Source organism: Magnolia sinica, chromosome 9, assembly GCF_029962835.1.
Source record: "Magnolia sinica isolate HGM2019 chromosome 9, MsV1, whole genome shotgun sequence".
NCBI classification, from domain to species: Eukaryota; Viridiplantae; Streptophyta; class Magnoliopsida; order Magnoliales; family Magnoliaceae; genus Magnolia; species Magnolia sinica.
In genome coordinates this window covers 78,326,050-78,439,449 of record NC_080581.1, presented here as the reverse complement: position 1 = coordinate 78,439,449, position 113,400 = coordinate 78,326,050, and the positions used below count along the sequence as shown (strand labels likewise).

At 39.1% G+C, this 113,400-nt stretch overlaps 2 protein-coding genes and 1 long non-coding RNA gene across 4 annotated transcripts; 2 read left to right on the top strand and 1 right to left on the bottom strand.

The window, feature by feature from the left end:
* The first annotated feature begins 40,665 nt into the window (after positions 1-40,665).
* On the top strand, positions 40,666-100,704 carry LOC131255772 (sister chromatid cohesion protein PDS5 homolog A-like). Its single transcript, XM_058256591.1, has 7 exons — positions 40,666-40,848; positions 98,103-98,189; positions 98,282-98,319; positions 99,180-99,245; positions 99,331-99,497; positions 100,095-100,239; positions 100,332-100,704. Exons 1-6 carry the CDS (start codon positions 40,744-40,746, stop codon positions 100,163-100,165), a joined length of 534 nt encoding a protein of 177 aa, XP_058112574.1. The 5' UTR covers positions 40,666-40,743; the 3' UTR covers positions 100,166-100,239; positions 100,332-100,704.
* Positions 65,384-67,613, bottom strand: LOC131255774 (uncharacterized). Of its 2 annotated transcripts, none has more exons than XR_009176405.1 (4): positions 67,576-67,613; positions 67,403-67,465; positions 65,807-65,955; positions 65,384-65,656 (listed from the first exon to the last, which is right to left on the bottom strand). It is a non-coding gene; the product is annotated as an uncharacterized LOC131255774 (long non-coding RNA). The 2 variants fall into 2 exon arrangements; XR_009176404.1 differs by having other exon boundaries at positions 67,403-67,488; positions 67,576-67,598.
* LOC131255773 (sister chromatid cohesion protein PDS5 homolog A-like) lies at positions 89,273-95,993 on the top strand. The gene is made up of 2 exons (XM_058256592.1): positions 89,273-89,579; positions 95,108-95,993. Exons 1-2 carry the CDS (start codon positions 89,439-89,441, stop codon positions 95,357-95,359), a joined length of 393 nt encoding a protein of 130 aa, XP_058112575.1. The 5' UTR covers positions 89,273-89,438; the 3' UTR covers positions 95,360-95,993.
* Positions 100,705-113,400: the final 12,696 nt, after the last annotated feature.

The following is a 113,400-nucleotide window of genomic DNA, read 5'->3' as shown; positions in this document are numbered from 1 at the left end:
TGTGGGGCCAATACTTTTTAATTTCCAAATGCTCTCTGAATTCCAAGCATAACAATCTCAACCTTGCACATAAAATTAAACTATTTTCAAGAAAATAGAAAGTTTGGGTATTCTACGTATTGTTGCTTTACTTGTAAGTAATATATGATATTGGCTTTCGACCGCCAAAGTTATGGACGATAAGAAGAAATAATTAAAAATGGTCCACATTCAATATTCATACATTTCAAGGTTAAAACGACAAATCTAAGTAGCTCAAGCATGCTAGGATGATCAGCGGTCAAGCACGTGGCGCCTTTTTTCCATGCAAAATGGTTCCATGCATCTTTTTTTCTCCTTAGCTATTGACTTCCCTTGTTTCTCTTTTTCTTGGCATCGAATTGTCAGTTAGGTGAGCCCGTCGTCTAGAAAAACTGGCAAAATTTTGGACTGAGATTCCGTAGTGACCCCTTTAGTACCCAAGATGGTTCTGGTCGGTGCTAGAAATGCTTTGTGGCCACCACCATAATGCATGTGCTTTATTCAGGCCGTCCATTCATTTTCCCAGCTGAATACAGGGCATGAAGTGGCATCAAGTGGCTCACTTTCCATTTATATCTTACAATTACAAACACCATCAATCCAATTTTCTTAAAGAGCAACACTTGGAGTCAAAAATGGTCCGATGCACTTTAATTTCCAAATGCTCTCTGAATTCCAAGCATAACAATCTCAACATGAATTGAGCTATTGAAATTTTCAAGAAAATCTAAAGTTTAATTATTGTTACTATACTTGTAACCAGTCTATGATATTGACTTTCGATCACCACAGTTATGGACGGTAAGTAGAAATTAAGAATGTTCCACATTCAATATTCACACGTTCCATGGTTAGAACAGGAGAAATTAAGAATGTTCCACATTCAATATTCACACGTTCCATGGTTAGAACAGGAGAAATTAAGAATGGTCCACGTTCAATATTCATACGTTCCATGGTTAGAGACACTCATCTCAGCAGGTCAAGCAGGTGATGCCCTTTTTTCAAGCAAAGGGATTCCATGCACCCTTTTTACTCCCTAGCTATTGATTTCACTTGTTTTTCTTTTTTCTTTTTCCTTTTTTCAGTAATGAATTGTCAAGGTCCATTGTCTAGAAGAATCGGCAAAAAAAAAAAAAAAAAAAAAGAACTTGGGTTCGATAGTAACCCCCTCAATACCCAAGATGGTCTTGCTCAGTACCAGAAATGCTCTATGAGTGCCAGCATGATTCATGCATTTTACCAATCCCATCCAACCATTTTTCCAGGTCATTTTAGGGCATGAAGTGGCATCAAGTGGCCCACTTCCCATTTATATCTTACAACTACAAATATAGTCAATCCAATTTTCTTAAAGAGTAACACTCGGAGTTAAACAAGCATTACGCCTTAAATGCATGACTTTCACAATGGCCACTAGATGTGGAGTGATACCTTTAATTTTCAAATGTCTCTCTGAATTCCAAGTACAACAATCTCAACATTACATGTATAATTGAGCTATTATCAAGAAAATAAAAAGTCTAGGTATTCAGGGTATTGTTGCTTTACTTATACAAGCGGTCTATGATTATTGGCTTTTCGATTGCAAAGTTATGTACAGTCAGGAGAAATTTAAAATGGTCCACATTCAATACTCATACATTCCAAGGTTAGAACCACTAATCTCAACAGCTCAAGCACGCTACGGTGATCAGTGGGTCTAACACATAATGCCTTTTTTTTTTTTTTTTTTTTCATGCAAAAGGGTCCCATGCACCTTTTATTCTCCTTATCCATTGACTTCACCTGTTTCTCTTTTTCTCAACAACGAATTGTCAGTGAGGTGGGCTCATTTGAAGAACCGGCAAAAAGACTCAGATTCAGTAGTTACCCCTTTAGTACCCAAGATCGTCTTGGTTGGTGCTGGATATATTGCTTTGTAGGCACCACCATAATGCATGTAGTTTATCCACAACATCTGTCCATTTTTCCAGCTGATTATAGGCACCACCATAATGCATGTAGTTTATCCACAACATCTGTCCATTTTTCCAGCTGATTATAGGCCATGAAGTGGCATCAAGTGACCCACTTCTCATTCATATCTTACAATTACAAATACTGTCAATCTAATTTTCTTAAATAGCAGCACTTGAAGTCAAACAGGTGTCACACCGTATATGCATGACTTTGACAGTGGCCATTAGATGTGTCCGGATATGCTTTAATTTCCAATGCTCTCTGAATTCAATATTTATATATAGCTTTCAGGATTAGAACCATTCATCTCAGCAACTCAAGCACGCAAAGGTGATAAACTGGTGATTGAATGCCCCCCATTAAATCCTTCCTAAGGTCCACTGCAATGTTATTTGCTATCCAACCTGTTGATTAAGTTAGACAGATATGTATGAAGGGAAAACATAATTGTCATCTTAATCCAAAACTTTATTGCCCCGGTAAGTTCTTAACGGCTGGTGTTCAATTACCATCTTTCCTTTGGTGTGGCCTGCCTGAGATTTGAATCTATCTTATTTTTTGACAATTAACTGGAAAAATGGATGGACGGTGTGAATAAAACACACATGGTGGTGGGCCATAGAGCACCGACTAATATCCATAATGGCAGGGTCACTACAAAATTAGTAGTTTACGGAAAGCTTTTAACGAACAGTTGCATTTGACTTCATTAAAAACCGCATCAAATATCTGGACTGACCATTAGGCTCTGTACTCTATTCCTGCCATGCCTTGAAAAAATCATTCTAGTCAGATAATCCAAACAAGCTAATCAGTGGTATGCAAAAATAGGCAGATAAGATCATTTATAGAAGATGAGTTGGTTTTAGATGTTTATGACCATTCCTATAATTTTTGTGCTGCAGTGGAAGAAAAGTAGCATGGACTTAATGGAAGGCCTAGATGGGTGATGCGAATGCTAATAAGTTCAAATGTAACCATGTGCCTCATGGGAAGGTTCCCATGCATTTAGCCAGTTAAATCTGGGTTAATTAGATCACATGTATGATTTACAAGGGCATCCTTGAGTTGAGTATAGGGTACTAGTAAAAGGGGATTGATTTTGGTACCTGCAGTAACATTTGTGTAGCACAGAAATAAAAAATCAACCGAAGCCCAAGAAGATGGAACATGCTAAGAATCGTGCTAATCCAAAACTCACATGGGCCACTCCATATGCAACCATGTGAAAGTATGTTCAAACCTTTAAAATCTAAGTGGTGCGGCCCACTTATGTTTTGATTGGCATTATTTATGGAGATTCCTTTTATCTCAGTTAGGAACATTTCACTGATGGGTTGGATGTCATTTACACACACTATAATGGGTCGCTGTTAAGTACCTAGCCAATACACCAAAAGCCTTTGGACAGATGTTATGCATAAGCTAGGCTGTTAAATCAAGGACCCTCTCTCCAACACAAAATCAGGTGGAATGTAGCTGTCAGCAAGATTTCTCCATAACAAAATCAGGTTAGAGCACACTACTTACAACTTTGTTGCTATAAAAAAACTCACATACAAACTTTGGGCCAGGCACCAAACAAAAAAGACTAGGCCCCAGCTATTAGCTATTATATAGGGCTCAAAATAAGAAATATGCACATGCTCCCAAACAACTAAATCCAACTGAACAAACTCAACCACCCTTGTACAATTTTGCTAGTTCTGAACCATAGTGGTATCCTTTTAAAAAAAGAAAAAAAAAAAAAAGAAAAAAAAAAAGAAAAGACAAAAAAAGAACCATAGTGGTATGATATATGTTAGATTGTGGGCCTCTACTAGTCTAAAAAGGATATGTAGTTTTCTTGAAGCACTATAGAGATTCCTAATAATGCTTCCTCAACTTACATATATTGCTGGTTTTATTGTGATTTGGACTATCTTTGGTATTCATGTTTAAATAGTTTTGAGAATGTCAATTCTAATGCCATGCTTTGTTGTTCTTAGTCTCACTAGTTGAAATTTGAGTAGCATACTCTTGCTTCAAATGCTTATCCTCTGCTCATATTTTGTTATCGAGACTTGAAGTTATTGAGCTTGATCAGATAATAAACCTTGTTCTTGAATTTGATGAATATGTTATGTAACGTGTGCATGATCAAAATGGAAACCATGTAATACAGAAATGCACTAAATCTTTTCTTTCTTTCTTTGTTTTCTTGTTCTTTTCTTTTCTTTTTTCCTTATTTTATTTTTTTGTTTTGTTGTAAAGGGTATGAGGTTGATATTTGAAGGGGGAAAAAAGAAAATGAAAAAGAAAGAATGGTGACCAAAAAATTGGATAATGAAATGATTAAACAAAAATTGTTACCATAGCACTAAATTTGGCTCCCACATTGAAAGCATGCATGGAATATGGTCATGGTTGAATAAATGCAGCAGGAATCATGAAAGCAACAGCTGGTTCCTACATGCATATCAACATCCAGGCAATCCAACTCCAAATACAAAAGCAACAAAATTCTTTTACTAAACAACCCTAGAAAATGAAGTTAGTTTATTCTCCATATTGGTTGAGTGAAAATGCAACTGCTCTGGTTGGTGATGTCACTCAATTAGTTAACTATGCTCCCCTTGAAAATGAAGTTCAACTATTCTCCATACTGGTTACTACCATGGCCATTAAGTTGAAATTACAACTTCTATGTGCTATTTAGATATCTTGTTTGCTGATCTTTCTTGCAATGATCTCATTTTTTATGCATGTGTTCCTTTAGCTTTTGCTTGTTTCATGATTCTATAGCTTCCAATGTGATCAATTTATGCCTTTCTGTTCCTATATTAGTCTTGAAGTGTTGCTTGTTCCAGTTCCCAGCCGACACACCCTGCCAATACCGTTTTTCAAAACCTTACTTGAGATTCACACTGTGAGCCTGAAAATTACATTCTTTTATTTTGCCCCCTAAAAAGCTTCAAGTTTACAATATCATTCAAGTTTAAATAATATAATCCATGACATAGGATTCCCTATTAAATCACCTCCATCATCACAATTTGATCGGTGCCATTTTAGACAAATGCTCCATACAACATGAGAACCACAATTCCGATGGTTCCAATAACTGTACGTGACCGGGTTGAAAGTGTCTAATCTGAGAGAGTTTCTTTCTTATATATATATATATATATGGAGGAAGAGGGGGTGTCAGTGGGCCAGGTTATGCTGGGCTAACTGTGTCCAAACATAACCTCAGCCCCGCCCAATCCTGTGATGAGCCAAAACAGTTTTAAGCTGAGCCCAGCGGAGATTTTTATGCTGGCCCTTAGTCCCGAGTGTTGCTCAGATGGATTAAGGGTTACAAAATAAAATATAAGAATTTTTACATATGGTATATATTATAAAATTGCCCTTGCAAATTTTAATGAGCTTGTCTGGACTGAGCATATGAACCGTTGTACACGGTCCAAACCTAGCATGTTTGAGAGATGGGCCTAAATATATTGTAAGTGTTATAGTTTATATCCTTGTCTGTTGTCAAATTTGTGGTGCCAAAATCACTGTTATATATAACTTGCATAAGTGAAGCTCTCTTAAGGATCAACATTCATGAACACAACAAGCAAAGCTCAAGGATCAATCTTGAATGCAAGAACTGCTCATAAGACAAGACTCAAGCTGCAAGACTTCAAGAAGAGTACAAGGCAGTTTGTAAAGAGACTCTTTCAAGATTGAGCTACACCAAGATTTCAACTACATCAAGACTTCAAGGCTCATACTTCAAGGTCACTAGTTCCTAATGTTTCAATGTCCTTACTTCTTGGTTGAGGTTTGACTAACCATAGGTTGACCTTAGAAGTAGGTCATTTTGGATACATAAATCGAATGTTTATTTTACATGAGTTTGGTCTGTTCTTCGACTAGTCCTAGGCCTTCTTCGACTAGTCCTAAAGTTGCTTCGACCAGTCTAAGAAATTCCTCAATCAGTCATGAGTTTGTTACAAATTTCAGATAAAATCTGTTAGGCTTCAACTAGTCCAGGAATCTGTTCGACCAGTCGAAGGAACAGTGTCGACTGCATCTTCGACTAGTCGAAAATCTTCGAATCGAAATCCAGCGATGTATTTTAGGATCTTCGACCAGTCGAAGGAGATCTTCGACCAGTCGTAGGTGACCTACGACCAGTCGAAGGAGACCTTCGACCAGTCGTAGAATGGTCAAAGCTTATCGCGCCTAATCTTTCAAATATCTGTTATTGCTTCGACTAGTCGAAGAGCTCTCTAGACCAGTCGAAAACGCGATCTGCTCACCTATAAATAGTGCACGAATCTCAGAAGAAATTATCGAATTAATTAATCCATTCAAGCCAATCTTCGTCGAACTTCTGAGAGATAATTCTGTGCTCCATCTAAGCTAAGTATGCTTATTTAATATTCTTTTTCCTTAGCTTTATTTAATTGATTTTGTTTCTGCTATTCCAATCTGATTTGATAAGAGGAATTGTTATTCCCTTTCTTTGGAATCAAAATCAATTAAGGCAAGCCCTATTTGGTTTAATTTAAAATCTATTAGAATTAGAACCATTGTAATTGAGTACTAGACATTGAACTTGGACATTCAATCATCTACTCTGATTTGGTTCTACCGGGCTGCTACAACGAAGGAGATAATCAGGTATTTTACATTTAATTGTAAATTCCTTTCTATTTTGGTTTCTTTCAAGATTTGCCAGAAAAATCTTGTTGTATTGGTTATCTGAGGAGAGCCAGGAAAACTCAGAAGTGGGGTTTTTTTAATTGTGAAAGCCTACAGACAAAGACACAATTGTAAAGGTTTTGGGTGAACCTGGGAAAACCTATTTTGTTAATGAACGCTAGTATCCCTTGTGTGAGGATATTAGGAGTGGAGTAGCATTCTGTGTGGCTGTTGTTTAACAGTTGGTGAACACACAGGCGAACCACTATAATCCCTTGTGTTGTGGTTGAATGATTTATACTTCTGATCTTTAATTATTCTTTTGTGGGATGTATGTATGGTGGTGAATGTTGTAATCATTTAATTCAAGCATTGTGAGAATTTTGTAATAGTTTAGAATTTATTTTCTACTATTCCTTTATCAGCTTAATATTCATTTTTCTTTAAAAGTTGTTCCAGCAAGGTTGCCCTACCATTTTTATGGTGTATGGCTGTCCCTAGAACAATACATTTGTTATTACAATTTATTTCAATTCAGTTTGTATTTATTTCTGTATTCCGCTTCGGTTTGAGATTTGATACAAAGATCTTTCTAGAAATAAGGTTGTCCTACCATAAACTCTGGTTTTTGGTGTAAGGTTGTCCTTAGAACAACATTTGTATCAACCTCTCAAGATCTGAATTTTGAGGTTATTTTACCTTCTTACATTGTGATTTAATTTGGCTATCATATTCTTTTTAATTCCGCTGTTATAAGTTTTATTTGACATTATCCTATTCACCCCCCCTCTAGGACATATAGCTAGGCCTTTTCAAGTGGTATCAGAGCCTAATAGCTCCTTTTTTATTCTTGGATTTAATTCCTGAGCTAACGATTTAAGCTATTTAAGATGTCAAATTTTGATAGCCTTTCAGTCACAAGGCCTCCACCCTTTGATGGCTCCAACTATGCCTATTGGGAAGCTAGAATGAGGATCTTCCTCAAATCAATGGATGAAAATGTGTGGCAAGCCACAGTGGCTGAATGGAAACCTCCTATCATGGAAGTTACTGGGGTTGATGGTTCAAAATCTATGAAAGTCACACCATATTACCAATGGACCACTCTTCAGAAAAGTGAGAGTAGTGCAAATGCTAACGCACTAAATGCAATTACTTGCGCACTATCACCGGATGAGTTCAAAAGAATCATTTCCTGTGATACTACAAAGCAAGCTTGGGATATATTAGAAATGACACACGAGGGTACTGCAATTGTCAAAAAATCTAAAGTCCAACTACTCACAACCAGATTTGAAGAAATTCATATGGAGGAAAATGAAATGTTTATGGACTTTTACACTAGATTGAATGATATTGTAAACTCAATGTGCGGTCTTGGCGATAAAATCCCAGAAAGTAAAGTGTGTGCAAAAATATTACGCTCACTTCCTGAACGGTTCAATTCTAAAGTAACCGCGATTCAGGAACTTCGTGAAACGGATAATATGAGGGTAGAAGAACTAGTTGGTTCTTTACAAACCTACGAGTTAAACTTTAAAGCTCCTAAAGGTAAATCTATCGCACTAAAATCTTCTAAATGTAATTCAGAAGAAAATTCTGATTCAGAAGATGATATGGCTCTTTTAGCTAAGAAATTTTACAAGATTTTCAAAAGCAAGAAAAGGGTTGATTTTCAAAAATCAAATGATAAAAAGAAGTTTAGACCCAAATCTCGAAAATCTTTGAAAGATAGTCAATGTTACAACTGTCAAGAATATGGGCACTTAGCAAATAAATGTCCTAAAAGGAACAAACCCAAGAATAAGGGTATGTTGGCTACATGGGATGAATCATCTGATTCTGAAGGTTCTTCTGAACCAGAAGATTCTGAAACTAAGTCGGGCAATGAGGTTAAAGCTCTTATGACTCTAGCCAAATTCACATTTTCAGATAATGACTCAACATGTGAAGAAAATCTGAGTAATGAATGTGAAAATGAAGATGATCTTCAACACGCTTACAATGCCCTATATAAGAAAAGTTGTAAAATTGCTGTCAAACTTAAACTTCAAAAAGAAAAGTTTTCTAAACTCAAAAAATGTTTTGAATCACTTGTCTTAGAAAAATCACAAATTTCAGATTGTTTTGAAAAATCAAAATGCAATTTGGAATTCAAAAACTCCATAATTATTGATTTAAAATCTGAAATTGAGAAACTTAAAACTGAAGTATCTTCTCTTCTGAGTCTAAAGGACACATGGAAATATGCCCAAGGTGATCCAAAGTTCCAAAGTTAGAGAAACTTTTATCCGGATCAAGAAAATGTGGCGGTCTATCCGGGTTGGGCTATAATAAAAATCTACCTCCTAAACAAAAGTATACTCCTCCTATGTTTGTTAAAGGAGAGTCCTCAAACTCAAAAGGGAAAAGTACTTATCAAGATTTTTCTAGAAATTCAAAAACTTTTCAAAAACCTAGAAGCAACCATGTCAACTTTAATCAGAAACGAAATCTACTAGCTGAAAAGATAGTTGATTTACTCAAGGAGCTCTTAAAATCTAACTCTATAGGTCATTCCTACAAATATACACAAAAGAAGAGCAACTATGTTCCTAAACCCAAAACAGTTATGAAATGGGTTCCTAAAGTTACCTGCTTGGTTGCTCACACTGCTTTCAAAGCAACAAGTCATTCAAAGTGGTACCTAGACAGTGGATGCTCCAGGCATATGACAGGTAACAAAGCTTTATTCACGGATCTGAAAGATATGACTGATGGTTCAGTCACATTTGGTGATGGTAGCAACTGCAAGATTATAGGCCAAGGTACGGTTCAACTTTTTAATCTTCCTGTGTTTAAAAATGTTTTATATGTTGAAGGCTTAAAACATAACTTGCTTAGTATATCTCAAATATGTGGTAATAACCATAATGTTCGGTTTTCTAATCAAAGCTGTGTGATACTAAATAATAAGGGTTTTGTAATATTAACTGGATGTAGAACGTCTGAAAATTGCTATATTATTAGCGAATCCAGCTCATCTAATCAAACATGTTACATGGTCCATACAGACGAGACTGATTTATGGCACAAATGTCTTGGACATGTACATTATCGAAATTTATATAGATTGAGCAAACGAGAACTTATAAGAGGTTTACCCAAACTTCAGAAATTAGATAAAATATGTGGTGAGTGCCAGATAGGCAAACAAACAAAGAACTCACACAAAAAGGTGAATTCAAATACCACATCAAGACCACTCGAACTTCTCCACATGGATCTAATAGGACCTACCAGAACAGAAAGTCGTGGTGGGAAAAAGTATATCCTGGTAATAGTTGATGACTTTACCAGATTCACTTGGGTAGTCTTCTTAAGGGATAAATCTGAAACCTTTGAAGAAGTAAGAAAAGTTTTCAAAAGAATCTTCTCAAATCAGTAAAATTCGTAGTGATCATGGATCTGAATTTGAGAATAGCAATTTTGAGAAGTTCTGTACCGACCAAGGAATATTACATGAATTCTCTGCTCCCAAAACTCCATAACAAAATGGAATTGTAGAAAGAAAGAATAGGGTGCTTCAAGAAATGGCTAATGTCATGTTGAATAGCATGAAGCTCTCTAAAAATCTTTGGGCTGAAGCAGTCAACACAGCTTGCTATATTATTAACCGAGTCTACACTAGCAAAGATAATAATAAAACGGCTTACGAATTGTGGTTCAATAAAAAGCCTATTGTTAAATACTTTCGAGTTTTTGGCAGCAAGTGCTATATTTTACGTGATCGTGAAAATTTGGGAAAATTCGATACGAAGAGTGATGAAGGTATTTTTCTAGGATATTCCTTAAACAGTTGAGCTTATAGGGTTCTGAATAAAAGGACTGGTGTGATTCAAGAATCCATTAATGTTGTCATTGATGATCACTTAAACACGTCAATTTCTAATTCAGATGATGATGAAGTACTAATCATTGATAAACCCGATACTTCATCGAATCAGACTGATTCTAAGTTGAGGACTGTTAAAGATCATCCAACCACAAATTCTTGAAAACCCTCTCACCGGTGTTTGCACCCGTAGACAACTTGAGGATATATGTAATTATGTATGTTTTACATCCCAAATAGAACCATCTAACGTAAAAGAAGCTCTTGTTGATGAGAACTGGATTGTTGCGATGCAAGAAGAACTCAACCAATTCGTAAGAAATGATGTTTGGTATCTCGTACCAAGACCTAAAGATAAACACATCATTGGAACAAAATGGATTTTCAAAAATAAGTCTGACGAGTGTGAAAATATAATTAGAAACAAAGCTAGACTAGTGGTACAAGGTTATACTCGAATTGAAGGGATTGATTTCGATGAAACTTTTGCACCAGTAGCACGTCTTGAATCTATCAGACTATTTATATCCATTGTATATTTTAGAAAGATAAAGATCTATCAGATGAATGTGAAAAGTGCTTTTCTAAATGGCGATTTACATGAAGAAGTCTATGTTGAACAGCTAATGGGTTTTGAAGATTCCAAAAATACTGATTATGTATATCAGCTTAAAAAGGCACTTTATGGATTAAAACAAGCACCTAGGGCATAGTATGAGAAACTAACGAAATTTCTTTTAAGTCATAATTTTCAAATGGGATCTTGTAACACCCTGAAATTCGGGGGTCGAGCATAACTCAGCTCCCGAGTTCCAAAACATCACTTATGCAACATATCATTTATGGATCAACTTGTACTGACTTGACTACTGAGTTTGCAGATTTGATAAAATCACAGTTCGAAATGAACATGGTTGGGGAATTGACTTATTTTCTTGGATTGCAAGTAAAGCAACAACCTGAAGGAATATTCATTTCTCAATCTAAGTATGCTTTGAATCTAATCAAGAGATTTGGATTTGAGAATGACAAGAATTTCGATACTCCTATGAGTACTACCCTGAAACTCTCAAAAGACTCTAATGGTAAAAATGTTGACTCAAAACTTTATCGGAGTATGATTGGTAGTTTGTTATATTTAACTGCTAGTAGACCTAATATTTCTCTAAGTGTTGGTATTTGCGCAAGATATCAATCTGATCCAAAAGAATCTCACTTGATTGCTGTCAAGCGAATTATTAGATATGTCGCAAGTACTGTAAATCTCGGTCTCTGGTATCCTCATGAGACTAGTGTCCAATTAGCTGGGTACTCGGATGCTGATTGGGCTGGTAATCTAGATGATAGAAAATCAACCAGTGGTGGTTGTTTTTACATTGGAAATTGTCTAGTTTCCTGGTTTAGTAAGAAACAAAATTCTATATCACTTTCAACAGCTGAAGCTGAGTATATCGCAGCTGGTAATGCATGTACACAGCTTGTTTGGATGCAACGAATGCTAAGTGATTATGGAATTAAATAGGATTCTATGTTATTACATTGTGATAATTTCAGTGCGATAAATATTTCAAAAAATCCTATTTAGCATTCTCGTACTAAGCACATTGACGTTAGATTTCATTATATAAGGGAATTAGTAGAAGAAAAAGTTATATCTCTAGAATATATTCCTACTGAAGATCAACGAGCTGACATTTTCACAAAACCTTTTGATAAAAACAGGTTCAAAAAGATGAAATTTGATCTTGGCATATGCATTTTAAAATGATTATTTATACCTACTTGTATTATAGTGTATATATTTGCTAGATTGAATTCCAATTTTTGTATAATTTGCAAGAAATATGAATTTTTGGGCATTCTTTGACCTGTCGTAAGTATACTCGACCTGTCGACCTACGACCGGTCGTAGATACCCACGACCAGTCGTAGAACTCGGGATTCAATTAAATTTGAGGATTTTTGCTTTCTTCCTCATTTTCATTTTCTTCTCCTTGGAGCCGTGCTTCGACTTGTCGAACCCATCTTTCATGTTCTTCAAGGTTAGTGTTCCAAATCCCGTTTTTCTTGCAGATTTGTGTCTAGATTGTTTTCTTTTCAAGCTTTAAGCTTTCTATTTTGAATTTCATTGAGATTTGGGGTTTGGATTTTGAAAATTCTGTTTTGAGTAAACCCACTTCTCAATCCTTTGCAATTTCTTAATTCCTTGAAATCCTTGTTGCAAATGGCTTCTAGAGGTAGAAAAACTACTTCCCGTGGTCCTTCTTCTTCCTCCAGATCGACCGTTATCTCTAAGCATCATCTTCTTGTTCCCAATGATGATCCATCATATGTTAGGGACATTAGATTACGTAATGTTATTGTTGAACATCCTATTGATGTTAATCATATTGTACCTTTTGACATCCTTCCTATACTTAAAGCTGTAGGTTGGGTTAACTTATTACATTGGGGTGGGCCTGCATACCGGTCCATTGCCCAATCCATGTTTACATGTATTAGTGCTTTTTCACAGGATAATTTAACTTTTAAAATATCTACTAGAGAAGGGCCTTTTGATGTTGATCGTCATTTAATTTCAGCCCTTATGGACATTCCTATGAATGATGAGGGTATTCATATCCATAATTTAATTGATAAACTCTCAATGTCTGAAAATTGCATGCTCACTAGAGACTTGTGCAACATGGATGTTCAATGGACTCAAAAAGGGAATGCGCTTCCCGCAAGGTATTTGTTACCCAACTACAGAATTCTCCATAAAATCTTTGTGTCCAATCTGTATCCTCGTTCGGGTAATAAATCTGACTTGACTTCGTTTATGGTTCGTGTTATCCATGCTATTTCCAATGGTACTCAAATTTGTTTACCATCCTTAATTTGTCATTTCATTCTTCAGTTTAGACTCCATCTTGGTCATAGTGACATTCCTTTTACCTATTTAATGACTGTATTGGCTACACATATGTTAGTCGATATGCCGGTTGATGAGGCACCTATCCATCATCTGATTTTCAACAATACTAATATCAATAAGATGAAGCTGGATCTACTTCCTGAACAAGGTGGTAGTGGTGGTGGTGGTCATGAAGAAGCTGGTGATGACATTAATATGGATGACATTTTTGAGGAACCGGATTCTGACTCAACAAATGATCCAGATTTTGTACCATCTGATGTTGATGCTCGTCTGAGTGCATTAGAGGAGAAAGTTGAGAATATAAATGTAAAGATGGAAAATATGTCTGTTGCTCATGATTTACAATTCAAGTACATGCGCAAATTTCTTAGGCGATTGAACAAAGGCATGCACCAACTTGATCCCTCTATTCCTACTCCGTCATCTGGTTCTGGTTCTAAGTAGTTTTTATGAGACTTCTGGTCTGTAATAACTTTATAACTTAGCACTTGGTTGACTGATTTTGAGTTGGATACTATCTATATTTTATGCTGGATATTTATTCTATGTGAAGCTATGCTGAGTATCTCTATCACTGTTTTGCTATACTCTCATAACTCCTCATGCTTACTCTCATATATCCCTTTATTTAGTTTTCCTTTATTGTTGTTTGCTTTGTCATATTGTGACAAAAAGGGGGAGAATGGTTTGTTCTTAACGATGTGATTGTGAGAGGAGTCGCATTGATTATGTTACTCAGGGGGAGTGGGGGAGTATATTTGAGCTTGTTGAATGAAACTGGTTGAATGTTGAAAGTTGAATATTGAATATTGATTTGCAGGTATTAACCAGTTGTTTTACTTTATGTTTATCTTGGTTATGTGTTTTGTCACTAATTTGACAAAGGGGGAGATTGTAAGTGCTATAGTTTATATCCCTGTCTGTTGTCAAATTTGTGGTGCCAAAATCACTGTTATATATAACTTGCATAAGTGAAGCTCTCTCAAGGATCAACATTCATGAACAAGCTAAGCTCACAACAAGCAAAGCTCAAGGATCAATCTTGAATGCAAGAAGTGCTCACAAGACAAGATTAGCTGCAAGACTTCAAGAAGAGTACAAGGAAGTTTGTAAAGAGACTCTTTCAAGATTGAGCTACACCAAGATTTCAACTACATCAAGACTTCAAGGCTCATACTTCAAGGTCACTAGTTTCTAATGTTTCAATGTCCTTACTTCTTGGTTGAGGTTTGACTGACCATAGGTTGACCTTAGAAGTAGGTCATTTTGGATACATAAATCGAATGTTTATTTTACATAAGTTTGGTCTGTTCTTCGACTAGTCATAGGCCTTCTTCGACTAGTCCTAGAGTTGCTTCGACCAGTCTAAGAAATTCCTCGATCAGTTGTGAGTTTGTTACAAATTTCGGATAAAATCTGTTAGGCTTCGACTAGTCCAGGAATCTGTTCGACCAGTCGAAGGAACAGTGTTGACTGCATCTTCGACCAGTCGAAAATCTTCGACTCGAAATCCAGCGATGTATTTCAGGATCTTCGACGAAGGAGATCTTCGACTAGTCGTAAGTGACCTACGACCAATCGAAGGAGACCTTCGACCAGTCGTAGAACGGTTAAGCTTATCGCGCCTAATCTTTCAAATATCTGTTATTGCTTCGACTAGTCGAAGAGCTCCCTAGACCAGTCGAAGACGCGATCTGCTCACCCATAAATAGTACACGAATCTCAGAAGAAATTATCGAATTAATTAATCCATTCAAGCCAATCTTCGTCGAACTTCTGAGAGATAATTCTGTGCTCCATCTAAGCTAAGTGTGCTTATTTAATATTCTCTTTCCTTAGCTTTATTTAATTGATTTTGTTTTTGCTATTCCAATTTGATTTGATAAGAGGAATTGTTATTCCCTTTATTTGGAATCAAAATCAATTAAGGCAAGCCCTATTTGGTTTAATTTAAAATCTATTAGAATTAGAACCATTGTAATTGAGTACTGGACATTGAACTTGGACATTCAATCATCTACTCTGATTTGGTTCTACCGGGCTGCTACAACGAAGGAGATAATCAGGTATTTTACATTTAATTGTAAATTCCTTTCTGTTTTGGTTTCTTTCAAGATTTGCCAGAAAAATCTTGTTGTATTGGTTATCTGAGGAGAGCCAGGAAAACTCAGAAGTGGGGTTTGTTTAATTGTGTAAGCCCACAGACAAAGACACAATTGTAAAGGTTTTGGGTGAACCTGGGAAAACCTATTTTGTTAGTGAACGCTAGTATCCCTTGTGTGAGGATATTAGGAGTGGAGTAGCATTCTGTGTGGCTGTTGTTTAACAGTTGGTGAACACACAGGCGAACCACTATAATCCCTTGTGTTGTGGTTGAATGATTTATACTTCTGATCTTTAATTATTCTTTTGTGGGATGTATGTATGGTGGTGAATGTTGTAATCATTTAATTCAAGCATTGTGAGAATTTTGTAATAGTTTAGAATTTATTTTCTACTATTCCTTTATCAGCTTGATATTCATTTTTCTTTAAAAGTTGTTCCAGCAAGGTTGCTCTACCATTTTTATGGTATATAGCTGTCCCTAGAACAATACATTTGTGATTACAATTTATTTCAATTCAGTTTGTATTTATTTCTGTATTCCTCTTCGGTTTAAGATTTGATACAAAGATCTTTCTAGAAATAAGGTTGTCCTACCATAAACTCTGGTTTTTGGTGTAAGGTTGTCCTTAGAACAACATTTGTATCAACCTCTCAAGATCTGAATTTTGAGGTTATTTTACCTTCTTACATTGTGATTTAATTTGGCTATCATATTCTTTTTAATTCCGCTGTTATAAGTTTTATTTGGCATTGTCCTATTCACCCCCCCTCTAAGACATATAGCTAGGCCTTTTCATATATGCTTAGCTCAAAGCCCAACAGCCCAGCCCAGCCCATTAATAGCGCCAGAAAAGGCTAGTAATTCAAGTGATAGTATATGTCTCCAACAACTCGAGTGATGAGGTAGAGCACATGATCTGGACCATTTGTTTGGTGGGTCGTACTATGGATTGGCAAAATCATGAATTTCTCACCCTAGTCGTCTTATCTATAGCCTTAGAATAAGGTTTGGAAAAAGGATATTGGTGGTGGTCAGATCAATAGGAACAAGTCCACCACTAGGATGGTTATGATTGTTTGATGGATGTGCTTTGGGACAGTGGACAGCAACAAATAAGAAAATTGGAAGAGATCTGATCGATGGTATGGATCATGGTCCACTTTCCCTCCTTTACATTAGGAGTGCAATGGACCCAATGATTAAAGTCCTCAAGTTTTATTTAGTGTTATTATACCGCTAATCTCGCTTTTGTGTGTATAGCTTAACCCAATACATGCCTCCAAATGTGTAGATGTGACATGTGTGGAACATATGAACCATTCATCAGTTGGGACCCGCCATGTGGATGCCTTACCACCAGAATCAAAAGGGTCTACTTATAAGTTAGGAGAGTGGATTGCATGTGCCCCAGGCACAGAGATATAGGTGTGCCCGGTGCTGCGTGGGGCCTACAGCCCATCCAAACCGTATTCATATGGTTATTACCACTCAGATAAACAGCAGGAACAAATATCATCATGATACAAAGCTTGTGTCACCCCACGCATTCGATCTTTTATGTTTCATGTGGTATGGTCCGCTTGAGTTTTGCATATGCCTGATTTTTAGAATCATATCCTACTATGCAGATGTGATACCTTTTATTTTTAGAAAAGGGTCCCATGCATTTTTTTATTTCAGCTATTGACTGCCCTCATTTCACCAGTTTCATGAATCATGGTCAACAAACCTCAAGTATTATAAGGTACATTGGCAAAGCTTCTGAATACCTTAATTCACACGGCAACGAATTTAAGACAGGTGGGTCCTGTCGTCTGGAAGAACAAGCCAAATTTGAGGCATTATTATTATCAATATCATCATCATCATCAATGGCATCTCACGGCTCCAGCCAATAAGATAATTATTTGAGCTAGTCGTGTACTTAAAAAGGATTAATTGATAGACTTGACTGACGACGACAAGTTTGCCCATTTAAATATCAGGTGGGCCAGATTCTATTAGGCAAGGCATATAACATTATCGCGATTGACTGATGAGTGGCTCTGATCAACCTAATAAAGATGAGGGCCACTTATCAGGCCACCACAACTGTTTCTATGCCTTGTTTCACAAACCAGGCCAAGAGGTGTATCGAGATGTGAATGATTTATAGAAGTGAGTTAACCACATTTCTTATACATATATATATGGGTCCGTTCTTTGAGTCAAGGCAGCTTCACCATCAGGATGATCTAGTGATGGCTCCAGTCTCACATGTGTGACTGTTTTCCATAGGTGCGTTGAGTGCCGAATGAAAGCGCAATCATTATAAAAAAGTGTGTGCATGCGTGGGGTCCTTGCTCTTGCCCCTGTGGTAGATTCACATAATAAGTTTCAACACTAGGTCAAGGGTTGGAGTACCCATGGGTGGGGAATTAAATCCCACTGCCGTGTGAGTGTGTGGGGATGTGTACATGTGTGCGTGTGTAAATAAATATGCACACATGTGTGGGGATGTGTACATGTGTGCATGTGTAAATAAATATGCACACATTTGTGGGGATGTGTGTGTGTGTAAAAATAAGTACATGCATGCATGTGTGCACACAGATCATCTTTTGCCTTTCAAATTTTTTTAATTTTTATTTTTGTTATTTATGGATTATCATGATGGACTCACATAAATAAGTTTACTGAATTTGTTTTGTTTTTTGTTTTTTGTTTTTGTTTTGGCCAAGGAATGTATGCAATGAGCCCATAGACAGTTCCTAAATTCCAAATTATGATGCACATCAGAGTGGGGGCCTACTTCCCCTCGTACCCATGATGTAATGTGGAACTTTGTGTTAGATGTTTTACATGGATGGGATGAATTAACTTGTCCTATTTCATATTGCTGATGATCAACTAATTACATTAACAAGGCTCATTGGTTGTGACTACTGAAGACAGGTGGCATCAAGTGGCCTACTTCCCATCTCTATCTTACAAATACTATTAATCTAATTTTATTTTATTTTTAAAAGCAGCCCTTTTTAGTCAAATGTGCATCACAGCACATTTCCATGATTTTGACAATGGCCATTAGATGTGGGCCCAACACCCTCTAATTTCCAATTACTCTCTAAATTCCAAGCACAGCAGTCTCAACCACTCACCAATAATTAAGCTGTTAACAATAAAATAGAAATTCTGTACTGTTGCTATACATATGAGAGACCTATGATGAGTGGGCAACAACGACCACCAGGTCAAGCAAGCAACAACCATGACCGGGTCAGGCACGTGATTCCATTTAGTCATGCAAAAGGGTCCACGAGAGCTTTCTTTATATATATATATATATATATATATATATATATATATATATATATATTATAAAATTATCCTTGGAAACCTGAATGAGCTTGTCCAGGCTGGGCTTATGAACTGTCATACACGGTCCAAACCCAGCATGTTTGAGAGATGGGCTAAATTTATGCTAGGCTTAAAAACCCCGGCCAACAGAAAAAGCCCAGCCCATTAACACGTAATAGTATATGTATCCAACAAGTGATGAGGATGGGTCATACTATAGATTGGCAAAATCATGAATTTCTCAATACTTTTCCGTAGAATAAAGGTTGAGATAAGCTTCCCAATACTTATCTCACACATCTACGAATTTAAGACAGGTGGGTCAAGTCGTCTGAAGAACCAGCCAAATTTGAGGCATTATTATTATCAATATCATCATCATCATCATCGGCATCTCACGGCTCCAGCCAATAAGATAATTATTTGAGCTAGTCATGTACTTAAAAAGGATTAATTGATAGACTTGACTGACAATCATCGCATTCTACAAACAAGTTTGCCCATTTGAATATCAGATGGGCCAAATTCTATTAGGCAAGGCATATAACATTATCATGATTGACTGATGAGTGGCTTTGATCAACCTATTAAAGATGAAGGCCACTTATCAGGCTGTCAGGACCTTTTCTATGCCTTGTTTCATAAACCAGGCTAAGAGGTGCATCAAGATATGAATGATTCATAGAAGTGAGTTAACCACATTCTGTATACCTATATATGCGGGTCAGTTCTTTGCGTCAAGGCAGCTTCACCATCAGAATGATCTAGTGATGGCTTCAATCTCACATGTGTGACTGTTTTCCACGGGTGTGTTGAGTGCCGAATGCAAGTGCAATAGTTAGAAAAAGTGCATGCATGCTTGGGGTCCTTGCTTTTGCCCCCATTGGTAGATTCACATAAGTTTCATCACTAGGTCAAGGGTTGGAGTACCCATGGGTGGGGAAATCCCACTGCCGTGTGAGTGTGTGGGGATGTGTACATGTGTGCGTGTGTAAATAAATATGCACACATGTGTGGGGATGTGTGTGTAAAAATAAGTCCATGCATGTGTGCACATAGATCATCTTTCGTCGTTCATTTTTTTTTAATTTTTATTTTGTTATTCACAGATTATCATGATGGACTCACATAAATAAGTTTAAGGAATTTGTTTTGTTTTTTGTTTTTTGTTTTTTGTTTTTATTTTGGCCAAGGAATGTATGCAATGGGCCCATCGACAGTTCCTAAATTCCACATTATGATGCACATCAGAGCGAGGCCTACTTCCCCTTGTATCCATGATGTAATGTCGAACTTCGTGTTAGATGTTTTACATGGATGGGATGAATTAACTTGCCCTATTTCCTAATGATGATGATCAACTAATTACATGAACAAGTCTCATTGGTAGTGACTATTAAAAAGAGGTTCAAGTGGCCTACTTCCCATCTCTATCTTACAAATACTATTAATCCATTTTTGTTTTTATTTTTATTTTTTCAAAGCTGCACTTCTTAGTCAAATCTGCATGACAGCACATTTCCATGATTTTGACAACGGCCATTAGATGTGGACCCAACACTCTCTAATTTCCAACTACTTTCTAAATTCCAAGCACAGTAGTCTCACCCACTCACCAATAATTAAGCTGTTTACAATAAAATAGAAATTCTGTACTGTTGCTATACATATGAGACACCCATGATGAGTGGGCAACAACCATCACGAGGTCAAGCAAGCAACAACCATCACCGGGTCAGGCAAATGATTCCATTTAGTCATACAAAAGGGTCCATGAGCTTTCTTTATATATATATATATATATATATATATATATATATATATATATATATATATATATATATATATATATATATATATATATATATATATATTATAAAATTATCCTCGGAAACCTTAATGAGCTTGTCCAGGCTGGGCTTATATATGAACTGTCATCCACAGTCCAAACCCAGCATGTTTGAGAGATGGGCTAAATTTATGCTTGGCTCAAAAGCCCAACAGAAAAGCCCAGCCCATTAACACGTAATAGCATATGTCTCCAACAAGTGAAGAGGATGGGTCATACTATGGATTGGCAAAATCATGAATTTCTCACCCTAGTCATCTTATCTATATCCTTAGAATCAAGGTTTGGAAAAGAATTTTGGCAGCAGTCAGATCAATAGGAATAGGTCCACCACTAAGATGGTTATGATTGTTTGATAGATGTGCTTTGGGACAGTGAACAGCAACAAATAAGAAACTTGGAAGAGATCTGATCAATGGTCTGGATCATGGACCACTTTCCCTCCTCACATTAGGAGTGCAACGGACCTGATGATTATAAGTACTTAGGTTTTATTTAATGTTATTATACCGCTAATCTCGCATTCGTGTGTATAGCCTAACCCAATACATGCCTCCAAATGTATAGATATGATCATGTGTGGAACATATAAGCCATTCATCTATTGGGACCGGTCATGTGGATGACTTGCCACCGGAAGAATCAAGCGGGTCTACTTATTAGTTAGGAGAGCCGATTGCTTGTGCCACTGGCACGGAGATATAGATGTGCCCGGTACTGTGTGGGGCCAACAGCCCATCCAAACCGTACTCATATGGTTATTACCACTCAGATAAACTGCAAGAACAAATATCATCATGATACAAAACTTCTGTCACCCCAGGCGTTCAATCCTTTCTTTTTCATGTAGTATGGTCCAGATGAGTTTTGGATATACCTGATTTTTAGAATCATATCTTATTGTGGTCTTTAAAAACAGAAGGATGGAGTGGATTTGTCATGGACATCTCTGTGGGCCCCACATAGCCTCAGGCACAATTATATCTCTCTGTGCCCCACGGCACATACAATTAGCTCTCAGTAGTCAGGCCACACTGTGGTAAACAAAACCACACCTTTCAAAACGAGGGCAAATCCGTCCGCACAAAATAGACTTTTCCGGGTGAGGCCCGATCCTCTGCCTCACGACGCAGTCCTATGTTATGCAATTATCCGTGGGGTCCACGGCATCGCGTGTATCCATTCCGACCCACACATCACATGAGTCTGGCAGATGCCTTAAAAATCAAGATACCACATTGCAGAAAACAATGGACATCTGTTGATGCAAAAATCTCGTCATCCCTCTTTCTGGCTGTCGAGTGTCTGCACAGGAAGAAGACAAAGGAGACCCTGGCTAGAGCAGGGGACCCTCCGATGCCAAAGTCAGGCCAGGAATCTGGGTCTTATTGTATTGAGGGAGTTCGGGAGAGAGTTTTTTGCGTACCTTTCATCCTTGGAGTCTCTCGTATTTATAAGAGAAGGAGGATCCCGCCGTATGGGGATTCTTTCCTGATATTTTAGAGATTTGATTAAGATAGTGTTTTGTTTACGGATAGTTCCCGATCCCGAGATTTTCGGGACCGGAGATCCTTCTACAAGATTCTTCGGACGGTGTTTAAGATTACACCGTCTCTCTTTTGCTTAGCTCGGCCTCAATAGATTCGTAATCTCGACTGGCTTACATAGGAGACTTTTTGCCTACTATCGCGGACGAAACTGGGTCGGTTCAGGACCGATGTTTTCCTTCTATCCGATAGTCGATATTACAACCAACCATACATGGGTTGTTTTTATAATCGGTCAGGTGGCTTTCTGATTTGGGACCTTTAATAGGTCTCTTTAGACATTGTTGCCTCATTAACAGAGTCAACTTGATGTGCCCTATACTCGCCTAAGGCTCTCAACTCTCAATTTCTGTCGGGATTCATTTCCGATAAATCCGAACAAGTCTCTCCTTTGGCTTTATCTTGCTCGACCCGAACTATTGGCTTGGATCTTTCAGTCAGTTTTAGTAGAGTTGGTCCATAAAATAACCGAGTCTCCAGATTTGTCATATTATTTTTCCCAATAGTAAGCCACCTAATCCTTGTGTTAGTTATATTGGCACTAAGGAGTACTGTATTGCAGACCGAGGTTATGATGGGGTATTTATTGCTTCTTGTATCGTTCTTGACGTGCGACAGATCGTTCCTCGAGGTCGCACGAGTGAACAGCCGTCAAGTCGTTTCGTCCGCTTATGAGCGCTAGACACGTGGCGAAGATGTTACTTGCGTTAGTCAGTGTACGCCACGCATCGGGCGGGGGAGTCGAAATAGGCGTCGATTTGACTCCTCCTTAAATGCTGCTGCCACATGGCTTGGCTATAAAAAGAGGAGCGGAATCGACTTTCGCACTTTCGTCTGCCCAATTCATTTTCCTCTCCCACTCTCCCTTCTCTCTTCTCAGCTGTGTTTGCGGTCTGCCATTCTTCTTCGTCATTGCCTTCTTTCTCCTCCTCAACTGTGTGCTTATCGTCTTTCTGGTGAGTCTTATCTTTCCCTCTTATCTTTTCGACATTCAGTGATTATACATCCTTCAAATCCTTAGGGGGAGATATCTGGTGATGAGGGCGAAACAGAGTATTTTTTGGAATGTTTCGGAATCGCCTTCCTTATTGGCGGAGATGGCGATGAGTGCCAATGAGGCTTTCCAGCTCACTGCTAAGATGTCCAGTAGGACTCCAGCGAAACGCTCTGCCCCGGAGGGCCCCTCTGTCTTGAGACATGCCCCGGGCAGGCCTACCCCCTTTTTCCCAGGGAATGACTTAGAGAAAAAGGAGGAAGAATTAGGAACCTCTGAGTCGGCTCTTCTTAGGAGACTGATGAGGGCCGAGTTTGGGGGAACCACTGAGTCGGTCCCCCTACGGAGATCGGCTCGATTTGCTGAGTCGGCAGCTGAAGAAGGAGAGGGAGCCGAGAGTGTGGAGGTCAGAGATGAACAAAAGTGGTCGATTCCCTCAGTTTTGATCGAGATAGATTTAAATAAGATCCGAATAGGGTATCATGTCCCTGACTCAGTAATTCTTCAACTTCCGCTTCCGAATGAACTGTCCGACCATCCCCCTCATGGGATGGTCGTAATTTTTCAAGTCGCCATGCAATGTGGCTTGCGTCTAGCCTTGTAATCTATTGTTCGGGATTTTCTTTCCTAGCTCAGAATTGCTCCCGGGCAAATAGTCCCGAATGGGTGGAGGAACTTGTTTGGATGTGCAGTGTTGTGGGCTGAGGCTGATAAGCCCCCACTAACTGTGGACGAGTTCCTCTAACTATACCAAGTTCGGCCGAATACTTTGCAGCCCGGCTGGTATTTTTTTGAGTGCTTGGCAGAACAGGGGTGGTTCTTTAATAATCGACCCTCCTACCTCTAACAAGTACTAGAGAGAGAGGTGGTTCTGGGCATGCGGTCGCTGGAAAACTGCCGAGCCTGGGCTGTTCGAATCCCCCATTCCCCGGGTGTTCTCTAAAGCAGGTGACTCGGCACGCCTTTTTCCTCGTCTTGTTTTGATAAACTCGTCTTGAGTTTAACTGAATGTCTTCTGCAGATATCTCCAAGAGAAGCCGAAGCTAGCAGCCAACTCTTTAGCTTGGATCAGAGACCTATGGACGTTGACCCTGGAAGACAGGTCTTGGAAGTCCCTCTTATAGCCGGAGCGTCTTCTTCTCTCGGGCCTGGACTCGTCCGTGACAGGTAACTTTAAATTACTCAGGCACATCCTTCTTAAATTTTTCTGATTCTACGTTTTATCTGACACAAAAATGGCCGAAGCTCGACTCTTCCTGAGGTCGTCGAAGTTAAAGGCTCCCCCTATGTCAGTCCTTCTGTCGGATCCTCGGCCCCCGAAGAAGGCTAAGACTGCTCCATAGGTCACGGAGCCTTCTGCCCCAGTCGCCACTACCTCGGCCGTCCCGCCCGTCGTCGATCTTTCTGACCCCGAAGAGAGGGCGGAGGATGTTCCTGTCGAGTCCCGGGCGACTCTCGAGCCAGGACCGGTTGCCGAACGAGTCTCGGGGCGAAGAGAGGAGCAGAGAGGGGAGAGTTCAAGGGAGGAGTCGGCTTCACAGAAGCAATCCTCATTCCGTCGGGCCATGGCAGATATGGTGCCTTGGGCTGTTTCTGCCGGGAGCGAAAGAGAATTCACTTCCATCTTCGAAGCTCCTGGGAGTCGAATACTCTCCCATGCTGCAAAGGTCTTGCTTCAGGTGAGATTTCAAATTTTATTCTCTAGCTTTTTGTTTCTTTTGACTTTAATCGGACTTAGTGGTGTTTTTTATTGTGCAGCTCGCTCCTTGCCTACTGAGAGCCAACGTAGACATGACTGAGGCTGAGAAGACTCAGAAAAATGTGGCGGACGTCGAAGCAGCTCAGAGACGGGCAGCAGAGGCAGAAGCTCAACTTGAGATCGCCTCGACTAGGATCAGCCGCTTGACTGGCGAGTTGAGCTTGACTCGGAAGGCGACTGAAGACGCTAGAACTGAATGTGCTCGGATGACCGAGCCACTGAAAGGGACTACTTCGCCTGGCTCGTGACGCCTCCGAGGATAAGCTAATCCGGCTGAAGGCTGATACAAAAACGGCGCTCGAGGTGGCCAAGAAAGAAGCGAGAGAGAAGGCCGTAAAAGACTTCCTTGAGTCTCTGGAATTCGAGGACGAGAGATATCGCCTATACGCGAGCGGGTACCAAGCTTGCATCCAAGTGGTGAAGCAATTTTTTTCCGACCTTGACCTCTCGAAATTTGAGGATAGGTCTCTCGAGGATCCGGCGACTAAAGCGGTTGAGCCTGACGATATTGCGGGTGGTACCGGGGTCGAGCCTGAAGCGGCTCAGGCTCCAGAGTTTATTCCGAATGACCCTTGAGAGCCCTGTAGCTCGGTTTTTGGTACCATCATCGGCTCCATTTTTGGCACTTACACCAGTTCTGCTGGGAACTCAATTTTTGGTACCATCATCGGCTCCATTTGTGGCACTAACACCGGCTCCGGGCAAGCTCGAGGAATCCATCATCCATATGACGTGAAGCAGGGTCGGGATTTGCGTCAGAATCGGCCTGAAACAAAAGCGTACTAGTTTGTGGAGGAAGTAATGCAGGCCCGACTACCGGAACGTTTCCGTCTTTCGCAAATTATGCCTTTCACGGGTAAAACCGACCCAACTAAGTACATCGAATGCTTCCGAACGTACATGGAACTACATGATGCCTCGGACGCCCTGATGTGCCGGGCCTTCTCTGTAGCCCGACTTTGGTTCAAATAGCTGAAACTAAAGTCCATCCGAACCTTCACAGAACTTATTGATGCCTTCCTTACCAATTTTATTGGTGGGAAGAAGAAGTTGAAACCTCCAGCACATCTGAACAACATAGTCCAGAAGGAGGGAGAATTGTTGAAAGATTATATCAAACGTTTAACTTCGAATCGCTCCAAGTTCGGAAACATTCGGAAGAGACAACACTCAACTCCATCATGCAAGGTGTAAGAGATAAACCGTTTTTGGCATCCTTAGACAAGAATCCACCCAAAACTTTGGCAAAGTTCATGACTTGATCAGATAAATACGCAGACGTTGAAGAAACGCGGAACTTGCGCGAGGCCATCTAGAACGCAAAAACCACGGCCAAAGGGTTAGCCAAAAATGAGGTTGACTCGGCCAGAGGAAAAAAGCGTAAGGACGACCGAGCGCGGGATGAACGCAAGTCAGGCAAACGACCCGACCGAATGTTTTCTACATACACCCCGCTTAACAAACCTTGAGAACAGGTGTTGATGGAAATCAAAAGTGAAGGATTTGTAAGTTGGCCGAATAAGCTTCGGAGTAATTCAAATCGGTGGAATAAGGACAAGTACTGTCACTATCATCACGATCACGGTCATAGTACAAGTGATTGTTATCACTTGAAAGAGGAGATCGAAAGGCTTATCCGAGAAGGCCGGCTCAAAGAACGTGTCAAGAGAATAGGAACAACGGAAGAACGACCGAGCGATAACCGATCTACGGAAGAAATCCGGACGATAGTCGAAGGACCCCTGTGCGGAGGCGACTCAAATAACGCCCGGAAAAACTACGCCAGAAGCCTCAGCTGACCTGTGTCCGACATTCTGATCATAGATCGGCCTTCAAAAGAAAAGAAGAAGGAAAAGTACTGCATCTCGTTCACTGATGAAGGTGTCTGAGGGATCCATCATCCACATGACGATGCATTGGTCGTTACTCTGACCAATGCAAATCGAAGGGTGTTCCGCATTCTCGTCGACACAGGGTCATCGGCTGACCTGTGATTCACTCAGGCATTCGACAGGATGGGTGTTGAATGATCGGCGTTACGACCGGTTCGTACCTTGTTGGTCGGATTCTCGGGGGGACAGATACTCCCGGAGGGGATCATTTCACTACCGCTCACAACCGGGAATCGTCCGCACCAAGCGACAACAATGGTTGATTTCCTGATAGTCGACCAATCGTCTGTGTACAATGCTATACTTGGTCGACCCTCTCTGAGTATCCTCCAGGCTATCGTATCTACGTACCACCTCTCCATGAAATTCCTGACTGAGTCGGGAGTAGGAGTCGTCAAAGGAGATCAGCAAGACGTGAAACGTTGCTACATGACAACTGTAAAAATACCCACCGAGAAAGCTCCAGTCGAAGTATCAATGATCGAGTCGCTAGACAACCGGGTTGAGATGCATGAACGAGGGCAACCAGTTGAAGATCTTGTCTCGGTACCCTTGGTCGAGACAAACGAGTCCAAAACAGTGCAAGTTGGCATGTCTCTGCCACAACTCTTGAGAGATAATTTGATAGCCCTGCTTCGACGATATGCTAACGTATTTGCTTGGAGCCATGAAGATATGCAAGGAATCAACCCGTTAGTAATCACTCACCGAGTCAAACACGCTCTTAGCTCAAAAGCCCAACAGCCAAGCCCAACTATTAACAGCGCTAGAAAAGGCTAGTAATTGAAGTGATAGTATATGCCTCCAACAACTCGAGTGATGAGGTAGAGCACATGATCTGGACCATTTGTTTGGTGGGTTGTACTATGGATTGACAAAATCATGAATTTCTCACCCTAGTCGTCTTATCTATAGCCTTAGAATAAAGGTTTGGAAAAGAATACTGGCGGTGGTCAGATCAATAGGAACAGGTCCACCACTAGGATGGTTATGATTGTTTGATGGATGTGCTTTGGGACAGTGGACAGCAACACATAAGAAAATTGGAAGAGATCTGATCAATGGTCTGGATCATGGACCACTTTCCCTCCTTTACATTAGGAGTGCAATGGACCTGATGATTAAAGTCCTCAGGTTTTATTTAGTGTTATTATACTGCTAATCTCACTTTCCCCGATACATGCCTCCAAATGTGTAGATGTGACATGTGTGGAACATATGAGCTAGCCATTCATCAGATGGGACCCGCCATGTGGATGCCTTACCACCATAATCAAAAGGGTCTACTTATAAGTTAGGAGAGCGGATTGCATGTGCCGCAGGCACAGAGATATAGTGTGCCTGGTGCTGGGTGGGGCCAACAGCCCATCCAAACCGTATTCATATGGTTATTAACACTCAGATAAACTGCAGGAACAAATATCATCATGATACAAAGCTTGTGTCACCCCAGGCGTTCAATCTTTTATGTTTCATGTGGTATGGTCCACATGAGTTTTGGATATGCCTGATTTTTAGAATCATATCCTACTGTGTAGATGTGATGCCTTTTATTTTTAGAAAAGGGTTCCATGCACTTTTTTATTTCAGCTATTGACTGCCCTCATTTCTCCAATTTTAACCAGTTTCGTGAATCATGGTCAAGAAACCGTAAGTATTATAAGGTACATTGGCAAAGTTTCCCCATACTTATCTCACACGGCAACGAATTTAAGACGGGTGGGTCCAGTCGGCCGGGAGAACCAGCCAAATTTGAGGCATTATTATTATCAATATCATCATCATCATCATTGGCATCTCACGGCTCCAGCCAATATGATAATTATTTGAGCCAGTCGTGTACTTAAAAAAGGATTAATTGATAGACTTGACTGACGATCGCCACATTCTACAAACAAGTTTGCCCATTTGAATATCAGATGGGCCAGATTCTATTAGGTAAGGCATATAACATTATCGTGATTGACTGATGAGTGGCTTTGATCAACCTAATAAAGATAAGGGCCACTTATCAGGCCGTCACGACTTTTTCCATGCCTTGTTTCACAAACCAGGCCAAGATGTATCAAGATGTGAATGATTCATAGAAGTGAGTTAACCACATTCCGTGTGTGTGTGTGTGTGTGTGTGTGTGTGTGTGGGTCCTTTCTTTGAGTCAAGGCAGCTTCACCATCAGGATGATCTAGTGATGGCTCCTGTCTCACATGTGTGAATGTTTTCCACAGTTGCGTTGAGTGCTGAATGAAAGTGCAATCCTTAGAAAAAGTGGATGCATGCGTGGGGTCCTTGCTCTTGCCACCAATGGTAGATTCACATAAGTTTCAACACTAGGTCATACCCATGGGTGGGGAAATCCCACTGCCGTGTGAGTGTGTGGGGATGTGTACATGTGTGCGTGTGTAAATAAATATGCACACATGTGTGGGGATGTGTGTGTAAAAATAAGTCCATGCATGTGTGCACATAGATCATCTTTCGTCGTTCATTTTTTTTTAATTTTTATTTTGTTATTCACAGATTATCATGATGGACTCACATAAATAAGTTTAAGGAATTTGTTTTGTTTTTTTGTTTTTTGTTTTTATTTTGGCCAAGGAATGTATGCAATGGGCCCATCGGCAGTTCCTAAATTCCACATTATGATGCACATCAGAGTGGGACCTACTTCCACTTGTATCCATGATGTGATGTGGAAACTTTGTGTTAGATGTTTTATATGGATGGGATGAATTAACTCGCCCTATTTCCTAATGCTGATGATCAACTAATTACATGAACAAGTCTCATTGGTAGTGACTACTTCCCATCTCTATCTTACAAATACTATTAATCCAATTATTATTATTATTATTATTTTTATTTTTAAAAGCAGCACTTCCTAGTCAAATGTGCATCACAGCACATTTCCATGACTTTGACAACGGCCATTAGATGTGGGCCCAACACCCTCTAATTTCCAACTACTCTCAGAATTCCAAGCACAACAGTCTCAACTACTCACCAATAATTAAGCTGTTTACAATAAAATAGAAATTCTATACTGTTGCTATACATATGAGACACCAATGATGAGTGGACAACAACCATCACCAGGTCAAGCAAGCAACAACCATGACCGGGTGACAAGTGACTCCATTTAGTCATGCAAAAGGGGCCACGAGCTTTCTTTATATATATATATATATATATATATATATATATATATATATATATATATATATATATTATAAAATTATTCTTGGAAACCTTAATGAGCTTGTCCAGGCTGGGCTTATGAACTGTCATACGTGGTCCAAACCCAGCATGTTTGAGAGATTGGCTAAATTTATGCGTGGCTCAAAAGCCCAACAGAAAAGCTCATACCATTAACACGTAATAGTATATGTCCCCAACAAGTGATGAGGATGGGTCATACTATGGATGGGCAAAATCATGAATTTCTCACCCTAGTCATCTTATCTATATCCTTAGAATAAAGGTTGAAAAGAATGTTGGCAGCAGATCAGATCAATAGGAACAGGTCCACCACTAAGATGGTTCTGATTGTTTGATAGATGTGCTCTGGGACAGTGAACAGCAACAAATAAGAAAATTGGAAGAAATCAGATCAATGGTCTAGATGATGGACCACTTTCCCTCCTTTACATTAGGAGTGCAACGGACCTGATGATTAAAGTACTCAGGTTTTATTTAATGTTATATACCGCTAATATGGCATTCGTATGCATAGCCTAACCCATTACATGCCTCCAAATGTGTAGATGTGATCATGTGTGGAACATATAAGCCATTCATCTGTTGGGACCCGTCATGTGGATGACTTGCCACCAGAAGAATCAAGCGGGTCTACTTATTTATTAGGAGAGCCGACTGCATGTGCCATAGGCACGGAGACATAGATGTGCCCGGTACTGTGTGGGGCCAACAGCCCATCCAAACCGTAATCATATGGTTATTACCACTCAGATAAACTGCAAGAACAAATATCATCATGATACAAAGCTTCTGTCACCCCAGGCGTTCAATCCTTTCTGTTTCATGTGGTATGGCCCACATGAGTTTTGGATATGCCTGATTTTAAGAATCATATCTTACTGTGGTCTTTAAAAACAGAAGGATGGAGTGGATTTGTCATGGACATCTCTGTGGGCCCCACATAGCCTCAGGGACACCTATATCTCTGTGCCCCAGGGCACATACAATTAGCTCTCATTGGTCAGGCCGTACTGTAACAGACAAAACCACAGCTTTCAAAACGAGGGCAAATCCGTCCGCACAAAATGGACTTTTCCGGACGAGGCCCGATCTTCTGCCTCACGTGCTGTGTTAATGTTATGCAATTCTCTCTGTGTGGGGTCTACAGCATCGCGTGTATTCATTACGACCCACACATCACGTGAGTCCGTCGGATGCCGCAAAAATCCAGATACCACACCACAGAAAACAATGGACATCTATGAAAAACTTTCAAATTCAAGATGTTATGGCTGGATCGGCATTATTTTTGGGGCTTCCTAATTTCTTGGTTGGGTTATCCTTTTGAATGGGTTGGATTCTCTATATTGTGGGTGTCCCAAGCAGAATTGTAAAATAATTTGTTTTTTAATTATTATTAAACAAATTAACGTTTTGTAGTATCAGCATGAGAAAACGGAAGCCAGTTGCCTATGCCCCTGCACACCCTTCGGAAGCTAGTGGGGCCCACCGAGATGTCGGTGAGAAATCCACTACTTTTATTGGTTTCTCCGGCTCATATTAGAGCATGATCCAAAAGCTGAGGCAGATCCAAAAGTCAAGTCGACCAGATTACAGGAAACAGTGGGGATGGAATGCCTACTGTTGAAACCTTCACCGGGCTACATAAATTTCGGATTAGATTAATATTTATGCTTTCATATGATCACAGTTAGAGTTACTTTATGATCGGTTTGGATGGTAGATGAACATCATGGTGAGCCTTAGAAACTTCTCAAATAGCTACCAAGAAGCATTAAATAAGCAAAGGTTTTGATATGGGAGAAGATTGCATCCTGTCCCTGCCTGGACTCTGGCTGGTAGGGGCTCTGTGGGCCCACTTTGATATATATGCATGCCTTCTTTGCCAGATAATTTTGCAAGCGGATTAGGACTAGCATACTGAGTAAACACTGTGGGGCCCACTGTGATTTATGTATTTTATCCACTCCAACCATCCATTTTACTAGATAATTTTAAGGCTTGAGCCTAAAAAATGGAGCATATTCAAAGCTCATGTGGACCATACTACAGAAAACAGTGTGAATTGAACATAAACCATTGAAAAATTCTCGAGGGCTACATAAGTTTTGGATCTAGCTGACATTTATGTCTTCCCTTCATTCATATCTATTTGATTTTATGAACAGGTTAGATGACAAATAAACATCGTTGTTGGCCTTACGAAGGTTTTAACTGTGGAAATCATCGTTCCCACTGTTTCCTGTGGTGTGGTTCAGTTGAGTTTTGGATATTGTTTGATTTTGAGATCAGATCAACCCCTCAAATGAGATAGACAATTGGATGAACGGCGTCGATAAACTAGATACATTCCCTGTGCGCCTAACAGAGTTTTACTGAGTACGATAAAAGCACGCAGCAATCCAATTCCAGGTATGAACCGAAAAGCAAGGCAGATCCAAGATTCAAATGGACCTGAACTGACAAGACTGTGTAGCATCCACTGTCGGTCCGCTGCAAGTAAATAAGTCGGAACTTGATTTGGGTCAGTGCGATTTTTGGCCTATTCTCCTTTCACAGGAGGGCTAGAAGTATAGATGGTTTGGATTGCTATGCAGTATGCCCCGTGTGCAGCTAATGAGCCGTTAGATGGTTAGTCGAAACAGACCAATGGTCTGGATTACAAAACCATGAGCGTCTAAACCGACCAATTTGTCTAGATTACAAAACCATGAGCCCATTTGGTAATCCATCAGTACAAAATTGCACCGTTGTCTTGAAGAAATGCTCCGGTGCTCCGACAGCACTATAAGTTAGAGTGCTACTAGTTCCATTCGGATACTTGAAAAGTGCAATGTATTGATCCAGACAGTTCATTTAAGTCTAAATCACATTTGATTGGCTACGGTACAAATGGTACACCAATCCAAAACACATTGGGGTTGGAAACAGATTGGCTATAGAAAATAAGGTCGAATTAAGAATGAATTGGATCATCCAATAAGCGTAGTTGTTGCATTGTAGCCCATGAAATGGACTATCCAAGTGAACTCAGGCAACTACCTACACTATGAGTTAAGAGGTGGCGATGATTGGCCGAGTTTGGGCTAGATCAGGATTGGGCCGGGCCGGGCCCAACATATAGACATAAGGCCTGTACCTAGCCTGAGCCCAGCATGGGTCGAAGCCTTAGCGTGAAAAAAGATAGTTAGGGGCTGTACAACCCAACGCAACGCAAACTGGCCTGTCACAAGGCTAGCTATTTAATGTTCTTACTTCTTACCAACTAAATGATGGTTTAAAAACTGAATGAAGCCCTACTCCCAGTCTGCATCCATTCACCCCCGTATAACAATCCTGAGAGAATAAACTACAGCGAGATGTTAGAGTTGGCGATTCTCAACAGCAGGGAGAAGAGAAAGCAGAAGTGTTGGAAAAGGGGAGCAGCTGGTTGTGACTGAACTCACATCAAAACAGAGGCCACAGTGTCAGACACCTGGACAGCACACTATGGTGATTGACCTACTTCTAATAACAATGTAGTTTCCTACTGATTACAGAAGCTTGTGGGTACACAGGAGACAAAAGCAAATCTGCCTGTTGTACTGCAATCTCTGGGATGCACAACGCAAACTACAATGCCTGTTTTTGAAACCGGAGAGGGCGAAATTTTGGTTATTATAACGAGAAAAATATTAGAGTGAGGCAGTGTATGCCTTTTTTCAGTCTTTATAAAATTGAGGCATCTTATGCATTCCATTTTATATTTCTCCCATTTTGATAAGATCTTCTCCTTTGGATATAATTATCTCTGTTCCAAGAAATAGAAGACAACACTTAAGCATTTTGGGAAAAACAAAATGAACTTTGTTTATTGAAAGTTAGTCAGGGTACAGCTAGTTTATTATGCTCTAGTTATTTCATGTTATGGAATATTAATACATGTAAGAACTAATTCCCTTTTTTTTATTTATTATTATTTTTTTTAATGATTTTCTGCAATCCAGTTACCATGTAAAGTTTTCTTCCACTGCTAATATCCCCAATTTGTTACCCTTCATTGTTTTTATCTTTGGTTTTGCATAGCAGATATTTGGCATAAAACCTTGGTGAAAAGCTTTTTTATCTCTTAACATGCTCATCTGCGGCCAGGGATCGAAAACCTTTAGGAAATCCTAAAACACACACTTTCTTTTGGAGATATTTCAAAGAATATAAAATCAAGGTATTGTAGGCCTACTAACATGATGAAAATTTTCATCTTTTAGCGATGGGCATCCTTGCCTTCATATGTATTAAATCTCTTGTTTTAAGTAGCTGATGGTAGCATTATACCTGAGGACTTTCTCATCTTGCAGTACTATGGACAAGGCCCGTCAAAGGTTTGCTTCAGCAAAAGCTGTCCTGTGCTGGTCAAAGTACTGGGATAAAAAAATACCAATTGACGTCTTTTATTTGACTTTAAGATATCACATTCTAGAGCTTTTCTTTCATGCAAAAGTTTGTTAGAAATGTTTGTTTACTTGGCATTGTATTCCTGTTCTTAGTATGAAGATAAAATGTGTGTATTGTTCCATTGCCTTTTGTTGTCTAAAAGCAGATAATGTTTGCTTTGTTCTATCCAGGTGATCTTTTTCATGTACACCTGATGGAGGGAATGAATTTCAAATAGACAACATTTCATATGCCTAAAGAGCCTGAGTGTTTTATGTGATGTGTAAAACAGGCGTTGTAAACCATTTTGTCCCTCATCTATGTATTTAGCTCCTCTTTTTTCTCCCTTCTACATTTCTCACCCAACACATTTCTATAATAGGATTATTCTAGAATGCGGTTTGTGGGGTCCAGTGTGGTGTAGGACCCATATCTAATCCGTCCATAAGGTGCACCCATTCAACTTCACCCCTATACCTGAAGATCATGAGTGTGGGAAGCCCAACCATTAAAACATTTTAATTAGGCAGAGCATGAGGCCCAACATATCTATTATACGCCATTCAATCCATTCAGAAGATGCATCCTAGTTGGATGATTGGGCACGACAAAAATAAGGCCATTCCAAAACAAAAGCCGTAACGTTACATTACTAGTACGATGGTTGATCATTTTTTTTTATAACTGAGCTCAATAGGATTTGATATTTCATGTTTATTAAATTTTCTTTTTTTATTTATTTATACATTACAAGTATGATGGTCGATCATGTGTGGGTGGGACTTAGTTCATTCATTGAATAGAAATAGCATTGAACGCCACCTGACAAGATTAAAAGTTTAGACTATCCTCAACTTTAACTGAAAGTTGGGTTTTTTTTTTTTTTTTTTTTTTTTTTTGTATAAATGGGGATCATGGTTCATGGATCTAAACCGTTTGTCGGTTTGGACTGACATTGGATGGACCACTCCCAAAAGACATTTAGGTTGGAACATATTATCAACAAATGCGGTACTTTTTTTAGTTGGATGTGTGTTGTTGTTGATTTTTTCTTCGTTTAACTGTTTTTTTTTTTTTTTGGCAAGACAACCCTTACTGCAATATTTTGAAGTCCTGAAATGTATCATTGAATCATTGGGCCACCTACTGCTCAAAAGCTAAGCATACATGAATGTCCTCTTTCCAATACCATATAAATTGTGGCTAGTCAAAAGAATAACATGAATGAACAAACAGTCCATGTCATACAAATTGGGAGCTGTTGTGAATGAGGTGTAGCTTGGAAATCACACAGATCATAAGATACTAACATTTTGATTTGGCATGCCAAATTCAGCTACTTCGCATTTTCTTTCTAACCGTACATTTCATGGTAACTCGAGGAAATATTTGGATTATCTGATAAGTGCAATTTTGAGGTTATACTCCTTCATAATGGTACAACATTTTAAATATTTAATGATGAGTTTCTTTTTCAAAAAAAAAAAAAAAACATTTTAAATATTAAATTTCCCTAAAAAATCTAAAATTAATTGTTTTTAAAATTGTGGAACCGTTTCTAGCTATCATTGAATGTACCATGCGCATTGCATTATGAGTGGATGAGCATGATTTTTGGGGCAGGTCACATTCGTCGTAGTTCAGAAACTCAAGAACTCGACCTGGCTCCTTGCCTAGTCGGGAAATAGTAGACCTAGTCTTTACTTGACTTGATATTCTTAGAAAGTTAAGGTCTATGTATATAGTGATTTGGGCCTTGGACCTTACTCTGCATGTGCATGATTACTGTAATTGAACTTGAGCATATTTTAAGTTTCATCTTATTCATTGCAGCATCCATTCGATCTATTTGGTTTTCTTTTAAAATGGATGATTTAATGGGAAGTGATAAATAAATAAATAAATAAAAACTCACATCTTAACATATTGTAACTTGCTGCATCTCACTGTTACCGGGTGTTTTTTTTTTTTTTTTTTTTTGCATTACCCAGATTCCTTCCATTGTCGTAAGTTATCATCTACCTCCCTGTTTTGTAGCATTGTTCCTGGATCATGATGAGCAAAAGATTAGAGTGCCGAAACGTATGCCATCTTTAGCCATTACAAAAGTGAGCCATCTTATGCACCTTATTGTATGTTTCTCCCCATTTAGATAAGATATTCTCATTTAGATATATTTATCTCTATTCCCTGAAGTAGAAGATAACTCTAAAACCTCTTGGGTAGAACAAAGTGAACTTTGTTTATTGAAGGTCAGTCAGGGTATGACTAGTTTATTATTCTCTAGTTATTTCATGTTATGAAATATTAATACATGTAACAACTAATTCTCTAAAATTGTTAAGATTTTCTGCAATCCAGTTACCATATAAAGTTTGCTTTCACTGCTAATATCCTCACTTTGTTCCTCTTCATTGTTTTTCTCTCTGATTTTGCAGTGCAGGTATTTGGCATTAAAACCTTCATGAAAAGCTTTTTTCCATTTAAAGATGCTCATCTGCACCCATGTATAGAAAACATATTGGAAATCCTAAAGACCATGCTTTCTTTTGGAGAGATCTCGAAGGATACAAAATCAAGGTATTGTAGGTCTACTATCACAAATAACAATTTCATCTCTTGGCGATTGCCATCCTTGCCTTCATTTTACATTTGTAATTTGCATATGAATTATCTCTTGTTTTAAGTAGTTGGAAGTAGAATTATACCAGGGGACTTTCTCATCTTGCAGTACTGTGGAAAAGACCCATCAAAGGCTCACATAAGTAAAAGTTGACATGTGCCTGTCAAAGTACTTGGATGAAAAAATACCAATTGATGTCTTTTATTTGACTTAAAGATCATCACAAGAGCTTTTTTTTTCTTTTTTTTTTCATGCGGAAGTTTGTTGCAAATGGTTATTTACTTAGCATTGTATTCCCATTCTTAGTACAAAAATAAAATGTGTTGATTAATTGTTCCTTTGCCTTTTGTCATCTAAAAACAGATGATGTTTGCTTATACAGAGATTTTAACATCTTTCCCACTAGTTGCAACTGACTTTATCTTGGCATGCAGGATGTCTAAACCCCAAGCTAGGAAGCTATTTTTCAGCAAAGTACACCAATATATAAAGGAAAGGCTTCTGTATGCGAAGTATGCTTGTGGCTTCTTATTCAACATAACTGGATCCCATCCACTTGAGTTTAAAGAGGTAAGTATTTGTTATAATTTATTCTATAGACCAATCACTTCGCAAAGTTTCTCGATGCTACATTTCACTAAATGCTGTGCCTTTTCTCTATTTGTTATAATGTCTTTGTATCTTTGTCATATTGATTCCGCAGGACAAACATAACCTAATGGAATTTGTTCAAATGTGTCACCGACTGAAGGCACACCAACTTTCCATGCAACGTGATGTGAACTCGTCTTCCAATTATCTGGAAAATATTCTCACATAATGTTGATGAATGCAAGGAGTTTCAAGCATTTGCTCCTTGCACTTGCACATCATCCTTCATGTCCTAATGTTGATGAATGCAAGGAGTTTCAAACATTTGAATCAATTTACCGGTATCCATACTCCTCTGTTGCATTTGTTTCTATGTACAATTTACTTGTCTTTTAATTGCTCTAAATGAGGATTCTACAAGCCTATATCCAGTTACATTTAGATCTGTGTTTATATATATATTTCCCAGTTCTGTGTATGCAACTTGGGAAAATTATGCAGGCATAGGTGCTAGGTGTTGCATATTGATAGAAGCGTCTGAGCCTAATTTTCAATGGCCATTATATATGCCAAAATACAAGGACAAAAAATGATTTCTGGATTTTAAAGAAGTTGCTTTTGAGAACAAGAAATGGATTTTAGTGTTGAGTGAGCATCTGTTTGTAAGAATGCTTTCCACATTTGCCTATGTAGTTATGCTTTTGGTATAAAAGACATTGTTTTTTTTTTTTTTTTTTTTTATATAATGTTCTAGAATTACTTAACACTAATGATTTTACAGGTAAATAGGTCATACATTATACGTGAGATGCATTGTAGCCTGTCCTCGATGTTGTTGTTTTTTTTTTTTTTTTTCTTTGGTGACTCTATTGATTGAGAACAATGCTATACACAAATTTGGGTGGGTGCCACAAAATTTTTTTTGTCCCTCATCTATCATATAACTCCACAGAAGAAGTAAAACATTATAGAGAAGACAAAATAGAAAACAATCTAAAACCACTAAAAAAAGGCAAGAACAAATCATAGTTGTCCACAACAAACCTCCCGTGCTTAACTGCACTGGAACAGCAGCATCCAAATTGCATAGAACCCAATTCAACATCCTCTGCTTTATCCAACATCCTCTGTTGTCTCTCAAAATAGACCCCACACTGCAGCTGCAAGATCAGGACAAAGCAATAGGAATTGGAGCATCCAACTTCATGGTAGCTTTAGTGTGCTATTGTCTGTTATATGATTCTGGTAGTTGTTGGCTTTTATTTTCTAGGATTTGGGAGGTTTTCTTAAAAGTTTACATGGTGTAAGATTATGTTCATTAGTGGCGTTGTCGTAGAAACATTAGCAATTAGATGCAAGCTACTTACATTTGATACTAGAAGTACTCACAAATATATGCATTTTGGGCATGCCGCCTTGTGTCCCACATGATTTGTGTAAATCAAATATAAGTAGCTTGCATATATATAAATAGGTCATAAATTATATGCAAGGATTCTGCCTCAATTATTATTATAATTATACAAAATAGCTTGTAAACAATTTTAAGGTAGATAGTCTTTGGCGTCTATTTTCTCGGATTTGGATGCGTTAAATATCTTCAAGGAATACATATTATGTATAAGTTTGGGATCACAAGCTTTAATCAGTTTTATTCATTAAAAAAATTGCAATCAGATTCAAGCTACTTGCATATGGTACTGTGAATACTTACAATTATATGCATCTTAGTCATTTGGCCTTCCGGCCCCCATGAATTTTGCTGCATTGATACATGGCACTAGAAAAAAATATATGCTCCTAAGGTCACGTTGATTTTGAAATGCAAATGCATGTCAGAGTATACTTCCCTTACTCTGCCTGAAAATGCAAGGTTAACCTGTGTCCTTGAGCCAACCTAGCCACCTCTGTTCCTTCTGGACCAGCCATCTTCTTTTTTTTTTTTTTTTCCTTTTGCCAATGTAAGCTCTGTATTTTTTTTTTAATGGCAATTGCATTTGTTTCTTTTTGTGCTGATGCACGGATGTGAAGGTGGGCAATCAGGTGTTTCCCAATAAGGGAAAAGGAAAGTCTTTCTACGATCCTATCTTTTCAAGTATAATGGGAAAGGTACTGATGGTATGTTTGGTTGGGTATGCAAATCCACATATTCTTGTCATAAGCTATTTATCTGATTCAAGGTTTTGGTTTTATGTTCTACATTATGTGCCATTTCATGTTACTATATTCTTTACTTCCTGTTTAAGTTTTCTCACTTATCAGTTGATGGTAGCATTCAAACAATATTGACTGGCCAAATAATTTCCTAGATAAACAGTAAGTGTTTTGTTTGACATTATGATTTTGTGGAACTTACAACATATAAGCATTTCCTAAAAAAAGAAAAAAAAAAAAGATATGTAGTGCGCGTTGTCTGTTACTTACAATAGTTGTCAGTATTGGAGAACCTTGGGTAACAATATTTAATCAATCACATCTTTATGTGTTGGTTGGAGATGTCTCTCTTTTCCACCTTTTATTCTTAGACCAAATTCTGTTACTAGTTAATGATTACTGCTCCTGCCAAGTCATGATTGAAATAATAGTAGGACCTTGTTTCCACTTCAATCATGTTGTGCCAGAAAAGGCTGGAAAGCAGAAGATTGCTCAGTTTGGGGCCGTCTTCCTTGTTGCCTAAACCGAGGGTGTTAAATATGCTTGAGAAGCCTTGTCAAGCACGACTTGGGGGCACACTCGAACACACCCTGAATCATTATAATCTTGAACTCCTGGTTCTTTTAATTGGGATGGCTCAATTTTATTTTTTTTTTTTATTTGTTGTTGTTGTTGTTGTTGTTGTTGTTGTGCATGTGTGTGTGTGTGTGTGTGTGTGTGTGTGTGTGTGTGTCGGGATAGCTCAACTTCATGGCTTCTTAGCATGGAAGTTAAAAATTTTGAGATAATAGGAAGCTGAGTTGTTAGGATGAACTTGTTTAATATCATATTTATAGTAAACTCTACCATTCTTACCTGCAGGTTTTATGAAGGTGTTGTGCAATCTTATAACCCAGGAAAGAAGAAACATGTGGTAAACTATGAGACTTGTGTACTTCTCTTAATTATCCCTGTCCAAACTGTCCCCTTTCTTGAAGAATTACTTGCTGAATGATATTTGCTTCAAAGATGCTATATGACGATGGAGATGTGGAAGTTCTCCAGTTAGAAAAGGAGCAGTGGAAGGTTATTAGTGAAGGGTCCGAGCCTAGCAAATTATTGATCTATCTATTATAGAGCAATCTTTTCTTCTTTGGCTAAATTGCAATTTTTTAGCGCGGAATATAATGTGTTCAACCTTTTTCCAGTGACTTAAATCATTGAATGTTTCCCCATCCAAAGGAATGTAAGTATCACTACCAAAAGCTTTTCTTTCCATGATTCAATTTTGTGTCGTTTTAGTTAATTAAAATACAGTTTGGGCAGTATATGGTCGATATGATGCATGGATTATGAGTTTTGAACCACAACATTATAGAAACTGATACGAGGGTCCTGAATGGATCTGCTGTGTGGGATGCTTTGCTGATTTTAAACTCATCCGAAAAGCTTCTACCTTTCTTCTTGTTCAAACTAGTTTGTGTGCTCTTACTTCCTAGGAATTCGTACTCGCTACATTTTGGAAATGCTGAATCACTGCTCCTGCACCCAAATACACCACTGCTTTCTCTTCCACTTATGCAACTAACTTGTGCCAAGCCCGTTGTCATTGTAGTGGGCAGAATAATGTGATTTCATACCCTGACTGACCTATGTGAATATTTTGGTTTTTGAGTAATGAGATGACTACTGGTGATGGTAGGATTATGAATCTTACTCTCGTTGCAGATGCCAATTGACTGGTGTGTGCTTGTCATGGCCCAATGACTAGGTCAGAGTGCTCATCTGGTAGGCCAACGAATTAAATTATTGACATTTGCGATCATTATCTGGCATATGTGTGGCACACCTAATGGCCAGGTGAGCCATTTTATCTGTTCACACCAGTTACAAGGTGGGGGTCCACCTGATGAATGGCCTGATGTACAGGTGGCAAATTGGCATATGTTGGGGACTAGGAATAAAAAATCCAGTCTCACAAGTAGCCATACCAGGCAGGGTACTTGGTTTCGAGAATGCAATTTCCATTATACATCTTGTACATTGTTGTTGCTACAGGTCAGCCAAGGAGGAAAAAAGTAGGACACCTGGTGCCTCAAGACGAAATAACAATCCTTATAAGAAGTATGGAATTCGTATGTTGTGGGTATTTACCTATCTTTCTTGCTTAGTGAATTCTGAAATTTTGTGACATGCTTTCACCTTCTAGATTCAGGAGGTAAACAACTATAAAGAAAAATGTAAAGAATAGCCATAGTGGAATGTCAGAAAGCAACATTGGTGCTAGTGCTAGCGATTACGCTGAAGGAAGAGCTACCCCTGAATTATCAGATTCTCACCCCGACACAAGTCCTGAAGTCAATGAAGTTAATTCTGGTAAAACTATTGCCACTTTCAAAATCAATGGTTTGTCTCTTGTTCACCTAACGAATTGCAAAATGCCCACAAGATGATTGTTTCATCCATTGGCTTACTGTTACCTGTAGTTGCTGCCAAATTTAATACATGCACTGCTGTCCTTACCCTTGCAACCTCACTCAGTGCCATCTGCTCTGTGTTGTGGCTATGATGTTTGTTACATGCTCTTCACACCCTCACAGAGAAATGAGAATAGTACTCTGCTGTAATCAGTGTAGCTGATAAATTTTCTTAAAACATTGATTTAGCTACCTCGTAAAAAATTAATGAGTGGCACTTAACACATCATTTTGTGGAAGGATTTAATTATGGTCTTAAGATACATACTAGTCAGGTCATGGGTGTACATGTACCTTGGATGAGTCAACTCGAACTTGGTGAGATCCAACCCAGTTTGACACCTCGAGTGATCCCCCCATTCATCCTTGAGTGATTCGTGACTTTGACTGAGGACTGAATGAGTTGATCTGAATCAACGAGTCTTTTAACCATGGTAGAGATCTTCTCTATTCTTTTGGTTTCTCATGTCCTGCTTTTTTCTTATTAGATGATTTTGCAAACGAGCAAGCATCTCCTTCAGCAGCCACGAAGGAGGAGGAACGAGAGGCCCCAGCAGACCTAGAAGAATCAGACAGAGAAGAGAAAGTGGATTCTTCCGACAGAGAAGCTGTAAGAGATTCGGATGATGAACCCCTTGTAATCTCTCTTTGCCTTCTCATCTTTGGACTAGATTGCTTAGCATCTTACTAGTTATTGTCCCTCATTTTGTTATGTTTCTTCCAATGCAGAGCATGTGGAAGGTACGAGGAGCAAAAGTAGCCTAGAGCTTGGAGACTGGCCTTCTCTTTGAAAACTCAAATGTTGGATTTGGCTTTGTTACCATTGTCCCAACCATGGTCTGTCGATCTGAGTTGCTGAACGAAGACGGACATTTTGCTACCTACAATAGATGCTGCTAATGAATTATAGTGACACAAATGCTGTGATAAGGGCCATGTATATGTAATTTTCACGGTTATTGTATGTAGCATGTGTTTGTGGCCATCTTATGTAGAGTAGTTTAACCACTCATCTTGTATAGGTCATAGCCAAAAAATTACACATCCAACAATCCTAACCATCTGATTTGTTCCTTCAAATGGACTGTTGAAAGGAATCATCTTGTGTGCGACTTCCGACTGTTCAATTGGTATGCTAACCCCTTGGATGTTGCTTCCCCTGGATTTTTTGACTTTGTCTGTCAATAGTAGGTCCATTGATCCAACTGTTAACATCATTTAATCAATTTGGGTTTCGGTTATGGTCCATCCAAGAAGCGGTTAATTAATTGGATGGTCTGAATCAGGTGCATTGGCTAGACTAGTAAGTATTGAATTTCCAGGTATAGTTCATTTATTATCAGTTGCATTTTTCTTATATTCGAGAGGACACCTTTATTTGAGATGTGTGACAATTGTCGCTTTCTGAAATGAACCTGGTGTGAAAGGATCGTCTCCACCTTTTGGTGTCACAGTACAACTTCGGCCTAAAATTTGTTGCGACCTGTCATTAGTACAAATGATGAATTATGTAGCATCATGGGCATCAAATAATGTGTATGATCTCCAGCCTTTGATATTAAGCTCCCTCTATAAATGTGTAGTGCACCAGAGTTCAAAGCCTACGATTGGTGGCATGATTTCTATGTTTGATGGACTAACATCTTTGAACTTGGGAGGCTTCAGGGTGATGGCCCATCCCTTATGTGTCCCACATCATCAACAGCTTGGACTATTAGAAATAGAAGGTAGCTGGTCCACAAATCACAGTCCATAAATTTTAGAAAATAAGAAGTGCATTTATTTGACAAAGGAATGGGAAGCCATATGCACTTTCCTGACTTGTAAATTAGGACATGCCATTCTCTGGGAACATTGCTACAAGAGATGAGCTGCTTGTTGGATGATTGCATCAAAGTGCTATAACTAATATGGCCTAATTTACTATACAAAAGAAGAAAAAAGAAGAAGAAAAGAACAGAGATTTTACTTGTGACAATGTGGCATACTTCATTGCTTAGAAAATATAGGTTGTCACTCATCACTGCTTTTGTAAACCAAGAGGAGATGAAAGCTTTCGTATATTTGAGACAACCCAAAGGGGTTGAATATATAGAGATTACAGCATCTATATAAGGAAAGAAATAAAATCAGAATCATCTACCTATGGAAACCAACTATATAAGGTATGCTAGCTATACAAGGCATATTCTAGTTTGTCTAACATCCCCCCTCAAACTAATGTGGGTCATCGACAAGTAATAGTTTGCCAATGAGAAATGAGTGACGTGCAGAAGTTAGGGACTTGGTGAGAATGTCTGCAATCTGATCATGGGATGCAACATGTGGAAGAGAAATGAGCCCAGACTGAAATTTCTCACGGATAAAGTGACAATCAACTTCAATATGCTTCGTCCGTTCATGAAAAACCGAGTTAGAGGCAATCTGAATGGCACTGAGATTATCAACATGGAGTGGAATAAGATTCTGCACAAGAATGCCCAAGTCGGAAAGAAGTCCATGTAACCAAACAAGCTTACTACACGCAGCAGAAATCGCCCGATACTCAGCTTCTGTGCTTGATTTGAAAACAGTAACATGCTTCTTACACTTCCAAGAGATGAGAGAAGTGCTAAGAAAAATACAGTAGCCAGTGGTAGATCTTCGTATGAGAGCGCAACCAGCCCAATCAGCATCCGAATAAGCACAAAAGTCCAGAGTTACCGTGGAGGAGAAGAACAGTGATCGATCTAGAGTCTCACGTAGGTACCGTAGGATGCGCAACACTACAGTCATATGAAGAGTCCGAGGAGCAGAAACAAACTGATTGACAACTTGGACAGTGTAGGCAATATCAGGGCGAGTCATAGTTAAGTAAACCAGACTCCCAACCAAACGGCGGTATAAGTCGGGCTGTGTAAGTAGATCACCATTGTCGCGGCCATAATGAATGTTAAATTGTAAGGGAGTCTGAACTGCTTTCTGATCTGTCAATGATGCCAAAGCGAGAAGATCCTTGGCATATTTACGCTGGCTGATCAGGATCCCACGTTTAGAACGTGAAATTTCAAGCCCAAGAAAGTATGTGAGATGGCCAAGGTCTTTCATCTTAAAGGAGGATTGCAGAACTTCCTTTAAAGCCGAGATGCCAGTAGTATCACTACCAGTTAGGAGGAGGTCATCAACATAGACCAGAACAATGATAATTCCGTAAGCAATGATGCACAAAAATAAGGATGAGTCATGACCACTTTGAGTAAAGCCAGCACCCGTAACAACATCGTGAAAGCGTTGGAACCATGCCCGAGGTGCCTGTTTGAGGCCGTACAGGGCTTTCTTTAGGCAACATACCTTATTGTCAGGGATTAAAGAGCCAAAAGGAGGTTTCAAATACACGGTTTCTTGAAAATCTCCATGAAGAAAGGCATTTTTCACATCCATCTGAGCGAGTGGACATGAGCGAACAGAAGATATAGCCAGAAGAGTACGAACAGTTTTCATCTTGGCCACGGGAGCGAAAGTCTCATCATAATCAATTCCGTATTCCTGTTTGTATCCCTGAGCGACAAGTCAACCCTTGTATCGATCCAATGATCCATTAGACTTGAGTTTGACCGAATAAATTCATTTGCTACCAATTAGTTGTTGGTCAGTAGGTCGAGTGACAATGTCCCACATATGATTATCTTCCATTGCTGTAAGTTCTTCTGCCATAGCCTTCTTCCAACAATCATGAGTGACTGCCTGAGAGTATGAAGTCGGAATAGAAACGATATCCAGAGTAGCATTCATGGCAGACATAGAGCATATCAACCGATCAGGCGCTCGATGTTCATGAGCGGAACGACGGATCGAGGTAAGTTCGGGATCGGTAATGGGTACAGTAGGTTCGGGTTGAGTAATAGGTGGTGGATCTGTACGTGGGCGACGTGAGTAAACCTGCAATGGACGAGGGAGAGTACTTGAGGCAAACGAAATTTATGGAAAGGCAGTTAGACCAGGAGAGTTTGGAGTGTACGGAGGAGGAAGAGATGAATGAAAAGCAATGTGTTCAAGAAAAATAACGTGTCGTGAAACCCGAACACGACGAGAAACCGGATCATAACATCGAAAACCCTTCTAAGTTTTTTCAAATCCCAAGTACATACATTTGACCGATTTTGGAGATAGTTTGTTACGTTCATGTGAAGCCAGGTGAACATAACAAATACAACCAAAAACACGAAATGTGGAATATGCAGGAGATAAGCCGGTGAGAACAGAGTAAGGAGATTTACTGTTCAGAACTTTGGTTGGCATTCGGTTAATCAAGTAGACGGAATGTTACATTGCTTCCGCCCAGAAAGAACGAGAAACACTCATAGCTGTCATCAGGGTGTTGGCAGTTTCAACAATATGACGATTTTTTCTTTCAGTCACCCTATTTTGTTGTGAAGTATCAGAATAGGTGGTTTGATGAATAATCTCATGCCCTTGAAGAAATGTACGAAAATCAATTGAGAGATATTCCCCCCCTGAGTCAGAGCAGAGAGTTTTAACTGAAACCCGAAATTAAGTCTCCACCATAGAGTGAAATAACTTGAATTTTTCAAAAACCTATGACTTCGATTGCAGAAAGTAAATCCAAGTGTAACGTGTGAAATCATCAATGAATATAATATAGTATCGTAACCCAGAGAGAGACATAATTGGTGAAGGACCCTAGACATCCGTATGCACAAGTTCAAACATAGAAGATGATTTTATAGTACTTAGGGAAAATGGAACACACTTACTTTTTGAAAGACAACAGGAAGAACAAGAATAATCCCAACCATTTTTATTAAGAGAAATATTCCGTAACATGTCAGACGAAATTAACTGAAGTAACCGATCGGAATGTGGATAACCCAGGTGAAAGTGCCATAGTTTCCACAATTTACTTGCTAAAGAAATATCTGATGAAGAAGGAGAAAAGAAACAACGAGCCAGAGTGACAGATGGATCAAAATCCAGCATGTACAGACGACCATGCCGCCTACCCCTCCCAAGTACCTTCCCCGTCGCCAGATCCTGCACAAAACAACAGTTGGGAAGAAATATAACTAAGCAGTTATTTGATGTGAGTTGACCAACTGAAATTAAATTGGAGCAGAGGTTAGGGACATAAAACACATCACGAAGGGTGAACTGGCGATGAGGAGAAGGAGAGAAAGTCAATGATCTAACAGACTGAATAGGTAGTCTAGTGCCATCGACAGTAGAAATAGCCTGATTGCCGGTGTAGGGATGAATGTCACGAAGATGGGATACAGCACCGGTCATATGATTAGAAGCACCCGAGTCGAAGAACCATATAGAAGATGGGGATATACCTGACATACCGGCAACAGAAAGGGCCTGAACAATTTGCTGGAGCATCGCAGAAGTCAACGGAGATGAAAGACCTTCAGCAGAAATAGTAGATGTAGAATCACTAACAGTCGGCTCAGAAGAAATAGTGGCAGCAATAGCAGAAGGAGCACGACCACGGCCATGACCACGACCACCACGTCCACGGGCAGAAGAAGATGCATATGCACGTGTATGGCAGTATTGAATACCATGACCAGTTCGTCGACAATAAACACACTATTCTTTGCATTGAGCGACAACATGACCCACCTTGTTGCAGCCGTGACAAGTTAAAGGAGAGGAGCCACGTGTTGGTGTAGTGGTGGACACAACAAGCACCATATCAGATGATCCCGAAGTCGAGGAAGGAAGTGATAGAACTTTCAGTCGTTGTTCCTCAGCCAATAGATCATTAATAATCGAATTCAATGAAGGAGTAAGGCTATGGTTCAAGAGAGCAGCCCGACAATGCTCGAATTTCGGACGCAGTTTCATAAGAAATTGGCGAACTTGCGCACTCTCACGCATAGTTTGAAAAATTCCAAAGTCATTAGGAAATATTGGATCCATCAAGGCCATCTCAGTCCAAATTGTGACAATTTTAGAATAAAATGATTGAATACTGTCGTCACCCTGAGTAAGGTTAACGAGATCCTGTTCCAGACGATATGACTGGGCCGCATTACTTTGTTGATAAATTGTCTAAAGATGCTCCCACATTGCCTTAGCCGTGCGATGAGGTGTGAGGCCAACAATAATGGACCGATCTACCGAATCAAGAATCCAGGTAAAAATCCGTCCATTGTTCATTTCCCAATCAGCCAATTTATCGGCATCTGTGGAAGTAGGAATAGTAACAAATCCATCAATTAGTCCCCACAAACTACAACCCTTGAGAAAGTTCTGAAAATGGATAGCCCATAGGGAATAGTTGGTACCATCAAAACTACACCTTGGGGCCTCTGTACGTGATGATTTCTTATCCATTGATCGGAATTAATATAAAACGCGCAAAGAGTTGCAACAGAAGAATATTTTAGGTGTATCGTACAGAAGGAGATACCCAAGGGGTAGCAGTATCTGGATCTGGCGGAATAGGAACAGCAACAGGAGCTCTAGATTTGAAAAATGTAGATCTGGATCTGGCGGAATCGCAACAGCAATAGTGGATCTGGATCTGGATCTGGATGAGCGAGATCCGGCGACGCAGCAACAACAGCAACAGATCTAGATGGGAGCAACAACAACAGATTTTCAATAGATCTGGATGGGAGCAACAGATCTAGATGGGGTTGCTGGAACTCGAAGAGAACGAGCAATAGAGATGACCGGGCGACGCTGGACGAGCAGAGGGGCGATCAGACGAGAAGCGGTGGTCGGACGGGCAGGGGGTGGTCAGATCTTCAACAGGGGGCGGTCGGAAGAGCAGGGTAGTCGGATCTGCAACGGGGGCGGGGGACGAGCAACAAAGGGCGCTGGAGGAGCAGAGGGATGGTCGGACAACGCAGCAGGGGTGGCCAGACGACGTAGGGGTGGTCGGATCTGACAGGTGGTGCCGAATTTGGATCAGTGAAATTCTGATACCATGTAAACCGAGAGGAGCTGAAAGCTTTTGTGTATTTGAGACAACCCAAAGGGGTTGAATATATAGAGATTACAGCATCTATACAAGGAAAGAAATAAAATCAGAATGATCTACATATGGAAACCAACTATATAAGGTATGCTAGCTATACAAGGCATATTTCAGTCTGTCTAACACCTTTAGCGAGGTTTTTCTGAGTGTAAAGATTCTTCACAAACGAGTGTAAGCATCATTATCATGATCTAAAGCTTTATTCCAACTACCTGGGGTTGGCTATATGAATCTGGTTTCCCTATTTGACTCCATCAAAGGCTATACCTTTAGTAGGATCATAAGTCATCAATATTTTTGTAATGCCTTCATGCACGTCCTTTTGGGCCTTTTACAATGAGTGTAGGGAAAAAGTCTTTGAAAGTATTGGAAAATTGTCAAGCTTGAATAAATTTTCTTTTGAATATATGTCGAGGTGATGACGACCATGCGAGTAATAGGTAATGTAATGCCATCACCAATCCTTAGGCATGGGTTGTACTATCCATCTAGGTTCAAATTGAGGTTTGGGTTTGTTGAAGTTTGGCACAGACGGGTTGAAAGATGAAGAGGAACTAGAAGTAGTTTGGCACAGAGGGGTTGAAAGATGAAGAGGAACTAGAAGAAGTTTGATAGGAGACGGGTGGAGCGTAGGGAAAAAAAGTAGTCGTATGATGGGTTACCAATAATAATTTGGGAGCCGTAATGATTTGGAGAAATTCGTTTGAAGGAATGCATAAGGGCATATTGACTAGGTGGTGATTGTTGTGAAGGCCTCATGGAGCATTTATCCAAATAAAAAGAGTTGTAAAGTGAAGGCAATTAGCATTGTTGTGATTTGTGGATCGGCATATCTGATAATGCGGCCTGTGACAACGAGCAAAGGCCATGTAATCGTTTTCCAACTATTTGGAATATTCGGGATTGGAGATATCCATTTCTCTTTAATTTGAAGAATGCTTAGTAGTCATAGGTAGCGATGGATGTTATATCCATATGGCCCAGATGAATGTTATATCCATATGGCCCATCATTCCCTGCCTCTAACGGCCTTGTCGGTATGGCCTTTTCAAATAAGAAAGGTATAATTTTTTAATTTAGTTTGCATCAATTAGAGAAGCATGCTTAAAGACATATTGAGAAAGAAGGGATGCATTGGAGAACTTATGAAGAGAGAAGGAATTATAGAAGTCGATGGAATGATTTTGAATAAGTTTTGGTGAATGAGATGGTCTTTGGAGATGGTTTTAAAAAAGAGAACCAGGGTTGTAGATGCTTTTGGAGAGCGAGGTGAAGTTGGGGATTAATTTGGAGAGAGTGATGGAATCAAAATTTATGGGCTTTTTTCTAAGTAGAAAAAGGAAAGGGAAGGTAAAGAAAAATGTGAAAAGATAAAAGAAAAGTAAAGAGAATATTAGGTTTTGAAGAAATAGATGATCTTGAAATTCAAAATATGGACTTTAAAAAAAGAGTTAAAGATATTGAAAGTAAAAGATCTGAGAAAGTTGGAGAAATAGAAGAACATATAAATTGTAGATCTATCTTTTATTCTTTTATAGCAAAACTTTAGGGAAGAAAAGAAGGGATATTCTTTGAGGGTGGTGTGGCTTGCAAGATGATTGCTATATGTCAAATGAGTGATAAGGTTTTGATGATTGGTTGTTTAAATACCATGAAGTCTTATCTTTATTATTGTAATTAGAAAGTGAAGAAGAGAATAGAGAGGAAGAAAGAAGGAAACTTTCCTATTTTCTATATTCTTACTCAAGGCAACACAACAATATATATATATATATATATAGAAAGGGTATTTGGATGCAAGCAAAGCTGTTTGTAAAGCACCTTGAATTTGCACATTGACACATCTGACACATGTAATCAAGATTGATGATGGCACATATGCATGTAATTGAGATTGATGCACTGAACTTGGGATGAGGTTGCTCATGCTTATTCCACCTCTTCACAGGAATCTATCCTTACTCTTTTTTCTTTTTCTTTTTTCCTTTTTGGTACAAATCTATCCTAGCTATATTCTGCCTTTCAAAGGGCGTGATGTCCTTATTATTATTATTATTGTTTTATATATTCTTATGCATAAATAGGTTTTAAACCATAGAGAAGATGTCTGCTCTGGACTGCGCATGCTGGGCACAAATTATTATTTTTTTAACACGCACACACACCCCCACACACTCACGCCATAGTAGGGTTTCACCACCCATGGGTACTCGAACCCTTGACCAGGTGTTGAAATTCCTGAGAGTCTACCACCGGAGCAAGAGTAAGGACCCACGTTGGGCACAACTTTGCTTGCAGCCATACAACCCCTAAGAGTTCTAAGTGGTCCCATGGCCCACGAGATAAGTGAGCCAAACCAAATAGGCTATTAAACAAGGTTTCATCCAGTATCTAATGACAGACTTTCCAAGTATACAATTTTTCGCAAGGTTTCATCCAGTATCTAATTACATACTTTCCAAGTGTACAATTTATTTTTTTTTCTTTCAATCTACATTGACAATTCTCATTTGATACATTCAACAATCACAATTTTCAATCAAAGACAACTTTTCTATTCTCATCAATGACTCCTCGTAGTAGGACACTTGCACGGTCCAGTAGATTGGATAAGATGTTTACTAGTTCTGGCAAACATTTCATGGGCTACAATATGAAAATCACATCAGTTGAATGATCTAATCCATCCATATGTGGGACTTCTTTATTTATTGCCAAACCATGGTTGGGATGGTTATGATTTTCTGATAAAATTGATTCTTTAGAACTGTAAGCAATAGACGATGGGCCTAACAGATGGATGGCTCACTGCTGAATAGGCCTACTTTCCCATAAATTATGTTGATTGTCCACTAAATAGTTATTGTTCAGATGGTATGAATCATCTTATTTGGTCGGAATTTTACATGGTCGCCTAAGAAATATGTCCTGGACATAATGCAGAGCCCATATTACTTGGTTAGACTGGCCAAGTGTCCCCTTGCAAGTAGAAAACTGCATGTGATGATGATTTCCACACTTCTTTTTGGCATCACAAAAGTCCAACTCGAAAATCACCACATAGTAACAAGTGATTACTCTTATACAGTTACACCCCACGTACATGGATGTGGGAAGGTGAAAGAACTCTGTGTGTGATGATCAAAAAATACAAAATATAAAACATACATGAAACACTACTCTTCTTCGTCTAAATGTTTGCTTAGCCCACATTTGTACTATTCTTTTTTTAATGTTAATTTGCTTAGCCCACATTTGTCTAGACCATTGGAAAAAAAAGACCAATGGCTAGGTAGGCTACATTAGTTAGATCATTCAGCTCATAGATTAAGTTATCTTGTTTCTGAGGTGGGCCAAAATTTGAAAACAAAGAGATAACATAGACATTATTTTTATTTTTATTTTTATTTGTTTGTAGAAAGGTGGAAGCACACCACCTGTAATTTTATTGATTTGAAAATGGTTATGTACAGCCATTCAAGTAGGTGCAAATACAAGAAACAACAGTCACACATATCATATAGACCAAGCAAAATACACAAATTTACAAAAAGGAGAAAACAACTAAAGCTTTTTTTTTTTGTAGACATGAACTGTACAAACATATTTACCCTAGCTCCAATCATCTCACCGTCATTGCTATTTAGGAAACACCATGGAAGGAAAAATTAAGGAAAGCATTCTATCAATAAATATATAGAATTCTCTCCTTCCCTTCCTCCAAAGTGCTAGGGTCCAGAAAAGCATCCCTACACCTACTCCGTGTCCAACTCCAAATCCTATCCACATTAATTCCCAATCATATTTCCTTTCAGATTGCAATGTTGATAGAGGGGACGGTGGTGCACTCTCTGCATCTTCGCATTTCTTTGATAGTGGAGGTCCACACAATCCTGCGTTCTCTTTGAATGATTCGCTGTTAAATGTAAGAAACTGCTGGCTTTGTGGTATTTTTCCCATGAGGAAATTCTGTGAGAGATTCAACACTGCGAGGAATGTTAGATCTGTTAGCTGCCAAGGGATCTCTCCAGACAATTTATTATGTGAGAGATCTAATGACTCTAGATCCCTTAAATTCTGAAGTGATGTTGGAATTCCGCCGGTTAAATCATTGTTGGACATATTGAGCACAAGGAGGGACTTTAGATCCCCAATTGATTTTGGGATATCTCCATGAAATTTGTTCTCCGAGAGATCCACTACAGTAAAGGCCGTAAGGATCTTTACTAGTTCGATCTGTAGCCCTTTGATGACTAGAGACACTTTGTTTTGATAGTAAATGGAACTTCCGTTTATCATTTTGCTAAGGACCAAAGTTTGGGATTTGTCCTCATCCATCATTGCCTTCCAACTCTTGAACATATTTGATGGCAAATTACCCTCAAAGCTATTGAAAGAGAGGTCGAAAATTTGTAAGAGAGGGAAAGGGTGATTTGTTAGAGGATGCCCAATGTTGCCATGAAATTGGTTGGATCTCAAGACGAGAACACGCAACTGTGACAAAGCTTCCAACCAAAAAGGGAAGGTGTCATGTATTTGATTGTTTGCAAGGTTTAATACCTCCAACATTTTGCAATTGGCCAAAGACCTTGGCACTTGGCCCTCTAATTGATTCCCACTGAGATCAAGCGTTTGTATGTTACATCCCTCTCTAAATGTCTGAAGTAATGTGCCATTGAAAGCATTTCCTTGAAGATTCAACACACTAAGGCTATCACCAATCTCACCCAAACATGGTGGAATCCGACCAATGAATTGATTGTGAGATAAATCGAGGACTGCTAGGGATGTTGCATTGCAAACTGATCGAGGGATTTCACCACCGAGGCTATTGTTTGAAACTGAAAAGAATAAGATGGAGGGTGGTGGGATAGGAAGTGAGTCTTCTAGCTTGTTGGAGCTAATGTCCAGAATGCTCAAGTCACTCAACGAAAGATGGGGAGATGGTTCTATTCCCCGTAGAACATTGTGAGAAAGATTTAAATAGTTTAAAGACCCATTGCCAATTTCCCATATCCATTTGGGTATTTCACCACTAATTTTATTGTTGGAAAGATCCAATTGCCACAACTGCTCTTGATTTCTCAAGAAATTTGGAAATGTGCTGATGTTGCAAGAACGTAACAACAAAATTTGAAACTGGGGGATGGAAACAAACGAGGAATTACCACTGCCATATTGGACTGACAAGTTGTTATCTGAAAGATCCAGAGAGTAAAGATTTTTGAGGTTTTGAAATAAGCCTAGCTCCACAACACCACTGAAATTATTGGAAGAAATGTCTAGGTCTTCAAGCTTGATAAGTTGAAAGATATATCTGGGTATCATCCCCTGCAATTTATTGGATGAAAGATAGAGGAACTCCAGCTGTGAAGAAGAGGCATTGTGAAACTCGCCAAGTTGACCACTAAGTTGGTTACCTGTGAGACCCAACCTCTGTAATGATGGGAGTGAAAGCAATGATGATGGAATGGTCCCATTAAGCAAATTATTCGCTAAGCTGATCACTTTGAGATTCAGAAGCTCATTTCCATATGAAGAAGGAATTGGGCCGCTCAATTTATTGGATGAAAGATACAGATATTGCAGTTTGGTAAGGTTCAAAAGTGAGGATGGTAATGATCCTGACAAGTTGCAATTGCTGAAGTCTAATTGAGTCAAGAATTTGAGATTATTGAGAGAATCTGGTAACTTTCCTGAAAATCCAGTGTATGAAAGGAACAATGCTGTAGAGTATTGTTTTGAGGGAACTCTGGCAAATTGATAGCTACAAGTGGATTACCTGATATGTCGATGATTCGTAGGTTTGGCAGCTGGAAAACACTGTCAGGGAATTTTCCATGCAATCCACACTCTGTAAGGAGCAGGGACGTCAAGGAGGATAAATTCCCTATGAAATTGGGGACTGCAGACGAGAGATTGTTTCCACTGAGGTCGAGTTCAGATAGGAAATGGAGCCGTGAAAGGGAAGAATAGATGGAGCTTTAAAGATCACATTCTTGTAAGATCAACTTGCGGAGACTCCCTGGGAAGCTGGGCACTGCTGAGGAGAGATTGTTTCCGCTGAGGTCGAGTTCAGATAAGAAATGAAGCTGTGAAAGGGACGAATAGATGGAAGCTGAAAGAAGACAATCTCGTAAGCTCAACTTGCGGAGAGTAGGGAGTGGCAAATCTAATGTCTGGCCCTGCTGCAGTAAGATGTGTACCCAGTCTAGATAGAGTTCACTCAGATTGGACAGGTTTTGGACGAGCGCTCCAATGCTTGGGTTTTCGAGTTTCAGGTAGTGAAATCCAGAACCATTGTAATATTGATTGTAAGAAAGATCGAGAGAAACCAAAGTGGTCAAGCGGGAGATTTCCAGTGGGATTTGGCCATAAAAGGATAAGTGAGAGAGGTTGAGATGGGTCAAATTGGTGAGCTGGTCAAACCCAGATGGGAATGGAGAGGGATCAAACTCATTGTAAGCGAGGTTGAGCCTCCGCAGGCTCCGAAGACGAAAGAGGCTTTCAAAATCAATCCGACCAGAGATATAGAACTCACTGAGGTCGAGGCTGATCACGTGACCAGTGGGTCCATCGCACGTGTTGCGTTCCCAATTGCAGCAATCGGTATTGTTTGAATTCCAAGAGGGGAGAGTAGAGAGGGTGGAGGCAGTGAAGTTAAAACCATGCTTGAGGTGTAGGATAGCAGAGAAGTGATGATGGTTGCATTGTTGGGTAGTGAGAAACAGAAGAGATGATAAAAAGACAGGAATGAGAAATGATGGGTTTTTAGAAGAAGAGAGGAGAGCCATTAGGTAATAGAGGTTGGGATGTGTAGGAATAGAAAGCGTGAGGTTTATTTATAAACAGAAAGTGAAGAGGTTTTAATAGTGTTAAGACTCGTTCGTGTGAAATACGAGAGCCGCTCATAGGAGTAGTCATCAAAGAAAGAAAAAGAGTCATGGGAATTTACATGGAAACGGATTGGCCACTATCCCTGCCACCGGCCCGGTGGCTGTGGTCGGTGTTCTGTCGGCCCCACCGTGATGTATGTGTTTCACCCATTTTTACAGATCATTTCAGTGCTCGATCCCAAAAATGAGAGGGATATAAATCTCAGGTGGACCACACCATAGGAAAACAATAATGATTGGATATCCACCATTAAAATCCTCTTAAAGCCCACTGTACTGTTTATTTGACATCCAATGTGTTGAGTAGGTCATACAGACCCAGATGAAGAGAAAAAAAACAAAGATCAGCCGATCCAAAACTTTTATGGCCCCTAAAAAGTTTTTAATGGTCGACACTCATTCAACACAGTTTCCTGTAATGTGGTCCACTTGAGATTGAGATATAAATCATTTTTGGTCTTATACCATAAAATGATCTAAAAATATAAATGGACAGCATGGATGGAACAAATACATCATGGCAGAGCCCACGGAGCAACCACCAGCCATTGGCGGGTGGCAGGGGATAGCCAATCCGTTTCCTATTTACATACACAGCGTATTGGCTGCTGTACACACCACCGACCTGGGTGTATGTTGACCTAACCAAGTTACGTGTGTCCCATGAGGTATGTATTATATCCAAACCGTTCCTCCAGTTGGCGAGCTCGTCGTAAGGCTTGAGAGGCAAAATAAGAGAGATCGATCCACGGATTAAGGGACCGCACTGCATTGCAGAAGTTTTTGATCATTATGATATTTGTTTTTCCTCTTCGTCCATGTCCATGCGACCTTATTAACAGATTAGATTAAAAATAAATGTTAAGGTGGGGCCTAGAAATGTCTTAACGGTGAGAATCATTATTCCATTGCTATTTGTGATGTGATCCACCTGCGCTTTGGATATGACTTATTTTGGGGCTCATTCATTAAAATGATCCCGCCAAATAGGTAAACTCCATGGATATAATAAATACATCATTGTGAGGCCCGTGTAACTTTGATAACCGTTAATACAACTCTGGAGCTCCGTGAGCATCAGCGGGACATGAAACCAAAAATGAGGTGATCCAAAACTTTAGTGGGCCGCATTGGAGGAAGAAGTAGGGATTCAGTGACCACCGTTTGATACGAATCAAACATTCATATGGCCAAAAAGTTTCATATTAGGCAAAATTTTTGGTGTTTTCACCTCATCACAGTGGTAATGACCTTATAAACTGTTTGGATGGCATATAAACATCAAAGTAGATTTGGATTGCATTGTTGATACTGGTTAGTCGTCGATGTTACCGTAAGTGGACCATACCATAGGAAACAAACAATGCTGATTGAATGCCCACCATACCTTGCGGTAGGTTAAAACATTTCCGGATTAGGTGCGCCCCAGTCTCACCCAACGGAGTGTGGTCCTGACTGTGGAGCCCACGTTGATGCATGTATTGTATATCCAAGCCGTCCATCCATATTTCTGCTCCATTCGAGGCCATTAACAAAAAAAAAAACACAAGCACGTCCAAATCTCAAGTGGACCACGGTGCTGATTGAATTCCCATCATTAAAAATTTCTTAGGGCCCACTGTAATACCCACTATGAGTTTATTTGCCATCAAACCTGTTGATAAGGACACAATGACCTGGATTTAGGGAAAAACAAATATCAGCTTCAAAAACTCTTGTAGCCCACAATTTTTTTTTTTACCGGTGGATGTTCAACAACTACTGTTCCTCCTCTATGGTCTACCTGAGATTTGGATCTGCTACATTTTTTGGCTCATGCTCGAAAATGATACAGAGAAACTGATGGAAGATGTTTATATACAGTACATACATAGAATAGCACCAATGTATTACAACGGAAAAGAGAGACAGGAGCGGATTGCCTACGTACCAGAGTGGCTACTGGTCGCTGCTATACGGGGCTATCATGATGTACCTGTTTAATCCACACTGTCCATGCATTTTACTAAGATAATTTTAGGGCATAAGCCCAAATATGAAGGAGTTTCACTTCAGGTGCACCATTCTAGAGGAAACAGTGGGGGGCATTCAATTAACTGGATGACAAATGAACAGTTTGGATGACAAATGAACATGATTCTGAGCATTATGGTGGGCCTTAAGGAGTTTGTAATGGTGGGCATTCAATTAGCATCGTTTCTTATGGTATGGTCCACCTGAGATTTGGATCCTCTTAATTTCTGGGTTCATGGCCTAGAAGAAGCTGAAAAATGGATGGATGGGCTGGATATACAATAAATACATCAAGATGGTCCCACGGTCATCCTAGCTATGCAATCTGCGTTTGAAGAAAATTGTTGATTTTTTTTTTCTTCTTTATTAACTGGTGGATATTTTAGTCATTTTAGAAAAAATCATAAGGAAAATGGGAGAAAACAAACAGAAGGTACCCTTCACAATAACTTCATTAATGAAGTACTTTAATGACAATTTAATTTATAAAGGTATGAGGATGTCAATGCCATGTAAATAAAGTACTATTTTGTAAAATTCCTTTGATAGAAATTAAGTAAGCTGCATGGTAGAAACGGTGAGGATTGAACATCAACGGTTGAAATGTTTGTGGGGCCATAGAAGTTTTAGATCAGACTAACACTATTGTGTTTTCAGTTCCTCCCAGCAAAAGTGACCTCATGAACACGATAGATGACATATAAACACCTTAGAACTAGGGAGGTTTCAATGGGAGGCATTTTCATACCCACTTTTTCCTGCTGTGTGGCCCAATTGAGTTTTGGATCTACTTCATTTTTTGGCTCAGGTTATAAAAGAGTCTGGAAAAATTGATGGACAGGGGGGATTTCTTACAAACATCACAGCTGGTCCACCTAGCTTCTGGCACGGGAACTTCCCGCCCACTTTTTCCCATTATTGCTGCCACTTAAAGTTTTGGATTTGCTTCATTTTTGGGATCATTCCCTAACAAAGTCTGGAAAAATGGATGGACGGGGTGGATTTCTCACAAATATCACAGTTTGGCCCCACTCTGCTTCTGATCAATACAGGAACTTCCAACCACAGGTTGTCCAAGCAATCCACGTACTAGATTCAGATATTCAGACGGTTCTGATCCTTTTAGTAAAAATAGATGGATAAGTTGGATTTCTCACAAATACCACATTGGCCTCACCCAACTTCTAAGCATTGGAACTTCCTGTGACAGGTTGTCCTAGGCAATCCACATCTCACATTCAGATATTCAGATGGACCTGATCCTTTTAGGCAAGGCATGCATCAACACTATCATGATTGTCTGGTAATTGGCTTTGATCAGCCTAAAAAAGATGGCAGCTACTCATCAGGTGTTCACTACTTTATCTTTGTCCTCTCTCACAAATCAGGGCCAGACATGTATCAAGATGTGAATGATTGATAAAGTGATTTATAGTCACCACATTCTGTATACATATGTGGGTCTGGCTCTTTGAATCAAGGCATTTTCAACATGAGGATTGCCTAGTGAGTGGCTCCGATCTCACACATGTAACTTTTTCTGTGCGTATATTGAGTGCCAGAAGAAAGGTGCACTGAACAAATGCATGCATGCATGCAAGCACAAATATGATCTTTTGTCGTACATCTGATTCATGCACCGTGTCCCACCTTATAAGTTGACTGACCGGATCTTTTTTTCTTTTTTCTTTTTTTCCAGCCAAGGCATCTATGCAGTGAGGCTACAGTGAGTAAATTCCATGTTATGATCACGTGGAGGCATGTACCGTGCACAATAGAGTGAGGCCCACTTCACCTTGTATCCATGATATAATGTGGAAGTTGGGCTTAGACCTTTTAGATGGATGGGATGAAATTTGCCCTATTTCCAAACACTGATAATCAACTGACTACATGAACGGGCATCATTGGCCGTGATCATTCAAAGGAGGTGGCATCAAGTGTCCCACTTTCCATCTCTAGTCCATTTTTTCTTGAAATGGAACACTTCCACACACACAACACGGCACATATACATGCATGACTTTTACAGTCGCCATTAGATGTGGGGCCAACATGCTTTAATTTTCAACTGCTCTTGGAATTCCTAACACAAGAATCTCACCAGGTCAAGCCAGCCATGGCCATCTGCGGGTCAAGCATCGTGGCACCATTTATTATGCGAAAGAATCCGTACACTATTTTTTATTTTTAACTATTGACTGCCCTCATTTCTCCATTTCTTACTGAGTTTATAAATTATAGTTAGCAAACAGTACAAGCTACAAAATTGGATGACAAAGTGTCACACGATTACCTGATCTGGTGTGGCAATGGATTATAAGATGGGTGGGAAATTGATCCAGATGATTTACAATTAACTGACAGCTTTGAAAGATACACATCATAGTGTTCCTACACACAAACCAATGGTTTGGATCCTATTTCCCATTGTTTCCTTTGATGTGACCCACTTCGAATTGTAGATTTGGTTGTTTTTTATATTTTTTTGGTCCGAGGGCCCCAAATCCAAGACGTAAACTGGTGGACAGGAGTGGATGTTGTAACTTTTGTGGCAGATTAAAACTACCCTGGCTATTCCGAGCTTGGGACAGGTGAAAGCTCCAAGCAGCTATCGAAGGGCCACCATTATGTTTGGATTTTATCCACCGTCCATCCATTTTCTCATATTATTTTAGATTATTAGGCTAAAAATAAGATGTTTGTCTTCTTCAGTTCAACAGTTACGGTGGCCAAAAGGTTGCCACGTCAGTCTTCCAAATCCTTTGTATTTCTATATTCTTGCAACCATACCTCTTCTCCCGACCATCCATATCTTTCTGCTCGACCCATTTTCTCTTGCTTGGACTTCCCAACAGTACAAAACTGGATTGGAAAACTTCTTGAGTTCAAGCCATGTGTTGTACCTGGGTTTTGGATTAGGTTGTTTCTGAACCCTGGTTTTCACTGGTTTTCCTATGGGGAACCCAAATCCACATAACCTGATGGATAAAATGGATGTTACATATATAACATTATGACCCCACATACCTTTAAGAGTCACACATGTAAATTAAGGGAGCCACTCATCAGAGTAGATACCATTTTTCCAGATGCCGTGTATTGTATTACAAGTCAGGTCAACAGAGTAGTCACCATCCTACGGATGCCTTGCCTCACAAGTAACAAGTCTAGTTTAACCAGTTATTCACATGAACATGAAAGACAGGTAAATTTTATTGCCAGTCTCCACACTTTTAGGCAGGTGGGCGCATTTAGCAGCAAGTTGGCAACGATGTTGGGTGGGGCCCAAAGAGATGTTTGTGAGAAATCCACTACGTTCATCCGTTTTGAGTGCTCGTTTTAGGAAATTTGACAAAAATAAAGTGGATCTAAAACTCAAATAGCTCACACAGAGAGGAAAAATTGGGCAAAAAAATTCCTACTGTTGAAACTTTTCCGGGCTCCACCTTGATGTTTATATGCAATCTAAACCATTTATAAGGTCATTACCACCGGGATGAAGTGAAAATACCAAAAAAAAAAAAGCCTTAAATAAAAAATTTATGGCCCCAAGAATGTTTCAACGATTCACAATGAATCCCCACTGTTTGTAACCCACAAAGTTTTGGATACACATCATTTTTGGTCATATCCTAAAATGAGCTCTCAAAGCGGATGAACGGCGTGTATTTCTCACAAACATCTCAGTGGGGCCCACCCAGCATCCTTGCGCAGAAACATCCTGCAAAGGCTTTGACAGGGAATCCGCGTCCATTGGATGATGGGCCTGATTCTTTAAGGGAAGGCACTTATATGGTCAGGATTGCCTGATCAGCTGCTCAATCTCATGAGATTGCTAACATGCATGTTCCACGTGGATGCTATCATAGTGGTGTCTCTATTCTACATGACTAAAGACTTTAAACCATGATATCTACTTACTTCAAATCCTGTTGTAAAGAAGTTGTGGTACACATTGTTATAAATGGAAGCTGATTGAGGCAGATTCAAAGTTCAAGTGGACCATACTACATAAAGCAGTGGGGGTCGATGAAGCCCACCATTGAAACCTTCATAGGGCCCACCATTATATTTATTTGCCATCCAACCTGTTCATAAGGTCACACATGTACAGACCTGGATGAAGGAAAACCCAAAAATCAGCTTGATCCTTAACGTGTCCCCAAGAATTTTTCAAGGGCAGCTTGATCCTTAACTCACGTGTCCCCAAGAATTTTTCACAGCTTGATCCTTAACTTACGTGTCCCCAAGAATTTTTCAAGGGCAGGCGTTCAATCCAACTATTGAGTCTTCAAGTCGCTAAGATGTCCTTTTCACCATTGAGCCAAGACTGCTTTTTAGTCAGTCATGCTAGTGTGAATATTGCTATTTAGGTAGGATCTAGGAAAATATACTTGACATCCATCTATCACATTATGGGGCCTCACTTTTCTATCGACTATTGAAGTCACTATTTTATCCTCTTGTGAGGAAAAAATTGGTCATAATAGTGCCGAAGTTATTAAAGTAGGGACCATTAAAAGTTTTAATATCTAGCATCCATCTATCACATTATGGGCTCCTATTTTTTCTGGTTGTACCATGTATTTTGTATTCACATTACTAGTCCTAAGGCTATATAAGGAGGCTTGTGCCGAGTTGTCAGCCAAATCACAACTTCTATCATAAATCCCTAGAATCTCATTGGCTCTTCAAATCATTACCTCCTTTTGGGGAGAAAAAGATTGCACCGAGCACAATCAGTGAAATGTATTAAGCAATGGGCCACTACACAAAAAGACTACACGAAGCACAATGGGTGAAATGTACCAAAAAGCAGGCCAGACAGTATTGTCGTGCATTAAGTTGAGCATGCATGTAAGAATGTAATGCATGGTTTAGATTGATCAATGATTCCACATTCAACTTGTGTAATGATGAGAACATGGGCTAGAATTTTTAATCCATGCCTAACCTTAGCTGCTGAGTGGAATCTTAGCTCCACATCAATAAAGAGGACTAGGCTTAAACTTATTATGTATTTGGGTTGTGCAGGCATCTTGATCACATATTAAGCTTGATTATTGTATATAGCATGTGTTTGTAACCATGTCTCGTGTAGAATATCATAACCACCATCCTAGATAGGTCATCGCTCAAATTAGACTCATCCAACAATCCTAACCATCTGATTTGGGCCTTCAAATGCACCATTGAAAGGAATCTTGTATGTGACTTCAACTTGTTCAATTGATATGGATGATGCTTCCAACTAGATTATTGACATTGTCCACGACAGGTCCATCAATCCAACTATTAACATTAGTTAATCAAATTGGGCTTTGGTTATGGTCCATACAAAATGCGGCCAAGTAATTTGATGGTCCAGATCAAGTGCATCTCCTAGACCGTAGAAAGTATTGAATTTTCATGTGTGGCTCATTCACTATCAATTGCATTCGTTGAAAATATGCTTGTTGTTTTGTTTTAATTTTGTCAGGAACACCTTTATTTGAGATGCCTGATGTGAGAGGATCATCTCCACCTTTTTTAGTGTCACAGTACAACTTCGGCCTGAAATCTGTTGTGACATGTCCCCACTACAAGCGATGAATTATAAAGCGTTCCGATCATCAGAAAATGTAGACGTTCCAATGTGGGCCCACTGTTTGGTGATCCCTATTCTTTGATATTGGCCTCCTACTACGCACCAGAAACCTCCTAGCTTCTGGTGGCAAGATGTATACACTCAACTTGGGAGGGTTATGACAATGGCCCATATGACTAATCTAGAATGTTTGTATAGATGGTTATGATCATCTTAACTTATATGTACTGTGGAATGATGGTTAGATATCAAAATATCCTTTTTCGTCAGTTTAGGGAATCAAATGCCGCTTTTCTAATGCGATTCTACATTCAAGAAAGGTAACGATAATATAAATTATTAAAGGATCCTTGTATTTATTTATTTTTTCTAGGATAATTTCTTGAAAGACAAAAATAAAAAGGAAAAATAAAAATCATCCAACTTTTTTAAGTATTACCATACCGTGATAGTGTTAAAGTCTCTGTAGCATTCCAATCAATGTAAAATGTAGACGCTCCAATGTAAGATCCCTCATTTTGATATTAGCCTCTATTATAAATGGGGTACGCACTGTAAACCTCCAGCTTCTCGGTGGCATTATTTATACATTCAACTTGAAGGCTTCGGCAATGCACACCCATTAAGGGTCCCACGTCATCAATGGTTTGATCATCAAAATAAAATAAAATTTAAGTAGACCCCGCCAAATCACAATGCACAAATTTTTGTAAATGATGAGTGCATTTATTTGATGAAGAAAAGGGAAGCCATGTGCACTTCCCTAACTTGTAATGATGACATGATTATTCTCTAGGAAAATTGTTATAAGCAATGTTGTCAAAATCCTATGATTTAGGATTTGAGTTTAATCTTGAGTAAAATTATTTGAATCCCACCTTTGAATCCCTTTTTTATATGAATCTTAGATTTTATGATTTGAATCCCTATGATTTATAATTCGAATCCTGAATTATGATTCAAATTATACTTGTTTTTTTTTTTTTTTTTCTATTTTCAGCTTTTCGCTTTCATTTTATGTTTTTAAATTGGTGAGAGCGTTAAGAATTGTTTAGAAAAAAAAAAAAAACCTTTTAATATATATATATATATCATTTAGAAAAGGTAAATTATGTTATTTTGTTCTTTATAAGCGATTAAATTATATTTTTTTTCCTTCAATGTTAAATGGTAGTTTTTTTCTTTTTGTATGATTTCTTACTTCTTAACTGATCGAAAAACTAAATTGATTTTCAACTTACCTAGAATGTTTGTATGGATGGTTATAATCATCTTGATGTATATGTATTGTGGAATAATGGTTAGAAATCAAAATATCTTTTTTTCCGTTGGTCTACAGAATGAAATGCCGCTTTTCTAATCCAATTCTACATTCAAGAAAGGTAATAAGAACTAAATTATTACAGAACCTTGTATTTTTTTTAATTTTTTAATTTTTACGAGGATAACTTCTTGAAAGACCATTAAAAAAAAAAAAAAGGAAGAAGAAACATAAGAATCATCTAACTTTTTTAAGTAATACCATGTCATGATGGTGTTTAAGTGTTTAAATTTTTTTCTGATTTATTTATATATTTTTTAAAATTTTATTTTAAAAAAAAAACTTATGATTTACGATTTGTGACTCGATACGATTCAACCCCAATTACGATTTGCAATATGATAGCGATTTAGACAACATTAGTTACAAGAGATAAGTTTCTTGTTGGATAATTGTATCCCATCATGGCCCTACCTTGTCTTGATTAAAGAGGAGAGGTTCACGTTTTGCTTGCTATCTGCACTCCAAAAAAGTGATTTCGATAAATATGATTAGAGTGGTGGCTCAACATGCTTTGATTTTTAATTGCTCTAAAAAAATTTACCCTCATTAAGAATTGAAGCAATTTTCAAGAAAATAGAAATTACACTATTCTTGGTTTGCTTACCTAGGGTTCATCTTGTGGTCTACAGATTGGACCAGGCGGGCCGCAAATGATCCATCAAGATGATGTTTGACTGGGCTGGAGAAGAAGAACCCTTCGTCCGTAACAAGATCAGGTGGGACGTACCTATCAGCAAGATCTATAGTGAACTCCTGCAATCAATTTCATAGTAAAAGCATTAAGGTGTGAAAGTATGAAGAGCTATAAAAGCTAGAAGTGTGCTTGGTCAAAAGCCCCATTAGGTAGAAGCTAACTGAAGTGTGCCCTAACTGGAATTGCATATATGTGGAGGGTTTTTTTTTTGGATCCCCAAATCACCATCCATTTCCTTCCAGGTAGGCATGAAATGAAGCTGATTAGATTTGGGTAGAAAGCACCCACCCCAATCATAACAGAAGCACATAACTGCAACATACCAATATGTCAAGTTTTTCCCTTTTTTTTCATTTAAAAAAAAAAAAATCATGGAGAAGTAACAGCAAAAACAGAAAAAAAAAAAAAAAAAAAGGCCCCAAGTAACACATACTTAACTTTCTCTATCTCAAAATTTGAGACAATAGAAATTTGGACAAGTTGGGGAATATACACAGAATAGCTATATTACAGCAGGAGCTTCTCTAACCCAACAAACACCTCTACTTGGAAACTCACATGCCAAATGGGCACTTGAAAGGAGATCTGATTCGTGCATAAGGTTGGCTCCATGGTTTACATAACCTGGCCTCAAAACCACACCACTCAAGCAATCAAGTCACCACATATGTAATTAAAAAATAATAATAATTGAGTGGCTCAGGAAATGAAGAAATTTCAAGCAGCCAATATTCAACATATGTTACAGCTGTCTTGATTAATGGACAAACCTCACCATCCCAATGGCAAGGACCTGCTTGTGCATGTCTCAGATGTACTCACACAAGCAAGGTTGGCATGCGTAGATGAGTGAATACTCTTAATAAAAGAAAAGTTGCTGACTTTGAATAATGATGATTCCAAAAAAGAGGCTAGAACCCAAGAAGGAGAAGACAAGCCAACCAATCCAAGAAAACCATTACTAAAATGTTACGTATTATGAACTATCAAGATATCGACCATCAAATTCTTAAAAGAGGAAAACAGTGAGCCATGCAAAAAAGAAAAGAGTCCACTCTTGGGTTCAATAGAACAAGTACTGTACACTAGTGTCCCTCCAGGCTTCACTAATCTATAAATGCAATAACGTCAAGGTAAAAATCTAGAGGGCACCATTCTTTTGCAGAAATCTTAAAACCACTGCAGTATTATGGGGATATACATTAGCTTGTTACAATATCTTTGGCGATCTAATATTGTACTTTGTGGTTCATCGAAAAAACAAAAACAGCTATTGTGTAAACATAGCATTTTAGAGAAAACCATAATGTATTTCCTTTTGTAATCCAGATACATAGAAATGCATTAAAACTAACGGCCATGTAAAATAAAAACAAAAACAAGAGCATAAAGAACATTTGCCTAGCATCACAATTTTTATTTTTATTATCAAAAAGTACCAAACATGTTACATAGCGCAAGGCCTCTAAGAGAAAACTAAGGAGAAGAAAGGGTTTGAACTCTTACAATGAAGCTGCATCAAGGAGCTCATCTTGTAAATTTGTCAACTGTTCCAAATCCTCTAATCTCCTGTTCCAATGTAAGTCCGCTCTCTTAAACAACAGATTGAATAGGAAAGGAAGATTTAGTCATTAAGACTTAGGAAAGGCAGAAAATAATCATGTTCGTAAAACACTTACCATTACCAATCAAAGCATCTTAGAAGCAAGCACATGAACAATAACTGACCCAAAAAGAAATAATATTATATGTCAATACTATCAATGATTGCAGCTGTTTGATGATTCAAACCAATATTGGCTATTTTAATTTTTTTCCAAATTCCAAAATAATCCCAATTTAATTATCTTTCGAGAAATATGAACTTGTTTAAGGAATTCCTTGGAGAGGACACCCAATCCAGAACAAGGAGCATCCAACAAAACTTTATCAAACTTCTTGGATATCTTTTCCTACAAAAATCAACAGCTTTGTGAATTACAAACAAAAATTGTAACAGGAAATGATGGCAAAAAGATCCAAAGCACTGCATAAATAACATGCCTCAATAAAAGATTGAATCATCCGGATAGTATTTTATAAAAATAATGAAGAAAGTTCCCTCAGAAATCTGTATAAACTTAAAAGAAAAAACAAAAACAAAAAAAAAAAAGAATCCTATGCTTCCTGGATAAGGGCACCACCGCCAACAGCAAAAATTTTGCCTAAAAATCAATATATCAGTTTGCAATTAAGGCTACAAGGAATCAATAGGAATTGCGATATCTGTAGCTCTGAACATATTAAATGTCAGAATCGACATGATATTAGGACATGCAAAATCCAAAGATGTGCCAATTGTGCCACAACAATTTGGTGTGGGGTTCATGGCTACTGAATGTGTTCAATATAAATCTCACAACAATTTCTAATTTATTTGATTCTTGCCAACCAAAATTAGACATTTGCTCTATCTTTGTTATATCTATTAAAAAGACATTGAAGCAGTTATTGGGGCAGCAATTGTTCTCTCAATCCCTCATAATAGAAATCAATCTGTAATTTTGTATAAAGGTTAGTGGGAGCTAGGGGTGGCAACGATTTGGATCAGCCATATTTTAGCAAAATGGCATAGAAAAAAAAAACAGATACGAGAAATGTTCATCTTTAATCCGGTCTTGATTGTTAAAAATACAGTAAAAAATTCAGTCAAGAAATCGGACACACCAAAATTTTAGAGAATGAAAAGTTCAGGTTTAATACGGTTTAGACTTTTAAAAAAACAGTGAAAAAAGAAGCTAAAGTAAAAAAAGAAAACTTTATATATGCATGAACAATATTTCTTTTCTAAGACTATAAAGGGTTGGACGTCCCCACCCTAGTCAATATGCATGTTATGAATGAAAGAGATTTCTCTCCTTTTACTTTGAAATTGAGCAAAAAAATAAAAATAAAAAATAAACTAAAATCATCCTATAATTGGATTGGTCATGCGAAACCATAGGGAGTGATTCCCTAGTTATTTTTTTCACTTCTCTCTTCTCAACAATATCATCTTTTTTTTTTCCTTCTCTTCAAGGTATTTCTTCTTCTCCATCTCTACAACCCACCCTTCTTTCTTTTTCTTCTTTCTTCTTCTTTAAAACATTCATTCTTCTTCTTTCCACAAACCCTAATCCATCCAAACCTAGTTCTCAAAATCCTAGTTTTCCAAACCCTAGTTCTCAAAACCTTAAATCCTTAAAAGCCCTAACCCTAAATCTCGAAAACCCTAGTTCCAATTTCCACCAAAATCCTCAAATTTTGTATTAAAAAAAAAAAAAAACCCAAAATTTTCAAAATCCCAAAGCCGCAAGTCCTAAAACCCTTAACCCAAAATTCCAACCAAAACTTCAACCTTAATGTTCTAACCCCAAACCCATTTCCCTCATTGCCTAGCCTTTAAACCACCCTAATATGTTAAAAGTCGCAGAAGACAAATGATTTCAATTGAATTCAAATTTAACCCTATGTTAGGATGAGGTTTTTATCTCCTACATGTCCTGGTTAATCAATAATTAATGAGATTCCTATGCTAGGGATTTGGTGGATGGGTTGTGTTATCTCCCAGTTGTTGCGTGGGCTGAATGGGTGTTGATCATGTTCATAGGTGGAAATCTCCTTCCATTTTTGTGCAGGTGCCCCAGCTCTATTACAGTAGTTGTTGTTCATTAGCTTTTTAGTCTAATGGTATTAGGGCCTTCAATAATATTAACGTTGAGGGAATTTGGTTCGATTCCGAGGTTGCCTGGCTGAGAATGGGGGTGTCAGCCACATTATCTATTGCTCTGGTTAAGACGATATTGGTCTTATTGCTCGTAACCTTTGAGTGGCCCAACCTTCTAGCAATTTGCATTTGTTATATCAAGGGCATGTGGGGTAGTTATGGGGGTCTAAAGCGTGCATTGTTTCTCAACATTCCTACGGGTTTTTTTTTCAATGATTACCCGAAGGGCAAGGTTTGTTGATGTGGGGGTCTAATCCATGCCAGGCTTCGGCCCTCTTGGTTGTGCTTGCGTCTAATCTGGTTAACACAGGTTTGAGGCGAAGGTACCCATCTGTCTGACGTGGTTTGGGGCAGTGGTGTGGTTATTTGTGTTTTGGCTTGTATACTATTGAGTTTGGTTTATGTTCTGCGTGTTACCAGCTGAAGGTTGTCAAGGTTACAGCAGGGAGGTGGATTCCTTTGGAGTGGCCCTGTTTTGTGCATGATTTTAGTATTCAGATCTAGGCGTTGAGCAAGCTATGGTGGCATGACTCGTGTCCTCCTCGAACATCTTTCCCTCTGCTAGATTGGTCTCTGGGCCCTTTTGTTGCAAGCAGCTTGGATTCTCTCGGCTCCTTTTTATTTTTGTTTAGGTGAGGTTGGGCCTGTTGTTGGATATAGGGTTGTCAACGGGCCAGGCTTGGGTCGGTTTCGGCCTAGATTTTGAACTATTTCAGGCCAGGCTGTCCGGCCAGGCCTATTCACAATTCTTATTTTGAAAGGCCCGAGCCCGGCCCATTGACACCCCTAGTTGTATAGGTCTAATAAGGCAGTTTTATATGATAGGTGAGGCCCGTTTCTTTTTTGTGGCACCCACCCAAAATTTATAAAGCTATTTTTGTGATTTAACACAATAATAGGTGGTGTGCTCCTACCTTTCTGTAAAAATTAAAGAAATTACAATATAAAAAAAGGTGGAATGTCACTTTGTCCGAATTACTCCATTCATTCTTTCAAACAAGCAATTGGCCGGCATCTTTGTGAAGGCTTCCAATTGACATGGAATTACTGAATTAAAGATATCTGAAGCAAGCTAGGTTTGTGTGATATCTATCCTATGGCTTGAGGGGAGTGCTTAAAATGTTACATCGACTTCAGTACTCCTACAGTGAGCAATATCTTTTTATTAAGTTTTGTTTAGGGTTGTGTTGTAAAAAGATGTTAAGAGAGAGAAAGAGGTTAAAGAGAAAACTTTGACATCCTCGCTGAATTTGATGGATGATATGCAAGTACTTAGAAATTGCATGTGTGGTCCAAAGTAATTGAAATTAAAATTGTTGAAATCATGGGTTCCAGTTTAGTTATATCATGAACCAACAATTACACTTATTTGATTATCTAACTATTGGATTGGTGGACATTTATTGGACAGTTTAAAATGAAAAATATAAAAGGGTCCTATTTCAACAGCCACGTGCCCACTAATCAAAGGCTAAGATTACTCAATCAACCTGATTTTGGGACTGTGACTAGGCGACAATTAATTCCACAGCATGGCAGGTTTAATTTACGTTGATGTATGCCATGTGTCTAACTTGAGCGCCTATGTATCTAGCACCCTACTCTTTCAAAGTATCCCATAACTCCCTGATGGTAGAAGCTCTCTTTTCCTTCCCTTTTCTTCTACTTTTCCTTTTTCTTCTCAACATAGTTTAAATAGAAATAAAAGGTCACAAGTTCAAGCATCCCTAACTCATATCATTTTATAAATGTGTTGGACCAAGCCATGCTTGCACATAAGAATCTACTCACAAGCAAGCCTAGTCATCTCACTTCTGGTCATGGGTCGGGATCAGGCCTAGATGTTGGGCCCATTTAGCAAAGGTCAAGCTCGAGATGACCCCTACTCGACCTATTGCCAACCCTTGGTGGGGCCCATTACTCCAATGGACCCACATGAACACACTCTAACACAAAATCAATCTAGTCCACTCGTCAAGAAGGTAGATGCATTGTTTTAAATAGCTTCGCTATATAGCGTGTAGTATACACTATGTAGCGTAGCTTAGCCTTAATATCGTATAGCTCATGAAAATAGCTTAAGTCGTGTAGCCAATGCAAAATACTAATTTTTCATACACTACACACTACATAGCCTATGGTATATGCTACATAGCTTACATTACAAGTTATTTTTCACTAAAACATTAAAATCAATTGATGTTTTCAATGATTTATTATTATTATTATTTTTTTTTTGCAATAAAAAAGTAGTCAATTCTTTCAATGATTATACTAAAATAATATTAGTAACCATACTAAATCAATTAGGTTGCTCTTTCTTTACCTTTAAACTTAATCTTTATTTATTTTCCTATTATTTTAGGTTGTCTTTGGTTGCACAAAATGTCATTAAATTTCATTGTTAATCAAACTAATTTGGTATATTTGGCACAACCAAGCACAAACCTAATTAAAATTTTAGAAGCAGCTTGTAGCTTATGCTACATGCTATATAGCTTAAGCCTCATGTTTCAGAGGGGTGAATACTAGGCTACACACTAACTATTGCTTAAAACACTGGTCATGCATATATGATAAAATGGGTAGTCAAAAGAAAATTACCGAACACCCATACACAACATGCATGTATAAATTAACTAGTAGGTGGACCAGCCTGAATTTTCAACCAATGCATGTTCATGGTGGGCACCACCAGATGAATAGCCCACTGTGTTGGCAAGTGAACGGTAATGCCCTTCCTCACACAAGAGAATCTATTGTGAGTTCAAGAGATGTTGATATATCTATTGGCTGTATGAGTTGAAAGAGCATTTTATGCCTTACTAATGCATAAAACACAGATAAAGTGAATGCACAAAAATCTAGAAATGTTTGCAAGGATGTTCTAAGAGACATTTATTATAACATACCACGCAAAGAGAGTGAATGCATAAGAATCCAGAAAGGTTTGCAAGGATGTTCTAACAGCGTTTTAAATAGCGGTAGCGTGTTGCATAGCTTTCAACCCTCTGTAGCTTGTAGCGTTAATAGTGCAGTGTAGCGTAAGCTACAAGGTACTTCTATTTTTAAATTTTAAATAAAAATAATAATAAATAGTAAGGAAAAAACAAAATATATATACATACACCTAATAAAAATTTTGAAGTATAAGCATTTTCAAAATAATGCACATCCACCCATACACACACCTCACTGGGCCCCATGTGTGCCACACCATAGAAAACAATGCATATCCACATCCATACACAACCCGTAGTGAGCTCCACATGGGCCACACCATAGAAAACAATGCATACCACCCATATAAACACCACCTAAAAAAATGAAATGCAAAAAATTGCATACCAACCCTATCCTACAAATATTGCATGGTAACTGACATTTTGATATTAAAAAATGAAAAAAAAAAAAATCCAAAATAACTAACAAAACTTCATTCTAAATGAAAATGAACTCATTAAGGTGCAAGAACATACCTCTTAGTTTTACAAGCTCAAGAAGAGATTTAATCAATCAAAAATCTGAAATTTACAATTTCGTGGTCGTACAAATGCGGACAGGGGGAAATTTGGTTTCTCCTTTGTTTCAGCTCCAATGTTCTTTAAAATACAGCAAATAGACCTTGCAAGCTCCAATGATTGGCCGAAATATCCCCTTCAATGGCCTTCTGGATCGCTAGATTCAAAGAAATGGAGGAGAAGTTGCATTGGAGGCTATGGTTTGAAAGAGGGGTTTTCGAAAACCCTCTTTTGAACTCTTTTCTTTAAAATTTAAGTTTTTAAGATATCTTTATGGTGTGAATTCAACACACGTTTTAATAAAAAAGCACCATTGTTTAAAGTTAGAAACAATGAGGTAATTTTGGTATCAATTTTACATTATAATATTTTAATAATATGAGTTTGACGACACCAATTCAAATACATAAAACTTTTATATATAATATATATAAAAGTGCAACGTATCGTACGCACACTACGTAGCTGTAGCGTATGCTACAACCCCTGTAGCGTACACTACAAGAGATTTACTCTATTGGAGTAAGCTACGCTATTTAATACACTTCTGAGAGACATTTATTATAACGTAAAAGGAGAGACTAATATTTAGCTTTCTAGTCACAGTTACTCTTTACACCATGAATATTCATTATTAGAGGCATTATTGTACAATAGTGAGAATTTGGATTACTATATTAACCAAAAGCAAAAAGGATACGTGAATTAAACAATCACAGTGCGTGTAAATTGCATATAATGTATAAGCCTAAAAGGAAGAGAAGTAAAAATGTGGTCTTTCCTGATAGCCATTGCAATGTGCATTCAACATGCTTTCCTAATATGTTGCAGATGTGTTTCCTACCTGGCTATTTAAAGAAAATGAAGCATTTCAGCCACATAATTAACTAAGAATTAGCATGAAAGTGAATGATCTTCTGCTAATGGCATGGCCCCTTCTGCACATATCGGCAACAATAAATACAAAACAATAAAAAGGCAGAAAGCAAAAAATAGATGCATCTCAATGTTACATTCCCCAAGAATAACACATATAAGTTTAGAATATAAACAATCTACCCATCTTAACATGTAATAGATGATTTAGAACATTGCAAGCGTAGTTAGGAGAAAATTGAAAATATGGATTATCCTGATGAACTCAAAATTTCCTTTATTTTATTCATTAATTTTCTATTGGTAAATAACTTACAGAAAAAATATGAAGGTCAGCATGCACAATAGTGATGACATCATTGACATTACGTCGGACGTAGGCCGGCGGGGCCCACTGGTGAGCAATCACTAGTGGGTGGCTTCTTCCGACCTTTTCCATTCAGTTGAGATTTCATATTTGAATTTGATATTGGATAGGAGATAGGGAGAAGACTGGATCATACGGTTTCATCCTATCTCTTTCATTTCCTATAAAAAGGCATAAACTTCTCTTGTAAAGGAATCATAAGAAATATCGAGAGTATACAAAGAGAGATATAGTGTGTACAAGAGTCTGTCCATTTTAGCTTGTCCTTGGAACGGTGTACCAGCATGCAAACAGGAATGAGATACAATCTACTCATCAGAGGGCTACCTCTACATAGATGCCTTGGGCCAAGCATCAGGTCAGTCCACTAGTCAAGCGAGGATTCCAAAACTTATGTAGACCATCAGATCTTAAGGGCTCACCTTCCACGCTTCCCAACACATTGTGTGACTTGGCTGTCTCTTCAAGAATTCTTAGGCAGCCCTTGTTTACGTCAATTGCATACACCATACCTACATCATGACAAGGCATTAGTGAAAGAGCTTTGCTAAGGCCACACACATGTTAAAGGTAGCCCATGTACACGCCTGGTGTACCAGCATGCAAACAGGAATGAGATATAATCTACCCATCAGAGGGCTACCTCTACATAGATGCCCTGGCCCAAGCATCAGGTCAGTCTACTAGTCAGGCGGGCAATAGTTCACGATACAAATTTATGGCTGATAAAAACTAGGCTGAAGTTTTCTAACCCATCACCTGTTTCTAATATAGTGGTCCACCTAGACTAGATTTATTTTTGGGTAAGAACAACAATCCTGTCGCACCCGCTTAATGAAGGGCTTGGATATTGTACCTTTCTGCCATCTCAGAATGTATGATGGTGTGTAAATGGTATGCCTTGTACACCGGTATGGCTCATAAAGCTATGAGTGAAATGTTCAAATGCTATATTCACATATAGATAAGAATTACAGGATCCTGTGCATCGGGACAGGATTAGTGACATGATGCAGGCAATCCATACAGGTGAAGCCCACAGTCCCCAGATCTAGATTAATGACCAGATAGGCCTATGAAATCAAATATCAGGGGGAAAAACGAATCGACTCAGTTTCGGTCATGACCAAGTTGATGTGATTTCAGTCCTGAACAAGCAACTATTTTGGGTATTTTAGCAGGTTTTGGCCCTTCACTCATCTTAGACAGACCAAAAGCAAGAAGACTCGATTTTGCCATGGAACAAGGAATAAAAATTTAAAGCATGGATGGGCCCCACACAATGGTGAATCCAAAAATCATTCAGACTTGATGAGTCTAGATGTCCAATCTGTCACCTTTTTTCTTCACTGATGCGGCATCATCTCCTTCTACCGTCAACAACCATTTAAAATTTATTTTTATTTTTTTTAATTAGGATATTTGAATTTGGGATTTTTGGGGAATGCCCATCCATGGCAGGGCCCTTCCCTTCATATTCACAGTCCTTGACCATTTCATGGGACTTCTTATATGACATGGCACATCAGGAGTTTGGACGTTATACACATCTTAATGCATTGAGAGATTCAGGACTCAATAATTCCTCACCCATCCAATATGGAGGATCGGATTTCATTGAAGATCACCTTGGCCTCTCAAACGTGATGCCTTGAATAGAGTCTTTCCTCCAGGCGCAACACAAAAGTCGACAATGGTCTCTCCAGGTTGTGGATCCATAACAGACACCACCAAACCTGTAGTTAAGTCTTGATCTGTTAGGAAATATATACTTACTAGAAGCCCTAGATCCCAACACAATTGAGCTAAAAGATGAACATAGGAAGTTTCTCCTAGATTTTCACTAGGAAAAGCAGACAAAAGTAATCCCAAACACAATGAACTACAATTTCTAGAAGATTAATCTAATTGACTTAGACATGCAAGGCGCTGTAAGAATTGACAATAGCATCTGATGTGGCAGCCTAGGCAAACTCAACATGCAGACACATCATTTAACATGGTAACATGATATTATTAATAGCAGAAAAAGGACCACCAAACAACCACATGTTACTTGTTGATGAAGACTGCATCTGGGCCAAACAAATCTCCATTGTGGATTTAATTTCCTATGTCCCGTGATCAAACCATATATCCAAAGGCCTAGACTTTTTTGCACATCACACTAGGGTCAACGTTTTTTACCCTAGAAGACTGATCATGATCGCCTGGAGAGTGGGCCACCATCGTGGGTCCCTCATGAAGATTCCTCTAAGTCTCCTAGCTCAAGATTGCCGTTAGATTTTCACCTAGGTTTTAGTTATCGAAATAATTTTATAGGCTCACTTACTATTTCCATCACTTATGTTGTGGCCCACTTCGGAGGTATCAAGCAATGTTGGAATAACATGAAATTTTCCCTGTTTGAAAGCTTATTGAACTAGATAGCTCTCCAATGAGTCCAAGATCACATAATTTTGATATTGTTTGAGTTACCACTAATTTTGAGGCCAACATACAACAACGACATGATTTCAACAGTCCTATTGGGATTTCTTCTTTGCTTAGGTGTTAGATTAAATTATGTTGGTTGTTGTTTTAGATGTTATTTCCTATTGGTTGATAGTTTCGTACCTCATTTCTCAATATATGTTGATATTAAGTTGATTTTCTATTGGTTAGAGACTTAAGAGTAGAATATGATTGAATCTTATCAGTTGGAAGTTATGTGGCACATTGAAATTCATGATTAAATGCAACCGCCCATGCAAGAGGGACGGGGTTTTTGTTTTTATTTTATTTTATTATTATTATTTTTAATATCCAAGTACTGTTGAAGAAAGAAAAGGTGATCAATATAATTTCTTTTGTTTTGGAACACGATTTTCCCCATTGGAAATTCATGGAAAGCATGTTTTAGTAACTTGACTTGACTTGTGTGGAGTTTGTTCTTCTTCGTTGTTGTGTTCTTGAGCAGCTACCCAATTGGGCCATTTGGGACTGCACCACATGTGCAGGACATCTGTGATGGGTGGCCACACACACACATATGATGTAGGCCACACACATATGAAAATAGTAGTTGGCTGAAAGAACTCGCCCTCCATTATGTATGTATGTAAGCTTAACTGATAGTTAAAGAGCTTGAGTTTTTGGCCAAATGATCTAACCTGTGGGTCCCACCTGAAACACAATTCTAGGAGATCCTACACACGTGGTTGTGCATTGATGTGCTTGTGGAGCTACTATACCTGCATACTTGTATATGCTCAATGTACCATGTTAAACATGCACATGATACAGGCATTAGTACTAAATACACTAAGATACTTGTGGTGAATGTCTTGCCAAAATCTTATTTTGTTAGGCCGCCATCATCATCATCTAACAGCCTTATCCCATATTGGGGTCGGAGCTGCTACACATCCCGTTATGCTGTTCCACTCTACTTGAAATGTCAGATTTTGATGATTCAGTAAAAGATATGGCAAAAGCTTGACACCGGCTACCAACCTAACGCAACCCTCCTTTACACAGGCCTGGGACAAGCAATGTGAGCACAAAACTTCCATTGGAGGATTTTATTAGTTCATGTAAGTAAAAAAAGAAATACAAAAAATATATTACCCACTAAAGCATTGAAACTTTCACATGTGAATAACACCAGAAAATTTAAGATTATCCAAACTGAACATCTTAATATATACCCAAGAAATACGCCTAATATGCGTCTACAGAAATAAGTTGTGAATAGTTGTCTTGGCACATGCCCAACACCCATCTGATAGGTTCCTAACATACATATGCTGAATACCCATCTGATAGATTCCTAATACCATCAAGACTTTTAAAAGGCAAGCATAGTTGAGAGCAATGTTACAAACCGGACCTGGATGCTAACAGAGTTGACCTGTCTATGAGGAGAATCACTTTAGTACTCTAGCTAAGTTTGATACATGGGCACTAAAAAAAGACAAACACGGCATACAAAGTAACTCAAATTGAACTGTCTAAATTGTGAATCCAAATGTATATAGATTATAAATAAGAAGTTAAACTGACTTGCAAGGGAAAGGCCCACAAGGACATTGAAGTAGTAAGAAAAGACTTGACCCATGGTCTAATTGAAAGTGTAAGCCTGAATGGAAGAACAAAGTTCATGTAGCAAACACACCAACAGATTGGGATAAGGCTTAGATGATGAAGACTACGACTAACTTGATTAATTAAGCATCTGATTCTATAGCCATTTAGTGGATGGAAGAATGGAAATGGCCAGTGGTCCTCATTAAGCAAATAAGGGTCCATGAATCGAAGTTTAGATTCTTTGTACCAGCACTGATATTTAGTCCACCACTTATCTACACTGAATCCCACAATATGAACGGTTAAGCAGCGTCTAAGTATGCCATGTATACGCTTTTCAAATGCGTGTAATCAACCATCGCATTCTCCCATGTATCAAATGACTCCCCATCTTTGAGTCCTGTTTGACAGATAGAGGATTTGATGGTTGTCAAGAGATAGAAAGAGGAAAAAAGAAAGAAAGAAAAAAGAAGCAGACATGATGGTACATCCAATTTTCTTTTCTTGTTTGTGCTACACCCAATGCCGTGCAGCACTGCCCATATGAATAGAGACATGTGCCACTACAACAAACGTGTGTGACATTCTAGTTTTCAATATGATGGACAGTGGGCTACACTATTTTCAATATTTTAGTGACATGTTATTGACTTTTTTTTAATGAAAGAGAGAGGAGATGGACAGACCAGGAAGGTCACACAAAACTGCCCAGGTCGAACCAATTGCCTTCAAAAGCATTGAAATACCTGTGATGGGAAGCTAGGTATAGCCCACTGTGATGTTTGTGAGAAATCCATCTCATTAATTCATTTTTCTTGATTAAGTTTGGGCATTGGCCAAAAAATCGAGGTAGATCCAAAACTCATGTGGGCTGGAAGATAGGTAACAATGAGGATTGAATGTCCACTGTTGAAGCATTATTTGTGCCAGAGGTTTTGCATCGGCGGCTAGTATTTTTGGTGTTTTCATTTCATTCCAGTAGGAATCACCTTACAAAGGTAGCGGATTGCATATTGAGTGGGGACTACTATGATTTACGTAATTTATCTACTCTGTTTGCTCATATTAACATATAATTTTAGGGCTTGAGCTAAAACATGAAGCATATATCTAAAGCTCAAGTAGACAACACCATATGAAACAATGTAAATTGAACTTCTACCATTGAATAATTCTTAGGCACCACAAAAGTTTTGGATCAATGTGATATTCGTATTTTCATTTCATCCCTGTTTTTTGTGATTTTATGTAGTGGATGAATAACTAATAAACATTATTTAAGCCATTATTACCACTGTTTCATGCGTTATGGTCCACTTGTGTTTTGGATATGCTTCAATTTTGGGATCAACTCCTAAAATAATATGGAAAAATGGATGGACGGCGTGGATGAACTATATACATTCAGGATGGCTCAACAGAGTTTACTCAGTGCGATAAAAGCCTACTTAGTAAGTAGGCAGTCCGATTTCCTTTATCAAAGGTATGGGAGGTACATAAACATCACAGTGGAGGCAAGGAGGTTTGGATTGTGGTCATGTCTCTAACCATTTTTTTCCATAGTCAAGCCGACTTTAGTATTAGACCTACTTAATTTGTGGGCATGTCTTAAAATAATAGGAAAAGAAAAGTGAATTTCTCCAAAGTAACCTAACGAACCTTACCTAACTTCTTCTGAGGAAGTTCATGGGAAAGGCCTTCGGAGGAAATTTGCCGTTGAAAGATGTTGAATCTGAAATCGGATTGCGTACTGAGTTACTCAGTACGATAAGAGTCGTACTGAGTCCACTCTATTGGGCCCACTGTGAATTCACGCCGTCCATCCGTTTTTCAGATCATTTCAGGGGTCGAGCTCAAAATTGAAGTATAAAAAAAGCTCAAGTAGACCATACCCCAGGAAACAGTGGAAGTATTATTTCCACCATTGAAACCTTTCTAAGGCCCCAGTGATGTTTATTTGTCATCCAAACTTATCATAAGATCACAAGGACATGGATGAAGGGAAATCACAAATATCAGCTTGATCTAAGACTTCTGTGGTCTCCCAAGAACTTTTCAACGGTAGACTTCAATTCACACCATTTCGGGTGGTGTGGTCCACTTGAGATTTGGATATGCTTAATATTTGGCTTAAAACTATAAATTTATATGATAAAACAGATGGACAGAGTTGATACAATACATGAATGACGGTGGGCCCCACAGCATTTACTCAGTACGCAATCCCCTTCCATTGAATCTACAGAAAAAGGTCCAAAGGTGCGTAGAAAGTGGACGCGGATTTCCCATTTGTCCCTTTTGAAGCTGCATCCCTTTGAAATCGGATTGCATACTGAGTTACTCTTTACGCTTTTACTGTACTGAGTAAACTCAGTTGGGCCTACCGTGAATGTGTGTGGGTTATCCACATCATACATCTGTTTTCCTAGCTAATTTTAATGGTTGAACCGAAAATTGAAGCATACCCAAAGCTCAAGTGGAGCAAACTACAGGAAACAAAACAGTGGGAATAATGACTTCCACCGTTGAAACCTTGGTAGGCCCCACAGTGATGTTTATTTGTCATCCAAACTGTTCATAAGATCACAAAGACATGGATGAAAGGAAAACACAAATAACAGGTTAATCCAAAACTTCTACCCCCAAGAAATTTTCAACAGTATAATTTCAATTCACACTGTTTCCCTTGGTGAGGTTCATTTGAGATTTGGATATAGTTAGTTTTTAGTCTAAAGCCCTCAAATTATCTTTTAAAATAGATGGACAGAGTGGATAAAATATGTAAATCATGGTGGACCCTGTAGAGTTTACTCAGTAGGCTTTGCGTGCTTGTGGATAAACTGGAGACGAAAACACATCTGCTTACTTTACTGCATTGCCTGTTTTTGAAACCTTCAAAACCAGATAGGGTGAAATTGGAGGTATCATAACGAGCAAAATATTAGAGTGTGGCAGTGTATGCCTTTTTTAGCCTTTACAAAATTGAGGCATCTTATGGATGCCATTATATGTTTCTCCCATTTTGATAAGATCTTGGAAGATTACACTAAAACCTCTTGGGAAAAACAAAGTGAACTTTGTTTATTGAAAGTTAGTCAGTGTACTATTAGTTTATTATACTCTGGTTATTTCATGTTATGGAATATTAATACATGTAAGAAATAATTCCCTAAATTTTTTATATGATTTTCTACAATCCAGTTACCATGTAATGTCTGCTTTCACTGCTAATCTCCCGGGTTGGTTACTCTTCATTGTTTTTCTCTCTGATTTTGCATAGCAAATGTTTGGCATAAAATCCATTGGTGAAAAGCTTTTACCCTCTTAACATGCTCATCTACAGCTAGATATAGAAAATACCTTTAGCAAATCCTCAAAAAACATACTTTCTTTGACTAACTTTCAAGGTATTTGTAAGCCTACTAATATGACAAACTTTTTCATCTCTTGGTGATAGGCATCCTTGTCTTTATTTTACATTTATCATTCGCATATGAATTAAAACTCTTGTTTTAAGTAGCTGACAGCAGGATTATACATGAGGACTTTCTCATCTTCCAGTACTATGGACAAGGCCCATGTAAGGCTTGTTTCAGCAAAAGTTCTCCTGCACGGTCAAAGTACTGGGATTAAAAAAATAGCAATTGAAGTATTTTTTTTGATATTAAGATATCATATTCTAGAGCTTTTCTTTCACGGAAAAGTTTGCTAGAAATGTTTGTTTACTTAGCATTGTATTTCTTTTTTTTAGTATAAAGATAAAATGTGTGTATTATTCTATTGCCTTTTGTTGCCTAAAATTGTCCTTGCAAACCTTAATGAGCTTGTCTAGGCTACTCGGGTGATAGACTCTCAGGAGTTTCAAAACCCGGTCAAGGGTTCGAGTACTCATACGTGGTGAAATTCTACCAGCGTGAGTGTGTGTGCGTAAAATAAAAAAAACAAACTTATCCAGGCTGGGCTTATAAACTGTCGTACACGGTCTAACCCAGCATGTTTGAGAGATGGGTCTAAATTTATTCTTGGCTCAAAAGCCCAACCCATTAACAGCACCATCCATCCATCTGTAACGTGGTAGAAAAGGCGAGTCATTCACATAATAGTATATCTCTCCGACAACTCAAGTGATGAGGTAGAGCACATGATTTGGACCATTTGTTTGGTGGGTCGTACTATGAATTGGCGAAATCATGAATTTCTCCCCGTAATCCTCTTATCCATAGCCTTAGAATATTAAAGGTTTGGAAAAGAATATTGGTGGTGGTCAGATCAATGTAAACAGGTCCACCGCTGGGATGGTTATGAATGATTGTTTGATGGATGTTCTTTGGGACAGTAGACAGCAACAAATCAGAAAATTGGAAGAGATCTGATCAATGGTCTGGATCATGGACCACTTTCCCTCCTTTACATTAGGAGTACAACGGACCTGATGCTTAAAGTCCTCAGGTTTTATTTAGTGTTATTATACCGTTAATCTCGCATTCGTGTGCATAGCCTAACCAAGTACATGCCTCCAAATGGGTAGATGTGACATGTGTGGAACATATGAGCCATTCATCAGTTGGGACCCGACATGTGGATGACTTTGCCACCAGTATCAAGCCGGTCTACGTATTTCGTTAGGAGAGCGGATTGCACGGGCCCCAGGCATAGAGATATAGGTGTGCCCGGTGCTGTGTGGGGCCAACAGCCCATCCAAACCGTCCTCTGCCGCACAAAATGGCTTTTTTCGGACGAGGCCCGATCCTCTGCCTCACGTGCTGTGTTAATCTTATGCAATTCTCTGTGGGGTCCACAGCATCGCGTGTGTTCCTTCTGACCCACACATCACATGAGTCCATCAGATGCCCGAAAAATCAAAATACCACACCACAGAAAATAATAGACATCTACCAAAAACTTTCAAATTCAAGATGTCATGGCTGGATCGGCATTATTTTTGGGGCTTCTTGATTTCCTGTTTGGGCTATCCTTTTGAACGGGTTGGATTCTCTAGATTGTGGGTGTCACAAGCAGAATTGTATAATAATCTTTTTTTTTATTTTTATTTTTTATTTTAGAGGATTAGCATGAGAAAACGGAAGCCAGTTGCCTGTGCCCCTGCACACCCCAAGTTCGTGTGGTCGGAAGCTAGTGGGGCACACCGAGATGTCAGTGAGAAATCCATCCCTTCCATCATTTTCTCCCGCTCCTGTTAGAGCATGATCCAAAAGCTGAGGAAGATCCAAAAGTCAAGTAGACCAGATTACAGGAAACAGTGGGGATGGAATGCCCACTGTTGAAACATTCACGGGGCTACATAAATTTCGGATCAGGTTAATATTTATGCTTTCATTCGATCCCAGTTAGAATCACTTTATGAACGGTCTGGATGGTAGATGAACATCATGGTGGGCCTTAGCAACTTCTCAAATAGCTATCAAAAACCATTAAATAAGCAAAGGTTTTGATAGGGGAGAAGATTGAGTCCAGCGTGGCAGGAGCTCTGTTTGCCCACCTTGATATATTTACATGCCTTCTATCTACTTTGCCAGATAATTTTGCAAGCAGATTAAGACTATCATACTGCGTAAACCCTGTGGGGCCCACTGTAATTTATATATTTTATCCACTCTAACCATCCATTTTATCAGATAATTTTAGTGCTTGAGCCTAAAAAGTGGAGCATATTCAAAGCTCATGTGGACCACACTAAACAAAACAATGTGAATTGAACATATACCATTGAAAATTTCTTGAGGGCCACATAAGTTTTGGATCAAGCTGACATTTGTGTTTTCCCTTCATCCATATTTATTTGATTTTATGAACAGGTTGGTTGACAAATAAACATTGTTGTTGGCCTTAGGAAGGTTTCAACTGTGGAAATCATCATTCCCACTGTTTCCTGTGGTGTGGTTCAGTTGAGTTTTGGATATTGTTTGATTTTGAGATCAACCCCTCAAATGAGATAGACAATTGGATGAACGGTAGATAAACTAGATACATTCCCTGTGCGCCTAACAGAGTTTTACTGAGCACGATAAAAGCACACAGCAATCCAATTCCAGGTATGAACCGAAAAGCAAGGCAGCTCCAAGACTCAAATGGACCTGAATGGACAAGACCATGTAGCATCCATTGTCGGTCCGCTGCAAGTAAATAAGTCAGTACGTCACTGCGATTTTTGGCCTATTCTCCTTTCATAGGAGGGCTAGAAGTATAGATGGTTCGGATTGCTATGCAGTATGCCCCATGTGAACCTAATGAGCCGTTAGATGGTTAGTCGAAACAGACCAATGGTCTGGATTACAAAACCATGAGCGTTTAAACAGGTCAATTTGTCTGGATTACAAAACCATGAGCCCCATTTGGCAATGCAGCAGTACAAACTTGAACGTTGTCTTGAAGAAATGCTCCGGTGCTCTGACAACACTATAAGTTAGAATGCTCCTACTTCCATTCGGATACTTGAAAAAGTCCAATGCATTGATCCTCATGAAATGGACTATCCAAGTGAACTCAGGCAACTAGCTACATTATGAGTTAAGAGGTGGCGATGATTGGCCGAGTTTGGGCTAGATCAGGATTGGGCCGGGCCGGGCCCAACATATAGACATAAGGCCTGAGCCTAGCCTGAGCCCAGCATGGGTCGAAGCTTGAGCGTGAAAAAAGATAGCTAGGGGCTGTCAAACCCAACCCAAAGTAGCCTATCATAAGGCTATTTAATGTTCTACCTCTGAACGCAATCTGCATCCATTCACCCCCATACAACAATCTCACGACTACACAGCCCAACCACAGATTACCAGCTCATACAACAATCACAACACCACACAGCTGGGCCACTCCACCACACAGAGAACATTGCATACTTGAGAGGGAAAACTACAGAGATATGCTGGAGTTGGCGCTTCTCAACAGCAAGGAGAAGAGAAAGCAGAAGTGTAGGAAAAGGGTAGCAGCTGGTTGTGACTGAACTCACATCAGAACAGAGGCCACAATGTCAGACACCTGGACAGCACAATATGGTGATTGACCTACTTCTAATAACAATGTAGTTTCCTACTGATTACAAAAGCTTGTGGGTATACCGGAGACGAGAAAATCTGCCTGTTGTACTGCAATCTCTGGGGTGCATAACGCAAACTACAATGCCTGTTTTTGAAACCAGAGGGCGAAATTGTGGTTATTTGTGTATGCCTTTTTTAGTCTTTAAAAAATTGAGGCATCTTATGCATGCCATTATATATTTCTCCCATTTTGATAAGATATTCTCCTTTGGATATAATTATCTCTCTTCCAAGAAATAGAAGACAACACTAATGGATGCGAGGTATGCTTGTGGCTTCTTATTCAGCATAACTGGATCCCATCCACGCAAGTTTAAAGAGGTAAGTATTTGTTATAATTTATTCTATAGAACAATCACTTGGAAAAGTTTCTCTAAGCTGCATTTCACTGAATATTGTGCCTTTTCATGCCTGTATGAATGGGGTTGAAGTTTCTTATACTAGATAATGTCTTTGTTGTATCTGTATCATATTGATTCCATCATACAAACATAACGGATGTTATTCAAATGTGTTATTCTATGCAACATGATGTGAAAGTATTCTCACATATTTGGTTCATACACTTGCACATCATCCTTCATAACCTAATGTTGATGAATGCAAAGAGGTTCAAGCATTTGAATCAATTTACTTGTATCCTTGCTCTTCTGTTTCATTCGTTGCTCTGTACAAATTACCGGTCTCTTAATTGCTATAAATGAGGATTCCACCATGGGATGGTGTCTTGCTCACATCATCCTTCATATACCACCATGTTGTATATGTAAGATCAAATCTGTCCATCAGTTGTATTCCTCCTTTCTATGCCCTATGGCCAAAAATCATTTAAACCCACAACTCAGGTGTCCCACACCACAGGGAACAATGAAAATAGGACCCCAACCATAGGTTAGTGTTTGTGTGGTCAGCATGGAATGTATCTTGCATCAAATCTGTTCATCAGATGGGACTCACTTGGATCGTGGTTATATACGAAAATCAGCTTGATCCAAAACTCAGGTGGTTCACAACGCTCAAACTTAAAGGCTTTAGGTGCAATTCACATTGTTCTATCCAGGTGATCTTTTTCATGAACACCTGATGGAGGGAATGAATTTCAAATAGGCAACATTTCATATGCCTAAAGAGCCTGAGTGTTTTATGCAATGCGTAAAACAGGCGTTGTAAACCCTTTTGTCCCTCATCTATGCACTTAGCTCCTCTTTTTTCTCCCATCTACATTTCTCACCTAACACATTTCTATAACAGGATTATTCTAGAATGCGGTTTGTGGGTTCCAGTGTGGTGTAGGACCCATATCTAATCCGTCCATAAGGTGCACCCATTCAACTTCACTCCTATACCTGAAGATCATGAGTGTGGGAAAGCCCAACCATTAAAACATTTTAATTAGGCAGGGCATGAGGCCCAACATATCTATTATACGCCATTCAATCCATTCAGAAGATACATCCTAGTCGGATGCATGGGCACGACAAAAATAAGGCCATTCCAAAACAAAAGCCGTAACGTTACATTACAAGTACGATGGTTGATCATTTTTTTAATATGTAACTGAGCTCAACAGGTTTTGATATTTCAAGTTTATTAAATTTTCGTTTTTTATTTATTTATACATTACAAGTATGATGGTTGATCTTGTGTGGGTGGGACGTAGTTCATTCATTGAATAGAAATAGCATTGAACGCCGCCTGACAAGATTAAAAGTTTAGACTATCCTCTACTTTAAATGAAAGTCAGGTTTTTTTTTTTTTTTTTTTTGTTTTTATAAATGGGGATCATAGGTCATGGATCTAAACCGTTTGTCAGTTGGACTGACATTCGATGGACCACTTCCAAAAGACGTTTAGGTTGGAACATATTATCAACAAATGCGGTACTTTTTTTAGTTGGATGTGTGTTGTTGTTGATTTTTTCTTGGTTCATTTGTTTTTTTTTTTTTTTGCAAGACACAACCCTTACTGTAATATTTTGAAGTCCTGACATGTATCATTGAATCATTGGCCCACCTACTGCTCAAAAGCTAAGCATACATGAATGTCCTCTTTCCAATACCATATAAATTGTGGCCAGTCAAAAGAATAACATGAATGAACAAACAGTCCATGTCATACAAATTAGGAGCTGTTGTGAATGAGGTGTAGCTTGGAAATCACACAGATCATAAGATACTAACATTTTGATTTGGCATGCCAAATTCAGCTACTTGCCATTTTCTTTCTAACCGTACATTTCATATGGTAACTCGAGGAAATATTTGTATTATCTGATTAGTGCAATTTCAGGTTATACTCCTGCATAATGGTACAATATTTTAAATATTTAATGATGAGTTTCTTTTTCAAAAAAAATAAAAAAATAATTTAATATTAAATTTCCCTAAAAATTCTAAAATTATTTATTTTTAAAATTGTGGAACCGTTTCTAGCTATCATTGAATGTACCATGCGCATTGCATTATGAGTGGATGAGCACGATTTTTGGGGCAGGTCACATTCGTCGTAGTTCAGAAACTCAAGAACTCAACCTGGCTCCTTGCCTAGTCGGGAAATAGTAGACCTAGTCTTTACTTGACTTGATATTCTTAGAAAGTTAAGGTCTATGTATATAGTGATTTGGGCCTTGGACTTTACTCTGCACGTGCATCATTACTGTAATTGAACTTGAGCATATTTTAAGTTTCATCTTATTCATTCCAGAATCCATTCGATCTATTTGGTTTTCTTTTAAAATGGATGATTTAATGGGAAGTGATAAACAAACAAATAAATAAAAACTCAGATCTTAACATATTGTAACTTGCTGCATCTCACTGTTACCATGTGTTTGTTTTTTTTTTTTTTTTTGCATTACCCAGGTTCCTTCCATTATCATAAGTTATCATCTACCTCCCTGTTTTGTGGCATAGTTCCTGGATCATGATGAGAAAAATATTAGAGTGCGGAAATTTATGCCATCTTTAGCCATTACAAAAGTGAGCCATCTTATGCACCTTATTTTATGTTTCTCCCATTTAGATAAGATATTCTCATTTAGATATATTTATCTCTATTCCCTGAAGTAGAAGATCCTCTTGGGTAAAACAAAGTGAACTTTGTTTATTGAAGGTCAGTTAGGGTATGACTAGTTTATTATTCTCTAGTTATTTCATGTTATGAAATATTAATGCATTTAACAACTAATTCTCTAAAATTGTTAAGATTTTCTGCAATCCAGTTACCATATAAAGTTTGCTTTCACTGCTAATATCCCCACTTTGTTCCTCTTCATTTTTTTTTCTCTCTGATTTTGCATTGCAGATATTTGGCATTAAAACTTTCATGAAAAGCTTTTTACCATTTAAAGATGCTCATCTGCACGCATGGATAGAAAACATATTGGAAATCCTAAAGACCATAATCTCTTTTGGAGAGATTTCAAAGGATACAAAATCAAGGCATTGTAGGTCTACTATCACGAATAACAATTTCACCTCTTGGCGATTGCCATCGTTGCCTTCATTTTACATTTGTAATTTGCATATGAATTATCTCTTGTTTTAAGTAGTTGGAAGTAAAATTATACCAGGGGACTTTCTCATCTTGCAGTACTGTGGAAAAGACCCATCAAAGGGTCGCTTAAGTAAAAGTTGTCATGTGCCTGTCAAAGTACTTGGATAAAAAAATACCAATTGATGTCTTTAATTTGACTTTAAGATCATCACATGAGCTTTTCTTTTTCTTTTCTTTTTTTCATGCAGAAGTTTGTTGCAAATGGTTGTTTACTTAGCATTGTATTCCCATTCTTAGTATAAAAATAAAATGTGTTGATTGTTCCATTGCCTTTTGTCATCTAAAAACAGATGATGTTTGCTTATACAGAGATTTTAACATCTTTCCCACTAGTTGCAACCGACTTTATCTTGGCATGCAGGATGTCTACCCACAAGCTAGGAAGCTATTCCTCAGCAAAGTACTCCAATATATAAAGGAAAGGCTTCTGGATGCGAAGTATGCATGTGGCTTCTCATTCAACATAACTGGATCCCATCCACTTGAGTTTATAGAGGTAAGTGTTGACAATTGGGAGCAATTATCTCCAAGTTGGTTCTCCATGATTCAAGCTCCTGATTTGTCTCTACTGCTAGCTGTACAGATAGACTAGAATTTCTATAAATATTTGATTGTATCTCGGTAGTTATAGCTTTCCTTATATTTATCAATTACGGTCCTAAACTATGGGATCTAAAACTGTACAAAGGCTATTTATGCCGATCAAGTAGAAGAGAAATGTATTGAAGCTTTTCCTCATAAACTTTTTATTTTTGACTTGGTATCAAAGTGGTTCTTATTATTAGTTCTATATCATCATAGCCTGAATTCTCATATACTCCTCGCACCATGACTAACGACAAACTCGAATCATCCTCTGTACCAGTTATCCATGTGCAATCAGAAAACCCTGGCTTCACAACCAGTGTCATTCTTACTGAAGTCAATTATGATGTCTGGTCCTAAATCATGTAAATGCAGATGGCAGGATGTGAGAAGCTTGAATACCTTAAGGGTGAAACACCTCCTCCGCAGGTTACTGATGCTTCCTATGCGAAGTTGTATGCTGAAAATCAAAAGGTTAAAGGATGGTTGCTGACTTCGATGTCACCGGAGGTTATGAAGCGCTATCTTAGACTGTCTACTGCACGTGAAATCTGGATTGCACTGGCCAAAGCTTTCTATGATGGGTCAAATGAATCGCGAGTTTTTGCACTGAATCAACGGGCATTCTCTACCAAGCAGGTTGGTCGCCCTCTTTCCACCTATTATGGTGATCTGGTAGAAATCTTTCAAGAGTTAGATCATCGTGATAGGATTGTAATGAAGGATCCCGAAGATATTGTCGCCTATAAAAAATCAGTTGAGAGACTGCGGGTGCATATCTTCTTGAATGGACTAGATATAGATTTTGAACAAATTTGAGGTGAGATTCTCAGGAAGGATCCTGCACTCGATCTTGAAGAAACTTATGCGTATGTTTGTCGTGATTCTGTTCGCCGAGCTGCATTGAATGGTGAACCTGAACACTCAAAATCATCTGCCATGGTGGCGCGCCGAGTCAAGCCTCGACAATCACAAACACATCCGAAATCAGATCGAACATTTGGTCCGCCGAATCATACTATTGATCAAAATCGGTCATCTAATCGTAGCTATGAAATAGGAACTGCAAAATCAGAACATGTGTGTACTCATTGTGGTGAAACTGGACATACTAAGTCACAATGCTATGAATTGATTGGGTAACTAGAACGGTGGGATCCTGCCAAGGCACCCCGCAAACAAAATTCAAAGTCAAATCATCATGCTTCTGTAGCTGTGGTCGAACCTTCCACCATCACCAGCACTCCTGAGCAAGTCTCTTCTTTCATTACTACATATGGGAATGATGGTAAGGCCTTTCATACTTCTGCTCCTGTTAGTCATAGTGAATGGATAATTGATTCGGGTGCCATAGATCACATGACCTTTGACAGTAATCATATTCAGTCCTTGAAACCCTCAGACCAACATATAGTGTCCACAGCCAACGGTACTTCCTCTCCCGTTGTTGGAGAAGGTTCAATTTCCCTTACCAAAAATTTGAATTTGGATTCTGTTCTGGTTGTTTCTTCTCTTAATCATAACTTATTGTTTGTCGCTCAAATAACCCTTGCTTTGAACTGTATTGTGATTTTTTGGCCTAACCTTTGTGTGTTTAAGGACATCCAGACTTGGAAGACAATTGGTTGTGGTACTAGGAGAGGGAAGCTCTACTATCTTGATTTAATGCCGGCAAGTTCAAACCAGTTAGATTTCTCAGCTGATACGTCTGACAAACTTCAGAATTCAGAAATCTGGTTGTGGCACAGACATTTAGGTCATGCATCTTTTGGATATTTACAGAAATTGTTTCCAAAGCTCCTTTCTCAATTAATTGTTTCAGACTTCAAGTGTGATATTTGTGAACCGGATAAAAGTCATCGTGTTTCATTTCCCATTAGTATGAATAAGAGTCTTGTACCTTTTATGGTTATTCACTCTGATGTATGTGGGCTTGCAAATACCTCTTCTTTGAGTGGAGCACGTTGGTTTGTTTCATTTATTAATGATTACACTCGTATGACTTGGGTTTGTTTAATGAAATCAAATAGTGAAGTTAGTTCCCTGTTTCAGCAATTTCACAAAATGATAGCCACTCAATATCAATCTAATATTCAGGTTCTTTGTACTGATAATGGTGGAGAGTTTATTAATCAAAACTTGAAACAGTACCTTAATTTCCATGGGATTGTTCATCAGACGACTTGCCCTTACTCCCCTCAACAAAATGGGGTAGCAAAGCGAAAAAACCGTCACCTTCTTGAATTTGTTCGTGCTTCCTTGTTTGGGGCTCACATGCCTATCAGTTATTGGGAGAAGCCATCACCGCTGCAGCCTACCTCATCAACCGTGTACCCTCTCATTCCCTACAATTTCAGACTCCCTTTTATTCCCTCCATAATACTATACATGCTCCTACAATACCGAATTTGCCCCCTAAAGTTTTTGGGTGTGTAGCCTTTGTGCACCTTCACAAACCCTTGAGAAATAAGTTGGAACCTGTGCCCTTTGGTGTGTATTTGTTAGCTATGCCTTGCATAAAAAAGGCTATCGGTGTTATCACCCCCCTTCTCGAAAGCTTTATGTTACACTTGATGTGGTCTTTCACGAAGATGATATGTACTATTCTTCCTCCGAGCCTCCACTTAAGGGGGAGAATAGAGATGAAGTGCAGACTTTGCATCATCCTTTGGACAACTTGGATCTTATAAGTGGTGACAATTTGGAAGCTAGTGGTGAATGTCCAAGTGATGGTGACACCATGGATAATAGGAATTTGGAAACTAGTGGTGAATGTCCAAGTGACGGTGACACCGTAGATAACAGGGGTGAGAATCAGGATCAAATGGAAGTGTCATCATTGTCTCAGCCATCTTCCTCCTCTCATGACGTACCAGCTAACCAATTGTCTTCTTCAGTCGATTCCATGCCCGTGTCTCAAGTAAATTCTGAATCTGAACCTCACCTAAAATCGTTACCTCTCATGATGTACTGGCTAACCAATTGTCTTCTTCAGTCGATTCCATGCCCGTGTCTCAGGTAAATTCTGAATCTGAACCTCACCTAAAAATGTTACCTGATCGAGCCACAAGAGGGAAACCCAAAGTTAGCTATGAACCTATTCTCAACTCCAAATCTAAGTATCCCTCAAGCAACTATGTATCCTACCATAAATTATCAGAGGAAAATAAGGCATTTGTGAATCAATTATCTATTGTAGCTATTCCTAATAGCGTGCAGGAAGCTTTAAAAGATCCTAGATGGAGGGAGGCAATGAATGAAGAAATGAAGTCCCTTCGAAAGAACTCAACGTGGGAAGTTGTTGACTTGCCTGAAGGGAAGATACCTGTTGGATGTAGGTGGGTCTTCACCATTAAATACAAGGTTGATGGAACTATCGAACGGTTCAAAGCAAGACTTTTTGCCAAGGGATATACTCAAACATACAGAATTGATTATATGGAGACATTTGCACCAGTGGCCAAAATTAATACTGTTCGTATTCTACTATCTCTAGCGGTAAATCTTGACTGGCCTTTGCACCAGTTTGATGTAAAGAATGCATTTTTGCATGGAGATCTCCAAGAAGAAGTATATATGGAATTGCCTCCTGGCTGTAATCTGCAGACTAAAGGCAATAAATAGGTCTGTAGGTTGAGAAAATCCCTATATGGTTTGAAGCAGTCTCCTAGAGTGTGGTTTGGAAGGTTCACAAGCTTTATGAGGTCTATTGGTTACAAGCAAAGTAACATGGATCACAGTCTCTTCTTGAAGCATAATGAAGAACAAATCATAGCCCTTATTGTGTACGTTGATGATATGATAGTAACTAGAAATGATCCTGAAGAAAGGAAAGCACTGCAGGAGCATCTTGCCCGTGAGTTTGAAATGAAGGATCTTGGTGAATTGAAGTATTTTCTTGGAATTGAAGTTTTAAGATCAAATAAAGGTATTTTTTTGTCACAATGGAAATATGCCTTAGACTTATTGAAAGAAACTGGTATGACAGCATGCAGTCCAACTAGCACTCCTATGGAAGAAAATCTGAAACTGGGTGTGCATCCGAATCAAGTTCCTGCTAACAAGGAACGCTATCGGAGACTGGTTGGAAGATTAATGTATCTTGCACATACTCGGCCTGATCTAGCTTATGCGCTAAGTGTTGTCAGTCAATTTATGCACTTCCCAAGTGAAGAACATATGAATGCTGTCAACCGTATCTTACGCTACCTGAAGGCATCTCCAGGAAAGGGAATTTTATTCACAAAAGGAGATAGTTTGGATGTTAAAGGCTATACAGATGCTGATTGGGCTGGGTCTATTGAGGATAGACGTTCTACATCTGGTTATTTCACGTTTGTAGGAGGAAATCTGGTTACTTGGCGAAGTAAAAAACAAGAGGTAGTTGCTAGATCTAGTGCTGAGGCCAAATACAAAGGAATGGCTAAGGCAATATGTGAATTGTTGTGGATCAGAAATCTGATGCAAGACTTACACATTAAGCAAGTCAGCCCTATGAAGTTATACTGTGACAACAAGGCAGCATGTGACATTGCTCATAAGGCAATCTGGGTCATAAGGCTATACAGATGCTGATTGCACTAGGTCTATTGACGATAGACGTTCTACATATGTTTATTTCACGTTTGTAGGAGGAAATCTGGTTACTTGGCGAAGTAAAAAACAAGAGGTAGTTGATAGATCCAGTGCTGAGGCCGAATACAGAGGAATGGCTAAGGGTTGTGGATCAGAAATCTGATGCAAGACTTACACATTAAGCAAGTCAGCCCTATGAAGTTATACTGTGACAACAAGGCAGCATGTGACATTGCTCATAACCCAGTTCAACATGATAGAACTGAGCATGTTGAGGTTGATAGGCATTTTATCAAGGAAAAACTGGAAGCAAAGTTGATTGAAGTTCTTCATGTTCAATCTCAAGACCAGCTTGCTGATGTGCTGACCAAAGCAGTGTCGAACCAGGCATTTAATGGCTGTCTCAACAAACTAGGCATGAGCAACATATACGCACCAACTTGAGGGGGAGTGTTGACAATTGGGAGTAATTATCTCCAAGTTGGTTCTCCATGATCCAAGCTCCTGATTTGTCTCTACTGCTAGCAGTACAGATAGCCTAGAATTTCTGTAAATATTTGATTGTATCTCAGTAGTCATAGCTTTCCTTATATTTATCAATTACGGTCCTAAACTATAGGATCTAAAACTGTACAGAGGCTATTTATGCCGATCAAGTAGAAGAGAAATGTATTGAAGCTTTTCCTCATAAACTTTTTATTTTTGACTTTAAGTATTTGTTATAATTTATTTTATAGACCAATTACTTCACAAATTTTCTCTATGCTGCATTTCACTGAATGTTGTGCCTTTTCTAGCCTGTATGAATGGGGATGAAGTTATACTGGCTAATGCCTTTCTATCTTTGTCATATTGATTCCACAGGACAAACATAACCTAATGGAAGTTGTTCAAATGTGTCACCGACTAAAGGCACTCCAACTTTCTATGCAACGTGATGTGAACTCGTCCTCCACTTATCTAGAAAATATTCTCACATATTTGCTCCTTGCACTTTCACATCATCCTTCATGTCCTAATGTTGATGAATGCAAGGAGGTTCAAGCATTTGAATCAATTTACTGGTATCCTTACTCTGTTGCATTTGTTGCTATGTACAATTTACTTGTCTTTTAATTGCTCTAAATGAGGATTCTACAAGCCAATATCCAGTTACATTTAAATCTGTGTTTATATTTCCCTGTTCTGTGTATGCAATTTGGGAAAATTGTGCAGGCATAGGTGCTAGGTGTTACATATTGATAGAAGTGTCTGAGCCTAATTTTCAATGGCCATTATATATGCCAAAATACAAGGGCCAAAAATAATTTCAGCATTTTAAAGAAGTTTCTTTTGAGAAGAAGAAATGGATTTTAGTGTTGAGTGAGCATATGTGTGTTGGAATGCTTTCCACGTCTGTAATGCTTCTTAGCTCTTTTAGCAAAACTTTTTACCCATAAAAAATAAATGAACTTAAAGTTACGGATTTGCCAATATAGTTATGCTTTTGGTATAAAAGACATTTTTTTTTTCATATAATATTCCAGAATTACTTAACACTAATGCTCATACACATAAATAGGTCATACATTATACGTGAGGTGCATTGTAACTTGTCGTTGTAGTTGATTGAGAACAATGCTATACACAATTTTGGGTGGGTGCCACAAAAATTTTTTGTCCCTCATTTATCATATAACTCCATAGCAGAAGTAAAACATTATAGAGAAGACAAAACATAAAACAATCTAAAACCACTAAAAAAAGGCAAGAACAAATCATAGCTGTCCACAGCAAACCACCTGTGCTCAACTGCACTGGAACAGTAGCATCCACATTGCATAGAACCCAATTCAACATCCTCTGCTTTATCCAACATCCTCTGCTGTCTCTCAAAATAGACCGCACACTGCAGCTGCATGATCAGAACAAAGCAATAGGAATTGGAGCATCCGAGTTCATGGTAGCTTACGTATGCTATTGTCTGTTATATTATTCGGGTTGTTGTTGGCTTTTGTTTTCTAGGATTTGGAAGGATATCTTAAAAGTGCACATGGTGTAAGATTATGTTCATTAGTGGCATTGTCATAGAAACATTAGCAATTAGATGCAAGCTACTTACATTTGATACGAGAAGTACTTACAAATATATGCATTTTGGGAATGCTGCCTTGTGTCCCGCATGATTTGTGTAAATCAAATATAAGTAGCTTGCATATACATAAATAGGTCATAAATTATATGCAAGGGTACTGCCTCAATTATTATTATAATTATACATAATAGCTTGTAAACAATTTTAAGGTATGTCATATTATTGAGATAGTCTTTGGCTTCTATTTTCCCGGATTTGATCGATGCGTTAAATATCGTCAAGGAATACATATTATGTATAAGTTTTGGATCACAAACTTTAATTGGTTTTATTCATTAAAAAATTGCAATTAGATTCAAGCTACTTGCATTTGCTATTGTGAATACTTACAATAATATGCATCTTAGTCATTTGGCCTTCTGTCCCCCATGAATTTTGCTGCATTGATACATGACACTAGAAAAAATATATTTGCCTAAGGTCACGTTGATTTTGAAATGCAAATGCATGCTCAGAGTAGAATTCCCTTACTCTGCCTGAAAATGCAAGGTTAACTTGTGTCCTTGAGACAACCTAGCCACCTCTGTTCCAATGTAAGCTTTATATTTTTTAAGGCAATTGCATTTTTTTTCTTTTGTGCTGATGCACAGATGTGAAGGTGGGCAATCAGGAGTTTCCCAAAAAGGGAAAAGGAAAGTCTTTCTACAATACTATCTTCCAAAATATAATGGGAAAGGTACTAATGGTATGTTTGGTTGGGGATGCAAATCCACATGTTCTTGTCATAAGTTATTTATCTGATGCAAGGTTTTGGTTTTATGTACAACATTATGTGCCATTTCATGTTACTATATTCTTAACTTCCTGTTTAAGTTTTCTTACTCATCAGTCGATGGTAGCATTCAAACAATATTGACTAGCCAGATAATTTCCTAGATAAACAGTAACTGTTTTGTTTGACATTATGATTTTGTGGAACTTACAACATATAAGCATTTCCTGAAAGAGAGAAAAAAAAAGAAAAAAGATATGTAGTGTGTGTTGGCTGTTGCGTGCAATAGTTGTCCGTATTAGAGAACCTTCGGTAACAACATTTAATTAATCACATTTTATGTGTTGGTTGGAGATGTCTTTCTTTTCCACCTTTTATTCTTGGACAAAATTCTGTTACTAGTTAAAGATTACTGCTCCCAATTCCCAAGACAGAAACTGCGCTACTGCCAAATCATGGTTGAAATAATAGTAGGACCTTGTTACCACTTCAATCATGTTGGGCCAGAAAAGGCTGTAAAGCAGAAGATTGCTCAGTGTGGGGCCTTCTTCCTTGTTGCCTAAACCGAGGGCGTTAAATATGCTTGGGTAGCCTTGTAAAGCACAACTTGGGGGCACACTTGAACATGCCCTGAATCATTATAATCTTGAACTCCTAGTTCTTTTAGTTGGGATGACTCGATTTTATTTTATTTTATTTTTTTTGGTTTCTGTTTTTGTTTTTTTTTTGTGTGTGTGTGTGTAGAGATAGCTCAACTTCATGGCTTCTTAGCATGGAAGTAAAAAATTTTGAGACAACAGGAAGCTGAGTTGTTAGGATGGATTTGTTTAGCACTGTATTTATTGTAAACTCTACTATTCTTACCTGCAGGATTTATGAAGGTGTTGTGCAATCTTATAACCCAGGAAAGAAGAAACACGTGGTAAACTATGGGACTTGTGTACTTCTCTTAATTATCCCTGTCCAAATTGTCCCCTTTCTTGAAGACTTGCTGAATGATATTTGCTTCAAAGATACTATATGACGATGGAGATGTGGAAGTTCTCCAGTTAGATAAGGAGCAGTGGGATGTTATTAGTGAAGGTTCCGAGCCTAGCAAGGTATTGATCTGTCTATTATCGAGCAATCTTTTCTTCTTTGGCTAAATTGCAAACTTTTAGCATGGAATATAATGTGTTCAACCTTTTTCCAGCGACTTAAATCATCGAATGTTTCCCCATCCAAAGGAATGTAAGTATCACTGTCAAAGGCTTTTCTTTCCACGATTCAGTTTTGTGTCATTTTAGTTAATTAAAATACAGTTTGGGCAGTATATGGTTGATATTATGCACAGATTAGGTGTTTTGAACCACAACATTATAAAAACTGATATGAGGGTCTTGAATGGATCCACTGTATGGGATGCTTTGCCGATTTTAAACTCATCTGAAATTCTTCTTCCTTTTCTTCTGGTTTAAACCAATTTGCCTGCTCTTTACTTCCTAGGAGTTCATACTCGCAACATTTTGGACATGCTGCTTCACTGCTCCTGCACCCAAATCCACCACTGCTTTCTCTTCCACTTTATGCAACTAACTGGTGCCAAGTCCGTTGTCATTGTAGTGGGCAGAATGATGTGATTTCATACCCCGACTGACCTATGTGAATAGTTTGGTTTTTGAGCAATGAGATGACTACTGGTGATGGTAGGATTATGAATCTTACTCAACTCGTAGATGCCAATTGACTGGTGTGTGCTTGTTCTGGGTTGTTCATCTGCTGGGACCCATGGTCCCCATGTATGTGTCATGGCCCAATGGCTAGGTCAGAGTGCTCATCTGGTAGGCCAACGGATTAAATAATTGACACTTACGATTATTATCTGGCATATGTGTGTCACACCTAATGGCCTGGTGAGCCATTTTATCTGTTCACACCAGTTTCAAGGTGGGGGTCCACCCGATGAATGGCCTGATGTACAGCTGGAAAATTGGCATATGTTGGGGACTAGGAATAAAAAATCCAGTCTTACAAGTAGCCATACCAGGCAGGGTACTTGGTTTCGAGAATGCAATTTCCATTATGCATCTTGTACATTGTTGTTGCTACAGGTCAGCCAAGGAGGGAAAAAGTAGGACACATGGTGCCTCAAGACGAAATAAGAATCCTTATAAGAAGTATGGAATTCGTATGTTGTGGGTATTTAACTATCTTTCTTGCTTGGTGAATTCTGAAAATTTGTGACATGCTTTCACCTTCTAGATTCAGGAGGAAAACGACTATAAAGAAAAATGTAAAGAATAGCCATAGTGGAATGTCAGAAAGCAACATTGGTGCCAATGCCAGCAATTACGCCAAAGGAAGAGCTATCGCTGACTTATCAGATTCTCACCCCGACACTTGTCCTGAAGTCAATGAAGTTAATTCAGGTAAAGCTACTGCCACTTTCAAAATCAATGGTTTGTCTCTTGTTAACCTAGGGAAATGCAAAATGCCCACAAGATGATAATTTCATCCATTGGCTTACTGTCACCTGTTGTTGGTGCCAAATTCAATACATGCACTTCTGTCATTACCCTTGCAACCTCACTGAGTGCCATCTGCTCCGTGTTGTGGCTATGATGTTTGTTACATGCTCTTCACACCCTCACTGAGAAATGAGAATAGTACTCTGCTGTAATCAGTGTAGCTGATAAATTTTCTTAAAATATTGATTTAGCTACCTCTTAAAAAATTAATGAGTGGCACTTAACACATCATTTTGTGGAAGGATTTAATTATGGTCTTAAGATACGTACTATTTAGGTGATGGGTGTACCTTGGATGAGTCAACTCGAACTAGGTGATATCCAACCCAGTTTGACACCTTGAGTGATCCCCCCCCCCCCCCCATTCATCCTTGAGTTGAGTGATTCGTGACTTTGACTGAGGACTGAATGAGTTGATCTGAATGAACAAGTCTTTTAACCATGGTAGAGATTTTCTCTATTCTTTTGGTTTCTCATGTCCTACTTTTTTCTTATTAGATGATTTTGCAAACAAGCATCTCCTTCAGCAGCCGCGAAGGAGGAGGAACAAGAGGCCCCAGCAGACCTAGAAGAATCAGACAGAGAAGAGAAAATGGATTCTTCCGATAGAGGAGCTGCAGGAGATTCGGATGATGAACCCCTTGTAATCTCTCTTTGCCTTCTCATCTTTGGACTAGATTGCTTAGCATCTTACTAGTTATTCTCCCTCATTTTGTTATGTTTCTTCCAATGCAGAGTATGTGGAAGGTACGAGGAGCAAAAGTAGCCTAGAGCTTGGAGACTGGCCTTCTCTTTGAAAACTCAAATGTTGGATTTGGCTTTGTTGCCATTTGGTCTGTCGATCTGAGTTGCTGAAGGAAGATGGACATTTTGGTACCTACAATAGATGCTGCTAATAAACTATAGTAACACAAATGCCGCGATAAGGGCCATGTGTATGTAATTTCCACTGTTATTGTATGTAGCATGCGTTTGTAGCCATCTTATGTAGAGTAGTTTAACCACTCATCTTGGATAGGTCATAGCCAAAAAATTACACATCCAACAATCCTAACCATCTGATTTGTTCCTTCAAATGGACCGTTGAAAGGAATCATCTTGTGTGCGACTTCCGACTGTTCAATTGGTATGCTAACCTTCCCTTGGATTTTTTGACTGTCTGTCAATAGTCGGTCCATTGATCCAACTGTTAACATCATTTAATCAATTTGGGTTTCGGTTATGGTCCATCCAAGAAGCGGTTAATCAATTGGATGGTATGAATCAGGTGCATTAGCTAGCCTAGTAAGTATTGAATTTCCAGGTATAGTTCATTCATTATCAGTTGCATTTTGCTTATATTCGAGAGGACACCTTTATTTGAGATGTGTGACAATTGTCGCTTTCTAAAGTGTCTGGTGTGAAAGGACCATCTCCACTTTTTGGCGTCACAGTACAACTTTGGCCTAAAATTTGCTGCGACCTGTCATTAGTACACATGATGAATTATGTAGCATCCTGTACATCAAATAATGTGTATGATCTTCTGTGGGTACATCATTTGGTGATCTCCAGCCTTTGATATTAAGCTCCCACTATAAATGTGTGGTGCATCAGAAACTTCTCAGCTTTGGAGAGTTCAAAGCCTACGATTGGTGGCATGATTTCTATGTTTGATGGATTAACATCTTTGAACTTGGGAGGCTTCAGGGTGATGGCGCATCCCTTATGTGTCCCACATCATCATCAGCTTGGACGATTAGAAAGAGAAGGTAGCTGGTCCACAAATCACAGTCCATAAATTTTAGAAAATAAGAAGTGCATTTATTTGACGAAGGAATGGGAAGCCATATGCACTTTCCTAACTTGTAAATTAGGACATGCCATTCTCTGGGAACATTGTTACAAGAGATGAGCTACTTGATGAGCTGCTTGCTGGATGATTTCATCAAAGTGCTATAACTAATATGGCCTCATTTACTATACAAAAGAAGAAAAAAAGAACAAAAGAACAGAGATTTTACTTGTGACGATGTGGGATACTTCATTGCTCAGAAAATATAGGTTGCCACTCAGTACTCCTTTAGTGAGGTTTTTCTAAGTGTAAAGCTCCGTCGCAAACCGGGAGTGTCAGCGTCATTATCATTCTCTAAGCTTTATTCCAACTACCTTGGGTTGTCCTTCACAAGTGAGTAGTGTTGGCATCATTATCATTATCTAAGCTTTATTCCAACTACTTGGGATTGGCTATATGAATCTTGTTTCCCTATTTGACTCCGGGCTGTACCTTTAATTAGATCAGAAGTCATCAATATTTTCGCAACGCCTCCTTTTGGGCCTTTTGCAATGAACGTATAAAAAAAAGACTATATTTGAAAGCATACGAAAATTGTCAAGCTTGAATAAATTTTCTTTTAAATATATGTCGAATAAAACATTTGAAAAAAAGTGGTGACGACGAGCATGCAGTAATAGGTAATGCGATGTCATCACCAATCCTTAGGCATGGATTGTACTATCCATTTAGGCTCAAATTGAGGTCTGGTTTTGTTGAAGTTTGGCACAGAGGGGTTGAAAGATTAAGAGGAACTAGAAGAAGTATGATAGGAGATGGGTGGAGCGTAAGGAAAAAAAGTAGATCGTATGATGGGTTACCAATAATAATTTGGGAGCCATAATGATTTAGAGAAATTTGTTTGAAGGTATGCATAAGGGCATATTGACTATGTGGTTATTGTTGGGGAGGCCTTGTGGAACATTTATCTATATAAAAAGAGTTGTAAAGTGAAGGCAACTAGCATTGTTGTGATTTGTAGATCGACGTATCTGACAATGTGGCCCATTACAACTACAGGAGTCTTCAGTGTAGGTAAAATGGCACAACCATTCCCTAAAAGCCATGTCTGTAAGTGAATCCTTGACCAGTCTCAAGCCAGTTAAAGACAATGTCTACAAGTGAATCCTTGACCAGAGTCAGGTAAGAAGGGAAAGGCGAGGGGTGATGTGTAAGAATGGAAAACTCGCCCAAATCCACACTCTTCAGCCTCTTCATTCGGAATATTACTTTCGACACTTCGAGGGAGGATTTATTCCGTATCTTCTCCAAATACCAGAAAGTAACTGATGTGTACATCCCATCCTTCCTGGAATCGTCAAAACCAAGGGGATATGGTTTTGTCCGCTTCAGATACGAGCAAGACGCTAAAAATGCCATGGATGTGCTCAATGGCAAAAGGATCGACGGCCGAATAGTAGATGTGCGATGGGCCAGAAACAGGGCTCCTGACAGAGCCAGCCTCAGCCATTGCAGCACTGTTCGGGTAAAACAAAAACACCATCAGGACTCAACCACCTCTTACTTGGGTGCTCTGAACAGGGTGACAGATAACCGTTCAAGGAAATCACACTCGGAGGAAGACATTGCTACAGTGGCAGATAGAAGAGCAGTAGAAACCAGACTCCAAGCTTTGTTTTTAGGCGTGCTCATTACCGTCTCCAGCCCCAACATTTCAATCCTGAGAATCCGCAGTGCGTTCAACACATCATGTTTCGGCCCATCTCTTGCTGAAATCACGCGAATATCCCCTATCAAATTTCTTCTTAGGTGGAGATCTAAGCAAGCTTTTGACGGATTCCTTCTAGATTCTGAATTCCATAAATCCTCCAATATAATATCAGCAGTTAAATGGTCCCCAGGGGAGCTTTTTAGAGGAGACGGTATTTGGTTGCGACTGTTCGGAATACCCGCTCATGCCTGGATGGAGTCAGTTTTGTTGGACCTAGGTAATCTGCTGGGCAAGGTAACACAGATTGATCCCATCAGCACGTACGGCGTTTTCCAAACGTTTGCTTGTATCAGAGTTGCTATTGCCCCTGGTACGAATATGTGGAGAGCTCTCAAGCTCCAAGTTCTTGGACAATGTTTCCCAATTCTAGCGGAGGTGGAATCGCTCTATACTGCCAATACCATCCACCACAGCTCCCTCATCCCAATTGAAGTCCAGACTGTAAAAGAGAGTACGAAAGATTGGGTCCAGAGAAACTTCAGCTCCCCTCTGTCGGCCCCTCCGAAACCCCTGATAGGTGTTTGTGAAAATGTTGCTGAAACATCCCAAGCAAATGACACCCATACTACAAACAGGACTTATGCTTCCTCCCCTAAGGATGGTAACAAATTGCCTATGCAAGCAGGCATCTTTGTGATAAGCAACAAGGACGGTCAGATTCATGAAACTGCTACGGGACCTGCTGATAGGGGACTCGCTGAAATGGGACCTACTGAAATCCTCCTGGGACCTCCTGATAGGGGACCCGCTGATATGGAACCTGTTGACATAGGACCCGCTAATAGGGGATTTGCTGATACGGGTCTTGTTAAGATGGGACAAGCTGATATGGGACCTGCTCATATGGGACAAGCTGATATGAGACCTTCTAATATGGGACCTACTTCAGCTCCCCTTGGAGACCGATCTCAAACCGCTCTCAGGGGTGCGGCTTCAGGCAGTGCCTGCAATCAAGACACTGACCTTGCTGACCACTCTAGGCCTGCTATGGATCTTAGTACTAGAAAAGTATCTCCCAATTGCCCCAGCCCATCGATGCTGCAGATACACAATAGACTCCCAACTCCACAGCACGATCCTCTAACAGACCGAATTGGCCTGGCCGAGATTACTGCAACTCTGTTCCCAAATGAAATAGAAAATGATCAGAACACCCAAGAGGATAGACAGGCAGATATTTTTGCAGCCACAAACACTTTCAACAAGGAGCTACAACAAAGCTTTCTTCGCCGATCCAAATCTCAAGGGAACTCGCCTCTCAACCTCGGCTCCCAGTCGAAAGGTGCAGATAGTGACGAGGAACCTGATGATGATTTCAATTCGATTACCTAAGACAGAGTGTTCACAGATCATCACAAGTTGAATTGTTTAGAGGAGGCTGATCTTCATTCTTCCTTTGCTAAGGAACCGCTCTCCCCTCAGGACGAGCACAGGCTGGTTATCAATTTGTCCCCTTATTTCGGATCACCCCGAAATATGAATGCAGAAAGGTGTCACCACTATGGACCAGAGATCTTCGAAGAGGATTCAAATAGGAGGGAAGACTGTGATGTTGCCCGAGCTGCCCCACCTGACAAGATACAAGAGAAGGATACCTCCATCTCTGACAGACCGAATCAGTATCCTCCTATGGATCCTCACGAGCAACCTAGAATCAAAGTTGTCAAAGTGTACAAGAGAAGAGGGCGTATTCTCTGCGGCAGGTTGGAATGGGAATCCAGACTTAGAAGACTAAGATGCAGGGCTGCGAATACGGGCTGTGTAACGGATGGATAAGATCTTAATTTGGAATGCCCGTGGTATTGGCAACAAGAGAACAATCAGAACCTTGAAGAGGATGATTAGACGCCATAACCCCTGCATTGTGGTGATTCTTGAACCGATGATCAAGGACACTCACAGAATCAGAATTGGCTTAAGTATTGGTTTCCACCTCTCCTTCTCTAATGATAATGAGGGTGGAAAAATCTGATTTTTCTATAAAGATTTGTTATCCTGCTCAAATTTTAAAGCTTCTAACCAATCATTAACTGTTTAGATTCAGGTACATCATATTCAGCTGTCTGTTTTTCTCACGTCTGTTTACGCCAGCTATTCTAGAATTCTCAGGAGAGCTCTCTAGGACAAGTTAGCGGATCTGTCGTCGTCTATCCATAGCCCGTGGGGAGTGGGTGGTGATTTCCATGCGATCACTAATGCTTCGGAAAGACGTAGCAGAGGCGAGTTTGACAGGCAAAGCGCCAGGGAATTCTCTGAGGCGATCGATAATGCTGGGCTGGTCGACGCCGGATTCACAAGACAACGCTTCACGTGGTGCAACAACCAAGCGGGGGCGTCTAAAATCTGGGCGAGGCTAGATAGAATGCTCACCAATGCTCCCTGGACGTCCTCTTTTCCTCGTTTCCGGATCAAGCACCTTCCTCGGGTTAACTCCGACCACAATCCACTTCTCCTGGATTTCCCTCCCCAACCCACTGTCAGCCCAAGGCCGTTCAGATTTCAGATGATGTGGACAAGGGATGATGCTTTCCTTCAGGTAGTTAAAGCAGCTTGGGATAAAGCTAAATCTTATCACCCGGTCTTCAATGTGCTAGCTAAACTTAAGAGTGTCAAGGCTGAGCTAAAAATCTAGAACAAGGAACAATTTGGAAATATTTTTGATCAGATGAAAGCAGCAGAAACAGAACTTGAAACGACCGACCTTCTGTTGCAACAACACTTGTCCAATCAGAGCCTAAGTAGCGACATTCAGTTCAGATTCCAAGCAGCCTCAAATCACCTAGCTCAACTGGAGATCAAGCAGGAGTTGTTTTGGAAACAAAAAGCGAGAAATAGCTGGCTCAAGGAGGGTGACCGGAACTCTAAGTTCTTCCATGCGTCCACAACAGAGCGACATCGCAGAGCTACAATTAACAAAATCGTACTAGATACAAGTGAAGAATTAACGAACTAGGAAGAGATCAAGCGGGAGACGGTGCGCCATTTTCAAGATAGATTTTCTGGGCGCCCCATCAGCGAGGAATCTACGCTACTAGACTCAGTCCCTCATTTGCTGACGCGGGAGATGAACGACCGGCTGACTGCGCCCCCATCCTTATTAGACATTAAGCAAGTAGCTCTATCCATTCCGAGAGAGGGAGCCCCGGGCCCTGACGGTTTCTCAGGCACTTTTTTCTTATCCTGCTGGGACATTATCAGCCAGGATATTCATAAGGCGATGCTGTATTTCTTCCAGGGGAAAAGGTACCTCGAGCAGTCAACTCTACCCTCATTTGCCTCATCCCCAAGGGGCCTGCCCCAAGAAGGTGGTCCGACTATAGGCCAATCAGTTTATGTAACTGCCTATACAAAATTCTTTCCAAGATAATAGCGCTCAGGCTAAACCGTTTGCTGCCTTCCCTGATTTCAGCTGAGCAAGGTGCATTCATCAAGGGTCGTTCGATCTCTGAAAACATCGCACTCTCTCAGGAGCTGTTCAGAGATTTAAGTAGAAAGAACAGAGGAGGTAACATTGTTTTGAAATTAGATATGGAAAAGGCGTACAACTGGGTGGATTGGTTTTTCCTTAAACAGGTTCTTGGGCGCTTTGGTTTCTGCCAAAAATGGACGAGCTTCGTAGAAAACTGTTGGGCTAGCTGTTGGTTCTCGGTATTAATTAACGGTGAGGCTGCGGGTTTTTTCAAGTCCTCGCGAGGGCGTTGCAGCAGGGGGACCTGCTCTCCCCTAGCCTCTTCATTCTCTGCGCTGATGTGCTTAGTCGTAGCCTTAATCATCTCATGTCTTCTGGGCAATGTTCTCCTTTCGCTCAACGGAGGGGTTGCTCGCCAATTTTCCACCTCCTATATGCAAATGACACCCTGCTTTTCCTAAACGATGGTTTAGCCTCCCTTCGTAAGATTAAAGCTCTGTTGGATGAATATCAGAAAGCACCTGTCCAATGCATCAACTGTGCAAAAAGCTCCTTCCTTTGCTCGGATAAGATCCCGAAGTCCAGAATTAGAGCCATTTCAAACCTCCTCGGAATTGCCAGATCAAACGGGCCTTTTATCTACCTAGGGGTTCCCTTGGCTGTAACTAGACTGAAGGCAAGTGCTTTTCAATCCTTGGTGGACAAAGTGGAGGGTCGGATCAGTGGTTGGAAAACTAGATTTCTGTCACAAGCTGGGAGAGCGGTCCTCATTAAACAAGTGTTGGGGGGTATTCCCATTCATTCTATGGCATCCACCACCCTCCCGAAAGTGGTCCTGGCTGAGCTGGAGGGAAGGTTTGCAGCATTTTTTTTGGGACGGGCAGATGGGAAGAGAAAGTTTCATTGGCGAAATTGGAAGACCATTGCTCAGCCGTTAGATGAAGGAGGGCTTGGCATCCGTAAACTCTCTGAAACTATGACTGCGTTACATTTAAAGTTGGCTTGGACCTGCAAATTCCACGCGGATTCCAGCCTTTGGGCTTCCTACATGGCAGCAAAATATGCCCGTCAGCAGCTCTCTGATATTCCTAAAGGCTACGTAAGCCTTGGTTCGGCACTTTGGAGGAGGATTTCTAGGTTACTGCCATTTATTGAAGCTAAGGTGCAGTGGAAGGTTGGTGTAGGGAACAGTAATTTGTGGACGTCGAACTGGACGGGTCTAGGTCCGCTTCAGAACCTGGTGACAGAAGAAATCCCTGTTGACTCTCTGCCTCTAACAGTTAACCAGTTCTTGGGTCCTAACGGCCCCCTCCCTCCCTCTCGAGCTCTCTCCCTACTCCCCCAACAAGCTATTGATCATATTTTTCAAGGCAGTTTCTGCCTATCTGAAGGTCCTGACTCTCCCTTCTGGCTGCTCTCCACTTCAGGCATTTTCACTGTAAAATCAGCCTAGGGGGCAAGCAGACCAAGGGCTCCTAGGAAGGTCTGGGCAAAGTCAGTTTGGAACGAATATTTGCCACCAAAAATTTCTCTGTTCCTTTGGAAGCTGATCCACAAAGCTGTTCCTGTGAAGACAGTGGTGCAATCTAGAGGAATTTCGCTCGCATCTAGATGTATTTGTTGCAACAGTGGCTTAGTTAGTAACCCTTCGGTAGAATCCCTCTCTCATCTCTTCCTTAATGGGCATTTAGCCTCGGTAGTTTGGAGCTTCTTCGGATCGACTTTTGGAATCTCAGTCCTGCAGACTCATTCGATGGTTGCTAGATTGTTTCAGTGGAGAAGGTCATATGCGGGCCGCATTTCATTGTCGAGCTCTCGGCACCTGGCACCTGCATTCATCTGGTGGGAATTGTGGAAAGCCAGTAATGGAGCTGTCTTCAATAAGAAACCTCCTTCAGTTGCCGTTGTGATTGCCCGGGTGTTGTGGTGGCTCTCCACGACTCGATTGATTTGGCTTCCTCCTAGTTCCTTGCCTGGTAGGACTTTTGGTGGATGTGCAATAAAACACTCGGTGGTGGCTTGGCGGAAACCTCCTACGAGCTGGTTTAAAGTCAATGTGGATGGGTCCTCTCGAGGTAATCTGGGGTTGGCGGGGGGCGGAGGCGTTTGCAGAAATGAGAAGGGTGAAGTCATCTTCGGTTTCTCATTTGGTTATGGGGTGATGTCTAACATTGGAGCAGAATTGAGAGCGGCTCACGATGGTTTATCTCGGACTTAGTGGTTCGGGCTTTCAAAGGAAATGCAGGCTTAGGTTGGAAATGGAAAGGCTGGCTTCTTAGAATGAAGAAGCTCCGCCGTCTCGGGCAGGTGGAGTTTTCTCATATTTTCAGGGAAGGTAATGCCCCGATAGATGTGTTTGCTCAGCTGGGGAGCTCGTCCCAATCCCGCATTTGCTACTTGAGCAAAGATGCCTTTCCCAGAGAGGTCAGAGGGCTTCTTTTCTTAGACAAAGTCGGCTTAGGTGCTGTTAGGAGCAAGTAACCTTTCCTGGATTGTATTGTCCCTACTTTTGTTTGTTACGATAGGTCTTTTGTTGGTCTTTTTTTCGTCGGGAGACCCGAATGTACTTTTTGTCCAGATCAATATACTCGTTTTTTGCCCAAAAAAAAAAAAAAAAAAGCAGAACAACTTATCTTTTGTGTGAGAAGATGTAATCAATATTGCCCTTAGTATGGAAAGCTCATATAAAACACTTTTTGTGGAAAAAGAAAAAAGTGAATCCTTGACCTGTCTCAAGCTAGTTAAAAGAGTTGTCTGTTGAACCTCATAATATGATATGGACTCAAGAGGAGAGGGAGGTAGTGAAGCTTCCTCCTAAAGGAGAAGGGTCACAAACTCCGAGGACGTGGGCAGTGGTGATGTTAGTCTTGATAGTTGTGGAGACCGTCTTATAGTTCTTTAAAAGTGATTGGAGAATGTAGTGGACTTTGTATGTGAATGTCTGAGAGAATGCTTGATGATCGCATGATTATCATACATGGCTTTGAGATTGCCGAAGTAATCATTGATATATGATGTTTTTGCTTATACTTTTGAATGTTGATCATGCATTTGCATGGGATTTTGACTGTTGTGAGAACTTAAGAATTTCCATCCCACTTACATGGGCCGATTTAAGCTAGAAAATATGTGCCACAAAATTTTGGAGAAATAGTAGATAACAAGCAAGCAAAGGCCATGTAATCATTTTCCTACCATTTGGAATATTCAGGATTGGAGATTTCCATTTCTCTTTAATTTGAAGAATGCTCAGTAGTCATAGGTAGCGATGGATGTTATATCCATATTGCCCATCATTGCCTGCCTCTAACGGCAGCTTGTTAGTATGGCCTTTTCAAATAAGAAAGGTATCATTTTTTAAATTTAGTTTACATCAGTTAGAGAAGCATTCTTAAAGACATATTGAGAAGGAAGGGATGCATTGAGGAAGAAGGAGAGCCCGTGAAGAGAGCAGGAATTATAGAAGTCAATGGAATGATTTTGAATAAGTTTTGGTAAATGAGATGGTCTTTGGAGATGGTTTTAAAAAAGAGAACCGAGGTTGTAGATGATTTTGGAGAGCGAGGTGAAGTTGGGGATTAATTTGGAGAGAGTGATGGAATCAAAATTTATGGTTTTTTTTTTTTTTTTACTTCTAAATAGAAAAAGGAAAGCGAAGGTAAAGAAAAATGTGAGAAGATAAAAGAAAAGTAAAGAGAATCTTAGGTTTTGAAGAAATAGATGATCTTGAAATTCTAAATATGGACTTAAAAAAAAAAAAGAGTTAAACATCTTGAAAGTAAAAGATCCAAGAAAGTTGGAGAAATAGAAGAACATAGAAATTGTAGATCCATCCTTTATTCTTTTATAGCGAAATTTTAGGGAAGAAAAGAAGAAAGGATATTCTTTGAGGGTGGTATGACTTACAAGATGATTGCTATATATATGTCAAAGGAGTGATGAGGTTTTGTGATTGGTTGTTTAAATACGATGAAGTCTTATCTTTATTGTTGTAATTAGAAAGTGAAGAAGAGAAGAGAGGAAGAAAGAAGGAAACTTCCCTACTTTCTATATTTTTACACAAAGCAACATAGCAATGTATATATAAAGGGCTATTTAGATGCAAGCAAAGCTGTTTGTAAAGCACCTTGAATTGGCTAGCAAGGTAATGCTACTGATTAGTTATTTTGTTTGCTGTTTGTAAAGCACCTTCAAATGCAACGGATTTGCATTGACACATCTGGCACATAATCGAGATTGATGCTGGCACACATGCATGTAATTGAGATTGATGCCTGTACGGAGCATTTTATTCGAAGTGCAGAACTTGGGATGAGCTTTTCCACCTCTTCACAAGAATCTATCCTTTAACTCCTTTTTTTTTTTTTTTGGGTACAAATCTATCCTGGCCATATTCCACCTTTCAAGGGCGTGATGTCCTTATTATTATCATTACTGTTTTATATATTCTTATGCATAAATAGGTTTTAAACCATAGAGAAGATGTTTGCTCCGGGCTGCGCATGTTGGGCACAACTTTGCTTGGATTCATACAACCCCTAAGAGTTCCAAGTGGTCCCATGGCATGTGAGACTAACTGAGCCAAACTAAATATGCTATTAAATAAGGTTTCATCCAATATCTAATTACATACTTTTCACGTGTACAATTTATTTATTTATTTATTTTTTATTTTTTATTTTACTTTCAATCTACATTTACAATTCTCATTTGATGCATTCAACAATCACAATTTTCAATCAAAGACAAGTTTTCTATTCTCATCAATGACTCGTAGTAGGACACTTGCACGGTCCAGTCGATTGGACAAGATATTTACTAGTTCTAGCAAACATTTCATAGGCTACAATATGAAAATCACATCAGTTGGATGATCTAATCCATCCATATGTGGGTTTCTTTTTATATTTATTTATTGCCAAACCATGGATGGGATGGTTAGGATTTTCTGATAAAATTGATTCTTTAGAACTGTAAGCAATCGATGATGGGCCTAACAGATGGATAGCTCACTGCTGAATAGGCCTACTTTCCCATAAATCATGTTGACTGTCCACTAAATAGTTATTGTTCATATGGTATAAATCATCTTATTAGTGGGAAATTTACAGTGGCACAAGAAATATGTCCCGGACGTACTGTACAGCCCATATTGCTTGGTTAGACTGGCCAAGTGTCCCCTTGCAAGTAGAAAACTGCATGTGATGATGATTTCCACACTTCTTTTTGGCATCACAAAAGTCCAACTCGAAAATCACCACATAGTAGTAACAAGTGATTACCCTTATACGGTTACACCCTACGTACATGGCTGTGGGAAGGTGAAAGAACTCTTGTGTGTGATGATCGAAAAATACAAAATATAAAATATACATGAAACACCACTCTTCTTTGTCTAAATGTTTGCTTTGCCCACATTTGTACTATTCTTTGTTGAATGTTAATTTTCTTAGCCCACATTTGTCTAGACCATTGGAAAATAAAAAATAAAAAATAATAAAAAAGACCAATGGCTAGGTAGGCTACATTAGTTAGATCATCCAGCTTAAAGATTAAGTTATCTTGTTGTTGAGGTGGGCCAAAATTTGAAAACAAAGAGAGCTTAGACATTATTTTTATTTTTATTTGTTTGCAGAAAGGTGGGAGCACACCACCTGTAATTTTATTGATTTGAAAATAGTTATGTACAGCCATTTAGGTAGGTGCAAATACAACAAACAACTACCACACATATCATATAGACCAAGCAAAATACACAAAATTACAGAAAGGAGAAAACAACCAAAGCTTCTTTTTTTTTTTTTTTTTTAAGACACGAATTGTACAAACATATTTACCCTAGCTCCAGTCATCTCACCGTCATTGCCATTTAGGAAACACCATGCAAGGAAAAACTGAGGAAAGCATTCTATCAATAAATATATAGAATTCTCTCCTTCCCTTCCTCCAAAGTGCTAGGGTCCAGAAAAGCATCCCTACGCCTACTCCATGTCCAACTCCAAATCCTATCCACATTAATTCCCAATCATATTTCCTTTTAGATTGCAATGTGGCCAGAGGGGATGGTGGTGCACTCTCTACATCTTCGCATTTCTTTGTTAGTGGAGGTCCACACAATCCGGAGTTCTCTTTGAATGATTCGCTGTTAAATGTAAGAAACTGCTGGCTCTGTGGTATTTTTCCCACAAGGAAATTCTTTGAGAGATTCAACACTGCAAGGAATGTTAGCTCGGTTAGCTGCCAAGGGATCTCTCCAAACAATTTATTATGTGAGAGATCTAATGACTCTAGATCCCTTAGATTCTGAAATGATGTTGGAATTCCGCCAATTAAATCATTGTTGGACATGTTGAGCACAAGGAGTGACTTTAGATCCCCAATTGATTCTGGGATATTCCCATGAAATTTGTTTCCCGAGAGATCCACTGCAGTAAAGGCCGTAAGGATTTTTACTATTTCCATTTGTAGCCCTTTGCTGACTAAAGACACTTTGTTTTGATAGTATATGGGATTTCCTCTACCGTATATCATTTTGCCAAGGACCAAAGATTGGGATTTGTCCTCTTCCATCATTGCCTTCCAACTCTTGAACATATTTGATGGCAAATTACCCTCAAAGCTATTGAAAGAGAGGTCAAAAATTTGTAACAGTGGAAAAGATTGAGGATGCCCAATGGTGCCATGAAATTGGTTGGATCTTAAGACGAGAACACGCAACTGGGACAAAGCTTCCAACCATAAAGGAAAGGTGTCATGTATCTGATTGTTTCCAAGGTTTAATACCTCCAACATTTTGCAATTAGCCAAAGACCTTGGCACTTGGCCCTCTAATTGATTCCCACTGAGATCA

What these genes read in the sequence shown, in the direction of transcription:
- LOC131255773 (XM_058256592.1), top strand. Translation starts at nt 89,439, where the DNA reads ATGCAGGATGTCTACCCACAAGCTAGGAAGCTATTCCTCAGCAAAGTA. An exon ending in ATCCACTTGAGTTTATAGAG is followed by an intron (nt 89,580 to 95,107) that starts GTAAGTGTTGAC and finishes TTGATTCCACAG; the next exon opens with GACAAACATAACCTAATGGA.
- LOC131255772 (XM_058256591.1), top strand. Translation starts at nt 40,744, where the DNA reads ATGAACTTGTTTAATATCATATTTATAGTAAACTCTACCATTCTTACC. An exon ending in CAGGAAAGAAGAAACATGTG is followed by an intron (nt 40,849 to 98,102) that starts GTAAACTATGAG and finishes TTTGCTTCAAAG; the next exon opens with ATACTATATGACGATGGAGA. An exon ending in AATAAGAATCCTTATAAGAA is followed by an intron (nt 99,246 to 99,330) that starts GTATGGAATTCG and finishes TTCACCTTCTAG; the next exon opens with ATTCAGGAGGAAAACGACTA.